The sequence below is a fragment of the Acomys minous genome (genome assembly GCF_964271855.1).
Source record: "Acomys minous genome assembly, chromosome: 16".
NCBI classification, from domain to species: Eukaryota; Metazoa; Chordata; class Mammalia; order Rodentia; family Muridae; genus Acomys; species Acomys minous.
This window is the reverse complement of record NC_140498.1, coordinates 42662207-42801265: the sequence shown is the minus strand read 5'-3', so window position 1 is coordinate 42801265 and position 139059 is coordinate 42662207. Positions and strand designations below refer to the sequence as shown.

Here is a 139059-nt window from a genome sequence, read left to right as displayed (position 1 = left end):
TCTTGGGAGATAAGCAGGAGAATCAAGAGTTCAAGGTTAGCCAGGCACAGTGGCTAACGCCTGTAATCCCAACACTTGGGGAGGCAAAAGCAGGCACATCACTGAATTTGGGGCCAGTCTGGTCTACAAAGTGAGTTCAGGACAGCCAGGGCTATTACAAAGGATAATCCTGTCTGGGGGTAAAAAGTTAAGAGTTCAAGGTTTCCCTCCACTCCATACATAGTGAGTTCCAAGCAGGCCTGGGCTACGTGAAACCCTGACTCAAAAAACCAAAACATTAATAAGTGGGTAAGTATAACCTGTGTTGTTACCCACTGGCTGCTCCTGAACTGATTTCCAGTCCTGTCCTCCATAATGTGATTTTTAAAAATAAATCAAAGGTAATATTGTATATTGGAGATCAAATAAAGATGTTCTTTAAGTGAAACAAAACAAAACATATTCAGCTTCTAAGCAATTCAGTGAGATCAAGTGGTAAAGCCAGTAGCATGGTACCTAACATGCATTAGAAATACCATCAGTGGTAACTTACAGTGTTGCCACATTAAGTTTGGCATCTATTTACCAAAGACATGAAATGCAAAATTCTTCTCTCTTTATCTTAGGGGACTCAGGAGGGAAGGGAAGCCCATGGTTTATAGATTGGTTGTGTTAAACAAGCCCTTTATGTTACATATTAAAGAAGGGATGTTCAGAATTGCAGCAGAAAGTGTTGTGCACAGAGTAAGTAGTGCCCTGCGTAGGGCCTGGATCGCAGGCTCTGTGCGACGGCCTAGAGCTCAGATGCATCCCCAGGAGCTTTGTTCATTACCCAGGTTTTTTTTTTTCTTTCTTCTTCCAGAGACAAGGTTTCTCTTGGCTGTCCTGGACTCGTTTTGTAGACCAGGCTGGCCTCGAACTTACAGTGATCCACCTGCCTCTGCCTCCCAAGTGTTGGGATTAAAAGAGTCCGCCAGCACCACTTGGCTACCCAGGTGGTTTTTTGTTTTGTTTTAAAAGCATTTTTCATTCTTTTTCGATTCAGAGTTCTTTGGGTACCCTTGGCTGTCCTGGAACTCGCTCTGTAGACCAGGCTGTCCTCAAACTCACAGAGGACTGCATTCCTTCTCTGGCTCTATGAGTATGTCTAGCCAGGGTGAGCTGTGGCCCTGCTGTTATGCTGTGCCTGTATGTTGTGTGGCCTCGTCCTAGGGAGCAGCTACAGATGCCCGCTCAGCCCAGACAGGGAGCCACAGAGTAAAACCGTTCTAGCCATGACTAGCCATCCTAGACATGGAAGCCGCATCATGGATTTTTCCCTTTCAGTTAACCTTCCAGACAACACGCACTACGGAGTAGAATTACATACACCTAGCAGGAGGTGCAGGAGGAAGCGAAGGTGAGGGCCTCAGGGCCTTCTCCCCAGCCCATCTATGCAAGGTTATAAAAAAGCCCATTGTTTTTGTTTTCTGTTTTGTTTTTAAAACCTCAGGCATTCCAGGCAAGCACTTTATCAAATGAACTATTTTACAAAATCACATCTGGGAGTCAAATTCCCAATGGGATGCAATTTTGAAAACAATGACAAACAGAAGTTAATGGGAAGAAAAACAGCATCAACATTCTAATGTGGTGAAATGCACACGCCCCAACCTGAGCCAAGCCCTGCAGGAGACGAAAACAGCTCTGTGCAGAACAACTCATATAGCATAAGCCACAGGTACACAGTGAAAGCTCTATGGAATAATTAGTCCCATGTTCTATTTAGTTTTAAAGATAGAACAAAAGACTTGGTATAGTGGTACAAGCCTTAATCCCAGCTCTCAGAAGGCTAAGAAGTCGGATCTCAAGTTAGAGGCTACCAAGACCATCACAAACAAACAAATAAATGTTAAGAACACGGGAAAAGTATATATATTATGTATCCAAACATTAAAATAAATGACATTTGGTGTTTGGTCAAGTCATAGACAGGATTCCTGTCCTCAAAAGGAGCTCAACAAAATTCCAGTAAATGCTGCTGGGATGTCCACTTCCACTACTGTTTCTTCCTTCAGAGAACTCCAAATCCTCCTTCCACTCTGCTGAAAAAGCTACCCTGTTCTGAATACTGGCTGCGAGTTACCACACACTAACCTAAGGCCATTCCAGACCTGAGAACTCCATCCAGGTCCCCACAAAAACAAAGTGATGCAATGAGCTAGAAACATGTGCAGCATAGGCACAGGCTGTCCTGACCTGTCCCAGTCAACAGAGGCCTCCCCTGAAATACAGCCACAAGGGCCACAGGAAATCTCCAGCCCACACATCAACCACTTGCGTTTGTGCTCACAGACCATGGCATTGAGCTTGGGTAAAACTCTGTTCACTGAATCACAAGTTAGTGTTTTTCCATTGTTGTTTCCATTGTTTACTTTGGAATCCCGGTAAGGTGTCTGGAGTCAGAAGACACAGATCTGTCTAATGCATCGCTCCCCTAAGCTGTTACAAAGAACTCTTGGAGGGAAGTGCCCAAAGTCACAAGGCAAGTGGCAGAGCCAAGGCTAGAACTCAGAACAACAGCTCTGAGACACAGAGCTGCTGGGCAAGAGGTGACCCTACGCATGCAGTGAAAGAGAAGCTTGGATGGGATATGGCTGCACACTCACAGGTCCCCTCTTCCAGTGACACTTTTGGGGGCCTATGAAAACGCAAGTAGAAATCAAACATGCTGTTTTGAATGCCTGTAACCTTGAGAGACTCCCAGGCCCCTTACCAGTGCTTGTGTGGGTGACACCATTCACAGTCCCCTCCACGTCAGTTTCATCTTCAGCATAGCTCAGGATCAGGTTCTGCTGCCTACTGGTTAGCCTCCTGTGGACCAGTAACAGTTAGTGGCCAAGCACACAATGCAACCAAGTCTTTGTCTCAGGCAGAGGCACACACTGAACTAGTGATGAGGGACTGAGGGCCACTCTAAAGCTTCAAAAGGGACTCTAGCAGGCCTGAACATGGCAAATATGGTTCTGGCAGGCCTTGCCCCTCTGCTTTGCTGAAAACTATTAGATTACATTCCTAATGTTAGCCACCAAATTCCCTTATTTGGCCACTTCCCCTCCCGAGGCTGACTAAGAAGGTCCAGCTATCAGAGTATTAAAGTTCAGCAGTCAAAACCCCCCTTTTGGCTCTCCTAATTAACATGCCCAATTAAAATTAACCAACTCATCCTAACCAGGCTTTCTTTCCCCTTTACCTTTATAAAGGGCCATTTGCCTGTGGGCCATGCCATCTCCTCTCTACAATTCCTCCCTCATCCTTGTGTCTTCCTCCGTCTCTCTAGTCATCTGCTTTCTGTCTTGGCCTCTTATTCCCTGCCCTCTGTTCCTCTGGGACAAATAAACGTCCTTTATACTGAGAACTTGGTCTTGGGGTGTCTTGCATTGATACTGGTCCTTTCAGCTTTTCTCTAAAATCCTGAGTTGTTTAAACTGTCGTTACAGCTATGCAGATACTTACAAGGGTTGGGGGGTACATGTTACATGTGTGTTTATGAAGCAGCAAGTAAGAAACTAATCTCACAAAAGAGACAAGAGCTGAGCCTGGCTTCCCAAGAGGAGGAGCAGGCCACATGCTGAGTGCCACAGCACTCTGACCAGAATATATCAGGAGTTTAGCATCTCCTACGTGCCATTTATTTTATATTTCCACAATTTAATGAAGCTAACACGCTATATCCAATGCTCAGATGGGAAACATAGATTGGACAAAACTGACTCCATGGGGAAAAAAAAAACTTGCCCAAGCCAAGAGCTAGAAGGGCGGTTGACTGGCAGGCAAAAGGCTCGAAGGGCACCTGTTCGCTGCAACTACGTGTATGGGGTCTGGCAGTCTTGGCCATAGTCAAAGAACACTTACTTTGGAACTCTGATCTTGATGTGAATGTAGTGGTCACCATAGCCATAGCTATTAATCCGGGGGATGCCTTTCCCAGTCAAGCGAATCTTCTGGTCTGTCTGAATCCCAGCAGGGATCTATTGAGAAAGGAATGGGCTGATGTTCCCTGGTACCCACTGTCCAAAGATAAAACATTTCACTACACAGAGACAATTCTGAAATGTGTCCTCAAAAAGAACTTCTACCGGGTATGCAGGACAAGCTAGCCACACAGTTGTGGGACAGCTGAGCCCATGAAACAGATGTGACTTAGGAGCAGAAAAATAAAGGCAGGTATGAGACTAAGCTTGCTCCATTAGTCTCAAAATCTGGATAGCGAGGACCCTGCGGAAGCTGACACTCCAGGTGATCTTCAGGTGGAGGTGGAAGTATTTGCCCACAGTGACCACTGCCATGGCCTAAGGGATGCCCAAAGTCTCCATACCCAGATGCTGGAGAAGGCCCTGAGACAAATAAAGTGGTAAAAGAGTGGGCACACTATAGCGGCAATTAAAACTAAAGATGGTTGTGGGGCAGCAGTGGTGCATGTTTTTAATCTCAGCACTTGGGAGGCAGAGGCAGACTGATTTCTGAGTTCCAGGGCAGCCAGGGCTACCCAGAAAAACCCCATCTCAAAAACAATAAAACCCTGAACTAGAGGTGGTCAACCCTCACACCTGCTCTGGGCGGGCACAGAGAGAAGTTACTACAGGGCATCACTTAAGCCCTCAATGCCTGGAACCCTGACCAGTAGAAGAGGAGACACAGACCAGGAACTATTACCAATAGTAAGCAGAGGTGCCTGGAGTTGTAATTATTCCTCAAGGAACTCTTAGAATTCCTGACAGGCTGGACACTCACGTTTAGGTCACCTCAGCTATTTCCCATTAAAAAAAAAAAAAAAATTAACTGGCTATGGTGGTACATGCATGTACCTAACACAGGGAAGGCTGAGGCGATTGGATTACAAGTTCAAGATCAGCTGAGGGTACATAATAATCATCAGTCTCAACAAGAAAAAAGAAAAAAAGAAAAAACAAGGATGGAAGAAAGGAAGAAAAGAAAAGGGAAAAAGCTCAACAAGGAGCCAGGGTAGCAAAGGCAGCTGTCCCCATGTCCTCTTACCGTCACATTGATTGTCTCATACAGGCCCTGGGCTTTGGCTGTACCCCCAAGGATAGCTTGAGCTATTGAAATAAAGAGGTCGGAGTGGATGTCTGCACCGTCCCTCCTGAACACAGGACTTTTCTGCACCTAATGCCAAAGAAAGACAAGTGTAACCAGCATGGAAGTGCTGCCTGAGGGCCATGTCTAGACCTCCTCAGCCTGCACCACAGCCTTTCAATTACAAAAGAAGAATGCACTTGGCTTTTAAATTCCCACCCCCAATCTTACCTAATTAGAAAGATTACTAAACACAGACACATACATCTACAAAGATGAAAAGGATTTATAGGCGGGAAGTGCCTGCCACACAAGGATGAGAATCCACAATGCTCACGTAAAAACTGGGCACGGCAGTACACTGCTGGGAAGTGCATGTAGGTGAGTGTGTGTGTGTATACATGTTAATCACTTGAGCTCGCTGGACAGAAGTATGTTGAGAGAGAAAAAGAGAGAGAGAGAGAGAGAGAGAGAGAGGGAGAGAGAGAGTGAGTGTGTGTGTGTGTGTGTGTGTGTGTGTGTGTGTGTGTGTGTGTGTACACACAGGTCAATCCTCTGGAGCTCACTAGCCAGAAAGCCTAGATAAATCAGTAAGCTCCAAGTTCAGCAAAAAATTATCTCAAAAAATAAGGGAAAATCAAAAAACACACCACACACCAACCTCTGTCCTCTACACTGTGCACACGCGCATGCACACACACACACAGACAAATGCGCGCGTGCGTGCACCTTCATCCAGTCTTTCGGATTGCTATTTTAACACAAGCTGCCTTCAGGACAAACTGCCAGCACTGGAATTTCTTTGACTTACAAATGCAATGTTTCCCCCCCGAGACAGGGTTTCTCTGGGTCACTCTGGCTATCCTGGACTCTCTTTGTAGACCAGGCTGGCCTCGAACTCAGAGATCCACCTGCCTCCGTCACCCGAGTGCTGGGATTAAAGGCATGTGCCACCATGCCTGGCTTCACAAATATTTTCATATCACAAAAATATCCGCTTCCCCATTTCTTTGCTCTACTATTAGAAGGAAAGAGCAGCTGGACCCTCTGTCTACCAAATTCCTATCAGCTGGCCTCCAGCTTTCTGGTTCGTGTGGGTCATGTTGATTGTTTTACAGTTCTGGGATAGAACGCTGGGTCTTGCACACACCGGGCACACCACCACTAAGCTATAGTCCAGCGCCCACCTTCATCTTTGATTTCTCCCTCTAGAGGACTCACCCCTCACACTATTTTTAGTGTGTTTGAGAGACGATCTCACTATATTGCCCAGGTAGCCTCCAAATTGACTAAGGCAGACCTGTTGCCTCAGCCTTGCATGGAGTGGGACAACAGGCAAGGGCTACTACACCCAGCTTTTCTGTAGGGTTTATTTTTATTCTTCAGGGGTGGTGTTTTGAGCTAGGGGCTCATCAAGTCCAGGCTGGCTTCAAATTCTCTGTGGGGCTGAGGATGCCCTTGAATGGCTGGTCCTGCAGCCTCTCCCTGCGCAGTGCTGGGACTACAGGCGCACACCTTCAAGGCCAGCCATGCAAGGCCCTTCACCTACATCCTGAGTCTTAATTCTTGGTTTTGTTTTCAGTCTTATTGTTTCCAGTGGTTGTTGTTACATAGCCCAGGCTGTCCTTGACCTCAGGGCCTTCTTTCCTCTGCCTCCCATGTGTTAGCATTCCAGGCATGTATATGTACTTGACTCAAATAATGAAAAACCTCACACAAAGAAAAAGATAAAGTAAATATAGCTAACAGGGCACCCACAAGCAAGCTCACAGAACTAAAACTTCACAAACATGGCGGGCAGGGGGCACACACCTCAACACCAACTTTCTGGAGGCTAAGGCAGAACAATCATGAGTTCCAGGCCAGCCTGAGCAACACAGGGAGAACCTCACTCAAAAAGGGGGAAGAAAAATCACAAATATAACTTGCCTTCTGCTTCTCAGTTAATTACTACCCTGAATTTAGCATTTACCAAACACTACAAGGACGCCTTTACTTTTGCAGTGTCTTTCTACACCCCTAAGCAACATGCAATCATCTCACAAGCCTGGCAGCTCTCGTAGGGTCCCCTGTGCTCCACAGCCTGGACAGCCTGCCCTCCTTCCCCGTGCTCCGTGACGCAGCCTCATGGCCCCTGTGGTTCTTCCTTTCTGACAGAGGACAACATTCGGCTACACAACAGTTTGATGAGCATTCTTGCATTATAAACAGGACTGTCATACACACCCCCTGACCCAATACATGCTACACTTGCATGGGTTTTCTCAGATACATACCTAGAAGTGTAAGTCTTTGTTTCCAGAGAAAACCATTTCGGGGCTAGGGGTGTGAGTACTTTGCTAACATGCAGGAAGCTGTGTGTTCAATTTTTGACACTGCTAAATAAACAAATGAAACTATACCATTATAATTTGCTCTCTCTGGCTGGGCATGGTGGTGCACTCCTTTACTCCCAGCACTTGGGAGGCAGAGGAAGGCAGATCTGAGTTCAAAACCATCCTGATCTACAGACTGAGTTCCATGACAGCCAGGGTTACACAGAAAAACCCTATTTGAAAAAAACAAATAAACCAACCCTTTCTACCCCCAAAATTTTTGCTCTCTGATCAACAATTTATATAGATGTTCTGGGGGTGTATCTTTTTTTGTTTGTTTCCTTTTTTCTTTTCTCCCTCAGTGACAACGTTTCTCTGTGTAGCCTTGGCTGTCCAGGGCTCCCTTTGTAGACCAGGCTGGCCTTGAACTCGCAGAGATCCTCCTGCCTCTGCCTCCTGAGTGCTGGGATTAAAGGAGTGCACTGCCACTGCCTGGGTACATTTCTAACTTGTCAGTGTTGTGAAGATTTATTCTCTGCAAATAGGCATGAAAACAGTTACTAATCATGCCCAGGCAGCCTTTCTTTAATTGGGAACAGCCACACCTGTGCCCCTTAACGACAATAAGAAGCAATTTCAAAGCCGGGCATGGTGGCACACGCCTTTAATCCCAGCACTCGGGAGGCAGAGGCAGGCGGATCGCTGTGAGTTCGAGGCCAGCCTGGTCTACAAAGTGAGTACAGGACAGCCAAGGCTACACAGAGAAATCCTGTCTCAAAAAATCAAAAAAAAAAAAAAAAAGAAGAAGAAGAAGCAATTTCAGCTGCAACCACTCCAAGAGAACAAGAACCCCACACAAGCTGACAGGCAAGCACCTACCCTGAACGTGACAAAAATTTCTCGTTTTCCCACAGGCATCCTTACAGTCTGACCATCTTCAACTCCTAGGAGAACAAAAGTTCCAAATACAGTTATGGTAGGGGCTTCCCACAGTAATTTCTACCCAGAAAACCCCACTTGACCAGGTCTCTCCTTTTTTTTTTTGAAGCTGGGGTCTCACTAAGGACCTCAGGCTGACCACAAACTTGTGCTCCTCCTGCCTTAGCCTCCTGAGTGCTGGACTGACAGGTGTCACCATGTAACTAGCTTGTTTCCTGTTAATGCTGGTCCTCACTGCAGGAAGACAGAAGAGACAGAGACAGAACACTGGGACAGGAGCTGCAGCACCGAGGTCGGAGCAGAGTGGGCATACTGTAAAAATGACGAAGGAAAACTACAAGAGATCCCACTTCTTCCTCTATCCAGGGAACCCAGGGCCTCGTCTCTGCAATCACGCAAGCAACAGGGTCCAAGAGGGTTGACCCACCTGCAGGCACAGGGATTGTCACTCTTTTCTTCTGCTTGGCTTGTCCTGCTCCTCTGCAGACCACACAAGGATTTGTGATGATGGAGCCCCGGCCACCACATCTCCGACATGTAGAACGCATCACAAAAGGCCCTGTGTTGATAGTTTCCTGAAGAAAAGAAAAATGCTAAGTATGCAGTACATTGTTGTATCAAAACATATTTTACAAAGAGTTTATATCCTGTGAAGTAGCACAGGCCTATTATCTCAACATATGGGAAGGGGAGTAGAGGCAAGACACCAGAAGTTCAAGGCTAACTGGGTTATGTTAGACTACCCCCTCCCCACCCCACTTCCAATGAGGGTGGTGGATAAGAACTAAATACCTTATATACATAATAAAATCCTTAAATTATGGGCATGAAGAGAGGGAGGGAGCAAGGGTGGACTGAAGTGCTGTGTGCCTGTGCTGCCCTAGAACACGCTGCCTAGGACAGCAGGTACAGGACCTCACACTGCTAATCTGAACTTCTGTTTCTGGTGGAGGAAGAGGGATGGTATCTCATGTGGCCAAAGCTGGACTCAAACTCGCTATGCAGTGGAGAATAAGCTTCAACTCCTGATGTTTCAGCTACCAAGTGAGGGAGTACAGGTCATACAACCACATCCAACTCACAAGTCAATTTTTTTTTTCTTCTTCAAGACAGGGTTTTGTTGACCAGGCTGACCTCAAACTCACAGAGATCTGCCTGCCTCTGCCTCCCGAGTGCCAGGATTAAGGTGTGCCCAGCTTGAAGTCAAAATTTTAAATCAATTTATATATACCATTGTGATTGGCTTTCTCCCCTCCTCCCGTGTGTGTGTGTGTGTGTGTGTGTGTGTTTGTGTGTGTGTGTACATGCACAGGCGCTGAGGATTGGGTTTATTTTTTTGGTTTTTTTTTTTTTTTTTTGTCTTTTGAGACAGGGTCTCTCTATGTAGCCTTGGCTGTCCTGGACTCACTCTGTAGACCAGGCTGGCCTCAAACTCACAGCAATCCACCTGTGATTAAAGGCGTGCGCCACCACGCCTGGCCACGCTGAGGATTGAGCTTAAGGCTTTAGCTGGGTATGATGGCTCCCCCTTGTTTTCACAGCACTAACAAGGCTAACAAATGAGGATTGCCTCATGTTCAGTCAGCCTCGGGTAGATAATGAGTTCCAACCCAGCCTACATTAAACTTAACCCTATCTCAACAAAACATGAATTCAGGAACAGCCTCAAAAATGGAATGCCTGTACACGGTATAGAAGAATAAATCTGAAGTTGAAGCTAATCTGGTCTACACAGCAAATTCCTGATCAGCCAGAACTATACATTGAGCCCCTATCCCAATAAATAAAATTAAATATGTGTGTGTATATATATATATATATATATATATATATATATATATATATATATATAAATATATATATATATATATATATATATATAAATAAAATGGACTGGCTGGATGACAAGCAGGTAAAGGCACCTGCAACCAAGCCTAATGACTTGACTTTTATCCCTGGGTCTCATATGATGAAAGAGAACTGACTCCCACAAACTGTCATTTGACTGCCATTCATGGGTATGGTACACATGCACATACAATAAATAAGTAAATGTAATAATTAAAAAGATGTTTAAGAATTATAACCAGGCATGATGACACGTATTTATAATCCCAGCACTGAAGATCCTGAGGCTACAGAGTTACTATAAGTTCACGGTCGGCCTGGGTTAAACAGTGAGACCCTGTTGTTCCTCTATCCCCACTCCCTAAAAGAGCCAGGGTGGAACACTAGCACTTGGGGGGAGGGAGGGAGGGAGGGAGGGGGGGATTACAAGTTTAAGATCATCCTCAGCCACTAAGTTATCTTGAGGCCAGCTTGGTGCAATCATTTGGGACCCAGCCCAAGCCCTAGGAATAGCTAAACAGAGAAACGGAATGGTTGGAGCAGCACAGGTAGGTGGGCAGCAGAGTAGGGTGGGGCTCTAGCGCGTCCTTACCATGCCTGAGCCGCCGCAGTAGTGGCAGTGCTGCACTTTGGTTCCAGGCTCGTTCCCCTTGCCGTCACAGCGCTCACAGGTGTCCATGATGTTCACGGTGAACTCTTTGTTGACACCCTTGGCAGCTTGATTGAACGTCAATTCCATGATGTACTAAAAAAGAGAGGCCTGGCCTGTCACAGCTTTACAATTATAGCGATGCTGTTTCAGGACAACAGGGCACTGGCCAGCACCTGTAGTTACTCCTTAGCCACCAAACGCTCGGACTTGGATACTTTGCCAGGTTAAGAATGGGTGCTATTCACTTAGTTGATCCAGTTTTAAAGATTTAATTATTTATTATTATGTATACAGTGCTCTGCCTGCATGTATGCTGCCCATCAGAAGAGGGCATCAGATCTCATTATAGATGGTTGTGAGCCACCATGTGGTTGCTGGGAATTGAACTCAGGACCTCTGGAAGAGCAGTCAGGGCCCTTACCCTCTGAGCCATCTCTCCAGCCCGATCCAGTTTTACACAGAGAGATTTTAAATTGTATTAAGTAGAAATGTACTCTTCAACTGAAGACATGAATAATATCTGCATACAGTACTCAATTTGGTCTAAATTCAGAGTCTCCCAAAGGCCCAACACTTGGTTTCCAACTACTGCTGCTGGGTGGTAGAGGGACCTTGAAGAGGTGGAGTCTGGTGGGAGATTTTATGTCACTGGGGATGGATGTGTCCTCAAAGAGAATTTGGGGCTGCCAGTCTGCCCTCCTTTCCTTCATACCCAGGACCAGATAAACAGCTTTGTTCTACCACAGTCTCTGACATGGTACACTGCCTCACCACAGGTCCTGAAACAGCGGAATCAAGAGCCCATTCACAAAAAATCTAAATTATAAGATGAAAGAAACATTGCCACTTTATTTTTATTTTATGTTTTGCCTGCATGTATATGCACCCACATGTGCCTAGTGCCCAAGGAGGAGAGAAGAGGAGTCAGATCCCCTGGGACTGGACTTACAGACAGTTGTCCGCCACCATGAGGGTGCTAGGAACTGAACTCGTGTTGTGCGCAAGAGCAGCACGCACTCTTACGCTCTGGGTCATCTCTCCAGCCCATCTTCCACCTTTTGAGTAGCCTCAGGCATTTCCTTACAGCAACAGAAAGCCAACTAGACAATACTTACAAAAGGCTCGGCGGACCCATTATGGCAACTTAGATCATGAACCGGTTCTCCTCCTCCCTCAAGCTGGCAACGTCTCACTAGGACAAGACTGAAGAGGCAGCAGATCTTCTGCAGCACTGAGCTCTCACAGAGTTACAGAGCATGCTCTAGAATGCATGCTTCTCAGCCTTTCCAATGCTGCCTCAGGTTGTGGTGAACCGCAACCAAAAAATTATTTCATTCCTACTTCACAACTGTAATTTAGCTTCTGTTGTGAGTCGCAACGTAAATATCTGGTGTGCAGGATCTCTCATGTGTGACTGGCCCCCAGTGAGGTCACAACCCACAGGGTAAGAACTGCTACTATAGATGAATCACTCTTCTGGGTTTCTGAGGGGCATTGCTGCTGCCGGATTAAGCAGCTATTGATAATGACATCACAGTGTATGAGCTCATTACCACCAAAAGAATTTTTCTTTCTTTCTTTTTTTTTTGAGACAGGGTTTCTCTGTGTTACCTTGGCTGTCCTGGACTTGCTTTGTAGACCAGGCTGGCCTCAAACTCACAGAGATCTGCCTGCCTCTGCCTCCCAAGTTCTGGGATTAAAGGCGTGCACTACCATGCCTGGCCTCAAAAGGATTTTTCAAATGTCCTAACTTCCCACCAAATGCCTTTGAATCATTCCATTGCCTTTCTGAGAAACAGAAACTAAAATCCTCTGTTGTACTCAAACTTAAATGATCCCTTGAAATTAGGAACACTGGGCACGGCAGCACATGTCTTTAATTCCAGTATTTAAGAGGCAGAGGCAGGCAGATCTCTGTGAGTTCAAGACCAACCTGGTCTGCATAATGAGTTCCAAAATAGCCAAGGCTACAATGTGAGATCCTTTCTCAAAAAAACAAAAATAAATAAATAAGAAACTTACTTCCTGAGGCTGATCGAATACAGTCTGGAAATCACCAAAAGGAGATGATGAGAACTCCCCAAAGATCTTCCTGAACAGCTCCTCAGGGTCAACAGAGGGACCTCCTTTCCAGTAGCTCTGCCCAGAGCTGCTGGCCCCAGGGTCAAAGCCTGCAGAGCCGTATGCATCATACTGCTTTCGCTTTACTTCATCACTCAACACCTTTGACGAAAATGACACAGCAGTCAGGCATTTCTGGGTCTTCAAAGGCTCAGGAACACAGACAACAACAGCTCACGCCAACTAAGTCTGTCACATTTATTAAGTGCGAAACATCAGGCATGGTGGTGAATGCCTGTAATCCCACCAATCAGAAGGCTAAGGCGGGAAGATGGTGGTGAATGCCTGTAATCCCACCAATCAGAAGGCTAAGGCGGGAAGATGGTGGTGAATGCCTGTAATCCCACCAATCAGAAGGCTAAGGCAGGAAGATGAGTTTGAGGCAGCCTGGACTACAAAGTGACACCCTGTTTCAACAACAACAACAACAACAACAAATCCAAATCATGCTCTCCCCTCTCGTATTCCCAGAGGCAGTCTCTGTAACTGCCCCCACCCCCAATAAACTTCTTACATGGATCTGAAAAAAAAAATCACATTAGAGCTCAGTGGTAGAGCATTTTGTTTGTTTGTTTTTTGGTTTGTTTGTTTGTTTGTTTCAAGACAGGGTCTCTCTGTGTAGCCTTGACTGTCTTAGACTCACTTTGTAGACCAGGCTGGCCTCGAACGCACAGCAATCCACCTGCCTCTGTCTCCCAAGTGCTGGCGCCGCCATTGCCCAGCAGTAGAGCATTTGTTAAGCATGTGTACAGCTTAGGTTCAGTTCTCAACACCATAAAAGCAGAAAAATATAAAATGTAAAATAATGGGGCAGTGGTGGTGCAACCTTCAGCATGAGGACTCAAGAGACAGAGACAGGTGAAACTGAGAGCAAGTTCCAGGATAGCCTGAGTTACACAGAGAAACCCTGGCTCTAAAAATTAGTGATCAAACACAGTTCAGGGTATGACAGTCAATCCTGTCAATTTCACTGGTTTAAGGCATTCTTAGAAAACTGATAGCCGGGAGTGGTATAAAAGTGCATGCTTTTAATCCCAGCACTTGGGAGGCAGAGGCAGGTGGTTCTGAGTTTGAGGCCAGGCTGGTCTATAGTGAATTCCAGGACAGCCAGGACCACACAGAGAAACCCTGTCTTAAACCACCCCCCCCATCCCCGCCACGGAGCTAGAAGAGGGCATTGGATCCCTTGTTATAGATGGTTGTGAGTAGTTGCCATACGGGTGCTGGGAATTGAATCTGGGTCCCCTAGAAGAGCTGTCAATGCTTTCTCTAATGAGCCACCTCTCCTGCCCCTCAGCAGCTGATCTTGAGCCACTTCAACAACTCTTTTATAATTATATAGACGCTATTAGCTCTCGCAGATTTGCTATAGTGGGCAGAGGATAAAGCCCTCATACTCACTGAATTTTAACTCTATGTCACTCTCTAGACCCTTGAGCATAGAAACTCTGACATGCAGAACCCATTAGGGATAGGCAAGTCCAAGATGAATGGTGTGGTGGTTTCAACAGAAATGGCCCCCATAGAGCCGGTGGTGCACACCTTTAATCCCAGCAGTAGGGAGGCGGAGGCAGGCGGATCACTGAGTTCAAGGCCAGCCTAGTCTGCAAGGTGAGTCTAGGGCTGCCGAGATAACACAGAGAAACCTCGTTTCGAAAAACAAAAACAAACAAACAAAAAAGAAATGGCAGCCGGGCGTGGTGGCACACGCCTTTAATCCCAGCACTCGGGAGGCAGAGGCAGGTGGATCGCTGTGAGTTCGAGGCCAGTGTGGTCTACAAAGCGAGTCCAGGACAGCCAAGGCTACACAGAGAAACTCTGTCTCGAAAAACCAAAAAAAAAAAAAAAAAAGAAAGAAAGAAAGAAAGAAAGAAAGAAAGAAAGAAAGAAAGAAAGAAAGAAATGGCCCCCATAGACAAATAAATAGTGGCACTATTAGGAGGTGTAGCCTTGTTAGAGGAAGTGTGTCACTGGGGGTGAGTGTTAAGGGTTTTAGAAGCCAGGCCCAGTGGATCTCTTCCCGCTGCCTACTGATAAATATTTAGAACTTTCAGCTACCTCTCCAGCACCGTGTCTGCCTGTGTGGTGCCATGCTTCCCGCCATGATGGTAACTGACTAAACCTCTAAACTATAAGCCTGGCCCAATTAAATGTTTTCCTCTTTAAGAGTGGCCATCGGGGCTGGAGAGATGGCTCAGAGGTTAAGAGCACTGGCTGTTCTAAAGGACCGGGTTCAATTCCCAGCACCCACGTGGCAGCTCACAACTGTCTGTAACTCCAGCTTTAAAAAAAAAAAAAAAAAAAAAAAAAAAAAAGAGTGGCCATGATCATGGTGTCTCTTCACAGCAGTAGAACAGTAAGACAAATGGCCAATCCCCAATAACTTTGTAACTGGTCAATATTTTTTCCCTGTATGTTTTATGGTCTACTTTTACAATTGCTACCTTAAGTCATCAAACAAGGGCTAACTTAAGCAGTCTAACCAGGATTTCCCAAAATCAGCTATCAATATAAATTACTGGAGGAGTTTTATTGATACAGATGAAACTTGTTATTTTTTGTTTTTTGGGTTTCTTTTGGTTTTTGAGACAGAGTTTCTCTGTGTAGCCTTGGCTGTCCTCAAACTCACAGCGATTTACCTGCCTCTGCCTCCCAAGTGCTGGGATTAAAGGTGTGCACCACCATGGCCAGCTCTTGTTTTGTTTCTGTATTAAGGCAGACTATGTAGCCCTAGCTGGCCTTAAACTTGCAGAAATTCTCCTGCCTCAGCATCACCAGCGCTAGAATTACGTATATGTCACCATTCCTACCATTCCTAGTCTCATTTTTAAAAATTGCATCTATTTGTTTTGTGTACATGTGTGGGTGTCGGAACACCATGCACTCAGAGGACAACCTGTAGAAGTTGCTTCCTCTGTCTCCCTGTGTGTCCTGGGGATTGAACTCAGTTCTCAGGCTTGGCAGCAGATACATATACCCGCTGAGTGATCTCACAAGCCTTGTTTCTTTATTGAGATTCTAAGTTAAAAGAACTAGCGTGAGACCCGAGCAGGGACCGCACACCACCCTGGACACATGACACGCCAGGCTGCCCGGTGCAGCGGACTCTAATGCAAGCCCAGAGCCGAATGGCAATGACCACAGGCACAAGCCATTTTACCTCATACGCCTCTGCCAGCTCAGAAAACTTCTCCTTGGCTTTGGGATCATCCTTATTCGTGTCTGGGTGATACTTCTTGGCGAGCTAAGGGGGAAGAAAGTACAGATATAGATGGTTACTAAAACAGAGCCCAAAGCCACAACTGTGCCTCTTTATAGCATTTGTCTAAGACAGCAACAAATCCTGAAAGCAAGATTGAAAATCTGAAAATAAATCATTCCTTCACAGATGTTCATATTCCTCATCTATCAGAAATCTCTTCCAAAAACATTTAAGCAGGGCCTGGAGAGATGGTTCAGCAGTTACAAGCGTTTAATACTCCTGCAGAGGACCTGGATTCAGTGTCCAGCATCCACACATATAGCAGCTCACAACCAACCATCTAAAATTCTAGTTCCAGGGGATTCAATGTTCTCTTCTAACCTCTGAAGGCACCAAGCATGCAGGCAGTACACATACATACATGAGGCAAACACTCATGCACACAATCAAATAAATAAAGCTTAAAAATATATAGTCAGCCAGGCGTGGTGGTGCATGCCTTTAATCCCAGCACTTGGAGACAGAAATAGGTAGATTGCTGTTTCAGGCCAGCCTGGTCTACAAAGTGAGTCCGGACAGCCAAGGCTACCCAGAGAAACCCTGACTCCAAAAACAAAAAACAAAACACAAAACAAATATATATGTATATAGTCAACTAGTTCTTTAGAATGCAGACTCCTGGGGCTGGAGAGATGGCTCAGAGGCTAAGAGCACTATCTGCTCTTCCAAAGGTCCTGAGTTCAATTCCCAGCAACCATCTATGAGATCTGGTGTCCTCTTCTGGCATTTAGGCCTACATGTAGGCAGAACATTGTATACTTAATAAATAAATAAGTCTTTTTTTTAAAAAAAGACACCTTTATGAGAGCAAATAGTTACACAGCATGTCTGGTGTACTGAATTTATGTAAAATAAGAAGTAAATATTTTGGTTTATCTACTGTACAATTTTGCTTATTTGCTTTGGTTTTTAGAGAAAGGGTTTGTGTAGTCTTGGCTGTGGTAAAACTAGCTCTGTAGAACAGGGTAACCTCAAACTCACAGCGATCCACCTGCCTCTGCCCCCCATGGGATTACAGGTGTGCACCACCATTGCTAGACTTTATTTCTTTTTCTTGAACTCAGAGCTCTGCCTGCCTCTGTCCCCGCGCCCCCCCTCCCCCCAGTACTGGGATTAAAAAGGCATGCACTACCACCCCTGGCTTGCTGTGCAACGTTTTGAGGGATTATTTAATAAAGTTGTGACAGTGACTGCAATAAAGCATAGATAAATTGGTGGCACACCCCTTTAATCCCAGCACTTAGGAGGCAGAGGCAGGCGGACTGACGTGAATTCAAGGCCAGCCTGGTCTACAAAGCGAGTCCAGGACAGCCAAGGCTACACAGAGAAACCCTGTCTCGAGAAAAAAAGAAAAAAGAAAAAGAAAAAAAGAAAGAAAGAAAGAGATAAGAGTGTGGACAACATGGTGTGCATGTGGCAGTCTCCTTCTGATCATAAACAGATTTAGGGGATTGAGCTCAGGTGCCCCTTGTGTGACAAACACCTGTTCCCACTTGGCCATCATACCTGCTCCCTTTTCTCTCTCCTTTTTTAAAAGATTTATTTATTATTAAGTATACAGTGCTCTTCCTGCATGTCCACCTGCAGACCAGAAGAGGGCATTAGATCATACTATAGATGGTTGTGAGACACCCTGTGGTTGCTGGGAATTGAACTCAGGACCTCTGGAAGAGCAGTCAGGGCCCTTAACCTCTGAGCCATCTCTCCAGGCCCCCTCTCTCTTTCTTAAAACAGCATTAACTGATACCACATTCACTGTGCACCAAATGCATCCAAAACTCCATCTTTCTCAGATCATTCCATAGAATTAGCTGTTTGTGACCTGCCTAAGTAAGCTGTATACAAAGGCAATAAGGAGCAGACAAGAGCAACAGCAATCGGGGCTGAGGAGGTGGCTCAGTGGCTAAGAGCACATACTGCTTTTCCAGAAGACCTGAATTAAATTTCCAGCCAGGTCAGACGGCTCACAGCTGCCTGTAACTATATCCCAAGGGGATCCAATCCCTCTGTGAACATCTGCATTCATGTGCACATGCCCACACACAGACACATACACACATTAACAACTAAAATAAAATATATATTTAAAAAAGATGACCAGCAATCTTTCCACAGTCTTGTCAGTAGATCTGAAACCAACACAAACCTGATAATAGGCTTTTTTGATCTCTTTCTGGCTGGCATTTCGAGGCACTCCTAGTATCTGGTAATAATCATCTTTGGCCAAAGAAGCGCTTGTGTGGAAGGAGGCAGTACAAACAAAAGGGAAACTTTTTGTTCCTGGAAGTGAAACAAGAAAGTTAGCCTGGGAATCCGTCCAACAAGAGGGAATTATAAATAAATGACCAGCTACGAAATACCTGTGAGAGAACAAACAAGCCCCAGCTATAGGGCTGTTCCTTTCTGAGCTCACTAGACGCCAAACTCAATGTACTTAAAATGAGAGCAAAGCTGGGGAGCAGCAGGTTCTAGGCCAGCCTGGAATATACGACACCATTTCCAAACTAAAAACAAATACAAACAAACAAAAAAAAAAAAAAAAAAAAAAAAAAGGAAAACAGCCAGAGAAGTTGAGAACATGTAGAAGGGATAAAACAGAGAGCGACCAGGGCCGATCAGAATACAATAGGAAAGGGGAGGAGTTATGAGATTATTGCTGTCTCTTCAGTAAGACCGGAGAACACATGAGAACTGGATTCTTGGTGACCCTGGATTCGACCTCCTCTTTACCTGGGACCTGCCTGGTTGGTTTCTCCCCACTCCTTCACTGCCAGGATGAGTCTATTAGTGGCAGAAGTTTGGCAGCCTTACCAGCTTCAACAACATCAGCAGAGAACTTAAGTGAAACTGTAGATAACCACAGGTAACTAGTACAAGGTCAATTTTTTTTTCTATATCATAAAGGCTTCAATGATTAGGAACTATAAGAAGAATCTGGGTTTTTGTTGTTGTTGTTTTGTTTTCTCTGGGGTATGTGGAATAAATGTCTTGCTTTTTTTGAACACAGAGTAGGATTAGTCTCCACACTGTTCCAAGAATGCTTCATCCGGCAGGCGGATCGCTGTGAGATCGAGGCCAGCCTGGTCTACAAAGTGAGTCCAGGACAGCCAAGGCTACACAGAGACCCTGTCTCGAAAAACCAAAAAAAAAAAAAAAAAAAAAAAAAAAAATGCCTCATCCATTACATGACAAGGCTTTCTGCTTGGAAAAGGTTTTTTAAAAATGGTTTTTATTTTATGTGCATTGATATTTTACCTACATGCATGTCTGTGAGGGGGTGCCAGATCCCCTAGAACTAGAGCCACAGACAGCTGCAAGCTGCCATGTGGGTGCTACGAATTAAATCTGGGGTCCTCTGGAAGAGCACTCAGCACTCTCAATCACCGAGCCACCTCTCCAGCCCCTGCCTGGGACATTTTTATGTCATCTGATTTTAAGACTTGAGGAATGATGACAGACTAAAATTGATGCTCTTAGAATTGGTATGGGACACTCACTAAAGGATGCCACTTCCACAAATATATCACTTGAGAGATAGCGTATGCTGACTTGAGGAGTGCCAACTGCAGCTCTTCAGTTATGTTTTTTTTTTTTTTTTGGTTTTTTGAGACAGGGTTTCTCTGTGTAGCCTTGGCTGTCCTGGACTCGCTTTGTAGACCAGGATGGCCTCGAACTCACAGCGATCCGCCTGCCTCTGCCTCCCGAGTGCTGGGATTAAAGGCGTGCGCCACCACGCCCGGCTTCAGTTATGTTTTCATACAAAAGTAATACTTAGTGACTGTTTAGGCCTCTATGTCTCTCTCATACAAAGACACAATAATTTTTTTTTAATGCTCTAAGGCATGCATGAGACCCTATGCTTGATCCCTGGAAACCCAAAATAACGATGAAATAAAGTCCACTGAAAATTAAGTAGTTGAACATGGTGTAAGAAAACATCAAGCATGGCGGCGCACAACTTTAATCCCAGCACTCGGGAGGCAGAGGCAGGCGGATCGCTGTGAGTTGGAGACCAGCCTGGTCTACAAAGGAAGTCCAGGACAGCTAAGGCTACACAGAGAAACCCTGTCTCGAAAAACCAAAAACCAAAACCCAAAACAAACAAACAAAAAAACAACAACAACAAAAAAGAAAACATCAAGAGGGCTGGAGGGATGGCACATACTGCATTTGTACTGGACACAAGTTCAGTTCCTAGCCCCTAAGTACAGCAGCTCACAACCGCTGGTAACTCCAGGACGATAAGATGCCTCTGGCCTCTTTAGGCACCTGGACTCTGGAACACGTACTCACACAGAGACACACATATACAGAACTCAAAATAATTTTTAAGATATTTTCTTAAAGAGAAAGAAAAGACTGTGGCTCTTCAAGGCTTAATGCACACCAATTTGGCATTACCTCCCGCAATAAGGTAGTGCCACGCCAAGACTACCACTTTTTGGCTTTGTGACTTTTCCAAGTCCTTTAACATCTAAACCTGTTTCTCCATAAAATGGGACGCCAACAATACCTGTCACTCTGAAAGACACTAAAAAGAGAAACCATGCCTCCTGCACACTGTTCAATAAATGTTAAGATTACATTATTGCACTCACTGACTTTAAGCATCCTCAAAAAAAAAAGGCTGATAAATGTTCTTCCATTTACACCACGTGAAGTTACGGATGAAAGCTATGAAATGACCATTCATCACATTTTCTGACCTTAACGAGGAAAAGCACCTGCATCTCTCTAGATTACTGGGTGCCTAGCACTCACTGAATGTTAGTTATTTCTTCTACTAAGAGCTAGAACGTGGAGAAAACGGACTAGGACAGGGGAGCAGCCGCCTGGACAGAGAGGGTGACTGTTGACAGAGGTGAAGGTTCACGGCCTCCGGAGCGTTTCACCACCTCCAGCTCCTCGCAGCTCTTTCCCCTCGTCGGCTTCTGGGTTATCCAGCACCTTGGCCTCTCTGCCTCCTGGGTCCCTCAGTAACTCCTCTCTCGAGCCGGAAGACACCTCCATCCCGCTACCCTGGTAGCCAGAGCTGGGCTAGTGGCTCTTTCCAGTCCCAGGAGCCGCTACTCCGCGGAGCTGGAAGCCTCCCTCACCTGTAAGTCGGACACCGGGTCTCAATGTCAGCAGCGCCCGGGGGCCGTGAGCGCCCATGGAAAGGCCGAAGGCAGAGACGCTCAGCTTGCGACACAGGGGTGCTGCCACTACTCCCCCCTGGGACTGCTGGGCCCCTCTCCCCGCTGCAGCCGGCAACCGGGGGGTCCCCACCGCCACCCTCAACCAGCGTGGGGAACACCGCGCAGCCATCTTGGCCCGGGGACACTGCGCCTGCGCAGACCGTCTCCAGACCGCCTCGCCGGTGGCGTCTTCCGGAGGCGTGGCCTCCGCAGCGCGCAGGGGCGTGAGCAATGCGCACGCGCTGCGGGGTCCGGAGCCTTGTACTCCGAGCCAAGTACAAGGACGTACAAGGGCTAGACTAAGGATGTCAGCTTGTAAATTTTCTGTGTATTGGAATTTCTGTGATTTACGAAAGGATGCTGCACTTTACTTGTGAATGATGTGGCTGAGTGTAGCAAATGTTAATTCTGGCGAGCCTTGCCCTGGGAGGGACTACAAACCCCAGCAGACAACGCGGCGCCAGTGTCGCAGATTCCGGCATGCTGCGCGTGGCTCCCTTCCCTTGCTTGACCCTGAAAATTACATCTTCTTGCGTGTTCTCTCAGAAAGCCAACACCCCGCTTGTGGGCTGCAGTTTTTCCGTGTCTGACTCCCTCGCAGCAGAACTTGAAAACTCAGCTCCGTCATAAGTACGTTAGCTTTCTTCAAACCTGTATCAAGAACTTAATGAGTACTGTGAATGCCTATTATGTATCATGCACCTACTGTTTGTTACCCATGTTCTAGAATATAATGTTAGAGCAAGTCCGCTCTAGAGGAGCAAACGCGCTTCACAGGGACAGACTTCTTATTAAGTAACCAGTATGTGCTATCAACGGTGCACACTTACAAGTGTACCAGGGTCCTCGGTCTGTTTCTCAAACGTGTAAGGCTTGGCAAGGGGTGTACTGTTAAATTCTCTGAGTGTTAAACTCTCTGAGCCATAAATGTACTTTGAAGAAAAGTGTACCAAGTACAGATGTAGTACTCTTAAGTGGCAAAAACATCAGAAGCTGCCCAGACATGGTAGCACACACCTGTAATACCATCAAGCGGCAGGCAAGATAGGAGGATCAGGAGTTCACGCTCACTTTCAGCTATTTAGCAGGTTTGAGACAGCCCCGGGCTCCCTGAGAACCTGTCTCAGAGTCAGGTCCAAAGTAGACTCCAACTCCCCAAACTAAAAAAAGCCAGTCCAAATACCCAGAACTATAGGAGGATTTCTGGTGGTTAGATAAAAGCCAGCAAGCCAGGCAGTGGTGGTCCACACCTTTAATCCCAGCCCTTGGAAGAGGCAGGCAGATCTCTGAAATACAAAGCCAGCCTGGCTTTCAGAGTGAGTTCCAAAACAGCCAGGACTACACAGAGAAACCTTGTCTCTTGGAGAAAAAAAAAATAGTAAGAAGAAATAAAAATAGATAAATTCCAGCATTCTTCAGGAGCTTGTGAAGCTGGCTCCCCTCTTCTAAAAGGAGTCATTTCCCTCACCACAGGCAGAAGGGACATGTGGCGAACTGTGGCACCTATTAGCACACCGAAGCACATCTGGCCTGCAGGCTCCCTCAGCATCACACGTTACACATTCCCATGCTAACCCTTCCTGCTTCTTCCTCTACTTTATTTTATTTGTTTATTTATGTGGTGGTGCACGCCTTTAATCCCAGCGCTCTGGGAGGCAGAGGCAGGCAGATCGCTGTGAGTTCGAGGCCAGCCTGGTCTACAAAGCGAGTCCAGGACAGCCAAGGTTACGAATTTGAGGGTAGCCCAACTGAGGTATCCTCAGGGCTGTTCATAACCCCAATTTCAGAGGATCCAACAATTTTATTTTATTTTATTTTATTTTTGGTTTTTCGAGACAGGGTCTCTCTGTGTAGCCTTGGCTGTCCTGGACTCGCTTTGTAGACCAGGCTGGCCTTGAACTCACAGCGATCCGCCTGCCTCTGCCTCCCAAGTGCTGGGATTAAAGGCATGTGCCACCACGCCCGGCGGATCCAACAATTTTAACACGGGTTCTCATGGTTGCAAACAAGCACACTTTACCCACCGATCCATCATCACGACCCTGCCTCATTTTTTCCCCTTTTATTACTGATTTTTTTTTTTTTTTTTTTTTTTGGAGCTGGGGCTCACTTAGTATCTGAGGCTGTCTTGCAACTCACTGTGCAGCCAAAGCTGACCTAAAACTTGTTATGTAACTTAGTCCAGCATCGAACTTCTGATCCTCCTGTATCTCCCTAGTGTTGGATTTACAGATGTGCAAAACCCACAACAATGTCTGTCTGGGATGTCTTGTAAGTTTTAAAAATTATTTCCCTTTATTCTTATTTTATGTCTATGGGTGTTTTGCCTGCATGTATATCTGCAACACATGTGTGCAGGGTCCTTGGAGGCCTGAGAGGCTACTGAATGCCCAGGGACTGGAGTTACTGACAACTGTGAGCCACCATGCAGGTGATGGAAATGGAACAAGAGTCCTCTGGAAGAGCAGCTAGTGCTCTGACTGCTGAGCCATCTCCCTGTCCCCATTTGGTAGCTAGAAGCAGCCTCTTTTGCCTTCCCTCTTTCCTTAGCTTGCACCCTCCTCTCTCTCTCTCTCTCTCTCTCTCTCTCTCTCTCTCTCTCTCTCTCTCTTTTTGTGACAGAGTCTCAAACTATGGGTCCCAGAGCTATGTAGCCCAAGCTGGCCTTGAACTTCTGATCCTCCTCTTGAGTGCTGAGGATACAGGCATATGCCTCCTGGCTGTTTCATGCAATGCTGGGGATGGAACCCAGGGCTTCACGCATGACTGGCAAACATTCTGCCAACTGAGCTACATCCCCAGTTAAAATCACTTTTAAAGGAAAAATGATGGTCACAGATATTTTATTTATTGAGAATAAAGCTATATATCTTTTAGTCATCATATTCTCTGGTGTGAAAATAAAGCATTATAAAATGTGCATTTTTACTTGGCAATGGTGGCACTCTCCTTTAATCCCATCACTCAGAAGGCAGAGGCAAGCAGATCTCTGAGTTTCAGGCCAGCCCAGTCTACAGAGTGAGTTCCACTACAGCCAGGGCTACACACAAAAACCCTGTCTCAGGAAATCAAAAATTAAAAATAAACAAAAAATGCATTTCTATTAAAATACCCTTTAGTTAGCCACTCGTGGTGGCACACGCCTTTAATCCCAGCACTTGGGAGGCAGAGGCAAGAGGATCTTGTGAGCTAGAGGGCCAGCCTGGTTTACAAAGCGAGTCCAGAACAGCCAAGGCTACACAGAGAAACCCTGTCTCAAAGAACCAAAAAAAAAAAAAAGGAAAAAAACCTTTAGTTATGGATGATTATCACTCCAAATGTTAAACTTTGTGTTTCTCACAGGAAAAAAAAAACTTTTAAAAAACGATCTATTTGTTATTTTTATTCAGTTTGCCTGCATGTATGTATGTATGTGTGGTATATATATCCGTGGTACCCAGGAAGTTAGCTAAGGGTGTCAGATTCCCTGTAATTGGTGTCACTGACAGTTGTGAACCATCTGGGTCCTCTGGAAGAGCAGTAAGTGCTCTACCCGCTAAGCCACCACATAAGCCTCTAAAATATTTTTAATTAATTAATTACTTAATTAGTTCATTAGTTAGTTTGTTTAAGACAATAGCTCTCTCTATATCCCTGGCTGGCCTCAAATAGGTTTAAGCCCAGAACTCTGAAGGCAGAAGCAGATGGATCTCTGGTTTTGAGGCCAACCTGGTCTAACGAAAGGAGTTCCAGGACAATCAGAGCTACACAGAAAAACCCTGGTTTGAAACACAAAACGGGAGGGAGGAGGGAGGAGAGAGAGAGGGAGAGGGAGGGATTGAATTGATTCTTTTTGTTGTTGTTTGTTTTTTTGAGACAGGGTTTCTCTGTGTAGGCCTGTCTGTCCTGGACTCACTTTGTAGAACAGGCTGGCCTCGAATTTACAGAGATCTGCCTGCCTCTGCCTTCCGAGTGCTGGGATTAAGTTAAAGGCGTGCGCCACCACGCCCGGCAATTGACTGGTTCTTATGAGGCCGGCTTGCTTATCCTCAGTTTCTAGTCTAGTTAATTCTGCCCTGCTACTTGAGGAAGTATAGAGCGCAGCCAGGTCATTGAAAGGCCTTGGGGACTAATCCCAGGGCAAAATGTGTGGTCTCTTCAGTAGGAAGACAGCTGCGGCTCACATGACTAGTGCAGTAGACCCTCAAGCATCAGGGGCGTGGTTTCTCAGGGCAGCTTGGCAGCTATTGGCTGAGAGGCGGGGCCTGCGACCGTCCTGCGGAAGAAGGGCGATTCGGAGGCGTGTCCAGACGGGCCGCAGGTGCTTCTGATTGGTTGGAAGCTTGTCGGGGCGTGTCCTTCACAAGCTGCAGGCTGGTAGGGCGGCAGTCTTTGCAAGAGTCCCGGGCGGCGTCTCAGCGTGCACCTGAGACCTGACGCCCCTCAGCTCACCCTGTCCCAGCCTTCAGCCTGCGATCGCCCTGTCCCAGCCGCCATGAACCGCTTCAAGGTGTCCAAGTTTCGGCATTTGGAGGCCAGGCCGTCCCGCCGAGAGGTGAGTCCGGCCCGCGGATCCCACTCCCTGGCTTCTGGTCCCGGATGACTGTCATTCCCCCTGTGCTTGCCTGCGCGGTGCACACCCTGTCCTACAAAGACCCTCGCCCCGCCCCACCCTGAGCTTTCCACCCGGAACCGCTTTCCTTAAGCTAAATCCAGAGTCCAGGCTGCCCCTTCACTGCCTAGAGGACAGAGTCCAGAGCTCTGGTGACGCGCCCTGGCCGTTGGGTGATCCCAGAGTCGGCCTGGCTTGTTCGCTTCGCCCTGGGGACCCCCAAGAGGCCTTGGCAGCCCTTCCAGCCGGGACCAGGCCTTTGCTTCCGGTCGGCCTTGCTAGGAGCTAGGCTGGGAAACTGCAGATGCCGGACTCCTCCTTTCTGCTGTCTAGGATCGCCCCTGCCTGGGGCCGGGCTGTGGGAGAGATGCATCCCTTTCTTGTGGTCTGGTGAGAGCGAGGGTGTCATCTGGAGAGGGGAGCCCCTGGGCCAGGCAGGCATCCTCCCTCGGGTTTCCGCCAACTCTTCCTCTTCAGCTGGCTCAAGCTCTTCCTTTTACTGTGGTGATGCTACCGCTGGCGGTTGGGGCCTGGAGAAGCTAGGGCAGGTGGATGCCAGAGGGAGTATCAATACGGACAGCACAGTTGACGGGGCGCCAGCTAGCCTGTCTCCCCCTGTGTTATTTGGAAAGCCTGAAGATGTCTTCCCATAATCAGGTGTAGGAATTGACCTCCAGTGATCCGTCAGTGGCCCAAAGCAAGTTATGACAGCCATTCTCTGTCCTCATTCTCTGGACAGTACCCTTTCTGTAAGTCCTGTGTGCTGCCCAGCCCCTCTAGCTAGAACAGTGAGCATTAGGGCATTTCCCCCTTCCCTTTGGCACTTAGTCTCAGGAGGAAGATGGCCAACAGGCACAATATAGCACTGAAGACCAAGAACACACAGGGGTGTGTGGGTGGGCTGTAATGTAAAGTGTAAAATAGAGGTTAACATAATAGTGCCCAGGGAGGTGGGTTTAAACTGAGGCCAAAGGGTGAGAAGTAAGAAGAAAGCCAGAAAAGAAAGGGTGGACAGAGGGCGCTAGCCAGGTGGAGCATGGTGACGGGTGAGTACAGGGCAGTCCTGTGCAGGAAGAGGTTGAATTTTGTTCTGAGCACAGTATGGAGCCATGGAAAGCTATAGAGGACGTGTTTAGTATTGAGAGCTGCACTGAGCCATTATTAGGAGTGCGGTAATTACTACTGGAGGAGTCTGGAGAGACCTTCAGGGGCTCTGCGGCGTCTTCCCGTGTGGACCTCCATCCAGCAAAGTAAACAGATAGGCCCAGGGAATCAAGGGCCTCAGGAGGCGCCTTCAACAGTTTATGTGATTGGAGGTGGGAGAGCAGGCTATCTGTTCTCCTTATCAGAGCAGTTGTCTGTCAGTGTACAGTAAATATGAATCAGGAAGGGAAAGTAACGGGTGGTACTGAAAATGGACAGTAAGACAGGGAATTTAGGCGGTGATGCTTTGTGTGCGCGCACCAGGGCGTGGGGGAGCTTGGTCACAGAGGCAAGGATTGCGGAGCAGTGCTTTGGCACCAACAGAGGAAATGGGGCCCTTGCTGATCTCACTTGCAGGGCAAGCGGGCTTCCCCGCCTGTGGGGGTGTTAACGTAATTGCCTTCTCGCTCCTCTGGGGAAGAGCATGAGCTGAGGAAGCCTGGTCTTACCTTCTCCCTGCTGAGTGCGGATGTTCACAAGGGGCCCTTGGGCCCTGGAAGAGCCCTCAGCCAAGAAGCTGCAGAAGCCGAGCCCATCTTCTGTTAGATTGTCACTTCTCTGTCACCTTCCTCCTCTTTGAACTGAAATTTTCCCCCACTGACACACGCACTTCCTCTGACAGCCTTCTCTTCCCCCGCTTCCCCCTCTTCCTCCTCCTCCTCCTCCTCCTTATTAGGGAACCCTCTTAGCTACTTAGGTCGTTTCAGGAACATTTGGTACTTTTTTAAGGGACTGAGTGGGACAGACCTCGAAAATCCAAATCCAGAGAAATACATCTCTAACCGTGCAGCTTTAAGGTGGAGCTCCCTAGGGCTGAGGAAATGACTGTATTAGTAGCATGCTTGCTGTGCAGGCACGGAGACACGAGTTTGATGTCCACAACCTAGGTGGTTGTGTGTGCTTACGATCACCACACACCTGCACAGACAGGTGCACAGTTGGAACTCAACTAGCCAGCCAGCCTCCCTACATTTGTGAGTTCTAGACTCAGGCAAAGACCCTGTGTCAAAAAACTAAGTGGGTGGCTTCTGTGAAATGACACCAGAAGTCTTCTGGCCTCTGCATTCACACGCGCACTCACACGTACACGCAAACACACACACGCAAACACATACACACAGAAGATGCAGTTTTTTGGGTTACAGCCTGATCAGAGACTTGACACTAACCATGTTTCTTTCTTTCTTTCATTCTTTTTTATTTTTATTTTTTTATTTTTTGGTCTTTCGAGACAGGGTTGCTTGCTCTGTGTAGCTTTGGCTGTCTTATTTCTTTGTAGACCAGGCTGGCCTCGAGCTCACAGTGATCTGCCTCTGCCTCTTGTTTTGATTTGTTTGGGTTTTTTGTTTTTTGGGGTGTTTGTTTGTTTGTTTGTTTTTTGAGACTGGGTTTCTCTGTGTAATAGCTCTGGCTGTCCTGGACTCACTTTGTAGACCAGACTGGCCTTGAACTCACAGCGATCCGCCTGACTCCGCCTCCCGAGTCCTGGGATTAAAGGCGTGTGCCACCATGCCAGGCTCTTGTTTTGAGACTAGGGTTTCTCTGTGTAACCCTGTCCTGTCCTGGAACTCTTGGTAGAGCAGGTTGGTCTCAAACTCAAAGAGATGTTCCTGCTTCTGCCTCCCAATCCCAAATGCTGGCATTAGAGGTATACGATACCACTGCCTGGCTACTAACTGTGTTTCTTATTCTTTATTTGCAGGCCTGGATCAGTGACATTCGTGCTGGAACCACGCCCACATGCGGGAACCACATCAAATCAAGCTGCAGCTTGATTGCTTTCAGCTCTGACCGCCCAGGTAGGGAGGTAGACATGAAAGAAAGGGTTCAGACGTTGTCGGCATGGATAGGGTGAAGAAGAAGGAGAGCTGGTACGGCCTGGGCTGGGGGAAGGGGCAGGCCTTAGAGTCCTGTAAAGTGGTCAACGTACAGCAGTCACAAAGATTTTGCTTGTATATACACCACGGAGGTTGTTCTAGCCAGTCAGGAAAGAAGCTAGCGGTTCTGTTTCCAGCTGTCCTGACGGACAATTCCCCTCCTTGTATTTGGACTGCGGGTGGCTGGGATTGATTGCAGTGAAGACGTGAAAAGTCCTTGGGCCAGGTGCATGCAGCATGCCTGTTATCTCTGTGCTCCAAGAGCCTGAGTCTGGAAGATTAGGAGATGCAAGCCCACCTGAGCTACACAGACCCTGTCTCAAAGGAAAAAAAGGAGGAGGAGGAAGAGGGAGAGGAGGAGAAGGAAAGAAAATCCCTAACAAACAGAACCAAAGAAATCATAGTCAATCCCATGTGTTACTTGGGGCTCCCTTGGCTTCATGTGACAACCCAGACAAGCCAACTAAAGCACAAGATAAATACCTTTTTGGCTGACTAGGGGCTTTAGGCAGAGCTGGATCCAAAGGTTCACAAGTGCTATTCACCTCCACTCTCTGCCTCACCCCACCCCCATCCCTTTAGTTTAGTTTTGTTTTTTTTTCCAGACCGAGTCTCACTCTCTAGCCCAGGATGGCCTCCAACTTGCAGGATTCCTCTTGCCTCCGTCTCCCAGGTACCGTGATTATAGGTGTGAACCTCCTTACTTGGTTCCTAGTTTTTCTTTTGGTCCCTCAACTCAGCTACTTTGGGGTGCTGGCTTCCATCTCTGGTGAAGATGGGAGGAGTAGCAGCTGACAGCCCAAAGCTGACCTCTTATATGATCTACAGTGTGAGAAAGAAAACCTCTTTTTCCAGCACTCCATATACTCAGTGCAGATGGATCAAGCCGGGGAAGAACCTAGGTCCCTTCAATGTCTGGGAGAGAAGTAACAACTGGTAGAGGCTTTCAGGAGGTCACATGGTTTTGGGTCTGGTCTCAGAGTCTTTTGAGGGGAGACAAGTGGCAACCACTAAGCTCAAAGTAGTACCTCTGTGTTTGTGTAACAGGCGTATTGGGTATCGTATCACTAGAAGGCCGTGGAGAGAGCAAAAGGCGCGTGGCTTACCTCGGCTGCCATTCAGGTGAGCGGTGCTTGATCCTGGAAGCCTGGGGCTCCATACATGCTTGGTCCTGTTGCCTATGGCTTCTTGTCCTCACTGTGTGTTCTGCAAGGTACTTTCTGTCATAAACCTGTACCTGGTTTGGGATTTTGGCCTGAAAGAGGGAAGCTGGGTGTTCCAGTTCATCAGGGTGGCAGGAGAAGGAGGTATAGTATCAGTCCTGGGCTCCTAGGTGTACACACACACACACACACACACACACACACACACACACACACACACACACACACACACACCATCTGACTCCTAGCTGTGCATGTTCTCTGGAGTCTAGCAGGGTACCTCTCATTTCCAAGCCCCCTTCCCAGCCAGGCTGCTGAAAGCCACTCAAGGAAGTGACTGCGCTGCGCTGTAGGGTGGAGATGGGCCTTTACAAAAGGGCTTTTGTCTGCTGCAGCTGCTTCTGGGGGGTCCCCAGCAGGCTGCCTGGCAGAGTGCCCACTTTGGGGAGCGTTTGCTATCCCCTGGGCATTGGCTGTAGCTGCTATGGGCTAGATCTCTTGCTGAAGACCTGGGGTGAGGGAAGAGGATGCATCCTCAGTCCTCAGGCAGGATGGGTAGAGGGAGAGCTAAAAGTAGGGGTGCTGCTCGTTGTTCTGATGATGGTGACCCTGTCATCAATAACAAAGGCCAAGATTTATGTAGAGTAGTACTCTGCATGTTTTCCAATCTAAATTTGTTTGTTTTTTTTTTGAGACGTGGGTTCTTTGTGTAGCCCTGGCTGTTCTGGGACTTGCTCTGTAGATCAGATAGGCCTCAAACTCAGAAATCCCCCTGCCTCTGCCTCTTGAGTACTGGGATTAAAGGTGTGCACCAATATACCTAGTCTAGTGTAAATTATGTAAAAAAAAAAAAAATTTATGTGTGTGGGTGTTTTGCCTGCATGTATATCTGTGCATCATATGCGTGCCTGGTGCCTGAGAAGGCCAGAAAAAAGTATCAGATCCCTTGAGGTTGAAGTTACAGATGGCTGTGAGTACCATGTGAACTGGGAATTGATCCTATGTCCTCTGAAAGAGCAGCTAGTGCTTTTAACTGCTGGGCCGTCTCTCCAGCCCACTAATCCAAACTTTGGGGGAAAAAAAAATTGTGATGTCATTCGGATACCATCTGTAGTGCTTGTTTTAAGTGGATAGTTGTTTTTTTGTTTTGTTTTGTTTTGTTTTTTTGTTTTTAATGTGAATGGTTGTTTTGCCTGTATGTATGTCCCACATTCACGCAGTACCCTTGGGTGTTCTGGAACTAGAGATACAGATGGTTGTTGACTGCCAGTTTTCTTAAAGTTACAGAGTTATAGGCACCAGCATGCTGTTTCTGAGCACCGCTGTTTATCTGGGTCCCCTTCCAGTTACTAGAAACCTCGGCACAGCAGTCCTAGGCAGCCATCGCTTTTGCTCTCCGCTTCCAGAGCCAGAGCACATTATTTTCATGCGCATAGCCATCTGAGGTTGGCAGGAAAGCAGGCAGGAAACCGTTGGACCACAGCCACCCTGCCCAGCTCCTCCTAAGGCAACACACCCCCTGCACCCCTGACTGTGGAAGGCTTCCGGATTCGCCCCACAAACTTCTTTTTGACTTAAGCAGCTGGAGTTGGCCTCAGTGTTTTACTGAGGAGGAGAATTGCTGATGCAGGATGGACCAGAGCTGAAGGGATAATAGGGCTGGAGGAAAGGAAACGTGGAGGGCAGTGGGTTAGGATGGGGCTGTGGGCGGAGCAGCAAGCTAACATCACCACAGCAAGAGCCTTCCTATGGGGTGAGCAATACCGCTTTCCTTCTAGTCAGACGAGACAAGCAAAGCAGGGTGGACGTGGACAGGCGGCCCTCAGGTTTTCAGCCAGCAGGATCAGGCAGTGAAGCTGGCATCCAAAAAGAAATGAAACATGGTAATGAAATCGAGTCCCGCTAGAGCACTTCTACTGAGTCCTTGCACGCATAGGCCCTCCCTGAATTCTCATGACAGCCCAGCAGTTAGTACTGCAGTAACGTTCCAGCTAGAGCAATGAGGATACCAAAACACAGCAAAAAAGGAGCGGGCAGAAGGTTGGCCTCCACCAGCCTTATTTCAGAACCTGTGCTTGTCAGTGTGGTGTCACGCTGTCTTTCTTCAGCTGGAACTGCAGCAGGTCCTGTGGCCTCCCCTACTACCTCCATCCCACACTGCTCTAGGTGCCCCAAGATGGACAAGGTTAGAAGGCAGGGAGCCTCCAGAGGCAGAACAGTAGCCAGACCTAAAGTGCCCAGTGTCTCCCATCATTGGGGCCTATGTGGGCCAGAATTCCGCTTAGTACCTCTAGGGTAGACTATTTGATTGTTTGTTTTTCTAGACAGGGTTTCTCTGTGTGTAGACCTGGCTATCCTGGAACTCTCTTTGTAGACCAACCTGGCCTTGAACTCACACAGATCTACCTGGCTCTGCCTCCCGAGGGTTGGGATTAAAGGTGTGCGCCACCATGCCTGGTCTATGCAGACTTTTTACCCCTGTATCTCACTGAGTTATAGCCTTAACCTTTTATATTTTCTAACTTTGTGTTTTTGAAACAGCCTCTCGTTGAGTTGCCTAGGCAGGCTTTGAACTTTTATTCTCTCTGTCCCAACCTCCCAAACAGCTAGAATTACAGACTTAAAGATCTATGCCGCCAGGCCCAGCTTAGGGAGGGTTCTAGGGAGCTAGAGCTCAGTCAGACGAAAGGACAGCCTAGTGGCAGGCTCCTGCAGAGGGAAACTGAAGTCGACACTGCACCAAAGCAACTGTTCCAGCTTCTGCTTAGCGTGCCCTGTTGATAGGTGGCTTCCCGTTCTCCAGATACCACCAATTTGGGGCAGTTCCCTCATAAGTAAAAAGCATCAAGAAGCACACATGAAATCAGGCGCATATAGATCCTGATCCTGGTTCTGAGCTTTAGGGGTTTTTGTTGGTGTTTTGGTTTGTTTTTTCTTTTGGTTTTTTTCGAGACAAGGTTTCTCAGTGTAGCCCTGACAGTCCTGGACTCACTTTGTAGACCAGGCTGACTTTGAACTCATAGAGATCTGCCTGCTTCTGCCTTCCAGGTGCTGAGATTAAAAGCATGCACCACCACACCAGCCCGAGCTTCAGGATTTTTTAAAAAATTTATTTATTATGTATACAATGTTCTGTCTGTATATAGACCTGCAGGCCAGAAGAGGAAACTAGGTCTCATTTAGATGGTTGTGAGCCGCCATGTGGTTGCTGGGAATTGAACTCATGACCTTTGGAAGATCAGCCAGTGCTCTTAACCTCTGAGCCACTTCTCCAACCCTTTAAAAAAAATTTTTTTCAGGACAGGGTTTCTATGTGTATTCCTGGCTGTCCTGGAACTCTCTCTGTAGACCAGGTTGGCCTTGAACTCAGAGATCTGCCTACCTCTGCCTTCTGAGTGCTGGAATGGGTTATTTTTATCATCTTTTTTCCTGTGTGTGTGTGTGTGTGTGTGTGTGTGTGTGTGTGTGAGAGAGAGAGAGAGAGAGAGAGAGAGAGAGAGAGAGAGAGAGAGAGAGAGAATTAAAGTACACATGTCACAGCATGTATGGAGATCAGAACAGACAGCAACTTTCAGGAGTTGGTCCTCCTTCTCCAGAGGTTCTAGGGATCAAAGTTAGGTCATCAGGCTTGCATGACAAGTGCTTCAACCTGCAAAGGCATCTCACAGGCCCAGTGTAGGTTATTTTAAAACTACTACTGATCTGAGGAGATGGCTGAGCAGGTAGAGGCCCGCGTGCAGGCTTAATGCTATGAGTTTGATCTTGGCTTTCTTTCACAAAGGGACAGTAGTAAACTTACTCAGTAGAGTTACCTTCTGTCCTTCACATGCTGCCATGAATGTGCATGCCTGCATATACAAACTCATATACTAACTAAAATGAATTTAAAAATATGAATGTGGGGGCTGGAGAGATGGCTCAGCGGTTAAGAGCACTGACTGTTCTTCCAGAGGTCCTGAGTTCAATCCTCAGCAACCACATGGTGGCTCACAACCATCTATAATGTGATCTGATGCCCTCCTCTGGCCTGCAGATGTACCTGCAGGCAGAGCACTGTATATGTAATAAATAAATATTAAAAAAAAAAAAAGAATGTGTATATATAACCACAGCAATGTTTAAAGTTATATGAGAAAACAATCCCAGCATTTGAGAAGAAGAAACAGGAGAATCAGGAGTTAAACAACAAAAATGGATTTGAAAAACATAAGAAAGAGAGGCTGGAGAGATAGCCCAGCATTTAAGAACACTTGTGGCTCACCCAGAGGACTGGGGTTCACAAACATCTGTAATTCCAATGCAAGGGCCCTGACTTCTTTTGGCCTCTGTGGGCATCTGGCACACAAGCAGTGTATAGACACAGATGTCCACAAAGTACCTGAGTGCCTGATAAAGCTAAACATTTAAAAGAAAATAAAAGAAACTGACCCGAAAGACTCCATACTGTACTGTGTGGTTCTACATTAATGTGCAGAGTTGGAGCCATTAGACATTTTCTATAAAGTTCAAGGCAGTGTATACCTTAGGATGCCAAGGCTGTACAGTTTCTGGCCCAACTCCTCAACTTTGGGTAGCAGGTGCATTGCAGTAGTACAGTGTGTGCACAATGCCCTGAGTTTGATCTTTAGTACTAAAAAGAAACAAAAACAAAACAACAACAAAAATCAGGCATGGGGTAGCACTCCTTTAATCCCAGCACTCAGGAAGCAGAGGCAGGCAGATCTGAGTTTGAGGTCAGCCTGGTCTACAGAGTGAATTCTGGGACAGCCAGGGCTACACAGAGAAACCCTATCTTTAAACACCCCCCCCTCAAAAAACCCCCCAAAACAACAACAACTACCCAACTGAGCAAACCAAACTAAGTTACTTAGCTGTGTTGTTGTTCCTGGAAGTAACGCAGACCACATACATGCCAGTGCGTGGTGCTGGTGTGCTCCAATAAAAGCACAGAAGCAACAGCCTAAGGACTCTACAGGATATGTGAGGGAGAAAGAGTTCTGGATGTGTCCCCGCAGTGTCCAGCAAGAACGTGGCTTCTTGATGTGGGCAAGGTGTCACTGCTGAAACTCTGGAAAGATCTCATGGGGTCAGAAGGGACATTCAGCAGATGCAATTGCTCCTCCCCTACAGACCTGGTCACAGACGTGGACTTCTCCCCCTTTGATGACTTCCTCCTGGCCTCTGGCTCAGCTGACAGGACGGTGAGTGGGGCTGCTTGGAAGAGCTGCTTATGACCCAAGTGTCTGCTCAGAGCTGCTGCTGTGATCCTCCCTTACAGTGCAAGACTGCCTGCAGGGAAGCAGCCTGGAGAGGGGTACAGAGCCCATGCGCCCACTCACATCCTTGCTGGTCTCTGATTACACCCTGTGCTCCCTGAGTTGGGGTCCCCCTCTTCTCCATGACAGGATATGTAGATACCTAACTAATGGCTAAGGCAGGTGAGATGCCTTGTCCTCTCTCATGGATGGGACCTTGCTTGCTAGGACCAGGATAGCTCTGGGCTGCCCTGGCTGTAGCAGTGAGGTTCTTAGCTCCTGGACCACAAACCCGATCTTTCAGGTGAAGCTCTGGAGGCTGTCAGGCACTGGAGACGCCCTCCCCTCTGTTCCCGGAGTGGTGCTGGGTCCTGAGGAGCTGCCAGTGGAAGTACTGCAGTTCCACCCTACCTCAGACGGTATTCTGGTGAGCACAGCTGGCAGGGCTGTGAAGGTCTGGGACGTGGCCAAGCAGCAGCCTCTGACAGGTATGGCCACTCTGGAGTGGCTGCCCTTCTCTGCCAGCTCCCATCGGGACAACCTTTCCTTTCTCTGTTGGTGGTTTTAGTAGTGTGGAAAAAAACATGTATCAAGGGTCAGGTACAACTCAGTGGGGTGTGCTTCCCTTGTATTTCCGAGGCCCTGGGTTCCATCCCCAGCAACCTAAAAACTAAAATGTACCAAAGTATGACAGGGACATAGTATATGTTCTAAAGCCTTGTGATAAGTAGTGTGTCACTCTACTACTTTCAGTAGGCATCTCTTGTGCTCCAGACCTCCAAACTACAGAAGAAAGAGGGGAATGGAAGAGCAAAGATGAGGGTGACAGTGGGGGGATGTGTCAGAATGAGCAGAGGTGACCATGGAAGATGAGAGCCAGGCTGAGAAGCCGGGACTCTCAGAAGGTTTTGTTTTTCTGAGACAGGGTTTCTCTGTGTAGCCCTGGCTAGCCTGGACCTCACTCTGTAGACCAGGCTGGCCTCAAACTCAGAGATCCACCTATCTCTGCCTCCCGAGTTCTGGGATTAAAGGCGTGCACCACGACTGTGCAGCTTGCTGTTATTAAACCAGAAACTTATTAAATAGCAGCATATCCTGGTGAGGGCAGGCTTAGAGAAGGAAACCTCTAGAGGCATCAGTAGCTTGTCTGGATGGAGCTGCTGTCCCTGCCCACTGCCTGCTCTGGGCTGAAAGACCATCATTGCTGCTGACTTTGCAACTGGAGTTACCTCAAGACAGGCCTACCCTCATCTACTTTCCTGCTGCCCTTATCACTGGGCGCCTGACCTTGTCTGTTTCCCTGCAGAGCTGGAGGCCCACAAGGACCTGGTGCAGAGTGCTCTTTGGAGCCGGGATGGAGCCATTCTGGGCACAGCATGTAAGGTGAGCAGCAGCAAGCAGCCCTAAAGCTTAGCGTGGGGCAGGTATGATCAGGAAGTTCTCAAACCTTGTATGCTCAACTGAGTCAGGGCTCTCTGCCCCATCTGAAGCCCTAGGAGAGGGGGCTTGAGGAAAGCCCCATGCTGCCTCCTACTGGCCTGGCTATTTGGTTTTGGTGTTGTCTGGTATATAAGTAAAGCCATACCAGCTCCCTGAATGGTTTCTCCAAACAGCTTTCCAACTTGCTTCAAGGACAGTACAGATCAGTGGGCAGGTGTAACTCATCTCTGAAAGAGACATGGTGCTTCGAACTGATGAGATTGGTCATCAGAATGTGGCCTTGGCCAGAGGCTTGGGAAAGACACTGAGAAGATTTCATTTCAGGGCCAGGAATGTCAGGGTGAGCATATGTCTGTGGGACAACTGGAAACATATCAAACAGGTTTCTCCTATAAAGAAACTTCCAAGCCGGGCGTGGTGGCGCACGCCTTTAATCCCAGCACTTGGGAGGCAGAGGCAGGCGGATCGCTGTGAGTTCGAGGCCAGCCTGGTCTACAAAGTGAGTCCAGGGCAGTCAAGGCTACACAGAGAAACCCTGTCTCAAAAAAAAACAAAACAAAAACAAAAAAAAACTTCCTACTAAGCTAGGCGTGGTGGCACACGCCTTTAATCCCAGCACTCGGGAGGCAGAGGCAGGCGGATCGCTGTGAGTTTGAGGCCAGCCTGGTCTACAAAGCAAGTCCATGACAGCCAGGCCTACACAGAAAAACCCTGTCTCGAAAAACAAAAACAAAACAAAAGAAAGGAGCTGGTGTTGTGGTGACAATGGGCAGGTAGGAAGGTTAGCTAGAGGGGTGGGTGGTGGCCTGTGATGAGCAGTTTACATGTACACACTCCTGTGGCTTCTGCGTGGGTAGAACATGACTGAGGTGGGCAGCGTTTGTACTTAGGTTTTGGGACTGCCATCAGGGACTGTCTTTGTTCAGGGCCAATAGAGATGGAGGCCGTAGAGTATTTGGCAGTGGATCGGATGTGAGGGATGGGGATTGTGAGTTTGGATCTTGGGTGCCAAGAGAGGAGCCCTACGCTGAGACAGACATGCAAGCAGGTCTTGAGAGAGAATACCTTGTGTGAGTTGGATTGCAGGTGGTACTGCTACCGTGGTGACTGTAGGCATATTGGGGAGGGTACCTGGAGACATCCAAGTTTGTCTATGGACCTGGTGGAGTCCTGAGCCTCGTCTGAGCAGAGGATGGAAAGGGAGGTGCCGCTTGTGGCAGGTTCAGGGATGTTATCTGAAGGGAAGAATCATAGCTTGCAAGGAGAAGGTGGTGGTAAGAAAGCAAGAGGAGTGGGGCCTGGGACCCAGGCTGGAGGAGTCACCAAAACAGTGGTGTACCACAGTCTAGGAAACTGGAGGTAAGGGCTTTGCGGGTATGGGGCATTTCTGACGGTATTAGGGCCTGAAAAGACATGAAAAATGGCAACCAGGAATGATAGTGCATGACTATAGTTCTAACACTGAGGAGGTAGAGGCCAGGAGATCAGGAGTTCAAGGCCAGCATGGACTACATAAGATCCTATCTCAGAAAACAATAAAAGGAATGGAGGCCATGAAGGCCTCAAGCCCTGAATACCTCAAGGCCCATGGCTCTATATACACAAAGGACCCTTATTTCATAATTCTCATCTTTAATCTGCCAGTTTTTAAAAGATCGATTTATTTTATGTATGAGTGTTGTATCTGCATGTACAACTGCAGGCCAGAAGAGGGCATCAGATAGATGGTTGTGCGCCACCATATAGTTGCTGGGAATTGAACTCAGGACCTTTGGGAGAGCAGCCAGTGCTCTTAACCTCTGAGCCATCTCTCCAGCTTCCCCCCCCCCTTCCCCAAATCTGCCCTTTTTTAGAAGGCACATTTCTCAGCCTTTTACGAAATATCCTTTCTGGTATTGTTCGTTGTTCAATAGATTTCAGATGCTGGCTTGAGTTCTGGAGATTGAAAAGTAATATCACCCCAAGATGCTCTTGTTTATTCAGGTGTAATACTAGAGGAAGGGAGACACTTCCCAGAAAGTAAGCTTGGGCTTCATCCTAGAAGATGAGTCCTGGCTACAGACAGAATGAGCGTACCAGTCAGGGAAGCAGCCCTGATGACTCGCCCCTCAGGTGGAGAGACCGACTGGCCTCTCCTTTTTTTTTTTTTTTTTTTTTTGTTTGTTTTTTGAGACAGGGTTTCTCTGTGTAGCCTTGGCTGTCCTGGACTCACTTTGTAGACCAGGCTGGCCTTGAACTCACAGCGATCTGCCTGCCTCTGCCTCCCGAGTGCTGGGATCAAAGGCGTGCGCCACCACGCCCGGCTGGCCTCTCCTTCTTTTGAGAAACCTCCACACCCCTACCTCACTAATATGATGGTGCAGTTCCTTTTTCTCTGCTCTGAGCCCCATTTGCCACCAGAACTGGGCAGAAAACACAAAGAAGAGCCTGGTGAGTGATGGCAGTGTTGCTGATGCGCACAGTGTGGACACTGCCACTGTGCCCGGCCTCCTGCTGTCTTATACGGCAAAGTTAGAAGGAGCAAGCCAAGTCCATGGGACTCATGCTAGTTCCCCATGGGGAGACATTTCCCGTCTGTATTCAGAGCCCAAAGCTGCTAGGACAAGAAGGACATGTTTCCCAAACAGGTGACACAACAGAGTTATGAGCCCTGCTTTTTGCCCTCCTTTCCAGACCTCAGTGTGCTCCCTGTGAGGATGCACCATCTGTCTGCACATGCTAGGACTAGGAGATGCCTCGGTTATGTGCTCACTTCTGCTTTCCTTTGCTGGAAAAGTGTCTTGAGATCCTGGGTGGAAGTACTAGCCCCGCTAATACAGTACCTGAAGCAAGAAGCCACCCCGCATGACCACAGGTTATGTGGAGAAGCCCATGGTTTACATAGGTTGCCCAGAGTAGTGTTGGAGTGGTGGGTAAGCTCACTCCGGAAGACAGAGTCAGAGCCCCATCTTGGCAGGGGTTGTGGACCAGGCTTTGCTCCAACAGCTTTTTGCTGTTGCTGCTTGTACTGCCTGCTTGGGACAATATGGCATGCCCTTATCTGTCAGAAGTGCCTGGTTTCTCAGTCTTGTCTTGCCACACTGCTAGTGCACCGCAGCAGAGCACTTAAGGAACCCTAACCACTAATGACAGAGAGAAGAAACTGGAGGCCACTAGAGGGCGAACAGGCACCACAGATGGCGGCTTGGCCTGCTATGAGCTCCCTGCAGCCTCATTAGGACCTTTTGCCTAGTTCAGAACCGCCTCAAGGCTGCCTACTGTGAACCCGATTTGCATCCAGCCTTAAACTGCCACACTTAGCAGCTCAGTCTCCTCTGTGGAGCTTGTTGCATGCCAAAAACAATGTTGCATTCCCAACCCCAGTGCTCAGGTTTCCACAGGTCACAAAGCTAGTCAGTAGGGGGCATGGACGGCAGAGGCAGGCAGATTGCTGTGAGTTTGAGGCCACAAAGGGGTCTACAAAGGGAGAAAACCTACACAGAGAGAAAACCTGTTTCCGAAACAAAACAAAACAAAAACAAAAAACAAAAAACAGCTGGTCAACGGTGGGTTAGCATTGGAATGTAAACTCCAGCTTTCCTCAGCAGCTCTAGCCCTGCCTAGTGAGAAGTGTTTTAGCTCTTCACCTTGGGAACTTTGTATCTCCCCTGTCCTGTATGTCTCTGGCTTATCTGTTTTCCCTGTTGTCACTCTCGCAGGTCACTCTCCATCCTTTGCTGCCTTTGTCCTGCCATGCTCTGGCTGTGCTTACTCTTCCTCTGCCTTTCGCGCTCCTCGTGTGTCTGATCTCACATGGCCCTAGGAGCCCTGGCTTAGGACGCACGCCCTGGACTGTGCCTGGTGCAAAGTAACGTGCAGTTGGGAAAGCCTTTCCAGAATAACCTGGGGCCTCTCTGTCTGCGCTAGGCAGGCCCGAGCGAGTGCCCAGACCCCTCTAGCCACTCCCTGCCTCCTGCAGCTCCGTCTTTGCCTGTGGTTCCTCCGCTCCCTCTATCGTCTTCATTATAGTTATATGTCTTTTCCCTTCTTTTTTGGGGGGGTGGGGGTGGGTTTTGGCTTTTTTTTTTTTTTTTTTTTTTGGTTTTTTGAGACAGGGTTTCTCTCTGTGTAGCCTTGGCTGTCCTGGACTCACTTTGTAGCCCAGGCTGGCCTCGAACTCACAGCGATCCGCCTGCCTCTGCCTCCCGAGTGCTGGGATTAAAGGCGTGGGCCACCACGCCCGGCTGGGTTTTGGCTTTTTGAGACAGGGTTTCTCTGTGTAGCCTTGGTTGTCCTGGACTCAATTTGTAGACCAGGCTGGCCTCGAACTCACAGAGATCAGTCAAGGAGTACATGCAGTACCACTGTCTGGCAATTAACTTTTTTTTAAGATCTGGGTTTTTGTTTATTTGTTTGTTTTTGCTTTGTTTTGTTTTTCTGTTTTTGCTTTGTTTTGTCTTTCTGTTTTTATATATATATATATATATATATATATATATATATATATATATATATGCATGGTGTTTTGCCTGCATTGTGTAGGTGTGCCATTTAGGTGCTTGGTGTCCTTGGATCTGCTGGAACTGAAGTTACAGATGGTTGTAAACTGATATGTGGGTGCTGGGCATTGAACCTCAGTCCTCTGGAGTAGTATCTAGTGCTCTTAACTGCTGAGCCATTTCTCTAGCTCCCTCAAAATATATGTTGAGATAGGATCTCGGTTTATAGCTTAAGCTGACCTGTAACTTGACTATGTAATCCAACTTGGCATCAAATTCAAGGTGATCCCTCTCCCTCTACTTTCTGAATGCTGGAATTAAAAGCATGAGTCACCCTTCTCGGCACAGCTTTATTTTTACTTAACAGACTCTTTTAGAACTGTTTTTTTTTTTAGAACTGTTTTAAAGGAAAAATATAGCAGATAATAAAGAAATTTCCTCCCAATATTCCCCTCCCCATTTCACATCCATTTTCTTTATAATTTTGTTACTGTTGTATTTAAGATGATTTGTTTTGAGTCGGGGTCTTACTATGTAGCCCTGGCTGACCTGCAACTGGCTACATAGATCAGCTTGACCTCATGGAGATCCTCCTGCCTCTGCCTCCTTAGTGCTGGGATTAAAGGCAAATGCTACCGTGTTCAGACCTATTATTACACTTTTTGGTTTTTTGAGACAGGGTTTCTCTGTGTGGCCTTGGCTGTCCTGAACTAACTTTGACAGGTGGTCTCGAACTCACAGCGAGCAATCCTCCTGCCTCTGCCTCCCAAGTGCTGGGATTAAAGGTGTGCGCCACCACCACCACTGGCTTTATTCTTTTCAGTCTTTCAGTATAACCCAGGCAGACCTTGAATTTGAAACCTACTGCCTCAGCCTCCCAAGTGCTGGGATTAACTGCACATCCCCTTCTTCTCACTACCACTTGCACTGGTGAGACACATTGTTGCAATTATATAGCCAATGATAAATTATTAGAAACTAAACTCTAATTTTCATTAGGTTGTTTGCTAGTACGTATACATGTTGGAAAGGGATGTTTGTGTCCATGCAGACCCGATGTTGAGTGTCTTTCTCTCTTACTTTCTACTTTTTCCCCCAATATGTATTCATTTTCTTTTATGTGTGAGTGTTTTGCCTGCATGTTTGTATATGTACCGTGTGCATTGTTGTTGCTCATGGCAGTCAGGAGACAGCAGTGGATCCCCTGCAACTGCAGTCAGTAACGGTTGTGAAACACCATGTGAATGTTGGAATTGAACACGGTCCTCTTCCACAGCGATAAGTGCTCTTAACTGCTGAGTCATTCCTTCACCCTTAGTTTTCTAATTAAAAAAAAAAAAAAAGACTGAGCCGGGCGTGGTGGCACATGCTTTTAATCCCATCACTTGGGAGGCAGAGGTAGGAGGATCTCTGTGAGTTCCAGGACAGCCAGGGCTACACGGAGAAACCCTGTCTCCAAAAACCAGAAACCAAAAAGCAAAAGCAAAACGAAGGAATATCTGTTTGTTAGTTTATATCTTTGGTTTCTTTCATCAGCTTTGTAGTTTGCCTCATGTTTGTTGATGCTTTGTAAGACTTATAACAAAGTACTTCAGTTCTTTGGTGATGATGCAGATGGCGTGTTTTAAATTTATAAGTCTGAGTACAATTTTTTAAAGTATGAAAACAGGCGTCTGCGCTGATGGAAGCAAAGTAGAACTATGCTAAAATATAAAAGTGGAAAGACTGGCCAGCCCCCACTTCCTCACCTCTTATATCCAACTCACTGGTTGAGCTCAGACCTTTTCTCTTTGCTTACCTCTGAAACTGTACAAGACCATAGGCACTCAATGGAGGCTTGTATTTATTTTGACCGTAGTAGAGGCAACTCCCTCTTTGCACCTATAAGTTTATTATGACCAAACCTATAAATAGTGGGTGAATACAAACTCTACTGGATTTTTTTTTTCTTGCAGTGATTGAACCCCCACGTCCTTTTGCATGCTTGTGTGCTGTGTTTGGGCTTTACTACTGAGCTTCACTGCCAGGCACGCATCGCAGCTTTTTAGGCATTTGTGCCTGTGCATGTAGACATCATGACACGTAGATCATCTTGCAGAAACAAGGACTTGTATATACAACATGAGCATTTTATTTCAGTTACAGATTTTTGTCTTTTTCCATCTTAGCCCTCAAGGTAATCCTGATCAGTTAGTGCTGAAAAGATGGTTTGGAAAGACTAGTTTCTTTTTATGTTTAAAAGCTCTTTAATCTTTAAGCTTGCTAGTGCACATGTGTAATCCCAACACTTAAGCTGAGGCAGCAGTGGGATCACTGCGAATTCAGGGCCTGCACAGGGTACAAACATACTAAGACCTCGTCTCAACAACAGTGAAGAGCACTCAGTAGGCTGAGGCAGGGATTGCTGAAGTTGAACAGGAAGGTGTGTGTGTTTGTGTGTTCTGTGGATGTGTCTGTGTTCTGTGGATGTGTCTGTGTGGATGTGTGGACATGAAGGCCAGAGTTGATCTTGGTGTCTTTCTTGATCCCTCTCCACACTACTGCGTGTGTGTGTGTTATCCTGTTCATGTGGATGTGTGTATGAGGAAGCCAAAGGTGTCCTCTTTGGTCACTCCACCTTATTTATTTATTGGAGTAGGGGACGTGTGCCACATATGCAGCCCAGACGACAACTTATGGAAGTCTGTTTTCTCTTTGTACTATGTAGGTTTCAGGGATCAAACCCAGGTTGTTGGGCAAGCACCTTTACCTGCTGAGCCATCTTACTTGAACTCTTTGTATATTTTTTTTTTTACTTAAAAAATTTTTTTTATATGAGTGTTCTACCTGCATATATATCTGTACCATATGAGTGCAGTGCCCTTGGAGGCCAGTTGGATGGTTATAAATGGTTGTAAGCCACCATGTGGGTTCTGGGAATTAAACCCAAGTCCTCTGTAAAGCAGCAAGTGCCATCTCTCCAGCCCTCTTCCACTATGTGTGTGGGGTTTTTGTTGTTGTGGTGGTGTTTTTGTTTTTGTTTTGTTGCTGTTGTTTGTTTGTTTTTGGTTCTTCGAGACAGGGTTTCTCTGTGTGTATCCCTGGCTGTCCTGGAACTCTCTTTGTAGAGCAGGCTGGGCTCGAACTCACAGGGATCCACCCGCCTCTGTCTCCAGAGTGCTGGAGTAAAGATGAGCGCCACCGTGCCCGGCTCTTACTGTGGTTTTTTGTTTTTGTTTTTTTGTTTGTTTGGTTGGTTTTTGTTTTGTTTTGTTTTTCGAGACAAGGTTTCTCTGTGTAGCCTTGGCTGTCCTGGACTAACTTTGTGGAACAGGCTGGCCTCGAACTTACAGCGATCCACCTGCCTCTGCCTCCCGAGTGCTGGGATTAAAGGCGTGCGCCACCACCACCCGGCTTGGTTTTTGTTGTTGTTGTTGTTGTTGTTTTTAAAGATGTATTTATTTATTTATTTATTATGTATACAGTATTCTGCCTGCATGTACACCTGCAGGCCAGAAGAGGGCATCGTATCCTATAACAGATGGTTATGAGCTACCATGTGGTTGCTGGGAATTGAACTCATGACCTCTGGAAGAGCAGTCAGTGCTCTTAATCACTGAGCCATCTCTCCAGCCTCCATACTGTGGTTTTTTGTTTTTTTTTTTTTTTTTGAGACAGTGTCTCTTACTGAACTTGGGTCTCCTTGACTTGGCTAAGCAGGCTAGCAGTGAGATCTGAGGGTCCCCCTATTTCCATCTCCATACCCACAGGGCTAGGGAAACACATGCACTCCTGGCTGTTATGTAAGTGCTGGGGTGGAAACTCGGGTCCTCATGCTTGCATCATCTCTCCAGCCTCAATGTGAACTTCTTTAAGTGCAAAAGTAACATCATCACATAAGTCCTGCTGCTGTGGAAGAGCATGTCTGTGAGTGACATGCCTGGCAGATAAGAGTGGTTAGGAAGGTGCAGTGTTGTCTCTGAGTGTAATCTCCTGCGAGTCTGGTCTGTGATGCCAGTCTCTGTAATGTCGTACCAACTGATGAGAGCCTGTAGGGTGAGAGACAGGCTGGCCCCAGAAACACTCAGATTTTAATAGTATCCTTTGTTTCTTTCTCCTTTCTTTTTTAGGACAAGCAGCTACGGATCTTTGACCCCAGAGCAAGTCCCAAAGCCTCTCAGGTGAGTTTTGTGTCCAATGCCAGTGCATAAAAACCTCTACTCAGGATGAGGACCACAGTCCAGCACATGGAGGGACCTAGTGGTGGCAGCTGCTGCTCCTGCTGGGAGCTCTTTCCAAGGCCTGATCTCTGGGTCCTGGGGAGGGCCTAGCTTTGATCACAGGGTGGGATGCAGCCAGGCTGCCCACAGGCTGTCAGTGGAGGCATTCCCTGACCTCAGGAATGTAATTTGAGATTTCAGCTTCCTCCTCTCCTTTGAAACCCTATTTCTTTTCTCAGCATGATCAGCAGAGGCCAGCTACTGAGGAGTCAGAAAGAACCACCTTTCTACTTTCTGTATCTCGGACTTTTAGTAGGCCATAGATGGACCAAGTTCCCATTACTATAAGATGTAGGAACTGCAGGGGTTTTGTTATTATCTGTGTGCTGGGTGCATAGAGCCCATATTGTCATGATTTCCAAATGAGGTGGCAGGCATGGGGCCTCTGGAGAGTCATTCATTTCTCTGAGACCCTGTAGGCAGCAGTCAGCCAGCTACACACATGGCCTTGTCCCAGTGATTATTGAGGGCTTCTCTGTCCGGGAGGGTTTAGTGTTTGCCCTGAGAAACTGGCTCAAATGAGGACTCAGGCCAGCAGATGGTCCAGTGATAAGTGTTCTAGAAGTCATCTGAGGGGTATAGAGGGGAGACCGGAGCTTGTTCTAGAATTAATCTGAGAGGTTCAGAGGGGAGGCAGCCTGTCTGTTGAGAAGGCCTATCCCCTGGGCTGTGGGAAACCGCTTGAGAGTTTTAAGCAGGGAGTGAGATCAGTGAATTTCTGTTTCTATTTCCTCTCTCTCAAGACTTATTTTTATTATGTTTTTATGTGTACACATGTGTGTATGTGTGTGTGTCAGAGAGAGTCTGCATGTACACACAGATACATGGGTGCCCACTGAAGACAGCATAGGAGATTAATCCCTGGACCTAGAGTTGCAGGAATCTGTGAGCCACCTGATATGGGTGTGGGGAACTCAGCTCAGGAAACACTCTTGACTGCTGAGCTATCCCTTCTGACCTCTCTCTTTCTTTCTTGAGACAGAGCCTTACTATGTTGCCCCAACAGGTACTCAATGTATACCAGGCTGGCCTTGAACTCATGATGCCACCATACTTGGTACTTTCAAGACAGGGTTTCTTTGTGTAATAGCCCTGGCTGCCCTGGAACTCTCTTTGTAAAAGACCAGGCTGGCCTCAAACTCACAGAGATCCACCTGCCTATGTCTCCCAAGTGCTGGGATTAAAGGTGTGTGCCACCAAGCCCAGCTATTTCTTTCCTTTTTAGAAAAGGTTTATTGTCCTTTTAAAAATATTTATTTTGCCGGGCGTGGTATTACTCTGAGTTATGTGTCTGGGTAAAGGTTTATTATGTAAGTGCAGATGCCTGCAGAGGTCAGAGGCATTGGATTCCCTGGAGCTAGAGTTACAGACAGTTGTGAGCTGCCTAACATGGGTGCTACGAAGCAAACTTGGGTCCTCTGCAAGATGGTCATGCATACTGACCTGCTGAAGCATCTCTAACCCTAGGATTTCTTTCTTTCTTTTTTAGTTTTTCAAGGCAGGGTTTCCTCTGTATAGTTCCTGGAGTCACTTTGTAGACCAGGCTGGCCTCAAACTCACAGCGATCCGCCTGCTTGTGCCTCTGTGAGTGCTGGGATTAAAGGTGTGTGCTGCTGCCGTCGCCGCTGCCACCACCACCACCACCTAGCAGAATTTGTATTTCTTAAAAGAACTAGAAAGGGAGGTGTGATGCAAAGTCTTGTTTCCTAGTAAAGACCTAGGCCCATCACAAGAGTCCTCCTCCTCTTTTGAGGACTGGTTCCCCATAAGGAGTTCAGGATAGCCTGGGGCATCCTTTCATCCTCAAAAATCTGTTCACATGGTACATTATGCCTCCTGGGCCTAAACAGTTGCACTCAGGTGGGCTGAGGGCTAAAAAGTGGCCTCTGTCTGATAGGAGACTTGAGAGCAGAGTTGACCACACCTTAGCCTTGTAGCTGCTGATTTCATCCCAGGAGGTCATTTGAATCTCAGGTTGATACAGGTTGATACAGTTGCCTGGTAGGCTTTCTCAGACCTCCAAGCCTTTGCCTAGAAAGAGGTCCCCAGGTCTATTTTAAGGTGAGATAGAAGCTCCTTCTCAGGGTGCCTTGCCCAGGGTTCTGAGGACACTATAAAAAGCACCTGCACTCGTGCCTACAGAGCATCACACAGTCAAATCCTCTAGTGTTTTCTTTCTCCATTCCCCTTTGCTGTGGCCTCTTTCCAGCCTGCTTTCTCCCCCATCCCTGCCGCCCCCCTCTTCCTCCCCTCCTACGCCTCCCTCACACCCCACAGAGGTGGTCTGTGAGTAAGGCTGAGGTGGAGCTGGTGTGGCTGCTAGCCAAGGGGCTCCAAGTTGTTGAAGAGTACAGGCAGGCGTTGAGGATCTGGGGGCTGGAGGAGCCCCCTGGAGGGGCTTCAGCCAGGAGAGCTGGGAAGAGCGTGGGCAGCTCCATTGGCCGCTGGGATGGCGCCTGTGCTTGGCTCTGAGGCTCTATGCAATGCGGGGGCAGCAGCAAGCCTGGAATGCTGCCCTCCAACCGTCCCTGCCTCCCCCCCACCCCCCAACTTCCGCCCAGGGCATCTGGCCCACACCTGGCTTCTATTAGGAAAACCGCGGCGGCCAGGGTGGTGTGAGCTCAGGGGCCAGCTCAGAGAGATTCCTTCTGAAAGTGCTTTCTCTGAGTCTTAACGGGAGTCAGGTGGGGGTTGGGGTGAAGTGTTCTACCCTGCAGTCCTACCTGTGCCTGCCTGGGCCTCGCCTTGCCTCAGCCCTGCTGTCCCCCAGAGACTGGAGGCTGCCCATGGCTCCAGAATGGTACTCTCCCCACTGTCAACTTCTGTCTATGCCTCTAGGCACTTGGGCTTGGAGCAAGTGACCCTTGGGTGGCTCCCTACTGTATTTTATACCCCTATTTCGTTTAATTTTTTCAAGAGTCGCACTGGATGTCTGGCTCTTTAGACCAGGCTGGCCTCGAACTCACAGAGATCCACCTGTCTCTGCTCCCAAGTGCTGGGATTAAAGAAAACACTACCAAGCTGTTTTTTTTTATTGTGAGAGACAGGATCTTATATAGCTTAGGCTTGCCTTGAACTTACTACATAGCTGAGTCTGGCCTTGAACTTCTGATCTTCCTGCCTTCACTTTTTTTTTTTTAATGGAGTTTCTCGGTGTGTTGCCCAGACTCAAGTGAACTTCTGTTTTAGCATCCTGAGCAACTGTCATGGGCCCTAAGACTCAGCAGAGGAACAGAGCCCTCTAGCTCGGTCTCTCCAATCTCCCCGCTAGAGCCCAGGGTGAGAGCAAGCAAGGTCCTAAAGCCATTGCTAATCCAGAGAGGCGGCAACTCTCTTTTAAGTATTTATGTTTATGTGTATAAATGTTTTGCCGGCATGGGTGTGCGTGGGCCTGGGGTTATGGATGGTGGTGAGAGCTGAGGGAGGGAGGAGAGGGAGCCAAGAAGGTATCTGCTGGGAGTTGTTGCTGCTTAGGAGTTCGTACATCCCCTGGAGAAGTTCCCTTTACCCTAGAAAGGAGTTTGGAGTTCCCTCCCCTACACAGGAAGTGTTGCCATGGCGCTGGAGAGGCTTGGTGACTCTGTGACCGCACCTCAGCTAGAATGAGAATATGCCACTGTCCCCTGGTTGTTGCAGGGCTGGGGCTGCTGGTCCACTGCCATTCCTGTTCTTTTCTCCAGGCCAGATACGGGGAGAATTGTCAGGGGACATGACCATTAGGGTGCTCAGTGACCTTACACTATCGGCCAGCCTTTGAAGTTTGCTGGAAACCAGAGGGCACCTGGACTAGTGGTGGTCCCACCTGTGCCACCTGCCAACTAGGAGTCTCTCAGCACCTGAGTCCCAGGGCCCCCTCATGATAATGGGTGCTAGCTCACAAGCCTTAGGGCAGTCAAGGCAGACAGCTTCCTCTGTTCAGGCCCCTGGCTTCTCCATCCGTGAATGGGAAGGAGGAAGGTGTGGACCGCAGCGCATTCTACTCTAGTGTAAATCTCTGCGTGGAAAACTGCCGGTGGCAGCCGTCCTTAGCCTGTGGGAGATACAGAGGTCCTTGTGCTCACGCATGAGCACTAGAGGGACCAGGAATGTTAAACACACAGGCTTCTCCCTTCAAAGGGAGGGATGCATGGCCTGTTTGTCAGCCCAGAAGGCTGGGAGCGGATGTGGTCAATAGCCTAATGACATTTGCGCCCTCTGTGTGGCCAAGAACACGCCAGATCCTCCCCTAGACCTCGAGATCATGAGCTTGTCAATCTATAGAACTCATCTTTATAGAAGGTGTCACATGTACCTTACAAAGAACTTTGGTGTCATCGTGTCTTAACTTTATTGTGCATACAGGATTGAGTTAATTATCATGGGGAACATTTTCAACCAATTGTTCTGTGCTTAAATATGCCTAAAATAAACCACTCAGGGGGTCAGACTCCGAAGTTTGAACCAACACCAACTGCTGATTGTGCTGAGCTGAGCTACCTCCTTGGCTCCGGCAGATCGTTCGTTACTCTGCTGACCATGGGAGTTGCAGGGACTGCGGCCCCAGCTTAGCTGCCTCCTCCTCTCTACCTGCAGGCAGCTTCAAGGGCCTGCTTCTGTGCAGAGCTAGCTCTGTATAGACTCTTTATTCTAACTCAAATAAAATGTTACTTTATAGTGATTTCAGTTACATTCTGTGCCCTGTTGCCTTGTAAAACACACATTTGCAGCTGGATGTGATGGTGCCCATCTAAACATGCAAGTCCAGCACTTAGGCCGAAGCAGAAAGCAGTGTTCAAACCCAAGCTGGACTGCATGGCAGAACCCTGTCTTAGAAAAATACGCTGTTCCCCCCCCCCAAAAAAAAACCCAATCCACAAAACACAGTACAGTGCTGAGCATTTAGCAGATTTCTTTTTCTTTTTTTTTTTCCTGAGACAGGGTTTCTCTGTGTAGCCTTGGTTGCCCTAGACTCACTCTGTAGACCGGGCTGGCCTCGAACTCACAGAAATCTGCCAGTCTCTGCCTCCCTGAGTGCGGGATTACAGGCGTGTGCCACTGTTTCCAGCTGCATTTAGCAGATTTTCTTTTGTTTTTGTTTTTTGAGACAGGGTCTCTCTGTGTAGCCTTGGCTATCCTGGACTCCCTTTGTAGACCAGGCTGACCTTGAACTCACAGCGATCCACCTGCCTCTGCCTCCAGAGTACTGGGATGACAGGCCTGTGCCACCATGCCCAGCTGCATTTAGCAGATTTTAACACTCAGCCCTTGCAGTAGATTTCCGGGGGAAGATGTCATTGTGTTTCTTCTTTTTTTTTTTTTTTCCATTGTGTTTCTTATAGATGAGCAAACTGAGGCATAGGACTCCTCCAAGGACAGGAGCAGTAGAGACACGCCTGGGTGTCTAGTTCAGCTTCCTCTTATACCCTTCATCTTGCTCCTTTCTTGGCCCTTAATAGTAACTACAGTGGAGTCACTCTGTTCAGTCTGGCTGGCCTCCTGGTGTGTAAGTGGTTCGTGGACTTGGGAACCTTCCCTGCTTTGTTCCTCTGTGTCTCCAGCTCCTAGCGTAGCACATTCACATCATGAGAGAAAGAACAAGCAACTCCACTAACATTCCTGCCCTTTGAAACCTGTGCTGCCCCACTGGCGCCTCCTAGCACAGCTCTTGGCCCGTACATAGCAAGCCTCAAGTGTTTGTTGACTATGAATGAGTGAGGGAGTGAAACGCAAACCGGTTATGAGCCGTCTAGTTCTCTGCCTTCACGAGGGACATTGCACACTAGTGAAGGAACAAGAACTCATAGGACAGGCTGCTGACCCGTAATAGTGCATCAGAGGTGGGGCTGGCCAGTACCCTGACCCTCGTCCTGACCCCCACATAAGCCCCTCTTACGTGGAGAGAGAAGGATGGGGCCGTAGTTCTCAGGCTTGCTCTCCAACTTCCTGTGCCACTGTGGCTGGTGGGAAGGGAACAGTGAGAAGGACAGGCAGGCGGAGCATTTCCAGTGGTCTCCCACGCTGGGGTCAGCCTCTGTGTGCTGGGGAGGGGGCGCCGGGCCAGCGTCTCCAAGATGCTTCCCTCCCTCATTCATTCCCAAGGAGCAGATCGTGGGAAGTTTGGAGGAGGCTGGCCACATTTGGGGTGAGCTATTTTTGGTAACAGGGTCCTTGTCTCAGGCTCCAGGGGCCAGCGTGACTGGGAGAGAGCTGTTTGCGTTTCCTCTGCCCCTGAACTCCCTCCTGCCAGGGCCCAAGGGGGGACAGGGGCCTTTGCCTGCTTGTGAACTTCTTTTTCCTTTCTTGGGGCCTCCAGCCTTTCTGTCTGTCAGATGCTCCGACACCCCTGAAGGGCCACCAGGGGCACTCACTGCTTTACTCTCTCGGGGATGTTACCCAGAGCTTGGCCCCAGGCCCTCGCTCTGGCCTGCTGGCAGGGACAGGAGGCAGCAATAATCCTTCTAATCCTGTGATTTGCACGGGGCTTTCCTCAAGGCCCAGTCCTTCTATGTGCACTCTCAGTTGATCCTCCAGGCAGCCTCAAGGAGTGGGTGGCGCGGGCACCGTAAGCCTCGTTTACAAGTGTGGAGAATGAGCTCTGCCAAGGATGTGCACTCCCCACGTTCATATGGCTGCTGACCCACGAGGACCCTCAACCATCAGCTTTCACTGGGCACCTACAGAGGGGAAGAGAGTGCTGCTGCCTCTGGTCCTGCCACAGCAGCCCTCTCAGGAGGAGGGAGAGTGAACCTGAGCCTGATGTCTCCTGCATGCAGAGATGCCCTCAAAAGTGGAGGCAGACCTCTTCCTTTGACACATGTGGCCTTCTTTCTGTTCTCTGTGGGTGCTCAGACAAGTAGACACAGAATGTCCCAGCTCCCAGCCGCTCAACATGCTTGTCCCCAACAGGACCCTGGTGGCTCAGTGCTTTCTCTTGTCTCTTGCAGAGCACACAGGCCCATGAGAATAGCAGAGACGCCCGGCTGGCATGGACAGGCATTCAGGAGCACCTTGTGTCCACTGGATTCAACCAGGTAGTGGTTCCCCCAGCATTTATGGCACTGCCAGCCAGGGATTCGTCTAGGCCTTTGGGCTCCTGCTTCAGGAAAGCTGGGTGAGGCCATTGGGAGGTAGGGTGCACACAGCCAGGCCTGTCCATATACGGCCTGGCTGTGCAGCTGGGTCTCAGGGCCCCCAGGGAACTGAGGGTTTTAGAGAATTGGCAGATTCCATTTGCAGTAGCTAAGCTTGACCCTGGGACCCATAGTGGCCCCATAGGGACCAGAGTCCATGGAGGGAAACGCCCCTTGTCCCTTGTCACCTAAAAGTTCTTAAAGGGGCAGGGCAAGACATGAAAACCCAAACTCTCCCTCCCTGTCATGACTCCCTTCTGCTCTGGGGCAGGTGGCCACGCCTGGCTGAGCCCTCAGGCGTTAGGTCCCAGGAGCAGGTAAATTCCTCTGAGCCTTTCTCTGGCTCCCCACCACAGATGCGTGAGCGAGAAGTGAAACTCTGGGACACACGCCTCTTCAGCAGCGCCCTGGCCACCGTCACCTTGGACACCTCACCTGGGTAGGAACTTTGACATGCTGGGAGCTGGGGGCCAAGAGTCTAGAAGGTGTCCAATCTAGCCACTGGTGATAGCCCCTTTCATGGAGGCTGGCTGAGCACTAGAGTGTGGCGGACGCTGAGCCCGGGCTGTACCTGGCCCTCCAGGATCCCCGGTTTTACCAGCAGGGGGTGCTGAGGCAGCCCGTAATGGACCATGTCTTAAATGTCCTGTCCTCCTGGAGCTCTGCCAGGCAAGTAGTCTCCTGGTCATGAGTACAGGTCACTACCTAGGGGTTCATTTAAGTGTGTTTTTAAATTAGGAGTGGGGGTTATAACCTTGAAAATGTGTCGTTGGGGTACAGGCGGCAGGAATGGGCTTGATTTTGCTATGGACGTTTTCATGAAGCCGAGGACCCAAGGATGCATGAGGTTGTGGTAGGAGGATGGGACACCGAAGCCGCCTATGGGAGGACGTGTAGGCTTGGAGTCCACTGAGAGTTATATTAGAAGTTTTCTTGGGACCTGCCTCACATATGTTCCCAGATAGCACAGGAGGGTAATGTGCACTTCATTCCTGCCTCCCAGAAAAGCGTGGAAGAAAGTTTATGGCTACGCCTGGTGGGATCCCTGGCCAGGCCAAGCCACTTTGTGTAGAGATGGCCTTGGTCTGTAATGGCTTACGAACCAGTCACCAGCAAGCTGGCACTTAGGATAAACAGTCTTTTCAGACTGCGAGGCCATCAAGAATGGCTGAGGAGATGGAGGGCTCCAAGAGTCTCAAGAGACTTTGCCAGGCATGGCTGCAGCGCAAGGAGGGAGGGACTTAGTCCCTGCTCTGATGCCTTGGCTGTGACTGATGGAAGGGCTGTCCAGGAACCCTTCTGGGTAGACTGACTGGGGAATACTAGAGCCAGGAAAGGTTCCTGGACCTTGCCTAGCTTGTCCAGCTTGCCCTTTCTATAATAGCTCAGAACTGAAAAATCTGAATCACGGAGGAGCAAGGGCTTCTCAGAGGCCCAGCAACAAGACTGTCATGTTAGGGGTCAGGGAATGCTTGGGGAAGTGGTATTTTCCTGTTGCCCTCAGAGGATGAGGTGCAGTCAGGAGACAGGAGACCCTCTAATGCGCAGGGCGAGGCCAGGACACCTGTTGTTTTGTTTTTCTGTGTAGTCCTGGCTATCCTGAAACTGACTCTCTAAACCAGGCTGGTCTCAAACTCAGAGAACCACCTGCCTCCGCCTCCCAAATGCTGGGATTAAAGAAGTGCGCCACAATGCCTGGCTTGGCAGGATCTATTCTGTAGTGAAGAAGGCAAAGCTGAGGCATATTCAGAGTCAGGGGCTGGATCTCAAGAAAAGGTGGTCCTGCCCTGGAGGAGACAGAGGTGCTAGGCTTTGGGGCTGCACAGCCAGTGTTTGTCTTGTATATTCATCCAGGCCTGGCACTGTCCTGGCACCTCATCTTCCAAACCTACTCAAGCCACATGACCTGCTCCCTGCAGGCCGCCAGCAGAGGTGCTATGGGTGTGAAGGGCACCTGGCACCATCTGTCCGGTACTCTTCACCTGCCATTATTCAGCCGATTAGGCTCCACTCTCTGTGGTAGTGGCGCTGAGTGCCCCTCCCCCACAGGGCATCTCCTGCCTAGCCTTAGGATGGCCCCTGGAAGAGTTAACCATGCCCAGACCCCATGGTGCCACTGGCCAGGGCTGACCCTATAATTACAGCAGTTAAGAATAGCCTCGAAGGACCAACAAGGACTGGAATTTGTCAAATTACTCCCAGATGGGCGGCCAGGCCAACATTCCTCCTCTCAGCCCCCAAGCCCTAGCCTATGCCCTGGCAAGCTGACACCCTTGGCAAGGGAGCTAGGACTCTCCAGCCTCCCTCCATAACGCTGGTGGACATTGGTGCATGCCAGTATCTAGGCTGTTCAGAGAGGTCGCAGGTCCCTGTGTCCTCACAGGCGTACTGTAAAGCAGACCCTCCCCCATGATCGTGAGCCACCATGTGGTTGCTGGGAATTGAACTCAGGACCTTTGAAAGAGCAGCCAGTGTTCTTAACCTCTGATCCATCTCTCCAGCCCCCCTCCTTCCCCCATGAGTGACAACGGAAAGTGGACAGAAGTGCCAACTCTGGGCACAGCTATGGGGGAGGTTGGCAGCTGTGTCTCCTCACCACTCTTGATCTCTCTGTTACAGATTTTCCATCTTGGTTTAGGCAGAACAGTTTGTGCTCACAAGAGCTACAGGGCCTAAGGGTCAGGCACATGCCCTTCCCCACCCTCCTCTTCCAGGGGCATTTGTCATGGTTCCCATCTCTGTCCTCCCGTTGTCATTTCTGGAGTGTCTATCAGGATGCTTGCCACAGTGCCAAGAGTGGCAGGGTGTTGCCAGGCTTCGTCATCCCATGTGGAGGGCTCAGGCTGCCATCCAGGGGGCCTTTCCCGCATTTCCTGTGTCCCAGATCCCAGTTTCAACATAGGGGGAGGTGCAGAACAACAGGAGGTTCTGCAAAGCCCCTGCTGAAGGACAGCTTTGGTTCAGGAGATGAGGAGGCATGCCTGTCTCATGTTCCTGTCTCCTGGCTGTACCGCGAGGGCTGTGCCTGAAGATATGTGGGTAAACGGCAGGTCCTAGCCTTTGTGGCAACAGGGTGAAAACTCTCCCCTGTGCTGGTCAGCTCTCTCTAGAGCAGGAAGGTGTGAGGATCCCATCCAGCTTGCCACTATGAGAGCTATTCCCGTTGTCTCACGTGGAGTGTGCCTTTCATCTTCTCTAAAGGAGGTTGTGAGGCGTACAGAGCTCTCGGGAACAGTGCTTCTGGTGCTAAGATCCACACTCCTCCCCATGCCCATCTGGCCTCACAGGGGTAGAACTGCCTTCCGTGGAGACTGGCATCTTGGCCTGGTCCCCACTAGGGATGGCATGATCTGACTTTTCTTGGGGGGCTCCTCCCCTTTCTCTAGGTCTTGCCACTCCACCCTGCCATCCCTCTAGGCCAGGTTTGCTTTGCAGCGAAAACATTTACTCAGCAGTCGCCCACAGGCCCACAAAGGCCCCTTTGATGGGGCTGCTGAGAGGGGCAGGCTCACCGCGCCTGCCGTCCTAATAGAACCCAGGCCTACAGGAAATCCACCTGGGCTGCTGCCGCCACCACTGCAACCTCAGTAGAAAGGGGCCCCACCCAGGCCCAGTGCTACCACCTACTGCCCCACATGACCCGCCATCCACCTCCTCCCACTTCCAGAGCCCTCAGCAGCCACTAATTGGATCCAGAGCCTCGTATGGCTGAGCCTGACTTGACACTGACATCAACACCCTAAACCACAGTGCCTGCTCCCCCAGGCCTGGCTGGGCCTCCTCCTTCCCTTCAGGGGTGAGACTTGGTACCAGGGCCATGACCCACAGGAAGACGCTGATTGGCATTGGAGCCTGTGGCTCTTCCACTCCCCCAGGGCCCAACTCTTCTTTTCATCCCTAAGGATAACAGGCAAAGATAGTGTGTATCCATTAGTTTTCAGAGCTGCCCACACCCAGTCCAGAACACAGCTGTCCTTGAACCTAATCGTGCTGCCGCCACAACCTGTAGTCCTCCTAGAAAACAATCCTTTGGGGCTCCAGAACTGCTAGGCACATCCCCAGGGCAGGAAGTAAAGAAATACACAAGGCCACCGAACTTGGCACTAACTGCAAACCAGACAGGCCACTGGCCCCGTCCTTACCGCTAATGTTCTATCTTGGCCTCCCCTTTCAGTCCACAGGGCTTCTTGCCTTGACGATCCGTGTTTTCCCCCACCCAGGGTCCTTCTTTACCATGGGGGCTTGTGCCAGAGCGGCGCAGACAGCTGGAAGGAGCCAGGGCCACATACTTGGCCAGCCGAGGACTCTGGTAGAGTCTAGAAGCCTCCTGCTCCCAGGTTCAGCCATTATAAGGTTCTGGAGTGAGGACGCGCTAGGCCATCTTCTCTAGTTGAAGGCAGGGGTAAACTGCTCTTCAGAACACCCAAGGAGGGTGCGACCTCCCTCTGCCCTGTGTTTGCTATGAGCCCCTTCCAACCCTAAACATAAGCACTGTGGCTCATGCTGGCAGGAGACTGGGTGTAGCCTAGGGCAAACTGCCCTAATGGGTCAGGACCTGTGGTGGGCGCATTCTAATGGCAGAGCAATAGCCCTGCCAAGCCCATGCTTGACCTGTGGCCAGTGGCCTTGGGTGTCCACAGAATTTAGAGCTTCTGTACCCCAAGCCCAACCAGAGAGACAGGCAATTCATTTTAGTTTTTATTTTTATTTTTTTACAAAAGGCCTTCATATCAATAGTCTTACAAAAACCAAAGTCCTTGTCACTGAGTTTGAAAAGCACTTTCCCAGCATAAATGGGAAAAGATCTTTTATAAATACATTAAAAAAACAAAACAAAACAAAACAATAGAAGCAAATCCACATGTGCCCAGAGCACCTTCCTTTCCAGTTTCAAGTGTTCCTGCATTTTTGGGGCCACGGCCACAGCCCTAGTGCCTTCCCCACCCCCTCTTTCTGGGGGTTCCTTCACTGGTTACCAGACTCCATGGCTTGGGAAGCCCAGCATGCCTAGCCATGTTACCAGCACATGGCAGGGCTCACACCCTAAGATTGCACACTGCAGAAGACAGCAGGCGCCTGTGTTGGACATGTTGGTAGCTGTGATAGTTCATTTGAGCTGAAGCAGCTCACAGATGAGATCCAGCCCAGAAGGGTCAGGAACTGGCTGCTGTCCCACAGCGCCATCATGCATGTGCACTGTGGTGCACATTGAGAACTTCCTTGTGTGGCAGCAGGAGGGCAGTGGCTGAAAGCCCGGCCCCCCTGGCTGCTCTTTCTCTCTTGGCTTAGATGTAGTGCTTAGCAGGGAGGGCCCCCTGGAGGCCGGGCCCTGGGTATCCCATAAGGGGCACTTCACATTCAGGGCCACCTGACAGGGCCTCCCCACCTCCCTCTGTTGCCTTGGAGCTTGGCTCCAAAGGGCCTTTCACCCCCTCTAGTTCCAGGGGCCCGGTCCCTGGTCCCACCTGCCCTTTGTCCTGACCCGTAGAAGTTGCCCGTCCCCGCCGCACACAGTAGGCTGCCCCTGCAGCAGCCAGCACAGCCAGAAGTACAGCAGCCAGGGCAGGAGCAATGAGGAGTGGCAGATTGCCCTCACGGGCCTGGGTGACTGGGGCATGGTTGGAGCGGACTGCCTGGGGAGTGTTGGCCTCCCCGCAGGCCTCCTCACCTTCAGGTATCCGCCCAGCTCCCAGGGGTGTGACACAGATAGAATAGGTGGCATTGGGCCGCAGCTGTGTGACTGTGTACTCTGCAAGTGAAGCGGGCAGCCTTAAGGTCACCAGCCGCTTGTCAGGGCCAGACAGGTTACGATAGGTGAGGCGGAGGCTCCGGAGCTGCACAGCGTTGCCCTGCAAGTAGCGCTGCAGCTCTACACGCAAGGAGGTGGGGCTCACTGGCTCAATGCTGAGAGGCAGGGGTCGGGAGGGCCTTGGAGTGTCTGGTATGGAGCTGGGCTTCATCACTTGTTCCACTGGACTCTCACAGTACAAGCCAATGAAGCCCTCCGGGCACAGGCACTCCCAGTGGTGTCTTGCCCCTACACGGCAGGTGCCACCATTGAGGCAGGTGGATGCTGGACAGTCCTGGGGCTGAGGAGCAGGCCTCATGGTTGGTGGGGCCGTGGGTGGAAGGGTGGAGGCCTGAATAGTTGGCTCTGTGATGCTGGGCCATGTGGAAACTTGGCTAGAAGTTGAAGGTGCGGGCTCCTTGATAGTAGGTCTGATGGTTGGTACCGTGGCGGTGGTGGTGGTGACTGGGCAGCCAAAATCTGCATAATCCAGATCCAGGAGCAGTCGGCCAGCATTCTTGGGTGGGAAGTGACAACGTGTCTCCTCAGGGCTGGCCAGCACAACATGCCTCTCACGCAGCCAAAGCCCAAACCAGCTCAAGGGGCACAGGCAGTTGAAGGGGTTTCGGGCAGCAGCTAGGAGACGAAGGCGGGGAAAGAGACCTGAGAGGTCACTGGGCAGGGCCTGCAGGCTCAGGTTGCTCACGTCCAATTCCTGCAGGGCTGTCAGGCCAGCCAGGTCCTCTGGCCGTATATGGGCAATTCGGGTGTTGCCAGCTAGCCGCAGGCGTGTCAGGCCACGCAGGCCTTGGATCACAGATGGCATGTGCTCCAACTGGTTGTCGGAAACATCCAGGTCATGGAGGTTGCGCAGGCGGCCGAAAAGCCCCTCATCCAGCTGCCGCAGCCCCAGGCCAGCCAACCGCAACACCTCCACATTGGCAGTATCCAGTAGTCCAGCTTTCAGGGCTGGGATGCTGTTGTAGCTGAGGTCGAGCAGCAGCAGACGGGGCAAACGCAGTGGGGGCAGCGCCTGAAGCTCATTGTCCTGCAGCTTGAGCTCCAGGAGGTGGTCAAGCGCATCGAAGGCACCAGGCTGGATGTGGCGAATGCGGTTCTTGCCCAGGTAGAGGCGTTCAAGGCGTTGCAGGCCACGGAAGGTCTCGTTGGAGATCTCTTGCAGTTTGTTGGCAGTCAGGTCCAGGTTACTGAGGTTAACAAGCGGCTGGAAAATGCCACTGGGCAGGCTAGTGATCTGGTTCTGTGACAAGTCCAGGAGCTGCAAGGCTGGAAGGCCAGCAAAACAGCCCACATCAAGTGTAGTGATGCCGTTCTCAAAAATGTACAGGCCCACTGTGTCAGGTGGCACGTCTTGGGGTACCGTGGTTCCCTGGCGGGCAGTACAGAAGACGGTCTGTGGTTGGTTGCACTGGCAGCCTGATGGGCAGCCCTGTACTCCAGACCCCAGGAGCAACAGGAGCAACAGCAGGAGAGGCGGCAGGCAGCTCCCGGAGTGCATCTTCTGTTCCTAAGAGCAAAGAGCGCGTGAGTCAGCATTGAGGCCAGACATATCAGCAAGGCCGGAGGAGAACTCTCCACTCCCCACTCGCAGATGCACTGGAGCCCAGAGCTTGTGAGTCAGGTCCCTAGTGCTCCTGGCCGGCTCCTGGCCCATCTCTGTCATCCCTGTCTGTGTGATCGTATCGTTCCGGTGTTGGATGTCGTGAGTGAGCATGACACATGCAGAGGTTGGCTAGCACAAGGACGAAGAGCACAGTTTCCCCGTCCTGAACCCAGGCCTCCTTGCCCCAGCCGAGACCAGGCCCTCTAGCTGGCTGCATGGACAGGGATGGAGAATCATGGGTCCTGAAGCCCCTCCCTGCCGAATCTGGAGAGACAGGATGGGCACTCGGCCCGGGCGCGTAAGCAGAGAAGCTGGCTGTTGGGGCCGCTGGCCCCTGCAACACACTCTCCTGTCCTCCCTCCCTCTGAGGGAGGAGAGACCGCAGCAGGAAAACTTCACATGGAAACTATGGGATCTGTGTTTTTCCACTTGTGCTGTCAGACCTGCCCAGGATGGGGGCTGTGGGCCGCCAGGATGTGGCCAGTGATGAGGTTTCTAGAGGAAGGGTAGAGGCTGGCTGGCAGCGCTTACTTTGCAGGTGCCCCTTGTCTAGGGGAGAGGGGAGACTGGATGAATTGAAACCCTCTTTATCAGCCCCCCATCATCACAGCATGAACTAAAGATGAGGAGCCCTGTGGTTCACGTGAGAGAAGAAACATTGTCCTTGCCTCATATGGTGGCCTGTGACAACCAGGCTGCACCCTTGAACAAAGACAGCACTGTCCCCCAGAAGTGACAGTGGCCCATCTTTTCCACGTGCCAGTACTTGCTCAGCACACCACTGCCTCAGTTCCCCCAGCAGACCCTTCAGTTGAAAGCTTCTTTTGAGACTCCAGTGTAACAGAGAAGGGGCATTTGGAGGTAGCAGTGAGTGTGAGCTGGGACCCAGGGCTGGAGTCCAGCCAGCCTGAGAGGGCCTTGCCCTGGGACAGGGTCCATGCCCTCTAGGGCCCCATGTCTTAACAACCCATCAAAGGCTGGGCTCCCACTCTTACCCTGGGATGGCAGAGGTCAACAGCCTGCTCGCTTCACTCGGGCTCCTGGGACAGCCTGAGGGCCACAGCAAGGCACAGTTCTTGTACTGGATGCCCCAGAGGTCTGAGCCTCACACAATGTGCCAACCTGTCCTGCCTAAGAGCTGACAATTCCTTCCCATTCCAGGCACCTACTGTTCACACAAGGGCCTTTTGTCCTAGAGCTGGGGCCTCCCTTCCCCCACATGTAGCCACCACAGGTAACAAGACCCCTACCCAGCCTGCCTTTCCCACTATCCCATCTGTGGATTCCCCTTTCCCAAAGCATAGGGGCCCCTGGTGTGTGAAAGGGAAGAAAACAGACTGAGTCCCAGGACAGGTGAGTTAAGTGCCTGGGGCCTTGGGCCAGCTCTAAGTGAAAGAAGAGGCCTTGTAGCCCAGGTTAAGCCTGCAGGCCCCTCTCTACCTGCGGCGTCCTTTTGTCAGGGAAGGGGTCCCTTTGGTACCTCCTTCTCTTCTGTTACTCCGGATGGACAGGAACAGCCCTCTGATGAACACCTTGGAACTTCCTCACCCCTGGCCTGCTCTGCAGACACGCTAACAACTCCCTGAGGCAGAGGTACTGCCTGCCTTTGCACCTTGATCTACAGAGCCTGTGTAGTGCCTCTCTGCTGAGGGAACACTTGGGTGGGGCCTCACACTGAGAATCACCTGAGACAAGCCTCAGAACCCCAAGGCCTTGGGTGTCCCTGATCCTCCCAGCACCTCCTCGCCCTGCGTCTAGTGACCTAAAACTCAGCTGTACCACCAGCTCCCTTACCCGACAGGACCCTTTCCAGCCTCCTTGACTCAGGGTGTGTCCAGTTCAGCCTGGTTTCCAAACATGGGCTTCACATGACCTCCATCCACACCTCACAGCCATTTGGGGGCAAGAGGCCTCCCCCTCAGTCGGTCTTCTCAGCGGGGCTAGGCCAAGGTCAGGCAGGAGGGGACCCTACCTGTGACTGGCCTAGCCACACTGCTGGTTTGTCTCCCCCAAGGGTCTTGTTTAAGGCCCTGGTTAAGAGCTCGTTCTAGTCAGGCGGCCCTGTGTCCAGCTGTTGAAGCTGGCGTGCCAGGGAGGTGCTCCTTCTGCGGCACAAAGGGGAGTACCTATGCTTCACCCAGCAGCTGAAGGGGAAAAGGAGATGTAGGATGACCACCTGGCTGGCAGGTGTAAGCTGTACAAGTTGGTAGGTAAGGGAGCTGAGTTAGATCAGGGGTGACCAAGCTCCTGGGCCAAGAAGACCATATAGGTAATAATAGCTCATCAGTTCCCATTCCTCTAAGAATCGTATACGTTTCTCTGCCTGACCCTTGGTTTCATCTCTCCCAGCAAGGGGAAACTGAGGCCAAAAAGATGGTTCTAGAGCTTTGGAAAACTTGAGCTTGCAAGCAGCAGTCTGTTGGCTGGGGAACTCTATCATGGCTCATGTGTGGGCAGCCCTTGAAGGAAATCTGGATAGGGCAGAAGCTGGCCATAGTGGGAAAGGGTGAGACAGGCCTGAGTTCAGGTTGAGTGTCCTAGAACTCACTATATAGACAAGGCTGGCCTTGAACTCACGTATCCTCCTGCCTCTGCCTGTACTAGGAGTAAAGGTGTGCACCACCACGCCCAGCCTGAGTCCCTTCTTGACTGAGTTTCATCTTTGACCTACAGAACTGTTATGTGCAGCCCTGAAGACTTCCTCTGTGTGTGTGTGTGTGTGTGTGTTGATTTTTAAACAGGGAGATCTTTTTTTAAAGTGTAAGGTTGTTTTGCCATCTTTCCTGCATGCATGTGTGTACAGTGCCTGTGGAAGCCAGAAGAGGCTGTTGGATTCCCTGGAGCTGGTGGTTGTGAGTCCTCTTCCTGATCGGTACTGGGAATCAAAATCTGGGTCCTCCGGAAGAGCAGCCTGTGCTCTCAACCACTGAGCCAGCTCTCTAGCCTCAAACAGAGAGTTCTTTTAATAAGTTCTGAGGGCATTTAGCTTGTCTGCGATCTGGGTCCTGCCTGGTGTATGTACAGGTAGGGGTGGGTAGCTTCTCTAGAGTTGCTGCTGCCCTGTGCTTTCAGCTGATTACAGTGGCTCTGAAAGGACCACAGCCTTTGCTTTGATATCCGATCCTTGTGGGGTGACAGAGTGACCACATCCTTGTAAAAGCTGTGAGGAGAGTTCTGGGCTTTAGGGGTCAGGAGGGCAACAGCATTGAAGGGTCAGGCCTCCTTCTCCTCCTGGATTCTTCACCTACGTTGGTCTGATTCCACCTCAGCCTGGTGGGCAGAGGCCAGAAGGCCTGGCTCTCTCAACATCCGGGAGCCAGGCCACACACCCCACCTTAGCATGTATTGCAGCTAGTCCTAGCGCCTGCTTCCCAAACCACTTGCCAAATAGTCAGTAAACATTACTAGCCACTGTAGGCACTACCTATAATCCAGGAGCCCTGCCTTCCTTGTGAGCAGGACCCCCTGTGGAGACTGTACCACCTTCATGCTAACTAGAGACCCCTGGGCCAGGGTTAAGGCCACGTGATGAGGGTGTGTCCTCAGTTTTGTAAAGGAATGTGGGGGAAGCTGTCCTTTAGCTCAGCCTCCTAAAGCACATGACCTCCAGGAGGGGCTCTGTGAGTAAGGGACAACTAAGAGCATTGGTTAGCCAGTTCTCCAGGGCCCAGAATGCCCTCCACACCCAAGTGTGTGACACACTTGTGGGCACCCACCCATACACATGCCTGAGGTCAGTCAGGGACGGGAGAGTGGGTGGGGTAGAAGCCAGGCATTTGGTGAGCACACCAGCCCTGGAGCTGGTGCTTCTCCCTGAGGCTGAGGCAGGCTGTGTGCCCAGCGAGGTGGAGAGGACAGTTCAGAGCCTGCTCCCTCTTTGCACACTTCGTCAGGGTAGGTGCAGATAGACTCTGCACGATGTGACTCTCAGCTCTGGGTTCCAAGCCTCTGTCTCCTAGTGCTGGACTGAATGGGCTCCACTCTGCTCGCCAGGCCTGGCAGCAGCCCAGCCCCAGGAGGCTGCCAGCACACCCCCAACCCCTCCCGCAGGCGGGACTGTGCCGGCGGCCAGAATGGCTGGCTCCAGTTTCGCTGACGTGTCTGAGGCAGTTCTCTAAAACACAGCAGTCCTGGCCCAATAGAGAGGATGGGTTGAGGGTCTCTATTACAGGTTCTCAAACAGAAAGTGGGGGCGGAGGCACCACCTGGGCTGGTGATTGAGTCAGGGGGTCTCCAAGCCAGTCCTGTTCACCTGCTTTGTGACCTCACCTCCACGTCCTGCCCTCTGTGGGTTTCTGTATCTGCTTGTAACTCAAGGGGCTTTTGGTTAGGATTTGAGCTGTAGGTTATGAGTCACCTAGAAGCTCTCTTCAAACGGCAATTCCCTAGGCTGCGTCTTTTTTTTTTTTTTTTTTTTTTTTTTTTTTTTTTTTTTAGTTAAATAAGCATTCCTGTTGGGGAGAGCCTAGCAGCTATGTTTTAAGGAAAATCTTCTGTTGGGTCTTCTGCACAGCTAGAGAAACTGCAAAGAGGACAATAAGGACACCAGCCTAACTGTGTTTGTCCAGGAAAGGGTTCTGGGTCTTGGGAGTAGGTGTGGCCAAGGTGGCCTGTCACCACCCAGGTGGGCATCTTCAGTGGCTCCGTGGGTGACCTGGCTGCCGTCAGACCTGTCAGCCAAGGCAGACAGATCAGTGACTAAGATCAGTCTCTGGCTCAAGTGAACCCTTGGGGTGGTGGCGGCTGTGCCATTTTAGGAGAGGTGCCACCTGTTGGGCAAGAACACCTGTGGCCTCGGGAGCTATGTGGTGGCTGTGGCCCAACTGGAAGTGGGCTAGTAGAATGACGCTGTCAGCGTGTGTGTGTATGTGTGTGTGTGTTTGTGTTTGTGCCGGCGCGTGCGGGCGCACCTGAGCAGCAGCTATGATGCCACTGAGGCTCAGCCTCCTACTGCCCTGTCCCTGCCCAGGGCCTGGCGCCCATTGAATAAGCTGTAACCCTGCAATTAACCCTGCACCTTCCAGAACACCTTAGTCACTACAGAAGGCCGTCCACCCCAAGCTTCCCAGACATAGGAGTCTGAGCAGGGGGTGGTCTCAGAAGGGGTCTTTTTCCTCCTCACACTCACCATGCCATTGTCCTACAAGTCACTCGGCCACTGATAACACAAGAGGTCCCTTCTGGGGGCTATGAACCGGTCACTGAACCACAGCTCTGCCCCCACGGTTGTTACTATTGACCAGTGGCTGGGGCTGAGGGCCAGCAAGGTTCCCAGCCCACCCCAGTTCCCTCAGCGCAAGCCAGCTCCCTCCTTAATGCAATCTCTTAGGCAGCCTCCAGGAATGTCAGAGTCTTATTGCATTCTCAGGAGGAGTCGGGGGGGGGGGGGCTGTCCCCAACCTTGAAGAACTGGCCTTTTGCCTCCCCCTACCCCCACCCCCGCCAAGCCAAAGTGGCCCGAAGAAGCCTCCTCACACCCAGGGAGACTGGACTGAGGAAAAGCGGGGGAGGCCTGCGGCCTGGACAGCAGGCTGAGGGGTTGGCGAAAGCAGCCCGGCTGACTCTGGAATGTGGAAACTGATAAAAGGAAGGAGGTCCAGTCCTCCCCAGCGCACCAAAGCACCCCTACTGGCCCGGCCGCAGTCACGTGCACAGACACACACCCTCTGGGCCACACTCCTACGTGTGTGTGCACAAGTCGCGTGCCTCTCTGTGTGTGTGTGTGTGTGTGTGTGTGTGTGTGTGTGTGTGTACACCTCTCCCTCCTCCGAGAGCACACACAAATTCCATAGCAGTGAGGGGCACTGGTTTTCTTGGCAACACAAGAGCCTTGGGCTCCACAGCTTTGGGAGGGGCTCTGAGGGAGCTCTGGAAGGGGTGACTGATCGCCTTCACATAAGATTAGGGCCTGCCAGTGATCAAGAATGATTTCAGGCACTTATCCAAGAGAGCTGTCTGCCTGGGGTGGTGTCAGGGGGACTACTTCCTGGTGCCCCACTTTCCTGGGTCTCCAGTTGAACCAAGAAGGCTCACTTAATGAGCCACAAAAATCCTGGTTCTCCCCTAGGGCCTATACTAACTAACCCAGGGCTGGGGAGATCTGGAATGGAAGTGAGACAGAGGGGTCTGCCTGGGTCTCCCTCAATCCCAGGGCTATCTGCCAGAGGGGACCTGCCCAGGAAAGCGTAAGTCTTGCAATGTCTGAGAGGCTCCTTGTGCCCAGCTCCCCTCCCAACACTTCCCCAGGGTGGTGTCCAGACACCCTGGGACAGCAGCCCTCCACCTGGTACCCTCTGACCGTTGTGCCCACATATCTCAGGTGGCTGTTCTGGTGTGCAACTCCAAGGCTTGGGAAGCTAGGGACAAGCAGTGCCTCCCCCCTACCAGGGCTGGCACGTGTGTGTGTGTGTGTGTGTGTGTGTGTGTGTGTGTGTGTGTGTGTGTGCGCGCGCGCCTTGTCCTTTCCTCTCTGGATGGGAGATGCTAGATAGTGGTCTGGAGGGAATCCAGCTGGGCTGCTCATTACCAGAGCCCTCTTCCTGCCTCTGACACTCTGTTTACAGAAGTTCCCCCGGGGGCTGATTCCCCTGGGAGAGGACAGTAAACTCTAGGGACTGCCCTCCCATCCCCCACCTGCCACCCCCAGCTCTCCAGCCTCTCTGTGGGGCTATGCTAACAGCTGGTCCCAGACTGGCCTTCATTGCCCATACCAATGGAGCCCCTCACAAGGCTGCAGCCCACCCACATCTCTGCTTTCCCCAGCACCCAAAATCGAGCCTAGAGGGAAGGGAACTTTTATATTTTAGCCAGTCCTCTTCCCTAGGGACCCTTGGCCCAGACAGAGAAGATCTCCTGGTGCCTCTTTCTGGAGCCTCAGCTACTTTTAAAGCAAAAAGCAAGCTAGGGGACTCCTGACCCTTGGGTTGCTTCCATCCTGCTGAGGCCATTCCTGGGAGCCAATGTGTGGAAGCAGTCGGCGACCCTGGCGTGGTAATCGTTAACGAATGGGGGTGAGGTAGTGTGGTTGGCAGCAATCAGCTGGCCCTGCCAGTGACCACAGGGAACCCAAGCAGCCCTCAGGCCCCAGAGCAGCCAGCTCAGGGACACAAAGGACTAGACTGGCCATAGGCCATTGGGTTTGCAGCCCAAGCAAAGCTCATTCACTGGTAGAGATGAGATGCTGATTGGGAGGCACCAAAGGTTCTGCTCAGCCAAGTCCATGCCTCACCTGGGGGCGCGCCTATCAGTCTCCCCATCCTCACCCCTCTCCAGGGCTGCCTGCATATCTGTGGGCTCCAGTTCTGCCATGTGTGACAAGGCCCAGAGGACCCCAGGCAACCAGGGGCCCCAGGCTGTCTGACCCCATGAGGAAAAACTAACCAGACTACGGCTGGGCCATCCCCTATAAGAGGTTTGATTCATAAAACTGGTCACGCCAGAGGGCCCAGCCGTGGGAGGAGGAAGCAAGGGAGGGGGTGTTTATTTTGTCTACTCAGAGCCTCACGGGTAGGTGAGCCCTGTACAAACGTACACCCTGCCTCTCTTGAGGGACCCCGAGTGGGTTCGGGGGTGCAACTGGACCGTGCCCGCCCAGGTAATCTCCCGAGGCCGAGGGAAGCCCCTTTCTCCCGAAGTCACAGTCCCTCCGGAGAATGTGTGCTAGTGTGCAGGGTGAGTGCGATCAACCCTGCCTGTCGCCCCCTCCCTCGCCCCTAGACACTCACCCGGGAAGCAACGGCCCACGGAGCCGGGCGGTGCGGCCCAAAGCTTCAGTGTGACCTCAGCCCTTTGCCTCTCGCCTCCGGCAGGTTCTGAAATGTCTGGGGTCCTGGGGTCCAAGGCTGCGGCGTCCACGTCTCCCAACCCCGGGCTCTGGCTCTTAAGTTGGCTGGTAAGAGACTGGTCTCTCCTTAAGATGTGGGGTGGGTGGGACTAACTCTAACGAGGGCGGGGCTTCTCCCCATTGGCTGAGGCAGGGTATGGCCGAGCCTACACACACCCACCTCCACTGAGCGGGTCATTGCACTGAGCAGGCCTAGTTTGCACCTAGATACGTCCGGATTGCAATGAGGAGAGATTTTTATTAGGCTGGCAAATCTTTAGTTTGCTCTGTAACGTTGGACAGGTTCCTGCTTTTTAATTGAGAAACAAACAGTGACACACGTTCGAGAAGTGGACGTTAGGGTCGGTGAACTGGAGAAGCAGAGGTGGATAAAGGGGCCAGCAGGGTTGAGGGCTTAGTCCCCATGACCGGCCCAGCCTGCCAAAACCGAGGATTTTTCATACAAACCTAAATCTCTAGGTGTAATCTCACAATGTGTTATTGTTGGTAGCTAATTCTACTTTCAAAAGCTAGAAAGGCCACATGAAGTGCTTCCAAGAGCCTCTTACATAATATCTCTAATGCTAGATTTGGTATTCCTGTATCCATGACAGCATCCCTGGTCACTTTCCACGGCTTTAAACAAAAGATTTGAGACTTAGACACAGACTTCTGCCCAAACCCCTAGGGTTACTGGAAGCCTCAGGACTAGGATGTGCCTGGGATGGGAGGCGTGGCTGTGGACTTCATCAACAGTAGGAGGGACCTCGGTGTTTGCTGACAGTGGCCCTTGATTGAGCAGGAGGGGCCGGTGCCAGGGGCTAGGTCAGAAAAATCCCCTGCCTTGTGAGATTCCAGGAACATGAGCATCCTCTACCCTCCCCCACCATGGCTTGTGGTTAGAGTCATGCCTCAGAGCCTTTGGGGACCCAGCTCAGCTCCCAGATTTCACCATCATACCCCCCCACCCCCCCCACCCCCGCTTTTCTGCCTGGTCTGTAGCCACGGCCTTTGTCCCGGGCACACACTGGAGGCTTGGCTGGCCTCTGCAGGACCCCATCACCGGACATGAAGGTGGTATGGGGCTAGTCATCAGGAGCTCAGCAGGATCCCTCCCCACTCTCGCCCTTGTGTTGTAAATGCAGAGCATTTACACACACACCTGGGCAGAACTGACCCCAGGTGTTTCATTTGGCCTGTATGGTGGGTTTTTCAAAGTCATTGCTGGAATTGAAAAACCAGGTGGTTTGACATGAAAATGGGGTTTCCTGGCCTGTCCTAAACAGTAAGTCTTCTATGGCCGAGTGGCAGTTGCCCCCACTGGCCAGGGCTTGGGTTCACCAGTTAGCCCAGGCCCAAATCCTCTGTATGGCAGGCTCCTCCGAAGTCTGAGGCAGGAGGATCACAAATTCAAGGCTAGCCTGAATAACTCTTACAAGACCTTTCTCAGACTAGAAGTCTGAGGGTATACCTTAGTGGCAGAGCACTTGAGATAAATAAAGCCCTAGATTCAATACTGGGTACCAGCCAAAAAAAAGGGGGGGCTCAAGTGCTGTATGGCTTTTCGTCAGCCTGTCCCAAGCTTCTTCCCAGAGCTCACAGGCAGCTTCCAGGGGATCCTAACTTGCCTAGCCTCTCACTGTTGCTCCCCAGGTACCACGCCTCCAATGGGCCCCGCAGAGGAAGTGAGTGTGCTATGCCTTTGGCCTAGCCTGGATGGCAGCGACAGATCCATGGGACCCAGACTGCTTTTGATAAGGGCCATTGCCAAGCTGTCTGGGTCCATGGAGAGGAGTTCAAGTGCTGCTTTTTCCTAACAAGCCCACCCCTGCCTGTCCTCTCACAGTACCGTCACAGGGCACTTGGTAGGTAGGGCTCATGGCATTTTCAGACCAAAGCCACATCTCACCAAGTAGTAGGTGACACCATTTCCTCAGTCTTCTGGCTAGGGATAGCCTCAGGGCTTTGGCTCTCTCTGGCTTTGGGTTTGGGGTACGCTCTGGCCTGGTGTCAGGGTGAGAGTCCTTCAGGGTGGCAAGCCTAGAGACCACAGCACCAGGAAAGGTACTGACACTATATCCCTTCCCTGTATCTGGCCTTCTTTCAAGCCAAGGTGTGTCTTCTGCATTCTGGAGTCAGGCCTGTGCCAGTTGTTGGCTGTTAGTGCTGGGTGCTGTGACCCTGTTTCCCTGCCCATCACGGGCAGTGGGCAGCAGGATGCTCCTGCCTAGCAGAGATGTCCAGATGGCTCTGCCTGAGGCAAGGAGGACTGGCCTGACCTGTCAGAGGAGCCAGCCCTGCAGTCTATGACTTCCTGCTCCTGCCACCCAACACCTGAGTCAGTAGGCAGGAGCTGAGGGGGTGGGGTGAGGGCAGGCCTGGCCAGGCCTCTTCAGGAGGTGGTTTTAGAGAGCTGGTAAATTGTGGAATTCATGGGCAGTACAGTGGCAGGCCACAGAGGCCTGGCCCCCACCTCTGTTGCGGTCTCCATGTTCCTTTAGTTTCCATTTTCCCAACGTTTCCTTTCTTTCTTTTTTTTTTTTTATATTTTATTAATTTATTCATATTACATCTCAATGGTTATCCAACCTTTCCTTTCTTAGTAATGTGTGACTCCACCTCAGTGTCATCTTGCTCCCACCCTACTGTGTTTAATCGTACGATTTTTTTTTTAAATTTAATTTTAACTTATGTGCATTGGTGTGAGTGTGTCAGATCTTGGCATTACAGACAGTTGTGGGCTGCCATAGTGGGTGCTAGGAATCGAACCCAGGTTCTTTGGAAGAGCAGGCAGTGCTCTTAACCACTGAGCCATCTCTCCAGCCCCCCTAATCGTACGATTTAGCTGGGGATTGTAGAACAATTTGCCTAGCATAAGGCCCTGAATTCTGTCCTGATTGTTTGTTACCTACTAGAGACAGAACTCCTGATTCACGGAGCTGTTTCACCTGGACCTGCCCACCTGAGTCCCAGCCATCACTTTGTTGCCCGGGCCGCCACACACTTTGCCTTTCCCATCCCTCCAAAGGCCTTAAGCCAGGACCTACTATAAGTCCTTTGCATGTAATGGTCTCCTTGTCTGGAACTCTATCCCCTGTGATGCTTGGCTTTTCCCTAACACTGGGCCCAGAGGCCCAGTCAAGACTGAGTCGTCCTGCCTACTACTGCACAACCTCAGAGAGCCCTGCTTTCCTGTGTTTCGTTACAAGAGCACGTCTGCCTTATATAGCAGGCAGCAGCTGAGTGTCTTGAGGATTGGCATGGGGTCTGTAGCACTCTCCTTTTTTGGGGGGGAAGGCGATGAAACAGGCTTTCTATGTGTAGCCTTGGCTGTCCTGGTCTCACTCTGTAGACCAGGCTGGCCTTGAACTCACAGAGATCCCCCTGCCTCTTCCTCTCAAGTGCTGGGATTAAGGGTACGTGCCACCACGTCTGGCTTATATAGCACTCTCTTTTATTCATTTGTCCGAGGGCTGAGCACAGGTTAGTTCATCAAGGGAATGAAGAGATGATTATAAATGAATGAGTAAAGCCAAGTAGAAGCAGCTGGGGCTCTAATGTCAACTCCAGTCTTGTAGGGTGACCCTAAGCCACTTATCACCTTTATCCCTTACTGGCCTTCCACTGGGGCCAGGCTGAGAGGAGAAGGGCAGCAGTGAGGCCAGCTCACCCTGCCATCATGAGTTAATTAGGGCCTGTGTTACTCACAGCTTACCAGCTTAAGGCTCTCCTCGAAATTGTGGAGACACTTGGGGCCCCACCCAGCTCTCCACCTACTCCGTGGCTCCTGGCAGAACACTAGTAGGCAGGGGAGGAAGAGACTGAACAGCTGACACTGTTGGGGGACCACGACAGGGATGGAACACTATTTGGGACTGTGTCAGAGACCAAGACCAAGAGCAAGTGATAAGTTCTCACAGCCAGGAGTAGTGGCACAAGCCCTTAATCCCAGCATTTGGGAGGCAGAGGCAAGAGGATCAGCCAGGGCTATACAAAGAAAGCCTGTCTTAAAAAATAACCAGAAGGCTCTCGAGCTCTCTTGGATGCCACTCCCCCAGTAGGAGGTCATTGGAAGGTGGTGCTCTTCTTGGGCCTGGGACCTTCATGTCAAGGGCCTCCGGGGCCCAGAGAGGGGAGGTGGGAGTTCTTGACCAGTAAAAAAGTTGGCCTTGAGGGCGTGGTGGTGCCCGCCTTTAATCCCAGCACTCTGGAGGCAGAGGCAGGCGGATCGCTGTGAGTTCGAGGCCAGCCAAGGATACACAGAGAAACCCTGTCTTGAAAAACCAAACCAAACAAACAAACAAAAAGTTGTCCTTGGACTGACATCGCCGTGGGGTCAGGCTCCCAGCCTGCCCTAGCCCTCTCCCTCCCACGGTGACCCACAATGTCCTTCCTGCTGGCCTCTAGCTTGGGGCATCTCAGGGAAGCCCGGCAGCTTCAGGGGCCTTTCCCCCTGTTGCCTCGCTCAGCCGGGTGCAGGGAGCTGGAGTCAGCATGGAGTGCCACCTGAGCCTCTAGGATGTAGGATGACAGAGGAGATGGTACCCCTCTGTCCCTGCAATGGCTAGAGTGGCCTCAACTCTGCCTTGGTTGCACTGGAGGTCAGAGGGTCCCTAGTTGGAGCACCTAACCTCCTTGCCTGTGTTGGTGGCCTAGGCTGGCTGAGGCAATACAGGACATTATGCATTATGAGTACTCATGAGTGCCGAGGGTAGGGTCTGGCCTGAGTTCCCAACGCCCAGGGGCAGTGTGAGCCAGCAGGGAAGCAGAACAGCTGAACAGTTGGATGAGCGTGGGGTGCTTAGTATATGGGCAGTACCAGCAGAAGAGATTGAGGATTTGGGGGCCAGCTAGATACAGCTAGAAGGACCTTCCAGGTCCCTGATCTGAGGGCGTGCAGCCTTCCTGCCAACGTCTCCCACTCATCCAGCCCACTGTCCCTCTCTCCCCAGGTCTCTGATACCCCTGCTGGATCCAGACTCCGGGCTGTTGGTCCTGGCAGGAAAGGTGAGCAGAAAGCGGGATCGCCTCACCCCCTGCCCTCCATGTACACTACTCAGAATTTAGGCCCTTGTGCTGTGTTCTTCCTTGCTGTCCCCAAAAGAGCAAGTGAGAACAGTGCAGCCCAGTCCTGTGCTGTCTTTACCTGGGCAACTGAGATGGCATGACCTCTAGGTCATCCTCAGGAGGACAACGACCCCAGTGTTGGTCTGCCCTTAGCATGCCATAAATGCTGATGTAGATCCCTGGTGCTTACCACAAAAAGTAATGAGCAAGTGAGGGGAAGCCTGCCACATGCAGCTCAGCACCCAGCAGAACCAAGGGCTGGATCTGCACTTGTTTCAGGGCGAGAATCAGCTGTACTGCTACGAGGTGACTCCACAGCAGCCTGCGCTGAGTCCAGGTGAGCCCTTGCCCTCCTTGCCACCCCGCCACTGCCACTGGTTTTCTTCCCTCACTGACTGTCCCCTGTGGTGTCCTTGACAGTGACCCAGTGTATTCTGGAGAGTGTACTTCGAGGGGCAGCCCTTGTCCCCCGGCGAGCACTGGCTGTCATGAGTTGTGAGGTGCTCCAAGTCCTGCAGCTGAGTGACACAGCCATTGTACCCATCAGCCACCACGTGCCCCGAAAAGTGAGAGGGGCCCACCAGGGCAAGGGATTGGGGACCTGGAGGATCTTGGGCCTCACTAATTGGTTACCTGTCCCTCACCAGGCTGTGGAGTTCCATGAGGACCTGTTTCCAGACACAGCTGGCTCTGTGCCTGCGTCTGATGCCCACACCTGGTGGGCTGGGGACAACCAACAGGTAGGGCCAAGCTTGGCGCGTGTGCCTCCTCAGCAACCCCCGGGAGCTCCGTTTGGTTCTTAATCTCGTGTCTACCCGTCCAAGGGTCCCCTTCACACCTGGCAGCATGTGCCTCCCTCAATGGCCTGCCTGCCTACAGGTCCAGAAGGTCAGCCTCAACCCAGCCAGTGGGCCTCACCCCAGCTTCATCTCCTCCCTGGTGCCCCCTATGGAGCCACCCCCCAACATGGCCCAGCCTGCAGAGATGCCCAGAGCTGACACAGACCCAAGTGTAAGTACCAAGCCACCTCCCCTACAGCTAAAGAGACACCACAGTAGGGTAGTGAAGTGGTCAAGAGGCACGTTCTATTATTCACCTGCCAAACCGCCTTTACGATCTCTAGCTGTCAGGCATAACAGAGATGGAGGAGTGTGCGCAGCATAGTAAAGACCTCAGGGTCGTACTCTAAGCTGAGCAGGTGTTAAAGAAGCAGGGCTGTTGTTGAAGTGGTGGCAGCTGTAACTCCTGGCACGTCTGTCCCCGTGGCTTAAATCTCACTCATTTCCTCCTTTCAACTGCCACCTGACTCGCACTTCAGCAGGCTCATGCCCAGCCCGTTGTCCTGAAGTTCAGAAGAGCCCAGAGCAGTGGCCCAGGAATTGGCCATCTGTCCCCTTTCTGCTTGGTTAGTGCACCCAGGGACCGTTGGCTGACCACGTCCTTCTCTCCAGGAGGGCTTCTCTTCCCCTCCTAGCTCACTGATCTCGCCCTCCACGCCATCCAGTGTGGGGCCTTCACTCTCCAGCACCAGCGGCATTGGTACCAGCCCCAGTCAGAGGTCACTTCAGAGTCTGTTGGGTAAGCTACTCGGGGCAGGAGGACCACCCTGTCTGCCCCCAACCTGAGCCTCCTTCCTCTGCCCACCAACCCTGAGGGGAGATATTCTGTGCACTAAACCAGGCTTGTGCCACTAGGACCATTGGTTTTCAGGCTGTAGAGGAACATGGGCCAGCCCCACAGAAGCCCACCTGGGTCCACACCAGGCTCCTCCCAGAGATGAGGGCAGTAGGTGGCCAACACCAGGTGCAGGATGCACAGACACAACATCCTCACACTCGTTTGTGTCCCCACCACCCACCAGGCCCCAGTTCTAAATTCCGCCATGCTCAGGGCAGCATCCTCCACCGAGACAGTCATATCACCAATCTTAAGGGACTCAACCTCACAACACCTGGTGAAAGCGATGGCTTCTGTGCTAATCGGCTGCGGGTGGCTGTTCCCCTGCTCAGCAGTGGTGGGCAGGTAGCTGTGCTTGAGGTAAGGGTCCTGCCCTACCAGAGTTACCCTTCGGGTCCCTGTAGTGGGCAAGACCAGGACACTAAGGGTCTACCCTAACTCACTGGGTTGCGTGAGGCACCTGCCAACGTCACCTCTAAGTACCCCAGCTGCCTCGTGTGGTAGGTGCTGTTATTATCCCCATCTTTCAGATCAGAGTGAAGAAGTTCAGAGAGGTGTAGTGACCTGACCTTGTCACACAGCTTCGTAAGTGGAGCAGAATTCAAACCCAAGCAGCCTGAGCACCTTCCACCACTCCACGCTGCTATGCCCTCACCTTCTGACACTTTGGGGCTCAGCACAAGTTGGCTAAGGCAGAGGGCTTGGGCCACCCAACAGTGGGGCTGTCTGTTTCCTGAGACTGGCTTTCTTGCCTGGTTCTGATATGCCTTGGGGTGGGGGTTTCTCCCACAGCTACAGAAGCCAGGCCGCCTGCCTGACACAGCATTGCCCACACTGCAGAATGGGGCAGCTGTAATGGATCTGGCCTGGGATCCCTTTGACCCACACCGTCTGGCCGTGGGTAAGGAACCTGAGTGCCCAGGATTGAGAGAAAGTTCCAGGCCCTGAGTGGCCGGGGAAGCCAGGTGTCTCTGGCCCTGCAGTAAAGATACATTCCTCTTTCCACAGCTGGGGAGGACGCCCGGATCCGACTATGGCGAGTGCCCTCTGATGGTCTCACGAATGTTCTCACCACACCGGAGACTGTGCTCACAGGTTAGAAGGCCCTGCCAGATAGAGCCAGTTGAGGCAGTGGCTTCCCAGGGACTCAGCATCATTTCCTGATCCTCCAGGCCACACAGAAAAGATTTACTCTCTGCGCTTCCACCCCCTGGCTGCTGACATATTGGCTTCCTCTTCCTATGACCTAACCGTTCGCATCTGGGACCTTCAGGCTGGGACTGAGCGCCTGAGGCTGCAGGGCCATCAGGACCAGGTAGGACAGCTGCAGTGGCAGGGACCAGCCATGAAAGGAGAGAGAGGCTACCTCTTTTTTTATTTTTTTTTTTTAATTATTTTATTTTATGTACATTGGTGTCTTGACTTCATATGTGTCTTGTGAGGGTGTCAGGTCCCCTAGAACAGGAATTACAGACAGGTGTTGAGCTGCCATGTGGGTGCTGGGAATTGAACAAGGGTCCTGTGGGAGAGCAGCCAGTGCTCTTAACCACTGAGCCATCTCTCCACCCGAGAGGCCGCCTCTTATGCCCTTGTCTGTCTTCAGATTTTTAGCTTGGCCTGGAGTCCAGATGGGCAGCAGCTGGCCACTGTGTGCAAGGATGGGCACGTGCGGGTCTATGAGCCCCGGAGCAGCCCTGTACCCATGCAGGTAAGCACGTAGCACTGTGGGGGAAAGGTTGATGGTCTATGAGCCTTGGAGCAGCTCTGCATCCCTTGCAGGTAAGCACCTTCGGGCTAAAGGTGAAAGGTCCCTTATCCCCGTTTGGAGGGGGCGTTGACTGAGTTTCGTGTGATGTACCTCAACAGGAAGGTCCAGGGCCTGAAGGTGGCCGCGGAGCCCGCATTGTCTGGGTGTGTGATGGTCGCTGTCTGCTGGTATCTGGCTTTGACAGGTGAGGACTTAGGGACGACCGTCCCCAGGCTTCATCAGCTATCCGATTTCCCTTTTCCCAAGGTCACAACATCTGTCAGGCTTGCAAAAACTGTTCCCACAGCCAGGCGTGGTGATGTACGCCTTAAGTCCCGGCACCGGCAGGTCTCTTGTGAGTTTGAGGACTGCATAGATAAGGAGTTCAAGGACAGCCAGGACTACAGAATAGAGAGGGCTTGTCTCAAAACAAAACAGTAACAAACAAACAAAAAACCTCTCCCACCCCTCAGATCGAGGATCACGCGTAGTTAAATGGAAGGATGAGTGACTGAGGGGTCGGTAGATATATAGATAAGTGGGTCAGTGGACGCATGGAATGATGGGTAAATAGGTGAGTTGGTGAATGATTAGACAGATGAATAGATGGGCAGTTGGCCAGTTGGGTGGGAGAAAATGTTGGACAGGGAGTAAGTATTAATGGGATTCGGAAGGTGAAGCCAGGCCCAGGAACCCATGCCTAAAGGAGACCAGGTAAAGCACAGGGAACATACCAGGCCTGCAGGAGAGGCCTGAGGGGGGAGGGGCTGGGGGGGGGGGAGGACGGCATCAGGTACTTTGGATGATAGGTTGGGGGAGGCCTCCCAAGGAAGGGATCCTATGACCTAGGTCACCGAAGCCCGAGAAGAAAGGCTGGACACTGTTTCCCCAGCCAGGCCACTTCTCTGGGCTAGACTCATTTCTCCTGACTGCTGGCCCTGAGGCTTTTTTTTTCCAGCCCAGAAAGGAGCAGAGGTCCCTGTGGGAGTCTTTGCCCTACCCCAGGCCTTTTCACCTCTAAGGATCTGTTCTACCCCTGACTCTCTGGCAGCCGAAGTGAGCGTCAGCTGCAGCTGTACACAGCTGATGGCCTGGCAGAAGGCCCTTCCGCAGTGCTGGGGCTCGATGTAGCTCCCTCAACCCTGCTTCCCAGCTATGACCCTGACACCGGCCTGGTGCTTCTCACTGGCAAGGTTGGACGCTGTGGACTGGCTGGGTGTGGGGCAGGGTCTAGTGTAGCTGGCTGCTTCGCTTTCATACCCTACCCTCTGCTCCCCAGGGTGACACCCGTGTGTTCCTGTATGAGGTACTCCCGGAGGCCCCTTTCTTCTTGGAGTGCAACAGCTTCACATCACCTGACCCTCACAAGGTGATGTCATCATCCTCACTGCTGAACCATCTGTCCCCAAGTTGGACTGCAAGGATCCTCTGCCCCCTCGTGGCCATATGTGGAAGTGCAAGCGCCAATGGGGGTCAAAGGAGTCAGGGTCCTGTCTAGAGCCATGCCCTGTAGCCAGTATAGCTGACTGGAGTAGTCTAGGAATTTTGAAAGCTGCCCTATATTCAGCCATTACTAAAAACTAAAGTATATAAGGTCAAGTTAAATGAACCAGGCATGATGGCACATACTTGTCATACCAGCACTCTGGAGGCCAAGGTAGGAAGATTGAGTTGAGACCAAGCTAGGTGCTATCGGGAAACTCTGTCTCAATCAATCAAAGAAACCTAAGGAGACAAATTCTGTCCAGTTGCTTGCTTATCTTAACATGGTCTGTACGTGGATTAAACTCTTGCAGGGGACCTGTCCCATGGTAGCATATGGCATACTCCTTTATTTCTCTTCTCAACTGCTTAAAGTAGGACATGGTAGGACTTTGTCTTCTGTAGAAATAGGCCAGTGCTACATGTCTGGTCTTCTGCCATTAAAGGCACTAGTTGTTCCCACTGACAGCACTACCGTCACCACTGCTGTCTTAGCTACTTTTCTGTTGCTATGAAGAGAAACTATGGCCAAGGCAACTTAGATAAGAGCACATTGAATTGTGGGCTTGTATACTGACTGTTTCACAGGGTGAGTTTGTGGCCATCACGGCAGGGAGAGTGGCAGCAGGGAGAGAGAGAGGGAGAGCTAAGCTCAAAGTCCGTTCACCGTGACACACATCTTCCAGCAAGACCACACCTCCTAGTCCTTAGCAAATCTGAGAACCAAGAATTCAAATATATGAGCCTGTGGAGGCCAGTCTCTCTCAAACCACCACAGCTTGCAAAGGACAGGCCATGGTCCTGGCCCAGGTAAGTATGCTACCCTAGCATGCACTGCTAAACCAGGAGCTCTTAGCTCTGTCATCTACTTCCTCACTCCCCTAGGGCTTTATCCTTCTGCCCAAGACTGAGTGTGACATTCGGGAAGTGGAGTTTGCCCGATGCCTGCGGCTGCGCCAGACCTCCTTGGAGCCTGTTGCTTTCCGACTGCCCCGAGTCAGGGTGTGTTTGGGTCAAGGACTCAATCCCTTCTTTTTGTGGCTGGTCAGGGACCCACAATCTTAGGTTCTTATCTGTTCTTTCACCTATACCTCCCCACTATCTGCTTTTTGGGAACATCTGCCTTCATATTCTACTGAAATTCTGCAAAGCATGTGAAGGCCAGTGTGGGGGGGGGCGGGGGTGTCAGGCCTCAGGGCTTATGTGTCCTGGGTCCCTGGTCAGTGTCTCAGGATAGCCCCTTCCCCCTCTGCAGAAAGAGTTCTTCCAGGATGATGTGTTCCCGGACACAGCTGTGAGCTGGGAGCCAGTACTCGATGCCAAAGCCTGGCTGCAGGGTGCTAATGGACAGCCCCAGCTGCTCAGTTTGCAGCCCCCTGGCATGACCCCAGGTAGAGTAAGGAATAAAATGGGGAGACAACAGGGGAGGGGGATTTGGACAGGGGTGGAAGGAAGGAGCAGAAGGCCCAAGTACAGTCCTTCATTCCTGCTGTCATATCGAGACCTGGCTCTCCTAATGATGCCGGACATGTCTCCAGACCCAGTCTCTGAACCCCTGGAGGACAAGTTCTGTGGCCTGTATCTTATCCTAGCACATACGTATACACACACACACACACACACACACACACACAAGATCTGTCACATACTCAACACATGTAGCAGTACTCTTACATATATATACCCTGGTACCCTGGTGCTTTGGGCAAGCCTGGTGAACAGGGACTTTAATACTTGTTAATGGCCGGGCGTGGTGGCGCACGCCTTTAATCCCAGCACTCGGGAGGCAGAGGCAGGCAGATCTCTGTGAGTTCGAGGCCAGCCTGGTCTACAAAGTGAGTCCAGGACAGTCAAGGCTAACACAGAGAAACCCTGTCTCGAAAAAGCAAACAAACAAACAAAAACAAAATACTTGTTAATGCTACTTCTTTGATCTCTGCCAGAGAGTCACTTGGGGAGTTGATTCTAAGCAGAGCCTTCTTTGATGACTGTCCTTGCTTCACCCCAGTGAGCCAAGCTCCCCGCGAGGCCCCTGCCCGAAGAGCCCCATCTTCAGCGCAGTACTTGGAAGAGAAGTCTGACCAACAAAAGAAGGAAGAGGTGGGCCTTGAGGAGGGCTTCCTATTCGATGTAGGCGGTGTCCTCTTTTTGGTTACCTGCCGGGTCACCAGCCCCAACCCAGATGGCAAGGCAAACCATGTGTCACACTTGTCTCCACATCAGACTGTGGGGGAGGGGCCACACCCAGGGCTACATTGCTGCCCACAGGGCACAGGAAGCAGGGCAACTCCAACCCAGCCAGAGTTAAAGATTGGAGACCTAGGCCCATGGTGATCATGGTGTTCAGTTGAGCCTCTGAGGCAGGGCAGACAGCAGTTCCTGTGTCGGGTACCACAGGCTACATGCTCTTGTCTCTGACCCCGTTTTGCTGTGTTTTACAATGAAATCCCATCAACTTAGTTCCAACTGAAATGGCTCTGTTTAGCATTGTTGGGATTAAAACTGGAAGTTTAAGTTCTTGAGGTCAGAAAGTCATTTCTTTCAGTGCCTCTCTTGCCCATTTCACAGCTGCTGAATGCCATGGTGGCAAAGCTGGGGAACCGGGAGGACCCACTGCCCCAGGATTCCTTTGAAGGGGTGGATGAAGACGAGTGGGTGAGTGACACTTGGACCCAGCTTCCTTAGCCAACAACACTGGCCCTCCAGAGCCATTGGCATATACCCTAACTTCCCAGGCCCTCTTTTTTTTTTTTTAAAGATTTATTATTTATATAGTATTGTACCCACATGTGTGCCCGCACACTAGAAGAGGGCACCAGATCTCATTGTTGTGAGCCACCGTGTGGTTGCCGGGAATTGAACTCAGGACCTTTGGAAGAGCAGATAGTGCTCTTAACCTCTGAGCCACCTCTCCAGCCCCCTCCTAGGCCCTCTTAACTCCTACTTCTTGGGTTTCTCACCACAGGACTAGGACCAGGCACCCCTAAACGCTAGCCTCACTGCCACTGCCACCTCTTAGAACTACCTGCGCCTCCTCCACACCTTACATCTCTGCAAACTGGACAGTGCTGTTCTGGCCCTGGCAGACACATCCAGCTGAAGGTCTGGGGTTCCTGCAGGCCTCAGGTACTTGCACTGCTACTGGGCCCACTGCAACACCAGGGACTGTTTGCTCCTCTGCCTGCTGGGGCCAACCGTCTCTCTTCACCTGCCTGTTAGCATGTGACACCGTGGGTGGGAGGTGGATGTCAGCAGCATGTGTGGGCCAGCTCTGGACGCCCTGTCTCACCTCGTGTTCGTCCTGGTTTCATCTAACATCTTCGGTTACTACATGCCAACCATCTTGCCTACTGTACCAGCTCCAGTCCCGGATCCTGGGGGCTGGTCCCCCACCAGGCTGCTGGGAGCAGCTTTCTTCTCACAGGCCTAGGACCATTTGCCCTGCTTTTCCTGACTTGAGGTCAGGAGAAAGGGTCTCATGGAGCTAACAGCCTCTTTATAGTGGTATGAACCCACAACAGCCAGCCTATACATGCTCTGGGTGTTTTCAGCAATTAAACTTTTCTAAGCTGTCTGCCTCTTGTGCTGCTCTGCTCTCTGGGAATCTAGAGAAAGAAGGAGGCAGGAATGTGAGTGAAGGCGCTTTGGTTCTGGCTCCTCTTCAGACTAGTCTTCCTTTGCTGCGTTTCCTTTGTAATGAGCAGGAGAGATGTAGCTGCAGTTGACTATAGCTTTGCTGTACTAAGGAGCCACACAAAGCATAGGAAAGCAAAGGGAGGGGAAATGACGGGAACGGGCTTGGGTGCAGGGGCAAGCAGGGTGTTTGTTTAGAGACAGGGTTTCTCTGTGTGGCCTTGGCTGTCCTGGACTCACTTTGTAGACCAGGCTGGCCTTGAACTCACAGGATCCACCTGCCTCTGCCTCCCGAGAGCTAGGATTAAAGGCGTGCGCCACCACGCCCAGCTGAGATGTTTATTCTTTGAAAATGAAGACTAAGATCTGAAGAAGCCAAGAGCAAGCAAAAGGAAGTTAAGCCGTGTACCCAGGGAAGAGAGAATCTGGGAGAGAGCTAGAGGAAAGGAAGGAAGGATGGGCAGAGGTTAGCACTCTGTGAGTCATGACCCCCTTGGGAGAGTTGAATGACCCTTTCACAGGATGCCCAAGACCATCGGAAGACACAGATATTAACATTACAGCTCACGACAGTAGCAAAACTACAGTTAGGAAGTAACAGCGAAAATAATCTTATGGGGGCTGGAGAGATGCCTCAGAGGTTAAGAGCACTGACTGCTCTTCCAGAGGTCCTGAGTTCAATTCCCAGCAAACACATGGTGGCTCACAACCATCTCTTCTGGCCTGCAGGTGGAATGCTGTATACATAATAAATAAATAAATCTTAAAAAAAAAAAAAAGAAAAGAAAGAAAATAATCTTATGGTTGGGGTCACCACAACATGAGGAACTATATAAAAGGTTGCGGCATTAGGAAGGTTGAGAGCTGCAGGTCTAGAGGAATCTGACTTAAATCCACTCTCCAAACATTTGTAAGTGCGCATTGCATGCCAGATGGCTTCCAGGTGCTGATAGGAAAGGGTAAAGACATGAATGTGCTGCACACTGGGGGCTCATACTCTGAGAAGTGGGAAGGCATAGCAGTGCATAATAAAGGTAAAAATACGAGTTGTGTCATAGAGCAGTGGCTCTCAACCTTCCTAATGCTGTGGCCCTTTAGTATAGTTCCTCATGTTGTGGTGACCCCCAACCATAAAGTTAACTTTGGTCGTTACTTTATAACTGTAATGGTGCTACCTAGTGAATCACAATGTAAATACTTTCGGAGCTAGAAGTTAGCCAGAGGAGTTGAGAAGCACAGGCCGAGGGCTGCTGTGTAGAGGATGAGAGCTTGGGAGTGCGGGGAGAGGGAAGAAAAGGAAAAAAACAACTAACAATTGGAGCATGAAGGAATAAGCCGGTGACAAAAGACCTCACGTAGTTCTGATGCTATGGAACGTCCAGAACAAACCCACAGACACAAAATGCAAATGAGTGGTGTCCAGGCTAGGGACAGGACTGCCGGGCCGGGATGTTCGGAACCGGATGGTGCTGATGGCAGAACTGATTTGTGTGCTGCAGAAGGTGGAGCTGTTTGGTGTGTGAATGTTGGGTGACGCACAGACCAGACAAGGCCTTATGAGGACTTGAACGCTTTGCAAGCCAAGCAGAGAAGCTTAAAAATAGAAACCAAACCTGGCAACATGATCACCTTGAACATAAAGATTCCAGAATCAGCCGAGCAGTGGTGGCGCACGCCTTTAATCCCAGCCCTTGGGCGGCAGACGCAGGTAGATCTGAGTTCGAGGCCAGCCTGGTCTACAAACCGAGTCCAGGACAGCCAAGGCTACACAGACGCCCTGTCTTGAAAAACAAAAACAAAACTCAGAACATCAGAAAATAAACAGTGTTTAAAGCACACCTTCGTCCTTCTAAATCTTCGTGCTCACTTTGTAGACCAGGCTGGCCTTGAATTTACAGAGCCTTCCAAGTGTGGGATTAAAGGCATTTGCCACCACGCCCGCCTGCCCCCTAGTTTCCTTAAATATTCCAGAGAATTTGACATCCAACACTATATTACTTTGGCTTATTTCATGTTATGGCTTCTTCCTAAATAGTTTGGGGAAATGAAGGGAGGAAACAACTTGTCGCACCAGTCCCAAGGCCACCCAACTGTACCCTATCCTCAGATCCCGAGTCAGGCCCCGCCCACATTACTGTGCCGCCAGAGCCACGCCCCCTGGAAATGCGTCGCCGCCCCGCGCACGCGCCCTGCGGTCTCCCTTGACCTCTGACCCACCACCGGGTCGGGAAGCGGCACCCGTTCCCCTGAGGTGGAGCGGCCGCCATGGTGAGGCCCGTGAATGGGGGTGTTCGGGAAGGGAGGTCGAGTCGGAGGTTGGCGGGCCCGGATGCCACGAGCCGCCCGCGGACCCCACAGGAAGCAGGGTCCGTGGCGCGACCCTGGCGGCTCTGACCGCGGGTCGGGGAACCGAGGCCCGGTGGGCAGAAAGCTCCCCGGCCAAGTCAGGGCTCCGCGTGGCCTGCCGCGGCGTCCGCGAGCCGCTGTGGGCAGTGGGGGAGGGGCATTCGGCGTGGGCCGGCTCCTAGGGGCGATGTCAGTGACGTCACTTGGTTTTTAGTCCCGCGTTTGACAGTTGGCTCGTCCTCGAAAGTGGTAGAGAGCTGGAAGACTGAGCGTCTGTGGCATTGCATTGGCACCTAGAACTTGCCTGCAGGTTCTTGAGGTTTGCCCCTAAGTGATTGTAAGGCGGTTGGGTGGGGGGACCCTGTCTGTCTGTCTGTCTGTCTGTCTGATACTGGGTAGCCTTGACCTGCCTGGAACGCCCTATGTAGTAGACCAGGCTGGCTTTAAACTCAGTGAGATGCGTTTGCCTCTGCTTCCCGATCCCCAGCGCTGGCATTAGAAGTGTGCGCCACCACACCCGGCTGGAGAGCCTCCTGTTTAATAATGGGAAGGTAGCAGTTAACTGCTTACAGTTGCGATGCCTGGAGCCTAGGCTTTGTGCAGTCTGTCATTTAATCCTTCTCCGCCGTCTCCATTTTACACTTTAAGGAATCTGGAACTCAGAGAACTTGACCTTTCTAGGCTTGTCTTTCCTGCAGGAATCAAGAGGCTGGTTTTGACCCCAGCTTTGTTCATGTTCTGAGACTACACGTTTGCCACCACATTATTCTTGCCTTGTAATTAGATCACTGCCATTTAGTGAGAGGACCCGTGCTGGTTCCTCATGGAATTGGGTCTTTACCGTGCATCCTCCACATTGAATTTGAACTTCTCTCAGCTGGTGGCTTACACTTGTAAGCCCAACACTTGGGAGGCTGAGGCAGGAAGATTAGGAGTTCGTGAGTTCCAGGGGTACCTGCACACTTTAGTAAACAGGGCTGAGGGTGCACAGAGCTCGTTGTTATAATACTTGCCCACCACAGGGGGAGGCCTTAGATTCAGTCCCCAGTAATACCTCTAAAAAAGGTGGAAGGTAGAAGTGGGAGGAGCTAGGAGAGTTTCACCTGAAGTCAGGTCATAGTGTAGTTTGAGGTTTTGGGTTGGCGCACTGTTTTGCTTTGTACCTCGTGCTGGCCTCAGACTCCAGGCCAGCATGAGATCCTCCTGCTTCAGAACTACTAGGTGCCGGTGTGCTCTGCCACCGCCATGCCTTGGCAACGCTGAGTCTCGGCAGTGTCTAGCTAGGAAGGAGGACATTCCTAGTGAAGGGATTCACGACAGTGAGAAGGGCAAAGCATAAAGAAGCATGGGCTTCCATAACGGCGTGGCCACTGTGGAAGGAGAGGGCGGGAGCAGCCACCAGTGCCTCTCCTCGGCTCTGGAGGCATATGGACTCCCTGCCTGGGGCGTGGGGAGTATGAGGCTGCAGCTTTGGCCACGCAGAGCTACGAGTGACTTGGTGGAAGTGTTGGTTCCTGGACTGTCGTGCTTGTGCAAGTATGTAATGGGTACCAGCTGTGCAGGCCTCTGGGGACCCAGAAACACTGTCATAAATGCCACTGTGTAGTCCTGACCTTCCTCCTGCCTAGCTATGACACCAGGAACTATTTGCAGGGTCCTAGTGACATCCTGAGTTCCTTCCTGTGGTTGTCAGTCTTGCTTTACACCCAGGCCCTGCCACTGTATTGGGAGAACAGTGAATACAGACCTGAAAGCTGGTCCCCTCCTGATGCACGTCCATGGCTTAAGCATCGTTTTTGGGACCACTGCCCACAAACCTGTCTGAGGTCCTTTGTGCCATATTGCTTCCCAGTTGGGAAAGGTTGTGTGTTGCTAATGGTGGGTTTCAGAGTTGGAGACCTGTGGCTGTGACTCCTGCCTTCAGCTACTGCTGGGCCTGAAGCTGCTCACAACAGTGAGCTGGTTGTTCTTGGCTTGAGATCTTGAGGCCTGTCAGAGAGATAGTTGTTTGGGGGTCTTCTTGGAGGGGCTTTGATGGTAGCTGTTTGAAAACCCTTGGAGTAGGTTGGGGTTGGTGGCACACGCCTTTAATCCCAGCACTTGGGAGGCAGAGGAAGGTGGATCGCTGTGAGTTCGAGGCCAGACTGGTCTACAAAGCGAGTCCAGGACCACCAAGGCTACACAGAAACCCTGCCTCAAAAAATAAACCAAAAAAAAAAAAAAAAAAAAAAAGAAGAAGAAGAAGAAGAAGAAAGAAAAGAAAAGAAAACCCTTGGAGCAGGCTGTAGGTAGAGCTCTGCACTCCAGAAATCTCCAGCTGTGAACAACAGGGCTGCTAGACCATTAACAGCAAGCAGGGTCTGGTCTGGGAGCAAAGCCACCTGTTGCTCTGACTCTAGGACCCTGCTGTCTGGCCACTGGATTTTGTATTGATTGCCTCCCAGGGCCTCACACCCTTCCTGAAGGGAATATAGTATTCTCTCCATTTTGCAGCTTAAAATGAGTAATTTGTCCAAGGCTGCAAAGCTAGTGAGAGGCAAAGGTGGGGTCCGTGGAGGGCAGTCTTGGCCTAGCTCCTTCCCGTTGCTGCTTGCTGCACAGCTCCCAGAAGACAACTATGCTTTGTAGATTTTACCTCGACTAAAGAAACTCTGAGAGGCAGGTGGATCTCTATGAGTTCGAGGCCAGCCTGGTCTACAAAGTGAGTCCCGGACAGCCAGGGCTATACAGAGAAACCCTGTCTCGAAAAACAAAAACAAAAACAAAAACAAAAAAAGAAGAAGAAACTTTGGGTTTGTTGTTTTGTTTTTGATTACTTGGTTGGTTTTCTTGTTTTGTTTTAACAAACAGGACTTCCCTATATAACCCTAGCTAGCCTGGAATTTACTTTGTAGACGAAGGTGCCCTTGAACTTGTGGCTGTCCTCCTGCCTCTGCCTCCAGAATACTGGGATTAAGGCATGAGACACCAGGCTTGCACTGCCTGGCCATTGACAAATTTTTATTTATTTATTGTTTTAGAGACAAGGTCTCTGTGTAGCCCTGGCTGTATTGAACTTGCTTTGTAGACCAAGCTGGCCTCTAACTTAGAGATCCATCTGCCTCTGCCTCCCAGAGTGCTGGAATTATAGGCATGCACCACCACGCACAGTAAAAATTTTTTTTCTTTCCAAGACAGGGTTTCTCTGTGTATCTGGCCCCGTGACAAATTTTTATGAAAACAGAATAATACATAGAAACCAATACTTGCTGATCACTTGCTGTGTCATTTAGGCTCTGTGCCAGGCATCATTTCAATCTTTAACAGGCATGTTGTTCACACTTGTGTTGTCAGGAAACTGAGGCACTTAAGAGTTGAGAATTTGATCAAGGTCAGAAGGCTGGGATGGGTACAGGAGTTAATAGGCCTGCATAAATGCTGTATCACTCTAGGAACACCTCTGCAGAAACATGGGTAGATGGCTGGTGAGCCTCTGCAGGCCAGTTTTGCCTTCCCTAATAGCTTCTAGGCCTTCTGGCTAAAACCAAGCGCACTCCTTTTTTCTCTGCAGCACTGTACTCTAGACGCTGGTACAACAGGCCACTTGCCTCTTTGGCTTAAAGTGTGCAGGGGTGGGGGTTTTTCCAGTTATAGCCTCAGTTTTGTTTTGTTTCTGTCATAGAGACCTTTCTGGGTTTCTATGTAGATCTGGCCATCCTGGAACTTTCTAGATCAGGGTCTATCCTTGAATTCAGATCCACTTGGCTTTGTGCCCAGAGTGCTGAACTAAATATGTGTACTATCATGCTGGCCAGCCTCAGTTTTGTTGTTGTTGTTGTTTTGTTTTTCCGAGACAGGGTTTCTCTGTGTCCCTGGATGTCCTGGAACTTGCTCTGTTGACCAGGCTGGCCTCAAACTCTTAGAACTCCTCCTGCCTCTGCTTCTGAGTGCTGGGATTTAAGACGTGAACCACCATGCCAAGCTGAAGCCTCAGTTCTTAACATCCATTATTTAGGAATAGTCATGGGCCTTTTCAGAAAAATACATCTTTCCTTCCAAGGCCATGTGATACGTGTGTGCAACAGAGAGGCAGGCCTCCTCTGTGCACTGAGATCTGAGGGGTGCTCTAAGCCAAGGGAATCATCCCGAACCGGTCACAGAGAAGCTGAGTTGTATCTCAGAGCTTCCTGTCCTACTTGACAGTGGCTCTAAGTGAGCAAGGCACAGTCAGGTGAGCTCACCAGGCAGTACACAGCTTGTTACTCCTGTTAGCCTGCCACACAGCTGTCAGATCACAGGAGGGTCTTCTCTGGGCCATGCTTTCTGGGTGTGAAGGCTAAGGCTTAGGAAATGGCAGTCTGTTGTGAGGCTTCTTCATTTCCCTAATGACTGACCCATAATTAAATCTGCTTGCTAGGGAAGGGCAGGGCTGGGCCCTGAAGCCAGGAAGGCCAGTTGTAGAGTCTGAGTTCCTGAAGCTAGTCATCTTCCCTAAGGAGTAAGGTGGTATGGTCAACAAGGCTCCCACTTCCCCACCCTCTCCCTAGTACCACTAAACCTCCTCAGTTCTTGGGATTAATGGCACAGGCACTAGAATGTTTTAACACTAAAATGTTTAAACCTGATACAAAGGTTTAATTTTTATTTTTTTATGTGCGTTGGTGTTTTTCCTGCATGTATGTCTGAGTGAGGCTATCAGATCCCTTGATACTGAAGTTACAGGCAGTTGTGAACTGCCATGTGGGTGCTGGACAGCCAGTGCCCTTAACCACTAAGCCATTTCTCCAGCCCCCATGGTACACAAGCCATACTTGTTGGCTGAGAAAACTAGCCACAGAAAGTACAAGGAAGAAAGGCCCAATCTTCCAGATGTACCATGAGAGCACTACTAGCTTTCAGTGAGTTGTTGTGTTTTTTGTTTTTTTGTGGTTTTTTTTCCCCCTTTCCTGAGACAGGGTTTCTCTTTGTAGCCCTGGCTGGACTTGCTTTGTAAACCAGGCTAGCCACCAACTCACAGAGATCTACCTGCCTCTGCCTCTGCCTCCCTGAGTGCTGGGATTACAAGTGTGCACCACCATGCCCAGCTAGGATCTAGTTTTATGCATGCTGTCTACACATCATTTCTGTTTCACAATAAAATCTTAACGTTTCTCCATTAATCCATCCTTGGTCTGCTTTTTTTCCAGCTGAGGATACTCCCAGGGTGTCTAATCTCAGACTTACCTCCTTCACTTGTGGCTCACTGACATGGTTCCACCTGCACCTTAGGACCCAGCCTAGGAGAATACTATCTTCTCCTTAGAACCTCTACCCCATTCCTGACTATTCCCTCAATAAACTCCACTGCTGATCAAGTCTTAGGCTCCCTAGGGCCTCCGTGTGACTTTGACTTATGTAGTGTTAGGACCTGAGTAGCCATGCCCTGCTGGAGTTGGCTTTTCTTGGACAGTGGCTGTCTAGCCTGCTTTGAGAACAGGGACTGAGTCCTGTGTGTCTTTGTCCAAAACTATATTAACTGAATAGATCTGTGAACCCCGTAGCTTAACAGATGGCCACATTCTGTCAGTTGCTGGGTTCCTCCTGCCTTGCTGTGTTTATTATCTGAATTCCTTGTGAGCACTTAGCTCACATTCTAAGTAGACCCTTAACCCTCCCCATCTTTGTTCCTTTGTAGTGTGTGTGTGTGTGTGTGTGTGTGTGTGTGTGTGTGTGTGTGTGTGTGTGTGCTTTTTGCCACTCCACCTTTTCCCCTTGAGATAGGGCTCTCTCTGAACAGGAACACTTGGTTCTGGCTAGGTAGCAGGCAGGAAGACCCAGTGGTCCTCTTGTCTCCACTGTACTTAATGTTTGAACAGCAGGTATGCACAAGTCGGGACCATATCTGACTTATACATAGATACTGGGATCTCAACCCAGGTCCTTGTGATTGTAAAAGCAAGCAACTCCTAACTGCTAAGCCATCTCTTGGCCCCTATTTGTTTGGGTTAGACAAGGTTTTACCGTGAAATCCAGGCTCATGATCACCCTGCCCCAGCCTCTCCAAGGCCATGATTCTATAATGGTACCATCACACACAGACCTTGAGTGATTTTGTTATTTCCATGGACAGATCCCAAGTCATAGAGGAGTAGGGTTGGATATGTGTTTTTCCTGGTAATATAAAGGCTAGACCAAGCCGTTTCAAAAGCACAGGGGAGCTATCAGAGGCCTTGGAGCAGGTTAAACTGGTGGCAGTCTGGACTACCCTGTACACTAGCTCTCAAACCAGTTTCTTCCCAAAGTTAGTGTCTTCATCCCTCACAGCCTTTCCTGAAGGCCAAAGGGAACCAGTCTGCCTCTGGGAGTACCTCAGAGGAAGTAGTCCTTAGAGCCCCACTCAATAGCCATCTACAAGGTGCCTCTTTTGCCTGCAGGCCAAGTACCTGGCCCAGATCATTGTGATGGGTGTACAGGTGGTGGGCAGAGCCTTTGCCCGGGCCCTGAGGCAGGAGTTTGCAGGTAAGTGTCTTCTTGCATGCTGGGGGCCCCTGCCCAATTTTACCTGTGGGTTGTCAGTTGTGAATGAAGGGATCTCTCTTGGGTAGAGTTCCATGGCTTAGGTGGCCTGGAGTGCTTTGCCATGGTAGGCAGTGTCCAGGGCGAGCAGGCCTTTTTCACAGTCCACTTTGGTAAGTAAAGTAGGACAGTCAGTCACATCTGGCTGCTTTCAAGAGCTGAATAATTTCAGCAGACTATTGGCTGCAAAGTTAAAATGTTTATTATCTGGCCCTTTAAGAGAAAGTTTGCTGGCTCTTGATTCAAAGGTCACCAAAAGAAATCAGTCACCAGGGGCAGTCTGCTGTGATAGCTGAGGCATTGGCTAGGCCAGTTGTGGAGGCTCTGACACAAGCTATTGGTCCTCCCTGACTGCAGCTTCACTCAAGTCTCCAAAGTAGCTTAAAGCTCCCCATCTGCTAGGCTCCAGGACAAGGAAGAGGGGCAAATCATCTTGTGGTCTAGGTTTAGGGCCCAAGAGCACAGTCTGTGCTTATCCTAGCCTTTAGTATGGAGCACTTGCCATTTCTGGGCAAACTGTTTCTTCCATGTCACTTAGAAGGTCTGGGGGAGGCTCTTGGCCCCAAGGGAGCTAAGCAGTCACCCCTGTGTCCACAGCAAGCCAGGCAGCTGCTAATGCTCGGGGTCGTGCTGGGCACCAGTCTGCAGCTGCATCCAATCTTTCTGGCCTCAGCCTCCAGGAAGCCCAGCAGATTCTCAACATCTCCAAGCTGAGCCCTGAGGAGGTCCAGAAGGTGAGGTCCTGATCTGCGATGGGGTGGTGGTATGCAGGCAGGCAGAAGAGGGCAGGTGTGGAAGCTCTGACCACAGCTAGTGGGAGCATGAAAAGCCCCAGGCAGCACAACTACAGAGACATGGCCCCTAGCTCTAACAGCTGAGCCATCCCCATATCTTTCTCATATCCTTGTGGTCAAAGCAGCTTCCTGCATGACATATGGGTCAGAGATCGGATCCTTTAACTTCTCTTGTCATCAGCCTTCCTTAATGTCTCCCCCGAGACTAACGTTCACTGTCTCATCTCCCTGCAGAATTATGAACACCTATTTAAGGTGAATGATAAGTCCGTGGGTGGTTCCTTCTACCTGCAGTCAAAGGTGAGTGCTTCTGAGGAAAGGTCACCAAGGCTTCCCCTCCTACCCTGGGTGCTACTGAAAGCTGTTTGAATCCTGGCAGTCTGCTGTCCTCTAGGGAGGTTGTTGGAGTCTGGGACAAGGAAAGTGCTCCCATTCAGACAAAGAGCAAGAGACTGTCAGAACCTGATCTTCCTCCTCCTCTTAGGTTGTCCGTGCAAAAGAACGTCTAGATGAGGAGCTCCGAATACAAGCTCAGGAAGACAGAGAGAAAGGGCAGATGCCCAAAACGTGACTGCTGGGCTCTCCCCGCCCCACCCACTGCCTCATAATTTATAGCCTGGTAATAAATGTCTCTCCTATGTTTCTCTAGTGCATATATTCCTGTGTGAGGAGGTCTGCTCACTCCCTGCCTATTTGAGGCTGTGAAGGAGTCAGGAGGTGGCCAACCTTGACAGCCTGATGGGTGAACATGGGTGAAAAGCCACACACCCACTCTGGAGTAGTAAGCCTAGCCTATGTTAGCCCTGGCTGTCCTGGACTCGCTTTGAGACCAGGCTGGCCTCGAACTCACAGCAATCCTCCTGCCTCTGCCTCCGAGTGCTAGGGTTAAAGGTGTGCGCCACACACCCGGCCACAGCTACTCTTACCCAATCCCTATGCATGTCCTGAGGAAACAAAGGGTCCACCCCTCCCCTTCCCTCAGGACACAGCATCCGTAGCTCCAGACCTTCCAGCTAGAACTCAGCACTGCTCTCAGTAAGCTGGCTGGGAAGAAGCCTTGGCTGGCCAAGTCTTGCAGGCAGCAGCAGACCAAGGCCTGAACCTTGTGATGTGTATGTAGTTCAACCTCTCTATCTACTTGTTACCTACTCTTCTAGTCAGTCTCAACTTCAGCGTGAAGGTAGTGCGTGGTGGTAGGGCAGGTGGAGGTGAAAGCTCCAGGCCAGGCCTTCAGGTGCTCTAGTTGGGACACCTACAGCCCGGCATAAGCAGGTGACCCAGCTCTTGGTACATCTATTATGCAGAAACCCATCTTTGCAAGTCACGTTTATTGTTTCTTTATAAACTTCCTCTCACATGGAGGAATATATTGTTATAGTCATTAGCTTATCTCTTTTTTTAAACTCTATGCTAACAGCAATGGAGCCAAAAGTAGGGAAAACATAAGCTACAATAGAAAGGCACTTAGAACCTGTTAAAATACTGATATCCTGGAATGTGCAACAACAAACTGACAATAAGTATACCGGCCCTTCCAAGCCTGGTCTATCACTGTATCACATGCTGATCTAATGTCACCTTCCAGTGCCCTGTTCCTCTGCTCTTGGGCTTGAGGCTCAAACCCAATCCCCCAGCCAGGAACTTAAGGCCCAGGGCCCTAACAGAGCCAGTAGGTTGCTTGGATCCTGGGTAGACCCGAAGATAGGAGACCAGCTCCTTAACGTGCTCACAGCCCCTTCAAGGGGCAGAGCCAGCACAGCCAAGCCCTGTCAGGGCTGGGGTCCTGGAGACCAGCAGTCAGGCAGGTCAGGTCAGGGTGACCCTTCTGAAACAGAAGGGCAGTCTGGGAAAAAGTAGATTAGGCAGAGCTGCTCAGAGGAACCACAGAGCTACTAAAGACCCCACTACCATCCCAGCAGCCTTTTTGTTCTACAGATGGGGAAGTGAGGGACTTAGCCACTCTGCAGCATAGTACAGGGGACAGCAAGGGGCCCAAGTTGGGGCATCTAGCCTTTTGGAGCTGTGGAGCACATAGTCCTCCAATGTCCTTGGCTTATTCTAGCCCCGCGTATGTGCTGCTTTATTCTGAGTAGCACAAGCCCTGGGGTAGCTGGCTTGGGCAGAGCTCCTGGGCAAGAGAGGCACCACCAAAAGGAGTTAACTGGAAAAGTTGGGAAACAAACTGTCACATGCCCAGTCCTTCCTTTAGCCAGCTTTTCCCAAGCAGAATTGGTTGTCCAAATGCTGTGCTTGGCTGCCTAGGCACCCTCACACCCAGGGGCTTCAGTTTGTGGTTTCTAGAAAGCTCCTTCCTAATGAATCAGCCCTTCCCTGCATTCCATGACTATAGCCCCCAAACCTGCATGTAGCTGCTTCCCAAGCCTGGCAGTCCCCTGGTGTAGACCAAGGTCTTGCAGGCTACCAAGCTTGACCAGACCAGTACAAAGATCCTTTCATCCTGCTTGCACTTTCCCAAGGAGAAGGTGAGTGGTCAGCTGCCCCCGCCCCCTTGGGAAAGTGTTGCCAACCCTCCGGCAGTGCTGATTTTGGCAGGAAGAAGAGGGCACTGACAGAGCAGGCTTCTCTGCTAAGCAGGCAGGGAAGCACCTTGTCATAGCAGTAGGCAGGGAGATGCCAACTTTTTCCTGTGGCTTAGCCAGGGCCTGTGTCTGTCTTGCTCTCCCTCCACGGAGTGGGCCAGAGGGAAAGGGGTCTAAGCAATTCCCAAGCATGGGCCTGTAATCACTGGGGGCTCCCAAGCTGATAGGTAGATAAGGCAGGGAAGAACGGCAACCTGCCCAGCCAGGCTGGTCATGGAGAGAACTGCACCAGAGCAAGAGGCAGGACTGAGAGTCCTGTGAGGACAGAACTCCGAGGAAGGCCTCACCCAGACTATATGGAGCGAGGCCTTAGCACCCAAGAGTAGGGCCCTCCGTGGACAGCAGCTCCAAGCCAAGTCCTCACTCTGGAGCCAGGAAGTCAGCCAAGACCTTCTAGCACCATGCTTGCCACCCAGCTCGTCTGGGGCTGCAGCTTCCCAGGGAGCAGACCCTTGGGCCCTGGGGCAGTAGGATATTATTGCTATTTCGCAGAAGAGTTTCTGTTCGTCGGGGATGAGCCCACCGCAGGTGGCTGGGCTGTCAAAGCTGGCAGGCGGGTAGCCCAGTTTCATTCAGTTTACCACAGCTGGTTTTAGCAGCACAGACCCTGGTGGGATGACCACCCAGCCAGGAGTTAGTGCTTCGGGACTGCTGGCCGCTGAGTTGCCTGTGGACAGGTCCAGTACAGTGCCCGGTAGCAAAGGGAGTCCATCAGGGCTTGGCCGGGAGCGGCTGCGCTCCGTCCTTTCCAGAGGAGTCTTGTGATCCTCCAGGCCCAGAACCCTGGCAGGCACTGACCCACGACCTTTCTCCCCTTCAGCCTTGCTACCAGCAGAGCCACCCAGAAGAGAGACCACAGGCAGGCCTAGTCCACCAGCCCCAAAGGGTGAGGGCAACAGTGGGTTTTTGGCCAGATTGAGGGGCAAAACAGAGCCTGGCAGCCCAGGGCCTATGCCCCCACTCCCACCTCCACCATTGCCACAGGCCAGAGCACTGAGGTCAAGGGGGCCAGGGGCCAGGGGTAAGGGCAGGCCAGGCAGACTGGGGCCTCCAAAAAGGGCAGCAGGGTTGGGGATAATGATCTGAGCCCCACTAACATAGGAGCCACTGTCGGGGGTGGGGAGTGGTGGGTTAGGGGGTGGGCGGAGCTGCAGGAGCTCCTGCTGCTCATGGGACACAAAGTGGCCATGGGCTTTGATGTGCTTGCGCAGTGAACTGGGGTCCGTGTAGCGCTTGTGACAGCCGGGCATCTTGCAGTAGTAGGGCTTGTCTACGTAGTGGGTGCGAGTGTGCTTGAAGCGGTCACTTGAGTTGGAGTAACGCTTGTTGCAACCCTCATAGGGGCAGACGTAGGGCTTCTCACCTGTAAGGATGGGCTGCATTGAGGGGTGGCAACTCTGCCAGATCTTTCCACTTATCCCCTTGCTTCTCCCAGGCCCAGAGCTCCTGAAGCATTCTCTGATTTGGGACACTCACTGCACCCAGCAGGAGGCTGACCCAACTCAGGGCAGCAGGCAGAATTCAGCCTGAGGAAGATGCAGCTGTGCCTGGGCCTCCTTGTTGGGCACCTTTCAGGTCTTTTGCTATAGATCCTGTCAACACTGGACACAACTTGAAGTGTGCACCCATGCAGGCAGAACACTGTATACATAATTTAAAAAAAAAAAAAAGGCCTGTGCCGCCACTGCCCAGCTTAAATTTGTTTGTTTTTGTTGTTTTTTTTTAAAGGATTTATGATTTATTATGCACGCAGTGTTCTGTCTGCATGTGTGCCTGCATGCCAGAAGAAGATACCAGATCTCATTATAGATGGTTGTGAGCCACCATGTGGTTGCTGGGAATTGAACTCATGACCTTTGGAAGAGCAGCCAATGCTCTTAACCTCTGAGCCATCTCTCTGGCCCTTAATTTTATTTTTGAGACATGGTCTCACTATATAATTCTTGCTGGCCTGGAACTTGCTACGTAGACCAGGCAGGCTTTGATCTCTCAGAGATCCTCCTGCCTCCGACTCCCAAGTACTGAGATTAAAGGTGTGTGTTACTATGTCGAGCTTTTCTCTTTATTATGTATACAGTGCTCTGCCTGCATGTACCCCTGCAGGCCAGAAGAGGGCATCAGATCACATTATAGATGGTTGTGAGCCACCATGTGGTTGTTGGGAATTGAACTCAGGACCTCTGGAAGAACAGGTGGTGCTCTTAACCTCTGATAGTCCCAGTCCCAGCTTTACTCTTTTTAATGTAGTAATTAAATAATTTAAAATGATGTGTGAGGTTCTGTGGGGCTCAGGGTACAATGAGGAGAGGCAGACACAGTCTGCCAGCCCTAAGGTGGTGTCAAATGATCATACCCATGTAAAGTGTGACCCCCTAGCATGTGGCCTTCAAGGTGATATGAAAACCAAGCCTCTGATCCTAGCACTTGGGAGATGAAGGCAGGAAGACTGGGAGTCCATGGTCATCCTTGGCTATATAGTTAGAAGGCAGCCTAGGCTAAGTGAGAGCCTGTCTTAAACAAGGGGAGTAGGGTATGAACAATGAGATGTGTTCCTGTTTTCAGTCTTTCCCTGCAGCCCACTGCCCCTCCACGAGAGGCTTACCTGTGTGGGAGCGGTTGTGGATCTTGAGGTTTTCCAGGCGGGAGAAGCTCTTGTTACAGGTGGGGCACCGGTGTGGCTTCTCATTGGTATGAGTCCGGATGTGGATGAGCATCTTGTACCTGCTCCAGGGAGGGCCCAGGAGTACACTCAGCTTGATGGGCACCCAGCCCCTCCCTTCCTGCCCTCACCCTGCTCCCTCACCTGGCATTGAAGCCACGGCCATGGCGGGCACAGCCCTCCCAATGGCAGCAGTACCGAGCATCCTGTTCCGGCTTGACATGATGGTCATTGACGTGGTCAACCAGGTCTTGGAGGAGCTCAAAGAGCTGGTTACACTGTGGAGCCAGGCAGGGTTCTGAGCCCAAGTAGGGTGCTGGCCCAGCCCTCACCACTCTTCCCAGCCCCCACTCACCTTGGCCCATCGACACACCAGCTGCTTGGCCAGGGGCAGCTCTGGTGAGAGGCACTTGTCCTTGGGGGGTGTGAGGAAGGAGGAGGCAGGTAGATGCAGAGCCCCCCCAGAGCCCAGGGGCAAGAAGAACTGGAAGGAGCTGGGGACACCATCCAAATAGCGCAGTGGCTGGAAATCCTAAGGAGTAAGGATAAGGGCTGGTTAGTCTGTCCCACTGGCAGGCCAGACCCCTCACTTTTGTCCTTCTGTGGGCAGTATTAATCATATCAGTACAGCCTGAAGTTACTATTCATACAGCTAAATTATATCATTATGGTGTTGCAGTATATCAATATGCCACACGCCTTTAATCCCAGCACTCGGGAGGCAGAGGCAGGTGGATTGCTGTGAGTTTGAGGCCAGCCTGGTTTACAAAGTGAGTCCAGGACAACCAAGGATACACAGAGAAACCTTGTCTTGAAAAACAAAACAAAAAACAAAACCCAAAAGACAAACAGTGTTATTAATTCATGGTGTGTGCATATATGAGCTTGTTTGGAAACAGTCTGTTCAGAGGTAATTAGCCAGCTGAAGATGCAGGCAAAGACAAAGGGTGCAGTTACCAGCCTGGAGTGAATGCCAAGGATTAGGGCTTCCAGAATCTAGAACAGCAAGAAGGCGTTTCCCCTGCAGTCTTCTAGAGAGCATGGCTTATCACCACCCTTACTTCATAGTTCTAGAACTGAGAGGATTCCTTTGTCTAGTTTTAAACCACTCAATTTGATAGCACTTGTCAAGGAGCCCCAGGAAGCCAACATACCCTCCCTCTAGAACCTTCTTCCTCCTTACCACAGCAGTAGGCAGTGGAGGCAGGTCCCCATTGCTCTGGCGTTCAGGGGACAGGGAGCTACTGCCATTGGGGGAGTCCAGACCAGATGGTGGTGACAAGCTGAGGTCCACCAGGGGGGCTGTGGAAAAGCGTCCGTCTACCTTCTCAGGGAACTTGGGGTTCAGCAGGAAGCCTGAAGAAGATGATGTTTCAGGGAAGCTAGCTAGAGTCCTGCTGGATCAGGTCCCACCACCTCTGGATCCCAACCACCACCTTCCAGTATTGTCACCCCAGATATCCAAGAGCAACTAGGACAGTCCCAGTGATGACATCACCAGAGAGCCCAGCTAGCAACCAGAAACAGGAAATTAATTTTCTACCTTGGTGGTTCATACCTGTAATCATAGCATTCAGGAGGCTGAGGCAGGAGTCAAGGCCATCCTGGGCTACCTAATGAGTTCTCTGCCAGCCTGGACCACACAAGACCATCTCAACAACAAGACAGAAAATTATAATTACCCTTCTTACAGATGAGACTTATCTGACACATGGGATAAACAGTAGAATTGGAACTGAAACACAAGACTACTCCACTCCCTGTCCTAGTGTTCCCTTCTATAAAATGGGAAAATTGCGATGAGCTGCCTCTTGTACCTCAAGTGCATGGTAAAACTGTTTCCCAGGCCCGTTTGAAGGTATAACAGATGAGGTGAATAACGCTAGGCGAGAGCACAAAGCATGGTTAAGACACATTTGCCTGGCTCTGTCCCCGCCACCACCTAGTTTAACCAGCCATAGAACCCCAAAGTACAGAGATGCAATCTTGGGACTTCTGATGCTGCTCCCCCCACTCCCACCCTGGCTTCTCCCTCTTTCCAGATCCTTTCCCAGGCTCTGGCTGGAGCTGGCTCTATATGCCTGCTGTGTGGATTGAGCAGATTTCAGGTACTTAAAGGATGAATGGACAAGCATGGAAGTGGCACTCTCAACCAGAACCTGTAGCTATATCCTATTGGACAGTCTCATCTGAGGCCCCAGCCCTGACTGGTGCGGTACCTGCAGGGGGGGAGCCTGGCGAGCCAGGTGTAGGGCTGTCATCCACCAGGCCCAGCTCCCTATGCAGAGCATGATGTCGGGCCACACCCAGTGTCCTTTCCCGCTTCTCTCTCGCCGCCCGGAGCTTGGTGATACTCAGCTTTAGGTCAAGCGGCTCGTCCAAGGAGTGCATGGTGATAGGGAGGGTCTAAGACAGTACCCAGCTGGTCTTCAGCAGGAACCTGGAAAAGGGCACAGGGTGTGTAGTGACATTGTAACCTTAAGTTTCTACTTCAGCTCTACCTTCTAAAACTGCCAGGAACTGGGTAGCGGTGGCACATGCCTTTAATCCCAGCACTAGGGAGGCAGAGGCAGGTGGATGGATCTCTATGAGTTCAAGGCCAACCTGGCATACAGAGTGAGTCCAGGACAGCCAGGGCTAAAACAGAGAAACCAAAACCAACCAACCAAATGAAATACCTACCAGGAGCAGAGGAGTAGAGATGACACCCTGAATGGCCTGGTTCACAGATATCATGGAGAGTTATGTCTACGTACTGTAACATTCCACTGCCACTTCCCATGAGTCTTGGGATAGGCTAAGGTTATGGTCTCTATTTAACCATGAGAGTGTTAGAGACTGCCCCAGTCACAGAATTCACAATCTGGCAGAACAGCCAGACTTGAGGCTCCATCTCCCAGGAACTAGCTGGCTAGGGCCCAACTGTCACTTCTGATAGAATGGGAAGCTATGCTTAGGAAGGCTGCCAGTCTGAATCCAGAGAGCTAAAAGCAGGCCAGAAGCAACATGCCTTCTCCAAAGTGTAGGTGGTACACCTCAGTGATCAGTTAAGCACCCGCTGTGACAAAAGTGTTCAGGGCAGGGAACTCTGTCACCCCCAAGGGAAGTAGTCTATTCAAAGCCTGGCCATTAGAGTGAGTTGAGTAAGCAAGGACTGAACCTCCCAGGTAAGGGATGGACTTCACAAGCCACCAGGAACCACTGGGCTTTACCTACCACCAGGGGGCAGCTGGAGACTGTGGCCAGGCCAGCTTTGCAGGACCCGCAAAGGACAGTAGATAGTATTCAAAAAGGAAAAACTGGTAATGACATTCCTAATTTCATACTGTAATACTCCTCCTTTTTGTACAACTTCTCACTAGTGTGATCTTCAGAAGTATAAATGAACTCATAAGAAACACTGACCAAGAGAAGGCCATTCCACACCAAACACTTCACTTTCCAGCAACAGTCTCGCCCCCATCAGAAACCTCCCACTCTAACACAGGTGGGTGTGGCAGGAAAAAACCACTACCTGGAAAATACTTGGAGCAGTTTATTGAGTGTGTTCTTGGGGGCTTGTGGGACCAGAGCTGCTGAAGTGCCCTAACGGGTGGAGCACAGCAAGAGGACAGCCACCCTACCCATTTCTTCTCCAGGCCAAGACTCTAGGGCAGCTCCAGCTACCTGGCTCTCATTTGCTTCCCAATTACCTCCTACAAGCTCCAAGCTAAAGTGGCATCCCCAGTAGCCAGGCGTGGTGGCGCACACCTTTAATCCCAGCACTTGGGAGGCAGAGGCAGACAGATCTCTTGAGTTCGAGGCCAGCCTGGACTACAAAGTGAGTCCAGGACAGTCAAGGCTACACAGAGAAACCCTGCTCGAAAAACCAACAACAACAACAACAAAAAACCAACAACAACAACAACAACAAAAAAGTGGCATCCCCAGTACACAGGATGGCTCCTCCCTGGCCTGAGATAATGCTTGTGAGGCCATAGCTCCAGCTCCCACTACATGTGGGCATGCAGGGATGCATCGTTGGAGCACAGGAAGCCCCTCTTGACTGGGAGATTCAGGTCTGCAACTTGTCTCCATTGAAGCTGTCTGATGCACTTGTTACTGCTCAGACCATGATTGGACCAGAGGCACTGCTGACTGATACCTGGTGACCACAGCACCACCCTCTTAGGAGTCCCAGACCCACATAGGTGGTGGGTAGGTGACAGTGATGGGTGGCCTTGAGCCTGCTCATCCACCATTCCTGTCTAGGCAAAGGCTGCCCTCTGACTGAACTACAGCGGGGTCTGTCTGTCTGTCTGTCTGTCTGTCTCCCTACCTGTTTATTTTTAGACATAGGCCCAGTCCAACCTCCCTGAAGCTCCTCTGTGCTGAGAGCCTGGAAGGGGAGGAAGGAAGTAAATATTTATGCTGATTAAGAATTCAGGAGCCAGGAAGGGCTGGTGGCCTGGTCCCTCTTCTGGCCCAAGGCCACAGGCCTCCCTGCCCCCACACCCACTGTGGAGAAAAGAAGGCCACTGGCAGGGTGCCTGAGCTAGAAAGTCAAGCGCTGACGCTCAGTCACAGTGCCAACCAAGCAGTATCCTTTGGCACCTGCTCCTGTCTCATGTCCTCCCACCAGAGGGAGCCTAGGAGGAGCCACTGGTCTGTCACCTGGTTCTGAGGACCTCCAGGGAACAACAGCACAATGTTCAGCTATGGCTGGAGGAGGCCCCCAGCAGGAGCCCATCTCCCTGGATGAAACACCCATAGAAGGAAAGGGGACTCTGATGACTGCCCCCACCACCATCAGCAGACTCAGTCTCCAGGGGCACCATTCACTTCCTGTCCCTGGGTTCTGCCCAAGGAGGTAGGGGTTCATTCTTGGAACCAGAATCCAACCCAGGCGCCTCAGCCCCTCCTGGGAAAGGAGGAAGGAGCCGCCCCAGAGAGTCCTGTTAGTTTTCCTATCCAGAGCCCCCAGGGAGTAGATGGCCTGTGACCCCACTCATGCTCTGACCTTGGCCAACCTCAAAGTCCTCTCGGACTCCCATTCTCAGCCAAAAGCAGCCAGTCTGTGATCCGCTTTGCTTTCTGTTCCTGAGCTAGGTGAAAGGGGTCCCTGACTTTTCTAAATGCCCCTGCAGTTCAGCCCTCCAAAGCTGGCCCTGTCAGCACCAGCCAGATTTAAATTCCCGGAACAAGAACGCTAGGGGGCCATGACTCCAAGAAAGGTGAAGCCACCTCCCTTGCCAAGATCCCACTGCTTGCCCCTTAGAGTTCAGGAGAGCTGGAAGTATGTGGGTCTCCAGAACACCTCTCCCAATCAGGTGTTCATGGGTACAATGCTGAGGGGCCAGGAAGCACACTAGCCAAACCGACAGGGCTACTCCGACCTTGCTGGAGAAACCACCTGGGCCTCAGTTTCCCTACTGGTCGGATGGCTGAGTGCCCTGCACCCTGTTCTGGCAGTGGAGCTGCAATCAGGGATCAGAGGCCACACCTCGGAGTACTCACTGGGTGCGCCCCTGCGGCACACCCACCTGCAAGGGCCCACGACGGGAGTCTGCACCGTGGAGGCTCCCCAGCTGCAAAAGGAACTAATTAGAGCAGAGGGAGCAGGAGGAAGCGGCAGCAAGGGAGGAAGCACAAGAGGGGGCAGCACAGAGACCACCGGGGCGGCAGGGGTGGGGACAGCCCTCCCACAACCCCGGGCGGGGGGTCACCCTGAGGGTGGGCTGGGCGCCTCCGCCTCCAGCCGGCCCTGCCAAGACAATGACTGCTATTGTGCGCCCAGCGCAGGCCCTGCGCAGACGGTCCCCAGCTGCAGCTCCTACAGGGCACCGGGCCCCCTGTAGACCTATATGGGCTACCTTCCCTTCCTCTTGGGGAAAGGAAGCTTCAAAATCACCAAGCTAAGAGAAGGGGCCTAGATTCCTGCTCAGCATGAAGTCCTTCCTTCCCTGCCAGAGGGAGGATATTTGGTTGCCCTTGACACTGGAGGGGTGGAGAGCCAGGGCTACCTGTGCTAAATAACAGGGACTGAGTCCCTGGCAGAAGTTTTAACAAGGACCTAAGCAAAGTGGGTGCCCACTAAAGTGATGAACACACCATTTAACCAGGGGTAGTCTTGAAACAGACCATTTGGTTAGCTATAGCAAAACCAGCCTAGAACTTGTGGACAATGATCCAAGCTGCACCTGTCCAATGCAGTCAGTCACGGTGGCACGTGCCTGTGAAACCAGCACTTGGGAGATGGAGGCAATTAGATCAGTAAGTCAAGGCTGGCTTCATAGTTACACACACAAAGTTAACACCAAATTCCTGGTTTCCTTTCACCTCTCAGCAGCCAGGCACTGATCTGAGTGTCTCCAACTCCTGCCCCAGGTGGAAATCATGAGTGGCAAGACCAAAGCTATGGTGCCTATCCCGGTGACTTCCTCAGGCAATGGCTGATAGTCCAACCTGCCAGCATCTGTCACAGCAGGTGACACTTCATCCCACTTTACAGATGCAGAAACTGAGACTGAGGGCAGTGACCTGTCCTGGGTCACAGGGTTTGTCTGTAGCAGACAAGGGGTTTATCAGCCTCTCCTGTGGTGTCCTTGGACTTGGCTAAGGTTGGTCAACCCCTCCCGAACCAAAGGGCTTATGGAGCTAGGTGCAGAACCCAGGAAAGGCAGTAGGGTGGGTAGGTGCTGGAGGGGATGGCAGGATGAGGGAGGGCATCAGAAGGCTTGAAGAGCTGAGGGCAGCAATGCTGCCAAAGCAAATGGCCCATAACCCCACATTCCTGGGAACCGGCTGTGCTCCCTACTCTAGCCAAGAGCTCCACCCTCCTTGGCGGCCTAGCGAGAGAGACTGGAGGCAACGGCAGGGAAAGGATCTCTCAGGCCCCCTTCCCAAGCCTGGCTCTCCTGCTTCCTGCCATGTCCCCTCGACCCTAAGTTCAACACATAAGAGTTAGACACACAATGGGCACTTGATAAAATCTGTCCTGTCACCACTGCTAAAGTCCTGAGCCTATAAGAATAGGTCTGAGAGCCGGGCACGGCGGCACAAGCCTTTAATCCCAGCACTCAGGAGGCAGAGGCAGGTGGATCTCTGTGAGTTCAAAGCCAGCCTGGTCTACAAAGTGAGTCCAGGGCAGCCAAGGCTGCACAGAGAGACCCTGTCTTGAAAAAAACCAAACCAAACCAAAACAACAACAACAACAAAAAAAGAGAGAGAGAGAGAAGGAAGAAGAGGTAGAAGAGGAGGAAGAGGAGGAGCAGCTCTGAGGAGAGCTGGCCCTCCCTGTGTACTGACAAACATCACAAATCTCACTCCAAAACATAACTTTGGCTGGCCTATATCCCTTGGACCTCTACTGCCCTGCGGAATGACCACAGAGTTGGGAGGACACCCTCCCTGTGGTGCCTGACAGCACTAAGAGGCTCTGAAAGGCAGGTACAGTGGGGCCAGAAACCTCTCAGGCCTAGGGAAGGGGCAAAGCCACTGCACTTCCTGGAAGGGCTTGGAAACCCTGACAACCCATGACTGCATGTAGCCCCCTCCCAGTCCCAAGAGGAGCACCTAGCCTGCACACACCACCTCAATGGAAACTGAAACCAGAGCACTAATCCAGATCTGAGCTCTTCTCTGCTAGAGGACACTGGGGACTGGCTGAACAGCACCTGAGGACACAGCTTGCAGAGAACTTGGCTATGTCGAGTTCATACAGCAAAGACAGCTTCAAACTCCCTGGCTGTACCCTCCTCTGGCTGTGTGACTTCAGACAGGTCCCTGCTACTCTCTAAGCCTCCACCACAGGAGAGATTTCTCACTTTAGATGTTCAGGGCATCCCATAGGACAAGCCTTAGCCCCCAGGGTCTTCATCTGTACCCCAGGGATGACCCACACAAGTGAGTCTACTAAGGTCATCCAGAGCTGAAAGTAAAAGGTCAACAGGTTTGTTCCTTCTGTATCCCCCATAAACCCCACCACAGGACATAGGACCTTCCTTGACCCAGACCAGGAGGATGGGTGACAAGGGCCCTGAAAGCCTTGGCACTCACAAACATTCATGCAAACATGTGGCCCTCCAACTGCAAAGTCTGTCTGGGCCAAGGCCTCCAAATGTTCTGGTGGCTCTGGTCCCCCTTCTCCGGCCCCCACCTCCTGCTGCCTGCCTGCCTGCAGCCACCTTTGCACAACTATGTCTGGTATTTTCCTGTCTGCCCAGCTTGGGGGGGTATGGGGCCATGAGCAAGCCTGCACCTGGGCCTCAGCCAGAGGCAAGCCGGCCAAGCAGCCCCCACACAGACTGCTGGGCTGGAAGGGAAGGACACAGGGCTGGGCAAGGCCACTGAAATCCCTGGGAGGGGTGGGCAGCATGGAGCCAGATAGGGTCACACACCCAGGAAGGCGAGCATAGGCAGAACTGCCATTCTGGTACTGGAGACGTAGCTCTTTTGGTAGCGTACTTGCCTCGCAAACACAAGGCTCCAGGTTCTGTCCCCAGCACTACATAAACCAGGTGTGCTGGCAAAGGCAGGAGGATCAGAAGTTCACAGGCAACACAGTGAGACCCTGGCTCACAACACAAAAACCCAATGGGGCAGTGGTGGCTTACACTTTTTATCCCAGCCGTTGGAGACCAGCCTGGTCTACAGAGTGAGTTCCAGACAGCCAGCGCTATACAGAGAAATAACATCAACAACAAAAACCAAACACCACCGAACTGCTATCTAGCTGGCTGCTGTGGGGAGAGGGGTGCTCTAAGGTCAGCATAGGTCCTGGCCAGTACCGCAGTGCAGGTGGGCAAGCAGAATTACAGACATGGGGTTTCACCATTGTGCACAACCACACCTGCCAACTCGGCAGCAGGAGGGCGAAGGCAAGGTCTGGACTTTGGCCCTTCCCTCCCCCACTTCATTTATGCATTCCAACACCCGGCTCTCTGCTGGGGTCCAGGATAAATCAGACGGAACAGGGCCTGAAGGTCGCTCAGACACACAGGCAGTGAAACAGTCTCAGGGGCACACAGTTCTATTGAGGGTTGGTAGGGGCAGATCTGATAAGGCCATGGGGACACAAAGCAAACCAGGGAGTTGGAGCTACTGTCACTTGCCTATTCTTCTATCTACTTGGGAGGCTGAGGCAGGAGGATTATAAATTCTGGACTACAGAGTGAGTCCAAGGCCAGGGTGGGCAACATAGTAACACTGTCTCAAAGAGGAAAAAGAGGGTCTTCCCTTGGAGCCACTCCTACTCTTGGAATCCTTTCTCGCTTCTCCTTAAGTCTACATTTGCTCAGAAAATGGCTCAGGGGTAAAGCACTTGCCTAGTGTACAGAAGCCACTGTTTTTGATGTTTGTGCTATAAAAAGAGCAGAAAGTCTGGAGACAAAGGAACCAGGGCCTGGCTGATGTACCATCCTCGCTTACCCTGCCACCCCGGGAATGAGACGCTATGCTCCCCATCTTTAAGTTAAAACAATCCGTCAAGGTCACAGCTTACAAACAGTGAGGCTGGGATTCAACTCCTCTCTCCAAAGCGTCTTCCTGAGCCCAAGGCTGCAGCACAGGACCAAGGGAGTAGCTCCCCAAAAGCCTGCTTGTCACTCAGTACTGGACAAGGCAGCAGAGAAAGAGTCCTGAAGGACCCCAGAAGAAGCTGGTGGGCACTGAGGAGCCGTAGTGGTCTAATCAAAAGGGTGCCACTTGCCCCTTCAGCTCAGGGCCTCAGCCTCTCCTTCCTTAGGATCCCTGCCTCTCTGAGAGCCTGAGGCTTACTGAGTGGACAGCTACTCACATCCCCTGCAGTTCTCATGTCCCCACCCCCTCCTCTGTCTGCCATGTCTTCTGGGATACACCCTGCCCAGCCTCCGCCTCTCGGAGCTATGCTCTTCCAGGTGCCCAACTTGTCACTGTTGCTGAGGGCCAGGGGCTCACCAAGCCCAACAGCAGTGCTCCTAAGCCTGCCATACCAGCCCTGGGTCCAAGTCCTGGCTAACGCGTCACTAATACCACCATGCCGCCAGCTCTCAAGCGTGCTGGGTGTGCCTGTGTCCTGCTATCTGACCTTCAGCCGCAGGCATAAGGCACCTCCTTCCCAGAAGGACGGTCTGAAGTGGGCAGGGCCTAGGGCTCCTGGGCAGCTCCAAGCCCACAGAGGAAAAGGGATGACGGTGACTCGAGGCATAGCTCAGCTGATGAGATGCTTGCCATGCAAGCATAAAGATCTGAGTTCAATCCTCAGAACCCATGTAGACCAGGCCAGGCATAATGACCCATGCTTATCACAGCAACACTGGGGAAGCAGACAGACAGACCCCTGGGACCCAGCCAAGCCTACGTGGTGAGTCCCAGGCCAATTAGAGACCTATCTCAAAAAACAAGATGGACAGCTTCTGAGGAATGACACTCGGGGATTAACTTCTGGCCTCTACATACACAACACACTCACACACATCCCCACAAGCATGAAGCCACATTAAGCCACACATACACAAAGGGAAGATCACCCAAGCAGGCCCTCCCCCCACTCCTGCTGACCCAGAGCCCAGTCGTCTTTCCATAATGAACTGAGCTTATGAGGTTGGAAAGCCAGATGTGTTTTTTTGTTGTTGTTGTTGTTGTTGGGGCTTTTGTTTGTTTGTTTGTTTGTTTTGGGTTTTTTGAGATAGCATTTCTCTGTGTAGCCTTCGCTGGCCTGGACTCACTTTGTAGACCAGGCTGGCCTTGAACTCACAGAGATCCGCCTGCCTCTGCCTCCCAAGTGCTGGGATTAAAGGCGTGCGCCACCATGCCCAGCCAGGTGTGTCTTGAGTTGGTATTAAGGCAAGACCATGGGCCCTAGTTTAGCCATTGTAAAAGAATGGGGCTGGCCTGCAGTGGGATGGGAACTGGGACACCCTACGACATCCAGACCTGTTTCTTCACATGGCCCTATTGCACCTGACCGTCGCTACTCCCAAACACTTGCTCTCTGCTGGATGTGTGTTGAATGAGTGAATAAGTAAATTCAACTGGGTTTATTCTCTAGGTGAGATGGTAGGTTCGAGGGTGACTTAAGCCCTACAACTTGATGTGACTTCCAAAGTCAGTGTTGGAAACAGACCTAGGACCAGAAGTCTCTTCCTCCTTTCTGGAGCACACACTTGGAGGGGAGAAACAGTAGTGCCATTACTGGTCAGTGGGGATGACCATAAAAACCCAATTCCTCGGCTTCATCTCTTGGGACACCCGCCTACCCTAGTTGGTACCAGTGGGCACACTGTACAATGGCTGGCCTCTATCTTACCCTTCCTTCCTCAACCACTTTCTGACTAGCTTACCCACTCCGGACTACAAAGCAAATCCGGAGGCCAGGTAAGCCTCCAAGCCCATCTTTACCCACAGCCAATCAGATGAGGCCCTGCCAGACCCAATCTGATCCCTCAGGAATTGAGCAGGGTAAGGCCTCCCAAGTAGCACTTGGGAGGGTGGGAGGGACTTCAGAACAGGGAGGATGAGGAACGGTCCAATAGCCTTCTCAGAGAAGGCGCATCACAGTTGGGGCTGAGGCATCTATCTGTAAATGGGCCGGGTGGGCTTTGAAAGTGTGGCTCAGGGGAGAACTAGCCTAGGCAGGCTGGGATGTGCCAGTCAGACCCAGCGGGGAGTGCAGGCGAAGGACAGAAGGCTCCCTTGGAGCCTGGCAGTAGACAGTGAACTGGGCAGGTTCCAGGCTAAAGTGGCATTTCATGCGTCAGGCCCAAGCAGTTCTAGATAGCAGCTCCTTTCTGCCCTCCCCTCATTCCAAGAGACCACAGGACAAATCACCAAACCTCTCAGAGCCTCAATTTCCCCCACTAGCCTCCAAAAAACCGCCGTGTCTTACTGCTGGGATCTCAAGGAGCTGGTGATTGGTGAGCTCCAGGAAACCCTAGAGACCCTGTCTGATGAGAGGACGGTTCTCCCTCAGGCTCCCAGCACAGGCTGACGCAGGCGGCTCAGCAGCCTCCTGCTGTGAGGGGCTGGAGGAAGGCACCAGAGGCTAGATATGCACCCCCTCCCCTAGCCATCTGCTCTCGGAAGCCCCCCCCCCCCCCCCCCGACTCCTCCCGCCAGTGGCTACTACCTATGCTCTCACGCAGCCATGACAAAGGACTTGAGGAACCCTCGTCTCTCACCCCAACAGTTCTGGCCCTGGAAGATTCTCAGCCCATTTGGCCCATCCCCCACCAGGGGCATCTGGAGCAGATGGGAAGGCCCCAGCCCCTGAAGCAGACTCAGTCCCACCCTCAGGCCCCTCCCAGCCCAGCCACCAGCTAACGAGGGCCTCCCCCTCCTATCAGGGGGATGGGAAATGAACAGCCATAGGCAAGGACTGCGCCAGCCCAGTCTGGAGATGCCCAGAGGAAGGTGTCCCAGCCGCAGTGCCAGAGGAATTGAACCCCTTCTCAGGAGGACCGCTGTGCTCCAGCACCAGAATGGAAAGGACAGCCAGGCCTAAGCAAGGGGCTGAGGGCACCCCGCTGCCAGACTAGAAAACTGGCTGGCATGGTCCTTCCCATAGACCCAGATGCCCATTTGCCTTTTCCCATCCTGAACCTCAGTTTCCTTACTTATCACATTGGCATAAGTGAGTCTCTCAGATTTGGCAACTTCAGGTGAAGATGCACCCTTCGTCAAGTTAGCCAGGCAAGTGGAAGGCATGTGTGTTGGTTGGATTTTTCTCAGGGATCCTTAGGAGGGTATTAATGCTGCCCCTCAACACCATTACATTGTTGTGCCAACCTAACCCACTTGGGGACTTCTGCCATTTGTATTAGCTAGAGAAGGAGGGGTGACTCTGCTAGGGTAAAGGGGGGGGTGTGCCACAGACAGGCTTTACCCTGCAAACACTCCTCCTCTACCATTGGCACCAGCAGGCTCCATCCTGTTCCTGAGATCAAAGCAATGGTCCAGTCTGTCCAATCAGCAGGAGAGGTGCTTGTTAAAAATGCCCAGTGCTCCAGGAAAGCCAGGGCTACACAGAGAAACCCTGTCTTGAAAAAACCAAACCAAAATAAAACAAAACAAAAAATGCCCAGTGCCCAACCTGGCCACACTTGTACTAGAATTCACCAGGGTGGGGCCTGGTACAGCCACCTAAAAAATAAAATAAAATAAAGAAAGAACAAAAAAAGAAAAGAAAAGAAAAGAAAAAACCCACTGGGTCAGCAGCTGTGCCCCACAAGCTTTGCTGGGGCTGCAGTCCACACTGCCAGAACTGGCAGCAAGCTGGGACAGGATGGATGACTGGCCCGCCTGGCTCTGGTGTCATGCTTGGATTCTAACTCCGTGTGAGGGTACCCCACAACTCCTAGGGAGGAGAGGCCTCTCAGCAGAGGCTAGAGAGCCCCAGGGCTCTGGCTAGGCCCAGAGACCCTTGCATCAGCTAAGAGAGGGGCCCTTGTCGCGTAGCACACACCTGCACCAGCCCTAGGGTCCCTACTATCCCTGAAAAGGGAAAGGATGACCTCTGAATACCAACCACAGGTGAGCAGAGAAGGGATGGGGGGTGGCAGCTCGGGGACAGAAAGATTCAGCCCCTCACCCTGCCCTGATTGAGGATCTCTCCTCTGGAATCCAAACTCCCCATCTGGGTAAAGGGCCCACTTCAGCTTCCTCCAGTGGATCTTACACACACACACACACACACACACACACACACACACACACACACACACACACACACACACCAGCCCTCACTCTATCCTAGACAGCCCTACCCCAAATACCTCCAAAAAAGCAGAACTGCAGGCCCCAGCCTCAACATCTGGTCCCCCAGCCACAGCTGTTACCCTCTCTCCCTCATTCTGGGATTGCCCCAAACCCTGCCCAGCACTGGCACCGCCCTCTCCCCTAAGTGGGAAATTCAGATTCCAGGAGAGTCCAGCTGGGGAGACGGAAATGTGCATGGGAAAATGTCGTGTGAGGAAAAATACATTCTTCCCTCCACACCAAAGCCAGCACAGACCCTGGAACAATTTTGGTGGCCAGTGGACCCTCCCACTACACAAGGCCAAGGCTGGGCCAGCCTTGGAGGGGAGCCTGAGTCGCAGAGGTGAGGTCCAGCTTCCTCTCCGGCCCTGAGGAGGGGCCCTGGCAGTGCTTTGTCTGCCTGGTGTTTCTCACTGGTACTGGCCCCTCACTGGTACTCCCACTAAGGAAAGAAGGCTAGAGAAGAAACGGCTATGGCTACTCTTTTGCAGCCGGGCTTTTTAGAAACAAAAGCTTTGCGGGAGCGAGGTTTACACGATTGTTTAAAATGAGGTTTTGGGATGTCTGTGGCATCCAGTTATTCATACTGGCTCCACCCACGGATAATTGAGAGTTGGCTTTGTTGGACGTATCCTTTCTCCCTGCCCCCACTGACAGGCCAACCTAGTCTTAAGACTCAGAAAGCTCACCTTGCCTGACCCTAGGTTTTACAGATGAGGGAACCGAGGCCTGGACAAGGGAAGAGCCAGGCCAAGGAACACTCAAAGCTGGTGGCTGTGCCAAGATTCAAACTCAAGACACACCGGTGTCTCGGCCAGGAGCTTTTCCCCATTCACCCAACACACAGATGTGTCCTGGCTCCAGCAAGTCCCTAAAAGCCACTGACCCAAAAGCAGTAGTGCCTGGAAGTGGGGTGACTCATTGTCTGGCTTCCCACCCCCCACCATCTATGAGGGAGGGCTGGCAGGTGTCCCTGTATAGAGAGCCAAGAGCCAGCGAGATGCCCCAGGGGGCCTAGGCTAGGGTCACTTTGGGGCCGGAGAGCCCCAGCTGGAGGGATTTAACACCAAAGGTCAGGGGTCACAGACAGGGAAGGGCAAGCAGGCATAGGGGGTCAGGGGGTCAGCGTTAATGGTAGCTCCGGAAAGAAGGGGGAGGGGGGAAAAGCTGAAGACGCAGGGCTGCTTCCATGGGGTCTCCTCCCCACAAAACCAGTGCCTGGCACTATCCTTTGCTTGACTGACGACAGACAGGGACATTTTAAGCTGGGAAGGGGTTGTGAAATGGGCTAGACTGCAGCACAGCAAGGGGTGTCCTAGGAGACCCCCCTCAGGTGCAGCCCCTCCCCCAGTACAGGCCAGGGCAGCTGAGAGGCCCAGCCTGAACCCAGAGGGAAGAAAAAAGGAGGAGAAAAGGGGGGCTCTAAGGTCACTAGAAAGGGATGTGTAAGCTGGGCTGGGACAGCTGTGGTACTGTGCCACCAGAGTGGAACCTGGGGAGAGCTGGGCACACTGAAGGGCTCAGTTTACATTCCCGGAGCCTATGGAGTCCAGAAAGCTGAAAAGACAGCAGTTGTGTCTCCCTGCTACTGGCTCAGCCCCACCTTCCTTCCTGGGTGCCCAGACAACAGAGAGGCTGCTGTACAGGGTGCCTGCCACAGAGGACCAAGACTCAGGCTCCAGCCCAGAAGGAGATCCCTGGGAGCTCAGGCCTTGGTACCGCCATTGGCTGGCCTGGCTGCCCCCTTGGTGTCAAGCATTCCCTCTAGAGCCAAGATCTTGGGCTGTGATGGCCGGGGGCCCAGGACTCCTCCCAGCATCCCTTCCAGCTTCCCAGGCCCCAGGGCAGGGCTGGGCAACTCCCTGCAACCAGTGCTTCCCGGCCACCCTCTGGCTGGGCTGGGCGGGCCCTCCGGGATAGGCAGACAGGCAGCATGCTGCCCTGCTGTGGCCTGAGTACCCTACTGGGCAGGGCAGTGTGCCAAGGCGTCCAGGTGCCAGCCTGGATTCCAGCTCCATCCCAAGGGGCCTTCGGGGAGGCGCAAGCATCTTCCTGGTGTATGGGGGGGGGGTATGCACCTGCCTCACCCTCTCCTCCAGACCCACCCTTAGGATGCAATCACTCACCCTCTCCAACCTGCCAGGTCCCTCGCCTGCTTCCATCCACCTTGCAGAGTGGAGCAAATGCTAGGCTGTACTCCAACTCCCAGGGCTGAATCAAGGGACGCTCCCTTCCTACCTTTCCCGAGGCTTGCTGAGGGTAGCAAGAAGACTTTCCCCAGAATGGGAAACAACCTGGGCGCACCAGTAAGCGAAGGAGGCCGCCTGATGCCCCAGACAACTTCATGCCCAGGCTCCGGGTGGCCTCTCTCACCTCGCAGCGCACCCCGACCGAGGCCGCCCAACTTCCCCACTGAAGTTTGCGTCCGCCCCGGGCCCGGCCGCAGTTCGGTTTGGCCTCCAGACAGAACGAGGGAAGGAAAGAGAAAAGACCGGGAGACCGAAAGACCCAGCCAGGGAGCGGGCGAGGGAGGGAGCGCGCAAAACCAGCAAGCGCAGGGGCCTCAGCGAGGGCTCACAATGGCCCGGGGCGAGGCGCGGACGCGGGAGGAGGAGGCGACCCTCAGGTTCCGCGGCCCCGCGCCGCAGACAAGTCCCTGGCCCGGTCCGGGTCTTCCCGGCGCGACGCCCGGGGGCTTCCTACCTCGGCGGCCGGGCTGACTGGCTCCGGCTGCGGGTTCCGGCGGTCGGGGGGCAGCGGGGGGCGGGCGAGGGGGGCCGGGGCGGGCGGGGGCCGGGGCGCGAGGCTCACGGGGCGCGGGCTCCCCTGGCGCGGCCGCCCGGCGCCCGGCCGCTCCGCCACATCTGCAGCTTGGGGCAGGGAAGGTGGCCGCGGCGGCCGGGCCGTGCGGGGATGTCTTTGCGAGGGAGGGAGGAGAGAGGAGGAGGGAGGGGGCGGGAGGAGGGACCGGCGGCCGTGGAGGAGGGCGAGGAGGAGGGGCGCGGGGGGCGGCCTCCCTCCCTCCCAGCTCTCTCGCTCCCGCCCTCCCAGCAAACCCCTCTCGCTACCGCGGCCCCAGGCCCGGGGCGCCAGCTGCCAGGCGGAGCGTGCGCGTCGGGGGGAGGGGGCGGCCGGCTGGGCCGGGCAGGGGAGGAAGGGCTGACGGTCGCAGGAGCGGGCACCGGGAGGGAGGGGGGAGCGAAGGAGGGAGCCCTGCCGTAGCCGAGGCGCGCGTCCTCCTCGACCGCCCCCTTCGCCTGCCGCGGTCCCGCCCCCGGCCCGAGGGCAGCGCTAGGACACGGCCCGGAGGTGGCCTGGGGGGCGGGAGGGGGGGGGAGGGCGAGATATCCCGCCCCTGGGGAAGCCTGGGAGAGGGGCGGGCGCGCCGGCCTGGAGGAAAAGCCCCAAGGACCGGGAAGATGGAGGAGGCCGCTGCGGCCGAGGGGCGGGGGACCCTCGCCTCCTCCTGCGGGGTCACCTTGGCCAGGGCCCCGCGGCCCTGGGCGGCGGGGAAGGCGGTTGGAATGTCTCTCCGAAGGCCCTGATTTCCCCGCCCAGCCCAGTTCCAGGAACGGGCAGTCAGAGAGGCCTTTTCTGATTGTGACAGGTTCGAGGCCACCCTCCGCATTTCCAGCTCCGCCTTGTTCCCCTCCTGGTGAAATAAACACAGAGCCTGGCGCCAACCCTTCTAGGATTGGTGACAGCCTCTGAGACAGCCTGGGTCCCCCAGCCTGAGCACCGCACTTACGGTCAGTAAGTTAAGTGAATGGATGCAAGTCAGTGACGCTTGCACATCGCAGCTAAGCTATTTTCCACCTTTTCCTGAGAAGCTCAGACCTGGGTTCTTCAGTGTTTTCTTTGGTCGGTTCCTGAGTCCGCGCCTAGTATCTTCTTACCTGTCTGCTGTCTGATGACAAATCTCGGTTCAAAAAGACAACCCTCCTGGTCCGAAGCTTGACTTGAGCACAGGAAATCAGAAGGCACATCAGAGTTAGCATCCCCAGTAGGGGAAGCACTGGCTCTGGGTTGGAATTCTGTTTTCATTCGGGCATTTGATGCCGCGGTCTGCACCATAGTCACATCAAGGTGTGGGTCTTGATCACAGGGCTTCCCCATCACCAGGCACTACTCTTGACACACGCTCCTGATCTGATGCACAGGTAGGCACATAATTGGTACTCCTGACACGTAGTCAGTGCTCTTAACTGATCATGTAGTCGTGATGGGTGCTCGTTATATTTTGAACGAAGATGTACACTAGGTGCTTACGATCTTGGAGTACATAAAAGGGATTTAGGAAGGACGGTTCACTAGGAGCAAAAGACGTAAGGTCGGGATAGGGTTGCTCCTCTCAACCCCATTTCCCGTGTGTAGATAATGTCGGAGTGCTGCTGGGTTAAACATTAGCTGGCAGATGGACCCGGGAAAGGCCAGCTCCTGGACCTAAAGCTTCCAGGAGGGGTTTGTTAAGGGCCGACTCTCTGGATCCTTCCTCTAGCGGATCAGTCGCAGGCAAAGGGCTGCAAAGCGCCCCCTCCCGGCGGGCGTCTTGCATCTGCAAACCAGCCGGTTCTGTTAACCTAGCCCCAGAGCGTTATCTCAGCCAGGCTGACTGCTGTTGAGGCACATGGGTAGTATGAAACTATTTATTTAGGGGTGGGAATTTATTGAGGCCGCGCACGCCTTTAATCTTAATCCCAACACTCGGAAGGCAGAGGCAGCGGATCATTGTAAGTTCGAGGCCAGCCTGGTCTACAAAACGAGTCCAGGACAACCAAGGCTACACAGAAAAACCCCGTCTGGGTGGGACAGAAAAACAGAAGTATCAAGTACTTGTAGGCCATCAGACACTATGTGCCTTTAGGGACAAAAGGCTAACAACCCCAGCTGACGGAGACTTGGCCCCAACAAACTTCACCTTAAGAATTTTTCTTTGTTTTGCTTCCAAGGAGAATTCAGACCCAAAATCCTGAAGGCTGGGAACAGCTTTGTGTGGCAAATAATAATGACACCTCTATGAGGATCGGGGAGCACGGAGGTACCCTGAATATAGAGTAGTAGTGATCAGTGTTGAAGGCAAACCTAGCTGGTGTCCTCATAACTGCCAGTGATAGCCAGCGTTTTATAAGCTCGCAGGAGGCACTTGAACCTCTCTAGGCCTCTCTAGGGCCTCAGATACCCTAGTAGATGTAAGTCCCCAAGGCAGAACTTACAGCATCGCCCCGTATTTTCCCTTGGTGGGGGGAGTAATGCTTCCTAAGTATGACTGTTGATGTAGTCAGAGGGTGAATTTGGTGTAGTAACCATGTATTGAACTGGCTGTGTGGTGCAGTGGTACACTACTTGTTAGTATCACCAAAAACAAAACCAAACCCATGCATTGAACATGTCTTCAGTTCACATCCATCAAATAGAAGCATGGTCTTTCCCAGCTGATAAACATCCCAGAATACACTCTGAGAGGAGACATATATATGAGCCCAGAGGCCTGGCTTTTTGGTTTTGGCATCACTTCCTATCTTTGGCCGTTCGTTTGAGACGCTCCTGGAGGGAACATAGGTTCTAGGTTCTGGCTGTGGTGGTCACACCTTTGCTGAACTCCTGGTTTGCTGTTTAAAGTGTCTGCCGGAATCCTGACAACGAACAGTGGGATCCCTACAAAGAACTGAGTCTAAAAATGTCTACTTCTCCTGTTCCCATTAACCTCTTTTCTCTCCTGTCTAGGGTAGGTGGGTTGGAAGGGAGCTATAAGCAGTAAAGAACCCCAAATAAAGTTGGTTTGAAAAAGTTCAAAGCCAAGCCAGGCGTGATGGCTCACACCTTTAGTCCCAGCACTCAGGAGGCAGAGGCAGGTGGATCGCTGTGGTCTACAAAGTGAGTGTAGGACAGCCAAGGATACACAGAGAAACCCTGTCTTGGGCAGGGGGTCGGGGGACACACAACACACAACTAAATAGGTGCTAGAGAGATGGCTGGGCAGTTAAGGTCACTTGCTGCTCTTGCAGAAGTTCTGGGGCCCAGTCCCAGCACCCACATGGTGGACCACGGCCATCCGTAACTCCAGTTCCAGGGGCACCAAGCATTCACATGGTACACGGACATATAAGCAGGCAAAGTACTCATGAATTAAAATAAATAAAAATAAACATAAGTAAATAAAATTGAGCCTTTAGGTTTATGTTGCAAAGCCAGATGTAGTGGCATGGACTTTTAATATCAATATTCAGAAGCAGGTAAAATCTCTGTAAGCTTGAGACCTTAGATTGAAAAAAACAGGAGACATCCCAGCAGTGGAGAAAAAAAAATTTTTTTAAAAATGGAGGGAGGGGAGGAGAGATGCTAGGACTCGAATAAACAGTCTGAGACTCTGACTCCTGCCAAGCAGTGTCTTGCTAAGCCTCACTCCCCACCTATGGAACAGCAGTCCACAGGATTCCATAGGGGAGGCTGCAGGAGGCTCAGTGGGAAAGGCTTCCCCCATCGCGGAGGGAAGAGAAACTGAAACAAATAGTAACTTGAAGCTACAGCCAAGTTGGGCAAGGTCTGGGTAAAAAGGAGGGATAGAAGAATGGCAGTGGATGCCTTTCTTTCTTTCTTTCTTTCTTTTTTTTTTTTTTTTAAGTGGATGACTTATTAACCTTGAGCTATGGGCATTGTGAGCAGTGTGCAACACCTCAGCAATCCGTTGGTTAGTGCTGGCCCTGCAGAGCCTGCAGGGCTGGGGCTGCCCTTGGGTGGAGTGTTTATTCTGGAGGCCCTGGCTGTTCCCACCATGATCCTGGAGAAAAAGCATTAAGGCCCGCTGGTTATACATTGCAGTAGTACCTGCCTACAGGGCCAAGGAGAAAATAAATGTCCAGGCTGCGTACCCCAACAACCGGCCAGGGCTGGCAGATTCAAAACACACTCTCAGAGAGCGATCTGTCCTGCCTGGCAGTGGTGGCATACTCCTTTAGTCTCAGCACTTAGGAGTCACAGGCAGGCAGACATCCGCGAGTTCGAGGCCAGCCTGGACTACAGATGGCTCAGAAATTGGGACTAGGCTCCAGGGCAAAAATAACACTGCAAGTGGGGCTATCCACACTGGCTACTCCACCCTTGGAAAAGTTCCTGGCTGGATTCTTTCAGTAGTCTGGCTTCACGGACATACAGTTACATTGAGCTGGCACACCGAAGTGACATCTGGCTGGAATGTCTTCCTGTCCCCAGGGCCTGTATTTTCATTTTGCCTAAGAAGTCTATCCTGCCTTGGTGCGTTGGTTTCCCAGGAACTTAATGTCTTCCTCACATGTGTGCATTGGGACAACTTGCCCGTTGGCTACACCTTGAAACGCCTCAGTTATGAGTGGGTGGCAGAGGGTCAAGTATCCGCTACCTGGAAGGCCCCGTGTATCATCTCTTCAAATATCTTTTAACTTCTTGTGTGATAACACCCACTGTGCATCAGTGAAACAGAGAAATTTTTAAATGTAACTGTTGAATTCTTGTTGAGAGATTTAAAAGGTAATTAATATGGAGCACACACAGCCTGATAAGAAATGCCTGCTCAGAAAATTAGAACTATTATGTTTCGAAAAGAGAATTCGGGCTGGGCGTGGTGGCGCAAGCCTTTAGTCCCAGCACTCGGGAGGCAGAGACAGGCGGATTTCTATGAGTTCGAGGCCAGCCTGGTCTACAAAGCAAGTCCAGGACAGCCAAGGCTAACACAGAGAGACCATGTTTTGAAAAACAAAACAAAACCCTAGTACCTCAAGGATGCTAGGCCAGCATCCTACAACTAGCTAGACCTCCCAACGTATTCTCTTCTTTTGTTTGTTTTTCGAGACATCGTCTCTCTGTGTTAGCCTTGGCTGTCCTGGGCTAGCTTTGTAGATCAGGCTGGCCTTGAACTCACAGCAATCCGCCTGCCTCTGCTTCCCGAATGCTGGGATTCGAGGCGGCGCCACCACGCCCGGCTGAGGTAGTAGGTTTGAAACCTATCCCCTGAAAAAAGAAAATTACAGGCACCGACAGGCTGGCAGTGGGTCTACCTCGCGCTTCTACCGGCTTTTCTCAGGGGAGAGAAGCAATCCTTTCTCTGGCCTCTTTGCTCCTTCCCTCGCAGGGAGGAGACCCCATAGACACACCCTGGGGCACGGACGACCGGCGGAGGAGCGGCTGCGACACATTTTTGAGTCGTGACCAAGTGGAAACTCCCTCCCCAAAGCGGAAGCCGGGGGCGCCCCACTGGGGCCGGAGCCTCCGCCGGGGCGGGATCCCAGGCCGGGGCGGGGCACTGAGGGCGAGCTGGGCCACGCCCCCATCGCTTCATAAATATGAATGAGGCGACTGGGGGCGGAAGTGCAAGCGGACCCTAGCCCTGCTGGCTCCGCCCACACCGCGGGAGACATGCGGCTGGGGGCGTGGCTACCCTCGGGCGTCGCGCCCCTCCAGCTCGTGAGGGGCCTCCTTCCGGCCCTGGAGCTCGCGGGAGGTCACCTCCAGGCCGTCTGTAGGTGTGGCGGAGCTTTGTCCCACTGTCCTTTTCCCCACCCCACCCCCTAGCCACCAGAGTCTGACTTGCAGGAGAGGCTATAAGCAATCCTCTCGGAACCGGCGTAAAAAGTCTTCCAGAGGCTTTGGTTTGGTGGCAATGGACCACCGCCCACCAAAGTCAAGGCAGTTGGCTGTCAGATGCCTAGGAGAGCGGAACAGAGAAAATGACTTAAGACCTGTAGGAAGGGGCTCAGAGATGTAGCTCAGTGGGAAAGTATTGCCCACCACCACATAAAACCGGGCTTGGCCGTGCATACCTGTAATCCACTTTAGAAAGTGGAGGCTGGATCGCTAGGATTCAAGGTCAGTCTCGGCTGCATGAAATCTTGTCTCTAAAAGACAAGGAATGCGTTCATCAAGGATGCTGCCTGGTGTGGCTCGTGTGGGGGGAAAAGAAAGGAGTTAGGTGAGACTGGCGTGTAGTTTTGAGCAGGTGACATATTGAGTGTGTATTTTTATTTAATCTATCAGAACAGCTGAAAGTGGGAGGTCTCTCCTGTTGTCTGGGAGGAAGCCAGGCTCAGGAAGGTTAAATTAATTTGCCCCAGGCCGCACAGTTTAGCAGACAGGCATCGGGAACTGAGACTGAGGGCTGACATCTCTGCCTGAGCCTTGTGACCGTGTGTGTGTGTGTGTGTGTGTGTGTGTGTGTGTGTGTGTGTGTGTGTGTGTGTAGACCAGACTTGGATGAACTTGACCAGAGACCCTGGGTGCTGGTCCTCCTTTTCCACCCTCAGTGCTAGGGTTGGGGGCAGAGACTGACAGACTTGCTTCTGTAAACCAGTCATCTGTAATGTGAACCCTACATAGTATCAGCCTCCATGGCTGTCTTCTTCTGGGAGATCCTTTCGATGTCTGAAAAGCACTGTCACCTCTCCAGGATATGCAGTTGGGTGGGTACAAGTAGCTTTGAGGAGGGAGGGCAGTGAGGTGGTAGTCGGGAACCTGTGGTGAGGGCAGAGAGTGAGGGTGGAAGAGTCTGTACGGCTGAATGTCCTGAAACAATAACAAAGGCAGTGTCGCCTGCCAGGCTGTGTCTTCTACCAGGAACTGATGAACACGTGCGCCACCAGACTGCCCTCACACCTGGGGAGGTTAAATCAGTGGGGAAAGAGTTCATTCTGATGACCCCTTAGAGTACAGCGCGAAGTAAGAAAGAAGTACCTTCCTGCTGTGCCCTATGGGGGGGGCCCTTGTCTGGGTCACCCCCTCCTCAGCATGTGGCAACGACCGAGTGTGAAATGTGGCTGTTAGGTAGGAACACGGCCTCGCCTCGCCGTCCCTTTGAGGGCTGCTACACGTACCTGTGCCAGGCGGTCGCTAAGAAAACTGAGACACTAATGGGGAAAGACCCTAATGGAGCTCCTTATCAGGCCCATTTGATAAGAAGACTTTGAGATGGAACACGATTCTCCCAAGAGGATACAGCTATTAAAGAGACAGGCATGGGATCCGTATCCAAGTCTGACACTGCAGCGTAAGGAAGCTAGTTACTTTAAAACACACTAGGTGTGGATCAGATGATAGATTGGGCACAGTGACCAAGGGGAAGGAAGTCACTTTCTATTCTCAGTTCCTGCTCCTCATCCCCACGCACGCTTTTTTTGTGTGTCTGAAATGAGTCAGCCGACCTCTCTTCAGGGGGCATGGGTACAGGTGGGGCCAGAGGCACCTTAGGGGATAGCTGGTAGTGTCCCCAGTCAGGGCTTAGGTCTGGGGCTCCTTAGCTGGACACACTGGGCTCTGGAGACACTTGTGCTTGCCCGGGTTTTGAACCATTGCAGCCACCATATGGGTCATCTCTGGCCAGGTAGGCATCGAGAACGGGAATACTAGGCCACCTAGAGACCGTGTCTCAAAGAAGCAACCAAACAAAAAAAAAAATGGGATACTAGGGGCCACATGGAAGGCCTAGTGGTTAGGACTTCTGGCGGCTCTTCCAAGGACCACTCCACCCACGGGGGTGATTCCCAGCACCTATGGGGCAGCTCCCAGCTTCAAGGAATCTAACGCCTTCCAGCCTCTGAGTACACCAGGAGTGCATGTGGTGCAGACATCCATGCAGGCAGAGTGCCATACACTTAAAGTAAAAGTAAAGATTTTTTAAAAATGTAACACCAGGAGCTGGGCGGTGGTGGCGCACACCTTTAATCCCAGCACTCAGGAGGCAGAGGCAGGCGGATCGCTGTGAGTTCGAGGCCAGCCTGGTCTACAAAGTGAGTCTAGGACAGCCAAGGCTACACAGAGAAACCCTGTCTTGAAAAAAACCAAAAAAGAAAAAGTAACACCAGGAATGGAGGAGGCAGGGATCCTTTATAAGCCTCCAGGAGGTTTAAGGCTGTACAGAGGAGCCATGGACTCCCTGGAGAGAAAGGGGAAGTGGGATAAACTGTGGGGAGGGCTGAGGAGCTGGGTCAGTCAGAAAGTTGATAAAAACTTGGGATCCCTGCACTGGGGGGATAAAGACAGACAGATTCAGGGGACTTTGCTGGCTAGGTAGCCTAGCATACTTGGTGAGCTCCAGATCCTTAAGAGACCCGAAAAACAGCTGGGCATGTTGGCGCACGCCTATAATCCCAGGCCTCAGGGAGGCCAAGGCAGATGGATCTCTGTGAAGTTGAGGCCAGCCTGGTCTAAAAAGAGAGTCCAGGATAACCAAAGGCTACACAGAAAAACTTGAAAAACAACAACAACAAAACAAAACAAAAAAAGGAGAGAGACCCAAAAAACAAGGTGGGGCCAGCAGGATGGTAGGTAAAGGTGCTTGCTGTTCAATACCCGGAACTGAGTCCCAATATCCACGATAAATAAGTATATAAGATACACTCGAGGTTGTCCTCTGGCCTCTACACAAGTAAACATTTACACACACACACACACACGCACGCACGCACGCATGCACACATGCACGCACGCATGCACGCATATGGGCTTAGTAGCAAGCAAGCACTGTTATTTACTGAGCCATCTCACCAGCCTCTGCGGTGGTTTTTCCTTTGCAGTGCTGGAGATGAAATCTACGTCTTCCCACTACTGTTTAGCAATCACTCTGTCATCGTATCATTGAGTTACGGCCACAGCCTTGAATCTATAACATCAAGCCTTGTACCAAAGGTCCTTTTTTTTTTTTTTTTTAATTTGGTTTTTCAAGACAGGGTCTCTCTGTGTAGCCTTGGCTGTCCTGGACTCACTTTGTAGACCAGGCTGGCCTCAAACTCACAGAGATCCACCTGCCTCTGCCTCCAGAGTGCTGGGACTAAAGGCATACAACACCACACCTCGTTTTTTATTTATTTATTTATTTATTGCTTTTTGTTTTTTAAAGCAGGGTCACTGAGGCTAGCCTGAAGCTCGAAGTTTAGCCCAGGAGGGCCTTGAATATGCCTTCTGCCTCAGCCTGTGGATGCTGGGATTGCAACCATATACTACCATACCTGGTTCCAAACGTCCTAGATCATCAAGCCTTCTAGGACTGGGAAATGTCCATCAGCAGATGGATGGCCTGTCATCTATGGATAGGAAGGAATGGGCACTGAATGCCACAGGAAGGGATCTTGGTGATGTGGTTAGGTTTCTTTTAAAGGGGACTTTCAGGGTTGGAGAGATGGCTCCATGGCTGCAGTCTCTTGTTTCTTGCAGAGGACCCGAGTTCAGTTCCCACTCCTTACGTTATGCATCACACAACTGCCTGTAATGTAATTCCAGCTCCAAGGAGATCTGACCCTCTCCTCTGGCCTCCATGGGCACCTGTGTTCATGTGCACAGACCCTGACTCACGCATAAAGTAATTTACAATAAAGCAAATATTAATTAATTTGTTATTTATGGGCGCACATGCAGAGGTCAGGAGACAGATTTGTGAACTCAGCTCTCCCCTGCCTTCACATGGTTTCCAGAGGTTGGGGAACAGGCTTGGGCTGTCAGCCTACATGCTAAGCAGCAAGCACCCACACTCACTGAGCCATCCTGCCCACCCCACAATGAATAAATTTATAAAAATAAAGGAAACCATCAAGAAGCCGGGCGAGAGGCCGGGTGTGGTGGCCCACGCCTTTAATCTCAGCACTTGGGAGGCAGAGGCAGGCGAATCGCTTTGAGTTCGAGGCCAGCCTGGTCTACAAAGCGAGTCCAGGGCAGCCAAGGCTACACAGAGAGACCCTGTCTCAAAAAAAAAAAAAAAAGAAGCCAGGCGTGGTGGTGCATGCCTTTAATCCCAGCACTCCAGAGGCAGAGTTGAGACCCTGTCCCAAAAAACAAAAACAAAGCAAAACAAAAAAGAATGAAAAGAAAAAAAAGAAGCCATCAAGACTTCTGCTTTGTGCCGGGCATGGTGGCGCACACCTTTAATCCCAGCACTCGGGAGGCAGAGGCAGGTGGATCGCTGTGAGTTTGAGGCCAGCCTGGTCTACAAAGCAAGTCCAGGGCAGCCAAGGCTACACAGAGAAACCCTGTCTGGAAAAACAAAAAATAAAATAAATAAAAAGACTTCCTGCTTTGAGGGTAACCAGAAGGCTTCAGGACTAGTGGGTTCTCGGGAGATTACCGAGAACTGAGCACACTGAGGAGGACAAGGCCGTTACTTGGGAAGACTTTCGTCACCCGCCCTTTACCACTGCGTCATCTGTCTCTGTCTGTCCCTTCTGTAACTCTTTCCGCCCTTGGAATTCTTTTCTGTCTACCGATTTGGGCTTTTCTGACTCTCCTGTTGCACCAAGCTGCATCAAGTACGAGGCTCCTCTTTTCTGAGTCCTCCACACAGAAGGCCCGGTTAGTGCACTTGACTAAACCTCCCTTCCAGCTCATAGTCACTGAAGGTGTTGGAGGTGGGTCATCCCAGTGGCTCAGGCAGTCTCCGGCAGTGCCAGTGGAGTGTCTGTGGGGAGCGCGGGAGGGGATTGAGGCTGCCAGGCTAGCAGGGGAAGACTGAAGCCCAGGCTGCCTCAGGCGTGTCCCCTGCCTTTCCTTTGCACCCTTGGAATGTGGCTGATTCACTCTGGGGTGGTGGGGGGGGGGGAGAATTGAGCCTCAGCTGGGGCCGGCTGCCTGGGATCTGACATCTGGAAGCTGAATTCCAGGAGGAGAAAGGATTTCTGCAAGTGATACCAGCTGTGAAGGTCAACAGAGCAATGGAGCCGCTGTGCTAGGCTGTTGACCCCCTGGAGGGTCTGGGGGAAAGATAAGACCTAATTCTTGCCGGTGTCCCAGCCCGGAACCTACTATTAGAGTCTCTACTGGGATAGCCTGGGGCTCTGCACAGGAGATTAGGCCTGAGTTAAAAAAGACCCATTGCCTACAGATTTTGCAATTGCAAGAGGCAAAAAAGGGCTAGCTTCCTCCTCTGCTTTGATCTCAAGCCAGCACTTCCAGAGGGGAGGCCATGATGTCACAGGTTCCAGCAAAACCCCAGGCTTCCCTCTCCTTAGTTTGAGTCAGCTGCTAATTCATCCCTGAAGCAGGTGATTGGACAGCTAGGGGTGGGGGATGGGCATGGGGTGGATCAGATGCTTGCTCTGGAACAAAAGCCTGCATCACCTCTAAAAAGCACAAGAAGAAAGTGGGAGTAAGCAGGCGGTGGTGGCACAGGCCTTTAATCCCAGCATTTAGGGACGCAGAGGCAGGGGATCGCTGTGAGTTCGAGGCCAGCCTGGTCTACAAAATGAGTCTAGGACAGCCAAGGCTACACAGAGAAACCCTGTCTTGGGAGGGAAAAAAAGTCGGAGTAGGGTCTCTTGATGAGTAACTCTGCTAGCTGCTGCCATGGGATTGGCTCTAGGGGTTGTACCCAGCATCACTTGACAGGAGCCTGGTCCAGAGGAGACAGTAAAACTACCGTTCAGTTTCCTTTCCGTGACTTATATCTGCAAAGATGTGTTTCTGTCCTAAGGAGTACATGCTCCCAAGTGGCAGTCCTCTCTCTTATTTTATTAATTTTTCTAATGTTTATGGTGTTCTCTACCATATGTCTTTTTTTATTATTATTATGTATACAGTGTTTTGCCTGCATGTACACCTGTACTCCAGAAGAGGGCACCAGATCCCATTATAGGTGGTTGTGGGCCACCATGTAGTTGCTGGGAATTGAACTCAGGACCTTTGGAAGAGCAGGCGGAGCTCTTAACCTCTGAGCCATCTCTCCAGCCCTGCATGTAAGTCTTTGCACCACACGTGTGCCTGTAGTCCTAGGAAGCCAGCAGTTGGATCCCCTGGAACTAGCGTTACAGATGGTTTTAAGCTGTCGTGTGGGTGCTAAGACTTGAACCCTGGTCCTCTGGAAGAGCAGCCAATGCTCTTAACTGCAAAGCCAGCTCTCTAGCCCCTATGTGGTTTTTCCCCTAAAATTGTATTTATTTTTAATTATGTGATGGGGGGGGTTGAAGTATGTGAGTATGTGCACATGTAAGTTCAGGCCAGCGGAGGGAGTCAGATCTCCTAGAACACGAGTTACAAGCACCCGATGTGGGTGCTGGGAATTGAACTAGGGTCCTCTGCAAGAGCATCAAGCTCTCTTGACCACTGAATCATTTTTCTTTTCTTTTTTTTCTTTTTAAAAAAATATATTTTATTAATTTATTCATATTACATCTAAATTGTTATCCCATTCCTTGTATCCTCCCATTCCTCCCTCCCTCCCATTTTCCCCTTACTCCCCTCCCCTATGACTGTGACTGAGGGGGACCTCCTCCCCCTGTATATGCTCATAGGGTATCAAGTCTCTTCTGGGTAGCCTGCTCTCCTTCCTCTGAGTGCCCTGTATCATTTTTCTAGCCCCTGCTTTTTTTTTTCCTCACCCCACTACTGGGCATTGAGCCCAGGGTCTTGTGCCTTACAGACAGGCCTTCTATCACTGAGCTGTATCCCCCAGCACACACTCATGTACCCTTAAAAAAAAAATTTAAGACAGGTTTCGGCCGGGCAGTGGTGGCCCACACCTTTAATCCCAGCACTTGAGAGACGGAGGCAGGTGGATCTCTGTGAATTCAAGGCCAGCCTGGTCTACAAAGTGAGTTCCAGGACAGCTAGAGCTGTTACACAGAGAAATCCTGTCTCAAAAGACCTAAATAAATAAATAAATAAATAAACACAGGTTTCATGTACCCCAGGAGACTCACTGTCTAGCCTTGGGAAATGAAGCCAGGAGGATCAGGTCAAGGTCTTCTGGGATGACAGGTGTGTGCAACCATACTCAGTTGACGTCATGTTCAGCATGAGACCCAGGGCTTCACGCTTGCGAGGCAAACGTTCTACCAACTGAGCTGTGTGCGGATCCAGACCCTACCCAGTCCTCTTATTACGTTCTGTTCTGAAGCAAGACTTCAGTAAGTTGCTTATGATGGCACATAGCAGCAGGCCCAGCTCAGCTTCCCTTTTGCTGTCCCACGAGAGTCTTGTATTGTCTGGCTCCCCAGCAGAGGCCTGTGGGCCTACACGGGAAAGCTAATGGAAGTGGTGAGGCAGGAACCGGATGGGAGAAGAAGAGCACAGATCAGTCCCAGCAAGTACACTTCCGCTACAGAGGATGCCCTTGGGAGGTCCCTTTCTGCTCCCTAGGCTTTAACCCGGGGCTTCTAAGGATGCTCTCAGCCTTCTGCATCAGATGCCTGTGTGCTCATTTACCACTGGAGGGTGAGCAGCTTGTCTCTGACTTCCCTCCTGGACACCCAGAGGCTGCTGGTAGGTCAGAAGGGGGAGGCTGGTCCAGAGCCTGGGGCTTCTCCAAAGAGGAGACTCAGTGCCCAAGCAGAGCCTCTTGGATGCCCAGGAGAGAGTCTAAAGCCATAAGAGCAAAGAGGGCAGGCCTCTTCTGAGCTCTGTTTTGCTTGTATTTTTGTTTCAATCAGCACAGAAAGAGGGGTTTTTCTGGTTTTGCTGTTTCTGTACCCTTGAAGGAGAGCATCGCCTGGAATTTGCTGAAGGTAGGCAGAGTGTTAAAAGGAGCTTGCTGTCCTCGGGCTCAGTGATATTTGCCCCCTGAGGGGCTGGGAAGATGGTTCACCCGCCTAAGGCTTAGCACCTGCTGCTCTTGCAGAGACCCTGTCAGTTCTCAGCACCCAAAGGATGCCTCACAACCATTGTGACTTCAGTTCTAGGGTATGACTTCCTCTTCTGGCCTCCACAGGGACCGGGCACACACTGGTGCATATACATACATGCTGACAAAACATTCAGATACATAAAAAAGTGGATTAAATGTATGGCTGGGTGTGGGATGCATGTGTGTGTACACAAGACTCAGAGAGGCCTACGGCATTAGCGGAGTTACAGGCTGTTGCGAGGCACCTGTGATGGATGCTAGACACTGAACTCCAGACCTCTGCAAGAACAGTCCTGACTCTCACCTCTTTGGTCATCTCCCTAGGCTATCTGTACTCAGTGGTATTTTCCTCTTGCTAGCCTTTCTCCCTGTCTGTCTCTGAGCTGCCCCAGGTGTGTGAGTGCTGCGCTATCCCACATCCCCCCTCAGGTCCTTCCTCCCAGGCTGAGTGCTCACTTCCTTGTCCTCAGCAAAGTCTTTCTAGAACCTTCCACACTTGTGCTTAATGTTGTCTCCATTGCTGGCCATAGGCTCAGTTTGTCTCTTTGGACCTTAATGGGGATATCCCCAGCAAAGCAAAAAGCAAACAATCTAAAAGGGGAGAAAAGGGGGCCTGGCAGATGGCTCAGTGGATAAGGGCCCTTCTTCTGTGAAATTGTTATGGGGTCGACTAAGAGATAAAACTGCTGGGCACGCTTGTGAGAGACTGCTTTGCTGAGGTTATTTCAAATGGGAAGATGCACCCCAAATGTGAGTGGAGTCTTCAGTTGCCAGTTCAGATAACAGGAGGAATGTAAGGGGAAAGCTTTGCTTTTTTGCTTCATTGTGTGTGTGTGTGTGTGTGTGTGTGTGTGTGTGCATTTGTTCATCTGTGTCTTGGTCAATGCCACCACATCCTATTACTGAGATCAGAACAGCGTCTTTGGCTACCAACACGGACTGAAACCCAGTGGGTCTCCAGGAATCCTCCAGGCTTGTAGTACCAAGTTTGGACTTCTGAGGCATCCAGCCTCATGGATCGAGCAGCTATGGCATTCTTGGCCTCTCTAGTGTGAAGACAGAAAGGTCTTGATTCACACACCTCTAATCCTAGCACTTGGGAGGCAGAAGCAGGCAGATCTCTGTTAGTTTGAGGTCCACTGAGCAAGTTCCAGAACACCCAGGGAAAACCTGTCTAAAAGCAAACAAATAAAATGTAGACCTGCCGACAGATGCCCGTAATCCACCATCAGCACAGGAGGGAGGAGTCAAGTCAAGGCTTCCTCAGCCACACAGTGAGCTCAAAGTCAACCTGGATAGCTCAGCAAGATCCAGACTCAAAGCCGGGCGTAGTGGCGCACGCCTTTAATCCCATCACTTGGGAGACAGAGGCAGGCAGATCACTGTGAGTTCGAGGCCAGCCAAAGCTACACAGAGAAACCCTGTCTTGAAAACAACAGGAAACAAGATAACTAGTTTGTTCAGAGCAACCTTGCTGTATAGCCATTGGCACTCTCTTATATACAGACAGGAGGAAAGTGATGCTACCACGAGTGAGTCAAGGTCACATAGCTGGGCCAGGCCTTACAGCTGAGATTGTCTGCTTCACCATGACTGTGATGCCTATAAAGGCATTTCTGGACATTTCCCACACAGTTTGGCAAAATGCTACCCCACAGCAACTGTCACTGATCTTTTCTTTTTTCTTTTTTCTTTTTCTTTTTCGTTTTTGAGACAGGGTTTCTCTTGTAGTCCTGGCTTTCCTGGACTTGCTTTGTAGATCAGGATTCACAGATCCACCTGCCGGTCATGGTGGCACACACCTTTAATCCCAGCACTCCGGAGGCAGAGGCAGGTGTCAGCGCCGCAACGTCCAGCGGAAATAAGACGCCAACAACCAGACTTCTTCTCGAGATCTTTACTCAGGATTAAGCTCAGTGGGAATGGCCCCGAAGAAGGGAAGGGCCAAGCTTACGTACAACTCAAGGGCCAATCAGCTCATGCCAGGTGTCACCTCCTCATAGGTCCGCGTCAGAGCAGGACTGCTGGTCATCAGATCACCAGTTACCCTTGCACAGCCTTTTGCCATATAAGGACTTGTTTATCTTAGAGAGCGCTCGCCGTGCGCCTTGTTAAGGCGAGGCACCTCGCAGCTCTCCACAGGCAGGCAGATCTCTGTGAGTTCGAGGCCAGCCCGGTCTACAAAGGGAGTCCAGATCCACCAAGGCTAAACACAGAAACCCTGTCTTGGCAGGGGGTTGAGGGAAAAGGTGTGTGTAACCATGCCTGGTGTCACTGATTTTTTTCAAATGGGGCCATGCTAACCCTGAACTTTAGAACTCTCTGTGATTTCTTTAGATGGATGCTTGTCACTTGCTCACAACTGGTCTGTGGGGCTGAGGATATGGCTCAGCTGGTCCAGCTGTTGTTCAGCATGCACAAAATCTTGGGTTTCATCCTCAGCACTGCACAAACTGGGTGTGAGGATCCACACCTCTAAACCCTGGCCAGTGGAGGCAGATGAATGAAAAGTTCAAGGGCATCCTTGACTACACAGCGAGTTTCAGGCCAACCTGGTGCCCATGATATCCTGGTCTAAAAGAATAAAAGTTAAAATAAAATCTTACGGCTCCAGAGGATGTGTAAGGGGGTGGTTGAGTGGTCCCTCCTGCTGCAGAGTCGACTCCTCAACTTCCTCTAGAATCCAGAGTCTAGAGGCTGCTCTCAGCCCTTAAGAACAGATGCTGGGCCAGTCTGCTTGTCACCGACCACTTCTTCAGGGCCCGCTGTGTTTCATGAACTTGCCTTCTTGGATTCAGCACAGAGACCCGGGCTTCTTCCCCTGTGATGTGGTGGGTATGAGTTCACCTGTCAAACAAGGCTGATTTCAAATCAGTTTTGCCAGCTGTCTGGCTATGTGGTGTTCAGTGTCTGAACCTCTATTTTCTATGGGCAAACTGGGGGTCATAATAACGGTCTTTCTTTTTTTAAAGATTTATTTATTATTATGAATACACCTGCAGGCCAGAAGAGGCCATCAGATCACATTATAGATGGTTGTGAGCCACCGTGTGGTTTCTAGGAATTGAACTCAGGACCTCTGGAGGAGTGGTCAGTGCCCTTAAGCTCTGAGCCATCTCTCCAGCCCCGATCATAACAGTCTTTACTCACAGGGTGACTTCAGGATTAGCTGGGAGAATGGAGTCGAATACTCAACTATGCTTAGCACCTTGGGCTTGTAGTCCACTGATTTTCAACTTGTGGGTTGGGACTCCGTTGGCAACCCTCTCTCCAAAGAGATTTACATTACAGTTCATAACAGTAACAAAATTACAGTTATAAAGTAGCAACAAAAATAACTTTATGGTTGGGGAGGGCGGGTTTGCAGCATTAGGAATGTTGAGAACTGCTGTTATAGTTGGTCCTTACTTTGCACCCAGCACCCTTGTGTAAAAGGCATGCCAGCACCCAGGCCTGGGATTCCCCAGGCTTCTCTTGAGTGGCAAGAGACTTGGTTGCTTGGTAGATTTCCCACGTCTCAGTTCTGCACAATATTCAGGGACCCGAAGTCTGGGTCTGAGGCCAGAACCTGAGTCTTGCAGCAAGCAGCCCATTGTCTCTTTTAAAGAGCTGCAGTATGGAACTGTCCCCCACAGTCAACAGGGTTGGATACTGGCCATAGCCACCGTGAACTGCTCTGAGTGGGTACTATAGACACTAGCTTGAGGCAGGAGGGCCAGCTGTGTGGTCGGGCCTGGACCACGGAAGTGAGGCTCAAGCAGCCTGCTCTGGCCCCAGCCAGGGAAACCTTCCTCCAGCTCTCTCCTCAGCCCTTCCTAGCCCTGCCCCTGGCGGCCAACCTTCTCACATTTCAGCTCCTGAGTTACTGGCAGCGGCTTTCAGCTACTGCTGCTGTGGCTGCAGCAGCCAGACATTAACTGTTGATGTGCTGGTGGCAATGCCAGCTCCTCCAGGGCCCAGCAGCAGGGGCCCAAAGCCTGGAGGGCTAGAGTGAGAACAGCCATGCCAATATCAGTCAGTCTCTGCCTTTGCACTCCTGCCTTTTCTCTGCTCAGTGGTTCATCTTGTCTCCTTCTTCCCTATTGGCCAAAACGCCAGGACATTGACCTTTGGACCACAGAGCATAAATCACATGCCACCTTGCACTTTATTTGTTTTGTTTAGTTGTTTTGAGACAGGGTTCTTCTGTGTAGCCCTGGCTGGCCTAGAATTCACTCTGTAGACCAGGCTGGCCTCAAACTCAGAGGTCCACCTGCCTCTGCCTTCTGAGTGCCACCACTGCCTGGCTTTCCCTTTTTTCTTTCATTTCACACACGGTGATGCCTTTCCCTCTGTATCCCTCACTGCACCCAGCTGGACACTCCTCTGGTACTTGGCTGTTCTCTGACCATGGCTGGGCCACCAGCGCCAGTGAGCTCTTGAGCTCAGAAGCCAGTGTGAAAGCTGTCGTGTGTTCAGGGCGTCACACAGACCACTAAGGGAGCCTGAAGGGACCTAGGCTTTGGCACTGATGAGCTGTTCCAGGGGACAGCCAGTTGCTTGGGTCTGGTTTTAGCGCGTGGGATACGTTTCAAGGGTATACTAAGAAAAGGGGCCAGAGCAGTATTGCATTCACAGGTGGTTGCCCAAATGCCGCAGCCTCCACACTCACAGACCTTCCAGGATGCCTTGGAGTGTTGAGCCCGTCCCTTCCTCCCCAGGGAAAGCGCCTCCTGGTTCTCTGCTCTCTCTCCCACCTTGAAACCCAGGGATGACTTGTCATGACAGCAACCACTGCCCTTTTTCTAGCCTGGCCAGTTCCTGATCATTCTATTTCAGTCACCAAAGGAACTTGATAGGCCAGGGGTGTCACTCAGTGGTAAGGCACCCACCTAACATGTGGGTTCCTCAACACCGGGGGGAAAAAAGAAGAGGGAATAAAAGGGGGGAAAAAAAGAAAGAAAGAAAAGAAAGAAAGAAGGGGCTGGAGAGATGGCTCAGCAGTTAAGAGCACTGACTACTCTTCCAGAGGTCATGAGTTCAATTCCCAGGAACCACATGGTGGCTCACAACCATCTATAATGTGATCTGATGCATACTGTATACATAATAAATAAATCTTAAAAAAAAAAAAAAGAAATAGAAAGAAGACCCAGTGTTCCACCGTCTTCCCTACCTTTGTCCACTCCATCAGAGGACAGCGAACAGCTTCCTCCCCCAGTTCTCTCCTGTACCACTCACTTGCCTGGCTCCCTACCCTTCTTTTGAATTTAAACACATCCCCTCTGGTTTCCTGTGGGCCTCCTTGGCTCACTTCAGCCACACCCCATTGGCTCCTTGGCTTACTTCCTTTTATATGAACCAGAACGGCATCATTCACACTAGAAGGGTCCAGCTGGGTCTCAGGTGCCTCAGCACTGTCCCAGGCTTCACTGCTGATGCTAATTTCTGAGTCTCATTTATTCATATGCTAAGCTCCTGCTCCACCTGTTGGGTTTCTTCTTTTTCTTTCTTTCTTTCTTTTTTAATTATTTTTATTTTTAATTTTTTTTTTGGAGACAGGGTTTCTCTGTATAGCCTTGGCTATCCTGGACTTGCATTGTAGACCAGGCTGGCCTTGAATTCACAGAGATCCCCTTGCCTCTGCCTCCCAAGTGCTGGGATTATAGGCATGTGCCACGACTGCTCAGCTCTTTCATTCTTTCTTTTTTAAAAAAGATTTATTTTATTTATTATATAAACAATGTTCTGCATGCATGTGTGCCTGCACGCCAGAAGGCACTAAACCTCATTATAGATGGTTGTGAGCCACCATGTGGTTGCTGGGAATTGAACTCAGGACCTCTGGAAGAGCAGGCGGTGCTCTTAACCTTTGAGCCACCTCTCCAGCCCCCTTTCTTTTAAAGATTTATTCATTTATTATTATGTCTACCATGCTCTGCCTGCATATACACCTGCAAGCCAGAAGGAGACATCAGATCACATTATAGATGGTTGTGAGCCACCATATGGTTGCTGGGATTTGAACTCAGGACCTCTAGGCAAGCAGTCAGTGTTCTTAACCTCTGACCCATCTCGCCAGACCCTGGATTTCTTTTCCTTTTGTTTGAAGTGAGGGGTAGGGTCTTAAAGGTAGCTCAGGCTGGCCTTGAATTCAAGACCTTTCTTCCTTAGAGTCCCAAGTTTTGCTGGGGTTACAAGCATGTGCCACCACACTCTGTGTCCTGGCAGAACTATCATAACTATTGTCCCAGCTCCGCCTGCTTATTGGGTATCAACTGAAGAAGCAGTTACAGCCCTTTCTGTTTGAATCAGGTACAGCCTAGTGTGCAGCTATAAGCTGAATGTTTAAAAATTGGGGGCTGGGGGCTGGAGAGATGGCTCAGCAGATGGCCTGCTCTTCCAGAGGTCATGAGTTCAATTCCCAGCAACCACATGGTGGCTCACAACCATCTATAATGTGGTCTGATGCCCTCTTCTGGCCTGCAGGTGTACATGCAGATAGAGCACTGTATACATAATAATGAATAAATAAATCTTTACCAAAAAAGTTGGGGTGGGTGGGAGTGCTTCCAAGTGAGGCAGGCCAAGAACCTGTTTGCGTTGCCTGTTGGTAGTTTGAGAAGCAGAGCCCTTCCCCAGGGGAAAAAAATCCCAAATTGAGTGTAAAGGGAGAGGCTAAATGCTCCAAAGAAGAATAGGCTGGGAAGCCGGGCATGGTGGCGCATGCCTTTAATCCCAGCACTTGGGAGGCAGAGGCAGGCGGATCGCTGTGAGTTCGAGGCCAGCCTGGTCTACAAAAGTGAGTCCAGGACAGCCAAGGCTACACAGAGAGACCCTGTCTCGAAACAACAACAACAACAACAACAACAACAAAAAAGACTAGGCTGGGTACGGCTGATAGAGACAAGAGCAGTAATCAACTGTGACGGAGGTCAAGACACGGATGAGTGGCACCTATCTTTAGTGGCTGCCACTGAAGGTCTGGTTTATGACCAAAGCTAGATGGAGGTGGATATACAGGGGTCAGGCTCTTGAGGGCATTTAGTCAAGCTGGGTACTACCTAGATCTGTAGGGCTTTGGGAAGGCCAGAGGGATCTACCCTAGTAGGAATAGCTTGTCCTACTTGTTCCTGGGTTGTTTGCCCACAAAGTGGTGTGTGTGCCCTGCGCCCTCTAGTGGTTTAGGGACCCAGCTTTGTTGGGCCAGGTGACTGGAGTGTTGAGGGATATTGGATTTGCTCCTAACCCCAACAGGGACATTTGAACCTTGCTCCACCCAGATCACCGGGTCCTTTCCCAGACATTGAGGTTTTCTTTCTATAAGTCTCATTCTTACGTCCGATAATTGGTGTCTACTGTTTAATTTTTAAATATTTGTGTATTTATTTATATTTCATGTGCATTTGTGTTTTGCCTGCATGCATGTATGTCTGTGTGAGGGTGCCAGACCCTCTGGAACTGGAGTAACAGACAGTTGCGAGCCGCCATGTGGGTGCTGGGAATTGAACCTTGGTCCATCTGGAAGAGCAGTCAGTGCTTATAACTGCTGAGCTATCTCTCCAGCCAGAGTGTCCACTGTTTTTGTTTGTTTGCTTTTGTTTTTGTTTTTGTTTTGTTTTGTTTTTGAGACAAACTCTACAGAGTCCTGGCTTTCCTGGAACTCTCTGTGTAGACCAGGCTGGCCTTGTACTTACAGAGATCTGCCTCCTGACTGCTGAGGTTAAAGGCGAATGCTGAGCCGGGCGTGGTGGCGCACGCCTTTAATCCCAGCACTCGGGAGGCAGAGGCAGGTGGATCTCTGTGAGTTTTATTTTTTTTTGTTTGTTTTTTGAGACAGGGTTTCTCTGTGTAGCCTTGGCTGTCCTGGACTTAATTTGTAGACTAGGCTGGCCTCGAACTCACAGAGATCCTCCTGCTTCTGCCTCCTGAGTGCTGGGATTAAAGGTGTGCGCCACCATGCCTGCTTTTTCTGTGTAGCTTTGGCTATCCTGGGCTCAGTAGACCAGGCTGGCCTCAAACTCACAGAGATCCACCTGCCTCTGCCTCCTAGAGTGCTGAGATTATAGGCGTGCCCCCTCCCACGTATCCAATAATAATCCATAATTGAGGAAAGTCAGGGCGGGAGGCAGGAACCACACAGGAAGGCTGCTTTCTTACCTTTTCAAGTCCCTTTCACAGACAGCCTAGATACACTTGCCTAAGGGACATACTGCCCAGAGGGCAGAGTCCTCCTATATCAGCTAGCAGTCAAGAAAAGGCTTTACACAAACATGCCCACAGGCCAATCTGATTAAGATAGTTTTCCAATAGTCTCCCTCAGATAACTCTGGGCAGCATCAAGTTGACAGACTAACTAGGACTGGGCCTTCCCACAGCAATGAATGGAATCAAGACAATGCCGCAGAGACATACCTCCCAGCAATCTGATGTAGAGATCTCTCACCGAGACTCCCTTCACAGGCAGTTCCAGATTGTGTCAAGATAGCAGCTCAAATTAGCCATGACAAACTGGGTGTGTTGGCGCAAGCCTTTAATCCCAGCACTGGCTCTTGCGGGGAGCCAGAGGCAGGCAGATCTGCTGCGAGTTTGAGGCCAGCCTGTTCTACCGAGTGAGTCCAGGACAGGCAAGGCTACCCAGAGAAACCCTGTCTCCGCCTCTCTGCAGAGAAGCTCCTCAAGCAGGATGGAAACAACTCAAAAAAGCTTCAGAAAGTTCCTGAAACTGATCAGATTCACTATACCCTGCCCTCACAGAGTAAGCAATAAAAACCGAGAGTCCCTTTCAGAAGAGCAGAGGCAAGCTGCAAGCAATGATGCCTCTGATACCAGACCTGGAGGAGCAGAAACTGGGGGAGCTGCCTGGAACAGGTTTAGACCAAGATCACTTGGAAAGGACACTCTGCAACCTGCTGAGCCGCCTGCAGGCTGTGTAGTCTGCTTCAGGTTTCCTGGGGCTGGTGAGCTATCACCTCTGCTGGGATGGGGCTTGGTGATGCGGCTGTCTTTTGTGCTCCTGTAAGTAACCTCTCACCCATATTCCTGTAAATAACCTCAGTTGAAGTCATCGAGGTCCACCAAGTCGGACTTTGGTGGTCGCTATACTTTGCTCTTTGTGGGCTCCCTACCTGGGGCGAGTAGATGTGTGTTGTCTGCCCATGGAAAGTTTTGTCATGTAACACCGGCACACAGCTACTTGTTTATTACAGTTGACAAATAGAGTAGGATTCTGTTTGTTTTTGAGACAGGATCTCATGTAGCTTATCCTGGCCTTGAACCAAAAGGATGACATTGGATTTCTTTTTTTAAAAAAGATGTATTTACTATTTATACAGTATTTCCCCGGCATGTGAGCCAGTAGGCCAGAAGAGGGCACCAGATCTCATTACAGATGGTTAGGAGCCACCATGTGGTTGCTGAGAATTGAACTCAGGACCTTTGGAAGAGCAGACAGTGCTCTTAACCTCTGAGCCATCTCTCAGCCTGACCTTGAACTTCTGATATTTCTGTTTCCGCCTTTGGAGTGGTGGCACTAAAGGCATTGGTTTGTTTGGTGTTAGAGATCAAACCCAGGGCCTAACGCATACTAGATGAGGACTTCACTGAGCTACAATCCCCAGCCCTGATACATAGGCACTGCAAAATCAAGATAACAGAAAGTGCAGGGGCTGAGCCTGGGGAGATGACTCAGTAGCTAAGAGCACTGGCTGCTCTTCCAGAGGACCAGAGTTCAATTCCCAGGACCCGCGTGGCAGCTACAACTGTCTGTAACTCCAGTTCCAGGGGATCCAACACTCTCACACAAACAAACTTGCAGACAAAACACCAATGCACGTGAAATAAAAATGAAACATTTAAAAATAAAACTTTTTATGCCAGGTGTGGTGGCGCACGCCTGTAATCCCAGCACCTGGGAGGCAGAGGCAGGCGGGTCTCTGTGAGTTCGAGGGCAGCCTGGTCTACAAAGAGTCCAGGATAGCTGTTAGGTTTTTGTTTTTTGTTTTTGAGATAGGGTCTGTGTTAGCCTTGGCTGTCCTGGACTCACTTTGTAGACCAGGCTGGCCTCAAACTCACAGCGATCTGCCTGCCTCTGCCTCCCGAGTGCTGGGATTAAAGGCGTGCGCCACCATGCCCGGCTTCTAAGAGATTTTATTATTATTATTATTATTATTATTATTATTATTATTATTATTATTATTATTATTATTATGTCTGTGTACCAAGTGCATGCTTGGTGCCCAAAGAGAGCAGAAGAGGGCACTGTACTCCCGGGACTGGAGTTACCGATGCTTGTGGGCCGCCATCTGGATGGTCACAATCAAAGCTAGGAGGGTCCTCTGGGAGAGCAGCCAGAGCCCTTGACCTGAGCACAAACTCCCAAGCCCCCTTTTTGAGACAAAGCCTCACCACTTAATGCTGCCCAGCCTAGAGCTTGTTACATTGCTATCTGATCACATTGTGAAGTGTAAAAACCTGTCTTTTGTTTGGTGTGGTTGAGCCCTAGCATACACCTTCAATCTAAGAACATTGTTTATTGTGAACAGGGGATTATGTTGTGACTCAGCCCTAGCACACACCTTTAATCCAAGAGTTTTCTGTACACAGGTATTTAATAAAGTTAACCTTAGGTTAAAAGGTGGAGCAAGTAATCAGATGACAGGGATTAAACAGAAAGGAGGGACTTTGAGTTTAAGAGTATTTAAGACAGTGTGGAGAAGAAGAAAGACCTCTTTGGCTTTTAGCTTTTGGCTTTATCTTCCTGGCCTGTTAGGTTTTGGCCTTTGGGCTTTTGGTTTTTAGCCTTTTCCTTTGGGTCTTGAACTGAGTAGGAAAGTCAGCTAGGTGCTTTCTCTGCCTTTCTGAGTTAGAAGATTTTCACCGCAGCTCCTGAGTCTTCATCAGTAAAAATCGAAGGAATTGTGATTTTTATTCTTTTTGCTTGTTTGTTTGAAGACAGAGATTCTCTGTGTAGTAACCCCTGCTGTCCTGGAACAGCTCTAGACCAGGTTGGCCTCTAACTCAGAGATCTGCCTGCCTCTGCCTCCCAAGTGTATCAAAGGTATGTACCACCACTGCCTGGCAGGATTTTTATTCTTTTTATTTATTGATTGATTTCTTGTTTTTTTGAGACAGAGTTTATCTTTGTAGTCTTAGCTGTCCTGGACTTGCTTTGTAGACCAGGCTGGCTTCAACCTTACAACAATCTGTCTGCCATGTGCACCACTGAGCCCAGCTTGGGATTTTTACTCTTTATAAGACATTACATAGCTCATGTGGTCCTCAAATTCACAGAGATCCGCAGTGGCACAGGCCTGTAATCCCAGCACTCAGGGAGGCAGAGCCAGGCAGATCTCTGTAAATTCCAGGCCAGCCTGGTCTACAAAGTGAGTCCAGAACAGCCAAGGCTGCACAGAGAAACAAAGTGTGAGCCATCACTGCTCTTGTCATTATTTTTAATCATGTGCATATGTGTCTGAACACATGTATTATCTGTATTCTGGCCTCAGAGGGCCCCAGGTGCATAGACATACCCACAGGTGAAAGAATCATTCATACACATTAAAAAATAAATAAAAAATTTAAACTGGGCAGTGGTGGCACAAGCCTTTACTCCCAGCATTTGGATCTCAGTGAGTTTGAGGTCAACCTGGTCTACAGAGTGAGAGTTCCAGGACAGCCAGTTGTACACAGTGCGTGTGTGGGGAAGGGGATTGAGATTCCCCAAAATGCTTTTTTTTCATACTCTTTCTGTCCTTTAAAATTTGTATGTATATGCCATAGAACACGTGCCAAAGTCACTTGGGAGGCAGAGGCAGGCAAATCGCTGTGAGTTCGAGGCCAGCCTGGTCTACAAAGTAAGCCAACGACAACCAACACTATACAGAGAAACCTGTCTCGAAAAGCAAAAAAAGAAAAAAAGAAAAAGAAAAAAAAGAAGAGAGAGAGAGAGAGAGAAATTTATAGGAGCTGGTTCTAGTCTTCTTTGGGGGGGGGGTGTTTCCAGACAAGGTTTCTCTGTGTCACTTTGTAGACCAGGCTGGCCTCAAACTCACAGAGATCCACCTGCCTCTTTGCCTCCCCAGTGCTGGGATTAAAGACATGCGCCACCACATCCGGCTGGTTCTCTTCTTCCATGGAGATTCTGGAAACGGAATACAGGTCCTCAGGCTTGACAGCCAACATCTTTACCTATGGAGCCATTTCACCTGCCCTCCTGTTTTCTTCCCTTCCCGCCTGTCTCTTTTAGAGACACAATCTCGGCAACTAATTATTCTTGGTCCCA

General features: G+C 51.0%; 5 protein-coding genes across 9 annotated transcripts in view; 2 read left to right on the top strand and 3 right to left on the bottom strand.

Moving 5' to 3' along the window:
• DNAJA3 (DnaJ heat shock protein family (Hsp40) member A3) overlaps window positions 1-21536 on the bottom strand; it is a 23838-nt gene extending 2302 nt beyond the window's left edge. Inside the window, exons 1-10 of one of the 2 annotated variants that reach the window (XM_084763140.1) lie at window positions 21289-21536; window positions 18339-18472; window positions 16091-16174; window positions 12832-13032; window positions 10750-10902; window positions 8737-8884; window positions 8250-8314; window positions 5017-5145; window positions 3874-3989; window positions 2735-2832 (exon numbers count right to left, since the gene is read on the bottom strand). In XM_084763140.1, the coding sequence (XP_084619266.1) occupies window positions 2735-2832; window positions 3874-3989; window positions 5017-5145; window positions 8250-8314; window positions 8737-8884; window positions 10750-10902; window positions 12832-13032; window positions 16091-16174; window positions 18339-18472; window positions 21289-21499 (1339 nt within the window). In that variant the 5' untranslated portion in view covers window positions 21500-21536. The remainder of the gene's footprint in view (window positions 1-2734; window positions 2833-3873; window positions 3990-5016; window positions 5146-8249; window positions 8315-8736; window positions 8885-10749; window positions 10903-12831; window positions 13033-16090; window positions 16175-18338; window positions 18473-21288) is intronic. The other variant, XM_084763141.1, reaches the window with a different exon arrangement.
• Window positions 21537-25709: 4173 nt separating this feature from the next.
• Window positions 25710-81525, top strand: LOC311587343 (coronin-7). The gene is made up of 28 exons (XM_084764020.1): window positions 25710-25903; window positions 28866-28962; window positions 30088-30162; window positions 35334-35404; window positions 35763-35946; window positions 36765-36841; window positions 45486-45536; window positions 52559-52645; window positions 53101-53183; window positions 72931-72985; window positions 73325-73382; window positions 73466-73611; window positions 73693-73785; window positions 73925-74056; window positions 74497-74623; window positions 74907-75082; window positions 75515-75623; window positions 75731-75817; window positions 75895-76037; window positions 76326-76430; window positions 76589-76674; window positions 77521-77662; window positions 77749-77838; window positions 78837-78953; window positions 79207-79342; window positions 79960-80051; window positions 80520-80606; window positions 80917-81525. The coding sequence occupies exons 1-28, from the start codon at window positions 25844-25846 to the stop codon at window positions 80920-80922; spliced, it is 2772 nt and encodes a 923-aa protein (XP_084620146.1). The 5' UTR covers window positions 25710-25843; the 3' UTR covers window positions 80923-81525.
• Window positions 57430-68067, bottom strand: VASN (vasorin). Its single transcript, XM_084764027.1, has 2 exons — window positions 67881-68067; window positions 57430-60060 (listed from the first exon to the last, which is right to left on the bottom strand). The coding sequence occupies exon 2, from the start codon at window positions 60049-60051 to the stop codon at window positions 58030-58032; it is 2022 nt and encodes a 673-aa protein (XP_084620153.1). The 5' UTR covers window positions 60052-60060; window positions 67881-68067; the 3' UTR covers window positions 57430-58029.
• A 2192-nt stretch (window positions 81526-83717) lies between the features above and the next one.
• Window positions 83718-91901, top strand: PAM16 (presequence translocase associated motor 16). Of its 3 annotated transcripts, none has more exons than XM_084764052.1 (5): window positions 83718-83852; window positions 90323-90407; window positions 91062-91198; window positions 91493-91558; window positions 91743-91901. In XM_084764052.1, exons 1-5 carry the CDS (start codon window positions 83850-83852, stop codon window positions 91827-91829), a joined length of 378 nt encoding a protein of 125 aa, XP_084620178.1. In that variant the 5' UTR covers window positions 83718-83849; the 3' UTR covers window positions 91830-91901. The 3 variants fall into 3 exon arrangements, with proteins under 3 accessions (XP_084620178.1, XP_084620180.1, XP_084620179.1); XM_084764054.1 differs by lacking the exon at window positions 83718-83852 and adding an exon at window positions 84101-84240; XM_084764053.1 differs by lacking the exon at window positions 83718-83852 and adding an exon at window positions 84106-84249.
• A 668-nt stretch (window positions 91902-92569) lies between these two features.
• On the bottom strand, window positions 92570-113412 carry GLIS2 (GLIS family zinc finger 2). Of its 2 annotated transcripts, none has more exons than XM_084764042.1 (7): window positions 112934-113412; window positions 98737-98957; window positions 97701-97873; window positions 96873-97049; window positions 96662-96795; window positions 96461-96582; window positions 92570-95221 (listed from the first exon to the last, which is right to left on the bottom strand). In XM_084764042.1, the coding sequence occupies exons 2-7, from the start codon at window positions 98906-98908 to the stop codon at window positions 94431-94433; spliced, it is 1569 nt and encodes a 522-aa protein (XP_084620168.1). In that variant the 5' UTR covers window positions 98909-98957; window positions 112934-113412; the 3' UTR covers window positions 92570-94430. The 2 variants fall into 2 exon arrangements, with proteins under 2 accessions (XP_084620168.1, XP_084620169.1); XM_084764043.1 differs by having other exon boundaries at window positions 96461-96579; window positions 112934-113398.
• Between the last annotated feature and the right edge of the window lie 25647 nt (window positions 113413-139059).

Excerpts from the sequence above, each read along its gene's own strand:
- VASN (XM_084764027.1), bottom strand. The coding sequence starts at position 60,051 with ATGCACTCCGGGAGCTGCCTGCCGCCTCTCCTGCTGTTGCTCCTGTTG.
- LOC311587343 (XM_084764020.1), top strand. The coding sequence starts at position 25,844 with ATGAACCGCTTCAAGGTGTCCAAGTTTCGGCATTTGGAGGCCAGGCCG. Across the intron at positions 73,786-73,924 it reads GGGCTGGGGACAACCAACAG|GTCCAGAAGGTCAGCCTCAA; the intron begins GTAGGGCCAAGC and ends GCCTGCCTACAG. Across the intron at positions 79,343-79,959 it reads GCCCCCTGGCATGACCCCAG|TGAGCCAAGCTCCCCGCGAG; the intron begins GTAGAGTAAGGA and ends GCTTCACCCCAG.
- GLIS2 (XM_084764042.1), bottom strand. The coding sequence starts at position 98,908 with ATGCACTCCTTGGACGAGCCGCTTGACCTAAAGCTGAGTATCACCAAG. Across the intron at positions 97,050-97,700 it reads CTCCACTGCCTACTGCTGTG|GATTTCCAGCCACTGCGCTA; the intron begins GTAAGGAGGAAG and ends CTTACTCCTTAG. Across the intron at positions 96,583-96,661 it reads GGCCGTGGCTTCAATGCCAG|CAGGTACAAGATGCTCATCC; the intron begins GTGAGGGAGCAG and ends CCCTCCCTGGAG.
- PAM16 (XM_084764052.1), top strand. Across the intron at positions 90,408-91,061 it reads CCTGAGGCAGGAGTTTGCAG|CAAGCCAGGCAGCTGCTAAT; the intron begins GTAAGTGTCTTC and ends CTGTGTCCACAG. Across the intron at positions 91,559-91,742 it reads CCTTCTACCTGCAGTCAAAG|GTTGTCCGTGCAAAAGAACG; the intron begins GTGAGTGCTTCT and ends TCCTCCTCTTAG.